General features: G+C 42.7%; 2 protein-coding genes across 5 annotated transcripts; one reads left to right on the plus strand and one right to left on the minus strand.

Annotated features, from left to right (window-relative positions):
* Positions 1 to 19,925: 19,925 nt before the first annotated feature.
* Positions 19,926 to 22,001, plus strand: LOC147889611 (pentatricopeptide repeat-containing protein At3g53360, mitochondrial-like). The gene has a single exon (XM_087391280.1). It carries the CDS (start codon positions 19,926 to 19,928, stop codon positions 21,999 to 22,001), a length of 2,076 nt encoding a protein of 691 aa, XP_087247406.1.
* A 16,929-nt stretch (positions 22,002 to 38,930) lies between these two features.
* Positions 38,931 to 115,284, minus strand: LOC147889612 (serine/threonine protein phosphatase 2A 55 kDa regulatory subunit B beta isoform-like). Of its 4 annotated transcripts, none has more exons than XM_087392035.1 (14): positions 114,459 to 115,284; positions 102,775 to 102,878; positions 102,512 to 102,607; positions 102,072 to 102,191; positions 99,595 to 99,810; positions 99,252 to 99,343; positions 91,888 to 92,006; positions 79,688 to 79,811; positions 79,443 to 79,566; positions 74,969 to 75,037; positions 58,910 to 59,001; positions 40,122 to 40,199; positions 39,858 to 39,925; positions 38,931 to 39,715 (listed from the first exon to the last, which is right to left on the minus strand). In XM_087392035.1, exons 1-14 carry the CDS (start codon positions 114,580 to 114,582, stop codon positions 39,579 to 39,581), a joined length of 1,563 nt encoding a protein of 520 aa, XP_087248161.1. In that variant the 5' UTR covers positions 114,583 to 115,284; the 3' UTR covers positions 38,931 to 39,578. The 4 variants fall into 4 exon arrangements, with proteins under 4 accessions (XP_087248161.1, XP_087248163.1, XP_087248162.1 ...); XM_087392037.1 differs by having other exon boundaries at positions 39,870 to 39,925; positions 99,592 to 99,810; XM_087392036.1 differs by having other exon boundaries at positions 39,867 to 39,925; positions 99,592 to 99,810.
* Between the last annotated feature and the right edge of the window lie 28,895 nt (positions 115,285 to 144,179).

Raw genomic sequence — 144,179 nt, forward strand, 5'->3', positions numbered from 1 at the left:
TTCAAGAAACCCACAGTCACGCATCAGATAATATAACACTACAACACAAGGCTTAGGCCTTAGCACAAAGGCAATATCAAAATCATACACATATTGCCAATGCCTACTCACCACACTAGAAATAAGACCCTACAAACAAATAGCAGTAATAAACATGTACAAATCTTTGCAAATAAAGACACCCACCCTACTTCAATATATTGGAAGAGCTATATAGAAAAATATCAACTAATATAGAAACGTACACTTAGTCTATAGGAGACTTCAATATTAACTACTAATGTAATGACACAAACATATCAAATCTCTTACAGTTCATGAAGCACAATAAAATGAATCAACTCATCATAGTACCCACAACAATTCATGGATGCACTATAGACCACATATGGACTAGGTCAACAACACCCAATTGTATGCTTGGAGCATATTTCCTATATTGGTTTGACTGTTCACTCATAGACACATCATTTGGGTAATAGCAAAAAATGCAAACAAGCAAAAAATAAACCAATGCAATATCATCCTACCCAGAAAAACAATGTACCTGGCAACATCACCCCCCACAAAAAAAAAGGCAAGTGACTTGAACTCTTTGAAGATCGATCTCACTATGTCCTAAACATGAAATTCTAAACCCTAAACCCTAAATCCTACATCATAGGCTCTAAAAATTCCTATACCCTACATCATAAAACCTAGAAAACTTTCCCCTCAATCCCAATCCTCTTTCAATTATTGCCCCATCAAATATATTTGGCAAATTATTGCTTAACAATTTAGGGTTTATGGTTTACAATTTGTGATTACTAGGGTTTGGTTTAGAGCAAGAGGTTCTGTTGCACCCAACCTATTGCTTGAGCAATCACTTGGGTTTTCACCAACCTATTGCTTGAGCAATAGGTTGTGGTGTGATGAGGTCATAAAAAAGGCAAGAAAAGAAAACCAAACAAGGGTAAGAAACTGTTGTGTGAAAGATGCCATTGGGGTCTTATGCTAAACTATCAAAACCAAGTCATGATGGAAGAATTGTGTGTGCCTTGCATGTGTGCCACGATTAAGCCTATAACACAATGTTGACAATAGTGTGTCGGGCATAGCCAAGAGGTTGTACAAGGCTGATGGATATGTGTAGGAACCAATGCCAAAAAATAGTTAACAATGTGTGACTGTGGCATGTGTGTGCAAGATGTGTGCAACAATCTTGAATCCGAGACTGCTAAGTGTCACAAAGTGTGATGAACTACCAAATGCCAAGATTAATGAAGTAGTGTTAGATGTGTGAATGTATATACTGATGATAGAACCAAAGGGATTCAAGAGACGGCTTAATGACAACGGACATCGGTCCATCATCAATGACATCATGCTCAAGAAAATTAAATACCCTGGGAAACAATTCAACCTACTTCTCTCCGAAGAGGCGGGTATTGGAAAAACATTCACGCTTTTGCTTTTGGTTCAAGCACTACTACGGTTCTACTCGCACAAAGATACATCTAATGTTGACTTGCCTAGGGTAATGTTACTCGCCTACACTGGAAGAGCTGCTCATATAATTGGTGGAAGGACGATACATAGAGCACTCCACCTTCCACTGTTGTCATCGGCATACATGTCGCTCTCAGGAGAAAAATTGCAAGAGCTTTTAGAAGCATTCAAAGAGGTCCAACTACTGGTAATTGATGAGATATCCTTGGTAGGGCTCAACACATTTGCTGCCGCGGACTCCCGGATGAGAGAAATCAAACACAATCATGACCAGCCTTTTGGAGGCATCAATGTTCTACTGTGTGGAGACCTATACCAAGCGAGCCCAACCAAGGATTCATGGATATTCAATGACAAAGCAACAACTTCATCCATGCTCGGATCATTTTGAAAAAGCATGCTATTTTACTATGAACTACAATAGCCCATGCAACAAAGGGATGAGCAATTCCTATCACTACTCAATAGAATCTAAACAGGTTGCCAAACAGATGCCAACATTGAGCTCATTAACAACAAGCATCTTAAAAGTCAGCCAGAAAAGCATTTAATATTTCATCTTTTCTACACAAATGCTGCAAATGACCTTCATAACAACTACGTCTTTGAAGCCCTTCAAACAGAATACAAGTGCTTCTAGCTAAAGACATATGACACAGAACATGCATCAAAACAATCAAAGTGCCATCCGGCCCACGACAAACAACAAGGCTTCTTGTTGAGCTGCGTATGAAAAGGGGGATGATTATAGATATTTGCTCTGGTAACATGAATGTCACAGATGGAATTGTGAATGGTGCAGATAGAGTTTTCATGGATAGCAACACTGAAGTGAAACCAAATGGTTGTTTGGATGCTATCCAATGATCCACACTCTGGATCAAGGATGCGTTCTGAAAATCAACGCCTTTACAAGTGAGAAATTGGACACCCATGGTACAGGTAATACACGAATTTCAAATTGGGAAGAACCACTTTAACACAATCACAAGGAATCGGTTTCCCATATAGCCTGCAGCAGCAAGAACAGTGCACCGCTCCCAGGGTCTGACAATGCATTCAGTTGCTTTTGACCCAAAAGAAATACATGCACATGGGCTTGTATACATAGCACTGTCATAGGCACTGGCAACGAAATGCATTTTTATTGGTTTAGAATTAACTGCAACCCCCACAAAATATAATCTTTAGTAAATCCCAAACAACCACCGCACTTGTTTCAGTAAATCCCAATCAATAAATCCCAAACAAGGGAAAATATAAATCCCCAATAGTATACTAATCCCAAATAGCCACCGAGCTTGTTTTAGTGACAATGACCGTGCATGAGGGACCGACTAATTCATAGGTTCAGATTAGCATTCAATCAGAATCAAACTATAATAACAATGATTATGCATGAGGGACCATCTAATTCATAGGCTCAAAGTAGCATTGAGCCGGAATATAATAACAATGACTTTGCATGGGGGACCATCGAGTTCACAAGCTTAGATTAGCATTGAGTCGGTGTATGGAGCTGTAATAACAATAGTTTAGAATAAGAACTATTGTTATTATAGCCTGATGAACCGAATCAATGCTAATCTGATGTCCTATTTTGATCTTTCCTTTCTTCATTTGACTGTAATAACAATGGCTTTACATGAGGGGCCATCTAATTCACAGGCTGCCCAGATTAGCATTGACTCAAAATTAGACTGTAATAATAATGACTTTTCATGAGGGACCATCTAACTCGCATGATCAGATTAGCATTAAGATGGAGATAGACTGTAAGAACATATCAGACTGCTAGAATTTTTCAATGACCGAGAAATTATCCCATGGCAACCATCTAATCGCACATCATGGCTAGACGATGATGTATATGACCACCTACGCTAGGGTAGGCTACCAACAAAGTTGGGTGTATGTGCCACCGCTCCTCCCCCCTTATCCCATTGAATTATTATGATCTTGGGTCTGATGACTGAGAAATTCTCCCATGGCAACCATCTAATCGCACATCATGGCTAGATGATGATGTATATGACCACCTAAGCGAGGCTGGGCTACCAGCAAAGCTGGGTGTATGTGCCATCGCTCCTCCCCCCTCATCCCATTGAATTATTATGATCTTAGCTCTAATGACTGTGTCATGGGGCTATACAATGATGTATATGACCGCCTATGCTAGGATGGGCTACCAGCAAAGCTGGGTGTATGTGCCACCACTCCTCCTCCCTCATCCTATTGAATTATCATGATATTGGCTAATTCTAGCACGGCGACCATCTAATCGCAAGTCATAGCTAGACGGTGATGTAGATGACTGCCTACGCTAGGCTAGGCTACCAGCAAAATCCAGCTGATGGATTGTGTGCTCTTAGCAGTGATAGGCACCTAGAGCTACACAACTGACATAATAAACGAAGGGGGAAAGAGTGGGAGGGCGGAATGTCTAGCTATATAAAGGCCTGAAGGGCAGAGAAACAATTCACCGCACCCATGAAAATTTCTCTCCTACCCCCTTCCATGCTCTCTCCAAGCCCCCTTCTACCCCTATGATGAATCTTCTACTGCAACCTCAATGCCCCTTCATAATGATGCCCCAGTCATGGGATCCATTGTTTGCCTTGGCTCTCCATCCTGCAACACTAGCCATGACCAAGGGAGTTGTAGGATGGGGAGCAAAGGGAAACGGGTCATTGTTGTTCCATCAGGCATTGGCAGAGAACTCACCTTGGTGATTGGACTCTCATAATTGAGCACAACCTTCACCACTGGGGAAGGAGAACTCAACTTGGTGATAAGCTGTAATACACTAAGAGCATGTGTTAGTGTGCTAGAGCTCACCACCAGATTGAGTTCCCTGACCACTGTCGAATGTTCTACTCGATTGAGCTTACTGCCAACTTGAGTACTCTCTGCCCATGCCTTGAAAGAAGAAATTCTTTGATAACCCCGCCAGTGCCTTGAAAGAGGTTGCTATGTGTTTGCTCTTTCCTACGGCTTCTGTAAGAAGAGTAGTGTATGTATTCTTAGTATGTAGGGTTCCGAGGCTTTTTGTCACCTACAGATATATCAGGGTTGTCATTTGTAGTATATGTGTAGCTTAGGACCTTGAGTCGTGTTTTGTTGAGAGACGTAGGCTTAAGTGTGGTAAGCAAACATAGTGCATGTATGTGTAAAAGGAACGTGTATCATCATGGTTGAGGTAATGAAGGCTTTCATCTTCATTGGGGGTTGCAATGTTAGAAGGAGGTTCCAGAGTTTAGAAGGAGGTTCCAGGGTTTAGAAGAGTTCCAGGGTTAGAAGGAAGTTCCAAGGTTTTTTAGGAGTTCCAAGGTTTAGAAGTAGGATCCAAGGTTTAGAAGGAGGTTACTAAGTTTAGAAGAGGTTCCAAGGTTAAGGGAAGAGTACATGGTGGAGAACTCGTCTCCCTTGTAGATCATGGAGGTTAAGGGTTGAGGAACTAAGGGTTTAGGGGGAGCATAGGTGTGGGAGAGGAAGAAGGTGTAATAGCATGGGGGAAAGAAGAGAGAGGAGGAAGGAGGAGGAGGAGGGAGGAGGAGATGGGAGGAGGAGAGAGGAGGAGGAGGCAGGAGGAGGAGATGGGAGGAGGAGAGAGGAGGAGGAGGAGGGAGGATGAGAGGGAGAGGATGGGTTGCAAGGTTAGGACATGATTTTGGACGTGGAGTGCAAGGAAGCATGGACACTTGAGACAATTGCTTGGAATACTAAAGTAGAACTCAACACAATGCCCCAAAGATTGTGGGCTTCATTCCATTATGGGGTATTTATACAAGTTGGAGAGCTTCTCTTTCTGCATGCAGGAATTGTAACACATGACCTGTACACAAAGAAAACTTTAACTATGAAGGTCCAAGAAAGGGGCCTCCAATGATAGAATGATGTCTACATGAGAGCCACATAACTAAATTGCAACTTTGTCACCTCTTGGGGGAACTATCTTCCTTGTCAAGTTAGGTTTTCATAAAATGGGTTGCATGGAGTCACAACAGAAAGGTCGACGATGATCTTGACTCACCGTGTGCCGATGCAAACTCCACATGCAAACTCCACAGGAGTACTCAATGAGCTATGAATCGTGAATTAAAGCAATCCACTCATTTGCAAAACAATGTGCACAACAACTTGAGTAACAACAACTTCATATTGAATTACAGCGGCATATGATTAGGAATAACCATATGACCACATCCAAGATGCCCCACTTGGTGACAAATACTTGAATGAGCACTAAATGTTTCTTAGGTCCATCTGGAATGTTCGCAAAGATTATAAAGTTGAACACGCACAAGGTGTACGAGAAATTTTTCAATGTGTACATCATGATGCCCTCTTCATTTTGGACTAGGCGTGCAAAGAGTTCCTTCCGCTCATTCACAAAAGTGAGCTACAAATTTCAAATGCTTAATGCACGCTATGAAAGCAAATAAAAGTTTTGGGTTTATAAATAACTTCTCTTGTTTAAATTGCTCACTATTGTGCATGGTCTTCATTTTTAGGGCCGTCCGCATTAATCAGTTGATCTACCACTCCTCCATCCATGTCAACTTTGATCACACCAAATGATATAGTTCCCATTGCTATATTAATGTGACATAAGGCACGTATGTTGCAAGTTTGTGGTCGTTCAGTAGAGTGATAGTGTTCATTAGAGTGATAGTGCCCTTGAATGGCTCAATTTTGAGTACACTCATTGGCGCATCAAGATGAAGATAATATTGATAAGTGCCTCCTTTGCTTGTGTTCCTTTGCAGCACTGTAGGCCCTTCTATCCTATAGAAGGAATCTACTTGAAACTTGACTTTGAATTGTTTGAAATAGGAATGAGGCACAACAAATGTGATACTATCCCAAATGTGTCGATCATTAAAATTAGCCTGAGATGACTAGTAGTCAGCATCTTTGGCCTTCTATATCCCACACTTGACTAAGAGTTTCCCCTTAAAGGCAAACATATGGTTGATGCAATCTATGATTTGCCACATATATAGTACTGAAAGCAAGTTGGGGTCTACTAGAGCATGACTATGCATGGAAACTATGGCTTAGAAGTTTTCATATTCATTCACCATGGGTAAACTTTTCCTACCTTCTTCACTTCGCAACAAGAAAGAGTGGACCTCATCTTATTCTTAATTAGCATTAAAGACACTTTGCTGGCTGCAAATAATTGTACACCTTTAGTAAGTTGTTTGAAATTTAGTTTTTTTTATATTTATTTGACTTATGTGCAGTGTTCATATAATGGAAAAACAAATGTTCCTCATGCTATGGACCTCCGAAAACATTAACGTTCTATTTTAATTGTTCGATAGTATTTAAGCTATATTATGACTTAGGAAGTTTACATTGTTTGGAGCAGTAATGTGTATGCACTCTTAAAATAGCCAATGCAAGTGGTAACATTCACATAATTAAATGGAAGGTAATGGCTTGCATTTCAATAGAACTAGCATCCATTATTCAAGACAAACAAACCATTCACTAGAAAGTGTCATGAAAACGAATTTGCATAGAAACAATGATGATCAAAATTCTGACACTCTCAATCACAAATACTCTTTGCCCCACACCAAACACCCTTCAATCATGAAAGACCCTCAGCCTAGAAACAAATAGTCTCGACAAGAGATATTAGTCATGGCATCTTTTCATGAATTCCAATTGGAAAAACCCAAAAAATAATGACGATCAAAATTTTGATGCTCTCAATCCCAAATACGCTTTGCCCCAAATCAAACACCCTTCGATCACCAAAGACCCTTAGCCAAAAATAGGAAATTGGCATGAAATGTTAGTCACGGCATCTTTTTGTGACTTCTAATTGTAAAAACGCTACGTTTTCACAGCCAAACTCAGAGGCTCCTCCAACCGTACCTTAGATCACAAGCATACAAGCATAATGAAAGGACTTCAACAAATTCCTCCATGATAATCAAAACATAGTTGGTCTTCTGTTGAACAATCGACTCAAGCTAATGAGAAAACAAAGAAAAGGCCTAGCAAAAAATGCAAAACTGACTGCATGGAAAAGAGGAAGTTGATTCCATATGAGACAAAACAAATTTGTCAGACAACATGCCAAATGAGGCACACCCTTCAATTGTTTGCTCTATGTTTTGCAACCAACAGGGACAACCTAGAATGTATCCACTAGGTTCGTTAAGAATTGGTATCATCCAGAGTCAATGAAATCACCCTATTGCAAAAACTAACATTGTATTCAAAAATTTTGGACTTGTCTAAAGTCTAATTCTAGAACTGGACTAAGTACAAGTCCAATTTTTTTGAATATCATACTCCCATGGTTTTTTCCCCATATTTTCAAAACAAATATTGCAATATCGCTTGTATAGAGTAATTTTGATCTTAGACACATGAGAAGATAAGATCTCTCTTTGAGAGATGGTGTACATATACACCTTCTTGCTATTGATATTCACCATTAAAATATTAAAACACAAACAGTTAGGCCAACACTTCACACACCCACTTGCATAGAGTAATTTTGATCCTTAGACACATGAGAATTAAAATACTAAACTAAAATAATTAAGCTAAAATGTTCCCCATTAAAATATTAAAACAAAATAATCAAAATTTTCTATTTTTTTAAAGACAATTCTTAAACTTAAATATTTAAGCTAAAATATTCACCATTGAAAAATTAATAAAATAAAATTACATTGCCCCCATTTGGTCATTACGAAAACAAAAAAACAAATTATTCAAAAGTATATTGAAAAGTACCAAAATAAGAATTTAAACATGGACATCATAGTGGTCTTGGTGTTCATTATTAAAGTGTTAAACAAATTATTTAAAAAATTCATACACATCATTAAAACAAATTGTTAAAAAATATTCATACACAGTTGAGAAAGCAAAAATACTTCTTTATTTCAAAATAGGATTTACATATAGGAAAGACACTCTAGTTCACATTCTTTCCTTCTTCACATTTCTCAAGCTCCTCTTTCCTTAGACGTTCAACTTCCTCCTTTGATTCTATAGCATTATAGCCTACATTCAACAAGGCCTCATATATTTTATCAAATTTCACTTCTTGAGATTGTGCAATAGTGACCTGGGTAGCCATCTCGGGAGGTTCACTACTAAGATCTTGACTAACATGCTGCTCTAGACCAATCTAGGTGCTTTCAATATAGGCTCCAGCTGCTCTGGACTAGTCTAGGTGCTTTCAAGTATAGCTCTAGCTACTCTAGACCATTCTGTGATCTTTCAAGTATAGGATCATCACTTCTTGGTAGAACATCATAGCATGGATGAAGCTACGAGGTGTCAACTGCAATCTCCTCACTACTTGGTAGTACATCTACTTTACTTGCTAGTACTACATCCTTAAGCAATCCATTTCCCTCTCCCTTCAAAATAACCTCTTTTTAGGTTTCATACTATGCATTTGGACCTCCATTCCTTTCCCTTTCCCTTCCACTGCAACAATTTGTCTTTATTCCTTCTTGCTGCCTTCTACTATGACCAGTGGAACCTCAATGGTCCTTTGCAATCTCTCATCCATTCTCTTCTTTGTGCATAGTTCTGGATGTGATCCCTTTGATGTAGAGCTATCAATTTTAGATTCCCTAGATGTCGAGCTACCATCCTCAGTACCAAAGTCTACGTTTTCTATGACTTTCTCACTTGAGTCATGCTGCACTTTTTTGCTTGATTCCACATCTAAGCTCCCTTCCACTTTATCATAGAATGTGGGCATGCAACTGAAGTAAGTATCAAAGTATTGAATCTGATGCAGGGCATCAATGACAACCACATCAATTCCTTTTCATAATATAGTCTCTGCAGATAAACCCATTCCATACAATGCCACATTCCAACCTTTTAGTCGATATGCTTCTACCATCTCTTCTATCAGAGAAGTATTTTGGATGTCGATAATCAAGAGAAAGGAAGATTATTTTTAATGTTTCTCTCTCTTGGAAAAAGAGCTTCAAATGATGGACCATCACCCCTATGCATAAATGCAACCATCATGGGTTGCAAGATTTGGATACTATTGTCACCATGATAACTATGCTCATGCTGCAATACCATACCATGCAACACCTTTCCAATGACCCCCTAAATGCAGATTTCAAACAGCAAACAATGCATCCCATTATGCATCAGTGATAAACATGACAAATGTTGCTCTTGGTTTTCTTGCCAGAGTACCTTGTATCACTATTCGGATAAGCTGAACCATCCCCGACACTGACAGATCCTATAGTTCATCAAAGAAAAATACATATGGGTTATCCCAAAGTTCACCGCCTGTTGCGGCAATAAATCTTAGCCCCTTTGTTGGTGTTGTATCTTTATCCCATGATTTTATCCATTGCAATGCCTAGTTCTTGTCAACCATTTTTCCTAGTGCAAGTGCTTTTTGCCACCTGATACTTTTGATCCACCAACTCTTCATCTGAATGAAGCAAAAACTTTAATGCTCCATATGCAACTTCAACCTTTACTTCCTAATTGACTATTTCTTCAAGGCTTCCCTGCTTGTTCTTCTAACCAAAAAAGCATTCTCCATTTAGTAACTTCTAGCAAACCACCTTTACTATTTGTAAGTACTATATCTTAATGGCCTCCACCAAATAAATTGACATAACTTTATATCCTTTTGCTTCTAGTTTACCTCATGTTCAAGTGACTCAAAGGATATCATACCAAATTCGAATGCAATGCATACATCCACAATACATTCAAAGATTGTTTTAGGATGAAATATGATGCACGTGTAATCCATGTATTTATTGATGTCTCTTGTAACTTCTAGAAGACTTGGCTGAACATCATTTACAACATCTGTCAAGCACCTATAAAATAGCGCCTGCTTTCCTAAGTACTCCGCAATGGGTCTCTTAACCTTTGAGGGTACTTGCTTCCCGCACCCAATCCATAACTCTTACTTTAAGAAGAACCTCTAAAAGAGTTGACTTCTTCTTCTTTTGAAAAGGTTTATTATTAATCCTGAGGGATTCCAATATATACTTCGAGTCATCTTCGAATAACAAAATATAAGTGATGAAGAGAAAGAGAGCATAGGGTTGGCCCTCCCTTCACAAGCTGCTATGTATAAAAATCCAATAGTTTGACTATGATCTTCAATTGTTGTATGCAAGTTTTGATGAATACAAGTCTCTCTTCTTTTCAAGAGTTGTGTCTTATGTTCTTCGTACCTCTTTCCTCCACTCATCCCCCTTCCCCTTCTCTTGTCTCTTAACTCCCATAACTTCTCCCTCTCCCTTTCCCTCTCCCTTATCCCATCCCTTCACCACCTTCTTCTCTCATGGATTCACTCTTGCAACAACTTTGAGATCCATTTGGGTGACACATTTGGACCATTTGGACTTACATATCTCCCACAAGGAGTGGCTTAGAGTAGGAGGCTCCATCAGCATACTTCTAAGATCCCCACAACATGTGAATCACCATTGAAGACTACACATAATGGATCATATCCACCTCCATTTTACACCATGAATTTAGAAAGAATACATCCACGTCGTCCAAACCCAAATAAAATGAACACATATATCCAAAATAAGAGACCTCTTTATGGAGCATAAAACATGAATTTATTGCATCTTACCATGACCCTTTTTGTTAGCGGCAATTAGAAATTTCACCCATTTCCTAATCCAATCCTTACGAGGCCATTTTTGACTCCATTTATCTACTAACAAGCTCTATGTTGTGCTACATGCAACCTGTTCCTCAAGAAACACTTTGGAGTGAAACAGAGTTTGCTAATTAAATCAATAAAATCTCTTAAATTGAGAAAGAGGTGTGTTGCGTTTGAGGATTACTAGAAGGCAAGTGAACAAAACCATGTGATTTTGAAAAAGTGAGCAAAGCAAATAGAGCAAGGATCTATTTGATGAAGATAATTTAATTTTAGACTAATATGATTTTTTAGCGGAAATTTATTAATTCCATTGGGTAGAGCATAAAAAAGATACATATTTTCTTTTTATAGCTGCTTGATTCAAGTTAATTCTAATAAATTGGATGAAAAAATGCACACAATGATATCCCTTTTTTTGTTTCGAAGTCCTAGATCATATGGCTTGGAAATGAACCCCTCTCCATGGCCAGTGATCTACAATTGGGTCGAGGAGCTATAAGAATAAAAAGTGTGTGTTTTTTAATTATTTATCCAATCAATAGTTTCAATAAGAATAGTTGCATTCATAAAACTGTGTTAATATTGCAATTCCCATGGCATTTATTTATTATACTAAGGTGTTTATTATCACTTATACAAACGATATACTACCAACTTATCAATCTTAATGCTTATGAGGTATATTATAAAAAATTGTATTCAAAATGTATTTTGGCTAGAATAGGGCTAGAATTAACCTCTCAAACAAACCATGTATATGCAGGTATATAACCTTACAAATCAATTGTAAATTTGGAATTCCAATGCAAGTGCTAAAGGTGCTACCAACTACTATAAGTGTTATATTACTAGCTTTAGAACTTATTTTTTAGGAGTGATAGAACTTATATATTATGAAAAATCTAGACATCATGATACAAAAAAATGCATGTTAGTACCCTTTCTCCCTTGCAAATGGAGATGTGGATACTTAGCTTCTTTATTGATATAATAATGCTCTTTAAAACATTATCATATAACAAATTTATTGATGAGACTATTTCCAAAAGTTCTATCGACACATCCTTGCTCGATTTTCTTCGCTCACTTTCTTACCCTTGCTTGGTTTTCTTTGCTCTCCTTTCTAACGACCTCATCACACCACAACCTATTGCTCAGGCAATAGTTTGGTGAAAGATCCAAGTGATTGCTCAAGTAATAGGTTGTGTGCAACACAAGCTCTTGCTCAAATCAAGATATTTGGCAGGACGATTAGGAAGAATTTGAGGGTGCTCCAGAAAAGAACATCTTTTGATTTTTTGTGCTCTACATGCTCGTCACATCACGTGCACATTTTGAAGCAAGTATTACTCACTTTTGAGCCTCACCGACAAATCCACTTTCTACACGCACATCAACCTCTACATCGACGCATCTGACCCAACACATAAAAAGAACCAAAGAGAAAAAATATTTGTTGGTCTTTCATCAATCAACAGTTGGTATAGATCTAGATCAAAGTAGACTAGATCGCCATAGAGGAGACACAATGAGTTTCTCCAAGTTGCCAATCTAAGCCATTGGATGGCAATACTCTAGACTAGATTCTTGTATCCCTCTCCTAGTCCATTCAGGATGACTTGAACCATTTCTACTGGATTCATAGTCTCTCCTGCTGCTGCGAGTTGATTGTTGTAGTCTGTGATCCTGAGTACGTAAGCATGACCGGTTTTGCTATTGTTGCAGAAACTCTGGTTGATTTGGTTTCTCAGTGTGAGAATCCTGGAAGTGTTCTTGGACTCATAGAGAGCTGCGAACATATCCCATGCTTCTTTTGATGTCTTGACGGTGTTGAGCTATCCTAGTATGACATCTTGCACATTCTACTTGATCAAATGATATGCATACTTATCTTTCTTATCCCATTCTGCATGTGCTCGGGAAATGGAAGGATATGCTATAGATGTGAAAACTATTTGTGTAGCTAGAGATCTCATTACTGGTGCCATGACAACAGGTGGAGTAGAGCTACTACTGGCTGGACCACCCAATGGTCTAGGTGTAGATCCATCGACATACTCCCATCTGTCCTGAAGTATAAGAATGGTCTCCATTTGGTATTTCCTCGTGCCATAATTGGAGTTGTCTAGCTTAGTAGATGCCTCCAGATTGAGGTTGCTAGACATAGACATGTTACAAGAAATGTACTCAAAGTGTCGTGAAAAATCACAATCTGAATCAAGTGCAAAACACTGATTATGGCAAGTAAAATCTGAACTGTCGATGAAGATAGAACTGCAATATATAATCCGAGCTGAATTACAAGGCTTGTGGCAAATGATGCCAAGAATAGCCAAGAGGATTTACAAGGTTGGAATAAAGTGCACAATGCCATGAAAATAGCCAAATAGGCTTTACGATGATGGCATGTGTGTGTGAAATCAAATCATGTGCTATCTGCCCACCAATCAATCGGCCAATGCCTCTGAAGACTCTGAAGTCTACTCATTGAACTGATGAACATCAGGTTTCAGTAATGTGATTATGTGAAACCATATGTGAGCATAGGGATTGACTCCAAGTAGGAACTCGTCGAGAATTTTGGGTATGGAATTCCAACAATGGAAGAACTTCAGTCAGTCTTACTTGGTGAAGAGCTCAGGATGCAAACCATTCATGCATGCAAAGGTCATTCTAATGATCAGGCATTCATAGATTTAGACAGATGCAGAGGCAGAGACAGAGGCATTCCAGCGAAGTGGTCATGATCAGCAACAAAATCATCAACAAAGTCAGAATCAGCATTAGCATCATCCTTAGCATCAGCATCATCAACAAAGAGGAAATCATTCCAATTGAGGAAGATTCCAAGGATGAGGGAATGTATCCACCAATGTGTCAAACATCCAGTGCAACCATTGTCATAAGTTTGGACACTATGAAAGAGATTGCCGCAAGAAGCAGTACGACCATGGTGGGCGAGGAAATTTTTGCGGAAGAGGAAATCATCGTGGTGGACATTCTAGTCATAGTCATTATGCAAATGAACATGGGAATATGTTTCTTACAAACAAGGAAATGCAGAAGACTGATACAGTGTACCTAGACAACTGATTGCAATCTAAAAGAGGATTTTAGCTATCAAGTTGACCAAGCAGATCTGGATCCTTGGTACATCGACAGTTGTGCATCATCTCACATGACAAATCATCAGGAATGGTTTACAAAGATGAAACCATTAGAAGGTTAGAAGAATGTCATCTACACAACAGATCATACACTGAATCCAATTCAAGGGACAGGCATTATCCCTATGAACAATTTTAGTGGTACAAAAGGATTAGTGAAAGATGTACTCTATGTTTTGAAGCTCAGCAAGAACCTCTTGTCAGTAGGTCAAATGACGGAACACAACTATAGAGTCATCTTCAACTGAGATGAATGCACTATTAAAGAAAAATCCAGAAGATTTCAGCTAGTAGGAAAAGGAGTCAAGGAAGGATGCTTGTACAGAATGCTAGCTACAGTACCAGATTTTCATGCCATATTAGCTCACCTGCAATAGATGCCACTATCTTCAAAATGGCACAAGAGATATGGACATGTCAATTTCAAGAGCTTGCTAGATCTCAAGAATCAGAATATGGTAATCGAGATTCCTAAGCTACAACTTCCTGGAAAAGTTTGCAAAGCATGCTGCTTCGGTAAGCAAAAGTGAACCAATTTTGGCAAAAGCACCTCTCGAGCAAGAGGTATTCTTGATTTGATACATACAGATGTATGGGGTTTGCCCAGACCTGTAGCATCAATGGTTCACTTTACTACTTGACTTTCATTGATGACTACAACAGATATTGTTAGGTCTAGTTTCTGAAAGAGAAATTTGAAGTGTTTTCCAGATTTCAAGGATTCAAAGCCATGGTAGAAAACCAGACAGGAAGAAAGATCAAAGTCATGATATTAGACAGAAAAGGTGAATACATGTCTTCATCATTCATGAACTTTTGCAGAAGTAACGGCATTCGAAGACAATTCACTTGTGCAGATACTCCTTAGCAGAATGCAAGAGCTAAAAGGAAGAATGGTACTTTAGCAGACAGTGCTAGAGCAATGCTTAGTGAGAAGCATCTTCCAAATCAGTATTGGGCAGAAGCAATAGCCACTACAAACTATTTGCTTAATCATCTTCCTACCAAACCGATTCAAGGTATGACACCTTATGAAGCATTCATGGACAAAAGCCACATATTGGGCACCTCCACATATTTGGTTGCATAGCATATGCCCACATACATGACGACCATCGCAGGAAATTGGATGCAAAGTCACATAAATGCATCATGGTTGGCTATAGTGAAGAAACCAAAGCATATAGGTTGTATGATCCCGTCAACCACAAGGTCATTATCTCCAGAGATGTAATCTTTGATGAGGAATCAGAATGGAAAACCTCAAACACATGGGAGATAGACTCACCGATTACTCAGTCATCTACAGAAAAGGTTGATGAAGAGGAGCAAGAATTTTCAGAAACACCCCGAGCAGAGCCACAACAACTTAGATGGTCTACTAGGGAAAGCAGACCTCCAGTCAGATTGACATATGCTCAGAAAGGCAAAGCAATTCAGGTTGAAACCACCAACTATGCTCTTATGACTATCATCATGGCCACAGAAGAGCCATTGTACTTTAAAGATGCAGTAGACAAGCCAGAATGGCAAACTGCTATGCATGAAGAAATGGATGCTTTGTATAATAATAATACTTGGGAATTATGCAACCTTCCACCGGGAAAGAAGGCCATAGCAAATAAATGGGTATACAAAGTGAAGTACAATCCAGATGGAAGTATTCAAAGATACAAAGCCAGACTAGTTGCAAAAGGATTTGCACAGCAATATGGTCAAGATTATGACGAGACTTATGCTTCAGTAGTAAAGATGGATTCCATATAGCTCTTGATATCACTAGCGACACTTAGCAGATGGAATGTGTACTAGCTTGATGTCAAGAATGCATTTCTCAATGGTTATCTAGACGAGGAAGTCTACATGCAACAACCAGCATGTTATGTTGAACCAGGAAAGGAGAATAAGGTTTTCTATCTTAAGAAAAGTCTCTATGGCTTAAAGCAAACACCCAGAAGTTGATAAAGAAGAATCAATAAGTATTTTGCTGATCTAGGATACATGAAATCCAATGCAGATCATACTCTCTACTACAAAGTTCAAGGGTAAGACGTCACTATTGCACTTTTGTATGTAGATGATCTTATTGTGAAAGGAAGTAAGGATAGTTTCATCAATAAAACAAGACCTATCTACAGAGTTCGACATGAAAGATCTTGGACTTATGCACTATTGTCTTGGTATTGAGTCCTGGAGAGATTCAAACAGCACCTTCATAAGTCAACTCAAATATGTTGACAGTCTACTGAAGAAGTTTCATATGGCAGATTACAAGATTGCAACCACTCCCATGGAACAGAGTTTGAAACTTACAAAAGATTGAGAAAAGCCTACAGTCAATGATAGGTACTACAGGCAGCTCATCGGATCTTATATATCTGACTATCACAAGGCCAGATATTTGTTATGCAATAAGTTCACTAGCACAGTTTATTGCAAATCCAAAACAATCTCACGGGAATGTAGCCAAAAGAGTCTTGAGATACATCGGAAGTACAAGACAGTTTGGGATAGAATACAGAGGAAGTCATCCATGGTTGAATGGATACTGTGACAGTGTCTATGCCAGAGATCATGAGACCAAGAGATCCACACAGGGATAAGCATTTTTCCTTGGTCAAGGTGCTATATCATGGTTGTCAAACAAACAGCCAACTGTTTCTTTGTCTTCGACTGAAGCAGAATATAGAGCACTCACTATAGGTGCATTTGAGGCTATATGGCTCAAAAGACGATTGTCAGAAACAGATTACTTTGATGACTCAAAGCCAACATCAATATACTATGACAATCAATCGGCTCAAGCATTGGCTAAGAATCCAGTATATCACTCCAGGACAAAGCACATTGATGGCAGAGAGCACTTCATCAGGGAAAGAGTGTTACTTGGTGACATCACACTGCAACATTGTGATAGCAAAGAGAATGTTGCAGACATCTTTACCAGACCACTCAGTAAAAAGCTTTTCGAGAAACACCGACAAGCTCTTGGTTTGACATAGAGGAAGGACATTCCCATTAAAGGGGTGTGATGGAATGTAATGTTCAATCCTTCTTTGATTCCCCAGAATCATCATCTTGAGGGAAGGCCTGCTTCATGATGTTGATCTTGAGGGAAGATGTTGAGAGACCATGCTCAACATCATGTGATTACATGTGAATTGCACTAACACTTATAGAGTGCTATAAAGGAAAGGGTTAGATGCCCTAACTCTAACCCTAAATGGTTTGCATATATTCTACATTTTCAACTAAATCTAGTGTACATTTAGTCATTTGTGGTGTGCTCTCTATTTGTGCCCTATCTCCACTCTTCTCCTCTCCCCTCTTCATATTTTGTTAAGGTGATGAAGTCATGAAAAAGTGATGTGACACCCAAGGCATAACTTTATAAACACCTAATGTAGTAGCTTCATTGATGGAAGGGGATTTTGTAATTTGGAGGACATACGAGCCATCTATGGATAGGAGGGTTTAAATTTTACTTATATAATATAAATATGGTATGTACCTATACAAAGGGGACTTTTAAATCCAAAATTACAAGATGTATATGTATGGAAGAGGGGTAAACCATTATGCAAAAAAAATGTGCAATTTTAAATATAGGGGTATTTTAAATGTGTGCTTGCTTATACCTATTACATGGATTTTTAGAGTGACCACCTAGGCCCGTTCTATTAATAAATAAATTTCAAAGCCCTTTAATTTGGGGAATCTTTTGGCTCTCACCTAATAACGAGTTTTGCTTCGAAGTTAAAACATTAGTGCCACAAGCCGCATTTATGAAAAATTGACCTCCATGCTCCTAACTTTGTGTAAGCACTTATTTTATAGTCAATCCATTCCAAAATCTCAAGTGTATGCAAGTGTATGATTATTTACCGCCCCTCCCCTCCTCTTTTTTCAATTTAATACATTTTTAAAATTGGGGAATCCCCTTTAGACTGATTTGCACTTTGTCTCTACCGTTGTAGATGCTAGATTGAATTGTGTAATTCTTGCCCTTAGATTGAATTTTATGAGATCTCCATCTTCATCTCGCTCTCCTTTGTGTTTTATTGGCCTCCCATGGGTAGGCCTTAGTCAAGGTTGTGGTTTTGACATGGGAAAAATAAAATCATTGTTTTTTTTAATGCTCTCTTACATGTTAATTTGTGGTTGGTGCACTTGTAGAGCATTGATGATTTGGGGTTCCCCTTGTATGACTTTTGGGCCATTTGCATTTACTCCTCCTCTTTGCACACTCTTAATCTCCTTCTTACTTTTCCTCCAGTTTTATGCTCTCTTATGGGCATTTCACTCACACACAGGCAGGCCTAATGAATGATGGATATATCATTCACCTTGTTTTTTGGGGAAACCCTCAAGTGTTTCACCCACGCGATTCAAAGTGGATGCTTGCTAAGAGCCTTTCCCATGTACCTCCCCATTTTTCTTCTCATCCTTTTTGGCCTAGCCCTGCCTAGTGAAGGCCCCTTATGTAAGAAGCAAAATGAGGAATTTTCATTTTGTGGAAGTCCATAATTTTATCACGCCCAGATGGCCATCTACATAGTCCATACTCTCACGCATGGGGAGTGTGGGTTGCTATTTCTTTCCCTTCAAATCCTCCACCTCTTTCTCTCTCTCAACTTCATTATCTCCACACACCATTTCCATTGTATTCTTTTCCCCTTTTTTAATCTCGGCAGGCCTTATGAATGATTAAATATCATTCACCTTGTTTTTAAATAATATGGCTCTAGTAATTTCATTCATGTACACGTCACGATGTTTCTTTCAAAGAAGTTATGAAAAGTTTCTCTCAAAGGCATAACAAGGAAAATCCTAGAACTTTTGGGTTGTCCTTTGTGGATCTACATTTGATTTCATTCACCTGATAGATTGTTAATGTTCACGTATAGAAAGTTGCGTTATCAGCTAGTGATCCATCACCTTTTGATTGATCAAAAATATGTGTATCCGGATCCTCCTCCTCTGATGGACAAAAGTTCTTTGCTTCACACAGAGTGGACTGGAGGCCGCCCGTCAGACTCACTAGTGGACAATGGAAATAGAGGGTAGACCCATGTGCTGGGTTCCTGGAAATACAGAGTGGCACGGCTGGTTACTCGTATTGGACCTCGCCGGCTGTTTGGGCTGGTCCATCTGATCTGATCGGCTAATCTACTTGTCCGCCGGTATCTTGATAAGCGCTTTGACTTTCATGCTTAACCCCAAAACAGGTTATTATAAAATAAAGCTGTGTACATTAAAGTTCTATGAAAGCTGGTTCTGTCCCCTATTTTGCAGAGCAGCTTATCCACATGAGAAGTTTGCCTGAGGTAAACCAAGTATTTTGCATGACCACCAAACCAAGTACCTATGCATGGAATGCAACTATCTCAGCACACGTCAAACTCGGAAAAAGTGAGAGAGCTCTTCAGCTGTATCGTCAAATGCAGCAGGATGGTATAAATCCAGACAGAGTGACATTTTTATGCACTATAAAAGCATGTAGCATTTTGAAAAATATACACCAAGGCAGACTGATACACCAGAAGATTTTAAAAACCAAACTGGAGTCAGATGTGATCATTGGGAACACTTTACTTGACATGTATGCCAAGTGTGGAAGCCTAGCGGAGGCACGCAGTCTATTTAACCAGCTGCCCAATCGAAACATTGTTACCTGGAGTGCGATGATTTCGGGATATGCAAAGCATGGTCAAGGTTATTTGGCACTCCAACTTTTTGAAAAAATGCAAAAGGAAGGCCTACAGCCAGATGATGTTATGTTTCCAAGTATCTTGAAAGCTTGTACTGCTAGTGGAGCCATAGAGCAGGGCAGGCTGATTAATGATCAGATAGTGCAGAATGGCCTTGAATCAGATGTGGTCATTGGAAGCACTCTTGTCAACATGTATGCCAAATGCGGGAGTCTTTGTGAGGCTCGTAAAGTGTTTGATGGATTGCCAAATCGAGATGTGGTATCATGGGTTACAATGATGTCAGGATATGCCCAGCTGGGGCATGGTTATTTGGCTCTTGAACTTTTTGAGAAGATGCAACAGGAAGGCATAAAGACAGGCAAAGTCATGCTTTTGAGTGCATTGAAGGCATGCGGCAGCATCAGAGCCTCAGGACAAGGCAGGCTGATACATACTCAGATGACCAAAAGTGGAGTAAAATTAGATGTGGCCATTGGGAGTGCCCTTGTTGACATGTATGCAAAATGTGGGAGCATAGGGGAAGCTCGCAGAGTGTTTGATGAATTACAGAATCGGAATGTGGTATCATGGGGTGCAATGATTGCAGGATATGCCCAGCATGGCCTTGGTCTTTCTGCTTTTGAGCTTTATGAGAGAATGCAACATGATGGCATAGAGCCAGATAATGTCATTTTTTCCAGCACCTTAAAAGCATGTGGCAGCGCAGGAGCCATAGGGTACGGCAGGCTAATACATGAGCAAATCATCAAAATTGGAATTCAATCAGATTTGGTTGTAAGCAATGCTCTTATTTACATGTATGCCAAATGTGGGAAACTGGAGGAGGCGCACAAACTATTTAGCAATTCTCTGGATCGGGATGTAGTGTCATGGGGCACAATTATTTCTAGCTTTGTTGAACATGGGCATGACATGTTGGCTCTTGAACATTTCCAAATGATGCTACACGAGGGTGGATATGCAAGTGAAACTTTATTTTTGTGCGTTTTGAAGGCCTGCGGCAATATAGGATCCGTGATGCAAGGCAGACAGATACATGACCAGATAGTCAGAAGGGAATTTGAAGTAGATTTGATTATGGGGAATGCCCTCGTGGACATGTATGCCAAATGCGGAAGTTTAGAGGAGGCAAGGACTGTGTTTGACGAACTGCCAAATCAAGATATAGTGTCATGGGGTGCATTGATAGGAGGATACACCCAATATGGTAACTGGAGGTTAGCTGGAAAATGTTTAGAGCACATCCAGCAACACTGTTTGAATCCAGACAGCGCAATATTCACTAATATTCTGACTGCTTGCAGTCATGCAGGCCTTTTGGAGGACGGGCATCGATACTTCCAGGCCATGATGGAAGACCATGGTATCATGCCATGTCTTGAGCAGTATAATTGCATGGTTGATCTTTTAAGCCGTGCAGGATGCTTAAATGAGGCTGAAGACTTGATTCAAAGCATGCCAGTTGCACCAGATGTTATTGGGTGGAGGTCTTTGCTCAGCGGATGTAAAATACATGGCAACATGGAGATAGCAAAACAATGCTTTGAACAAATTGGTATGTTAAACTCAGACGATGCTGCTGCATATGTGCTGATGTCACACATTTATGCTGATCGTCAAATGTTGGAGGACGTTGACAAGTTACAATGTCTGAGACAAGGTGCAGGTGCATTGAAGAAGGCTGGGAGGGCTTGGCTTGAGGTGGGCAATAAGGTTCATGAGTTCGTTGTAGGAGATGGAGGCCACCCACAAATTGATGCTCTCTCTTACAAGTTGAGCAGGTTAAGAAGGGTTGCAAAGGATGAAGGCCATATGCCGAGCTTGGAAATGGTGGCAGAGTTAATGTTTAGTGAGGATAAGTATGATGCCTCACGGGGAACTGCCCTTAGTTTTGGGTGTTTCAGCATCCGTAAGGGTATATTTACTCAAAGCTATGGATTTGGAGCTCCCTGCCCCTTATAGGAACTGGATATTGGCCAGCATAGCACTGCGTCACCACAGTGGTGCAGGAAGGTAAAACAGGCAGCAGCATATAGTAGGGCCAGACCAGCGGCAGGCCAGGAAAGGCCAATTAGCAACAAGGAGGGACAGTCAACCCTCAACATTAGCCCAGGGGCCTACTGGAAACAGGCCTAGTCAGCCACCCTAGCAGTTGGCCTAAAGGGCACCTCAAGTACGGCTTTCCTCATTCAGCATCACCTCTACAGCAGCAAGCAACCTTCAGGTAGCATCACCAGCCCACGACAATGTAGGCTCTTCATGGATAGCAGCCCCTTGGCTCATACCCCAAGGGCACATTACTCGTATCTATTGCAGCCCTATTGGCTAATTGGTCTTCTTCGTGTGCTTGGCCATTGTGAAGGCATAAGCAATAAAGCAGTAGAGTCTTTGGCTGGGAGCAGAGATCTATTTTAGATAATATGTTATCGTTTCTGACAGCTTGAAGGGGTTGTCGTGGAGGTGGTGCTTATCAGTACAGGTGCATGGTGTTGGAGGCTCCAATGTCAGATGCATGTTATATAGGTATCAGAGCAAGTTTCATTTTTGGGTAGAGAGGAGATGGTTCAGCAAGTTTTTTTTTCAAGATTCCCAAGGGTCAGTTTTGGGAGTAAGTCAGCCGGGTGGAGGAATGGCTTTTAAGAAAATAAATGAAGTCTTATCACCTTACCCATGTGAATGGACTTTATTGCAGCCCCTGATACAAGCACTAGTGGGCAGCTTTCCACATAATGTAATGGCTAACAGACTTTGTTCTCTTCAAGGAAAAAACAGTTTCCAACAAGATTTCAAGGGCATGTTAAGGCAGCCAAGGACCCTTTGCGAGACTTGTCGCATGAAGAGAGTGACATCAACAATGGAAACCTAATATTTTGCTACCAACAAAATAATTTGATACCCATGAAATTCACCTACGAGAAACTCAAGCAAGCCCTCGATCTGCCCAATTATTGTAATAATTCCAATGGCCATATAGGTCCAACTCAATGAAATACCATCTCATAGGCCAATCCAAATCCAACCTTTGGGCAACACTCATGTGGACAAGGCTTTGAGTCCACCATTGTCATCAAGGAAAATCACTTTATAGCGGATTCATCAATATGACGGACAACCACCTTGCAAAAGACAATTTTACCCCATCGTTGACTATATATATAACCTAGACAAGCCCAAAACTTGTGTTTGGGATTCATACCTCAAATGCAAGATCTCATCAAAATATTCCTTCACCCCCTAGTTTGTTGGACTCTCCTCTTTACCTTATGTTCTAACCCGCATCCGTGTAGGTTGACAATGAACAATATCTTAGACACTACCCCCATTCAATGTTCCAATTTTTATCAACTACTATAGATACATTACAGAGGCTACTCAACTCCAACTACATTGGCATTCAAAGCTACGTGGCCTATGTTGACAGGGAGTAGAGACTTCTCGAGGGAATCCAATGCAGAGGAAGAGAGAGGAGTGAAGGAGGGGAGGGGGAGCAGGGTGGCGTGGGGAGGAGGGAGGGAGCAAGGAAGGGGAAAGGGATGGAAGGGAGGGAGGGATAGTGCACCCCCGAGCCAAGATGGTACACAATATTTGGAGTCTATCATTGAACCATATCACCTACTACGAAAAGAGAAAATGACCAAGGTAGGGCATTGAGATGACTAGTAGCAAAAAACATTTTCCTCCCCCCACACAAAGTTCACGTCTAAGTTGTGGGATGTGGAAGTCCTTAACTACATATCTACCTTGAAGAACATAACCAAAAGCTTAGAGCTAGACAATACATACAAAAGACGGTTGTAAGGTGTTGCTTAATGAAACTCTTTGTAATAGGTAGCTTGACTTTTATTATTCTATGCTAATGCACATCAACAAATTGAAGAATTGCTAAAGGGATGCTTTAGACACTTTAGTTTCACATCATATTTTAACTTATCAGCTCTACATTATATAATGCAAACTTATTGGTAGGACCTGTTGGTTCTTGGGCTTGAGGGATATTAAATGCTCCTTCAAGGTAGCTTGACACAAAATAGTTTACATGCAACCTCATTTTTTGTTGGGGTGTCAAGCATTTGATTGCATTTGTTGTAAAATCTTTCGGAATCCTCCATTTTTTATCTTAGAAACTCAAAGAAAACAAAAGGTGTGGACATCCAAGAGTTGCACTACAAAGGATGTATCCAATTTGATAGCATGGCTTGGGTGGTTTCTTGGGCCACTCCTGGGAGTCACTCTGTAAAAAACCTATGAGCAAGCACACATTGAAAATACCTCTATATGTAAAATTTTACTTTTTTCACAATTATTTATCTATCTTTCATATGTATACATGTAAGTTGAATTTAAGAGTCCCCTTCGTACATGTATGTGCTATAATTATATTAGATACGGACTTAATAAACCCCCTCTTATCTATAAACAGTGTCGCAATCTCCTAAAGTTAAAAATCGCCTTCCATTAATGAACCTATATCTCTCTAAAGATGGGTCTCGTGGCCAAGTATTCAAGCTTTTCTTTTCACCTCAACACATCTCAACCACCTTTTTCCTTGCCTTCGTTAATGTTTTGGCCCGCTATACATGTTGGAGAAATATGGTTCTCTCCAGAACATATAGCTGCCCTTGAATGATGCACAATGGGAATTCTTTCTTTGCGGGACAACTCATAGGACAAAAGCCTCTCTTTGGTCCTACACTTAACGGATGTAAACTAAGAAAAAATGATAAATTTGTTAACCATATATCACACCACCTTGTTGCTTGATTACACACATCTATTAAGGTGATCCTTGTTGGAGCATGCAACAACACATTTGGATACATCTATGGGGATGGTGCATATCTTGCGTGCATCCTTAGAGGCATTCAGTGGGATCTTATGTGCTTGTTCAACTTTGCAGCTTTTTGATAGCTTAACTTGCCTATAAAATGGCTCCCAATATCTTACTTATAGCACACTGCTACACCATCCTCTTACTCGAGCCTCTAGTTGTGCAACTTCTAACATGTAGCTCCAACGTTGTGTACTAAAAGCCTAGCTTAGCACCTTCGGCTTTGGACTTTCACTTGCAACGACATAATGGTGCTAAGCTTCTTGCAATTACGTTATGCCAATCAACTTTGTCTTTGGTAAGCGACAAACTTGTAACTTCTTACACTTGCTAAGTCTCATCTCTCACCTCCAACTTGGTTCTATGGACTCAGCTAGCTACTACACTACAGAGCTTAATCTCTTCCCTTAGGAATAGCGTATTGAGCACCTTTGACATCTAGTCACTTTTCCTTAATTGAGTCAATCTCGCTTTGCGCCTGCAATTTTACCAATGATGATGGTGTCCAATTTGCGGATTGATGCCTTGAATCAGTATGCCAATGACGCAGGGATTACCTCCTGATTTCTAGCTACATAAAACCCTTAAATCAATGCCATGTTTCATGATTTGGGTTGTCATCAAAAGGGTTACTTATCATCTATGTCCAACTCAGGAAACTTGCCGTTTGGGACCTTTGAGTTTACCAATCAGTTGAATCCAATTTCGAGCGCAATCAATTCACCTATCAACAGTTCAACGCTATTGAACCCCTTGAATGAAGAGATGGGATTCCAACAAAGTCCCCAAATGAACAAATGGAACAACTCCAACAAGGAGAGGAACGAAGGATCGGGATGGGCAAAGCATAGAGGTGATCCCTTCGCACATGTGAACATAGTCTTCACTGACTCGAATCTAATAATAGCCATTGGTGCAGCATGCGAAGTCAAAAGCTAACAAAGGTTGGCAATGTCAAAGATTTTCTACCCGTGTCAAGAGTACAAAAGGATCTAGGAGTTGGATTGATAGCACCTACCTTTCTGTTGGGTAGGTGCAAATGAATGTAAATATAGGTGGGTTGTATATGAGGGTCATGCTTGTTAATCTGCATAATGTTGGGATCAAGGTCTTGCTCTCTTATGCATCATGTGTGCAATGTGAGTGTCCTTGAATGGTCATAGAGTGTGTGTTTCTAGAGGTGTTCTTGTCCATGTGTGCATTGTAGGTGGTAGGTGCGATATGAGATGTAGGCATGAATTACCATATAGGATGATTGAGAGAATCAACTATTGATTCAGGATGATTGAGAGGATCAAATATTGATTAAGGATAGAGGCACACAAAAAATGGGCGAAGCATGGCTCCACAAGTGCAAGGTGGATAGCATTATAGTGTATAAAATGTTGATCAGGTAAGTATTACAACATTTGCAAGCACTTAGTCCAAGAGTGCTAATTCAACAAGAACATGTGGACCGTAGAGGTACATTAAGTGGAAAGGGAGACCAAAGGCCTACCAAAATGGCTGTGCATTGATTACTGGAGTGGTGCTAGTAGACGTCGATGTACAATGGTCACAATATCACAAGAAAAGGCCAGACAACTCCAAAGAGCCAACTAAGCCAAGGATTTTTTTAAAGGAAGAGAAGAAGATGGCAAAGGAAATCGGCCAAGCCCTACAACAAACCCTCCACACCATAAGGGAACTTCAAGTCCCCAACCAATAAATGGACCATTACAAAACTTTTGGACTCAAAAAGGCGATCTTTAGAGAATTATTAAAATATTAGAGGCCTAGATAAGGGAATATGGAATCCATCAAGAAGATTATGCCATGTGGACTTCTATGCAAAACAGAGACTCCCAAATCTAGGAAAAAATCCACATTTTTTCCAAAACATCAATGGTCCTTCACAATAAAATATTACCTGTTTTCCTCCCATCCATATATTCCCTAAGTTCACCTTTTCCTTCTGGTTCAACCATTTGGCCCAGAACTTTGACTTTCAAACCAAGTCTCTCCTTCCTGTCTCTTCCAAAATGTTTTACCTCTTCCATGCACTCCAAAAATGCATTCACATTACTTTCTAGCACCTTGTTTCATACTATCTTCATTCCATTTTTTATCAGTCATTTTTTCTCTTCTCTATTCATATTTTTATTCCTCCTACAAAAATCTCTTAGTGAAAGCTTCTATCCAAGCTCTATTTGTCCCTCTTCTCTCTTACTCCATTATCTTTTCCATTCATTCTCCCCTTGCCCCTCTCTCTCTTAGAAATCCAAGATTCGACCAAACTTTGTTTGGAAAGAGGAAGAAAAACAAGCATTTTATCATTCACCCCTTTTTGCGTCTTACTAAAGCATAGAAGAGAGAACATATATTCTCAAGGTAATGAAGTGATTTTTGTTTGAAAATTTTCACTTTATTAAGTACATAAATTTTCATCTCACAATCTATCTATATGTTTGTTGTACAAGGCAAGGAGAAGGGAGAGATAGAACTAGATGATATTTGAAGCCATAAGACTATTTTTGAAGTTGTTTCTTCTCTAATATATATTTATATAGATAGATAGAGAGAGAGAGAGAGAGAGAGCGAGAGAGAGAGAGAGAGAGAGAGAGAGACATGGATTATTTTTTCATTTTAGTTTCGTTAAGGAGCAAAACCTTTATATTGGCATCGAAAGTTTATATGGCCTAATAAAAACAAATGTTTGAAACATTCGCTAGGATTTGAAACTTTTATGGAAAAAAATACAACTTTCGCTAGGATTTACCCCTTTTACTTCAAATTCCAACAAAAATATATATCAACATACCACTTTCTAACAGCATTGCAAAACTTAAAAATTTACCTCAATAAACTTTCATCGAGATTTTATATTAATATATAAGTATAGCTTTGATAAAAACATTCGTGGAGAGAGAGAGAGACAGAGACAAAGAGAGCTTGTATTTCAAACTTTTGTGTATTCTTTTGTTTGAGGGGGATAAAAGCAGAGAGAGAGAGAGAGAGAGAGAGAGAGAAGGGATAGACTTCATATTTTGAACTAAGTATTTCAAAATAATTCTTCCTTTTTGTGTGAGTGAGTAGCTTGAAGGGGGGAGAGAGAGAGAGAGAGAGAGAGAGAGCACTGAAGTATTTTGAAATTATTTTTTATTCATTTCTTTTAGGGGTTAGGTTAAAGAAGAGAGGGAACGGGGAGGAAAGAAAGAGAGGGATAGAGGAAGACAACTAGAGAGAGACAGAGGGAGAGAGAGAGAGAGATTGTGAATTCTAAGGGAGATATATTTATGGGTGCAAAGAGAGAGGAAGAGAGCTATAATTAATCATATGTATTGGAGAAGGGACTATGGAGATGGAAAATACCTCGATATTACCAAATGTCGAGGTACTTTATAGTTTGTTATACTGAAAAACATAAAGGATGAGCATGAGGAATGGATTCCTCAGCTCTACAAGAAATATTCCTGGATTACAATGCAACCTACTAATCATGGGTGTTATAAAGATGCTCAGAAGGATGCAGAGGATGTCTCCTAACAATGAAAAGGTAGAATCGTGGATTTTGAAATGTCTCTCGAAAATAAGACAACGCATTGCATGTGCATTCAACATGTCTTTACCCATGAGGATATATATGTGTAAGGACACGTAGTTTGTGCCACATGTCCCAAAAATCAACCTACTAATCATGGGTGTTATAAAGATGCTCAGAAGGATGCAGAGGATGTCTCCTAACAATGAAAAGGTAGAATCGTGGATTTTGAAATGTCTCTCGAAAATAAGACAACGCATTGCATGTGCATTCAACATGTCTTTACCCATGAGGATATATATGTGTAAGGACACGTAGTTTGTGCCACATGTCCCAAAAATCATGTCGGGTGTGGGGTTCCCAAGTCCCACGCCATAGCCTCGTGGAACATCCCAAAAAACCCCGAGTGGGGATAACTCTGGAGGGATAATAAGGTCATTATATTCAAGGTCTCCCAGGGGTACTTTGTGCTTATAGGAAAGGTCATTATATTCAAGGTCTCCCAAGGGTACTTTGTGCTTATAGGATAGAAATCCCCCTTTAGTACACGTGTCAACAATGCGGGGCATCCCCCCCATCCTTAATCTTGCACTTAGAGGGGTGAAGGCCTCCACCTCTAATACCCCCTATGGTCGAACCCCAAAACACCATCAATGTACTCACCAAATCAAAGGCCCGCACCAAACCAAGGCGACATGGTCAAACCGTATGGGGTCGGCAAAGTTGCCAAAAGTGCCTCAAAGTCCACACCAACCAAATAAGCAAACAACCATCGGTGCCAACAATCGCCGCCCGCACAAAGTCGTACTGAAAATCACGCTACAAGTCATGATACCTTGAGGTCACACTTCAAAGCCACCACACAGATCATGATGTCTCCATAGGTTCACAAGTTCTAATAGCACCACGCCATGCAGCAACACTGCCACGCCATGCCAAGCCGTTGTCGAAAAACAGACCCTGTTAGGACACACAATTCATGCCATGTGTCTCGAAAATCACACCAAGTGCGGGGTCCCCAAGTCCAAAACCATAGCCACGCGGGAGCTCCACAACCCCCTAAAATACCTCGGGAGGGGATAACTGTGATGGAGGGCTAAGGAGGTCATCATATTCAAGGTCTTCCAAGAGTACTTTGTGCTTATGGGATGGAAATCCCCCTTTAGTACATGTTTCAACAGCACCAAGAAACTCCCCCAATTCTTCCTTAACCATGCCCTTAGAGGAGTGAAGGCCACCAGCTCCAATAATACATGCATCGAGATGTAGACCTTTCATATTGTAGGCCCAATCATAACTATTTCACAATGTATTAGGGTCATGCTTTAAAGTATTTGCATTTAGCTAGCTAAATGGGAGCTCCTCTCTCGCTATTCAAAAGCCCAATTTGGATGCTCTCCAAAACTTCACCAGGTTGGTACAGTCTGTCAAGGTCAGAAGACTACCATCAATGAAAGCGAGATTGAAAATGCTCTAGGAATTTCTAGAGGCAGTTTGCAAGCACACTTTTTCGAGAAGCAATGGAAGAGACAGGATATTCTAGATGTATACCCCAACGCTCAGATTAGTAAAGATGGTGGATTCAAGCTTTCTAGCTTGCCACCAACAGACCTCCAAGATGTGTTGAAGAAGACCATCCTTCCTAATACGAGAGGAACCGTGAAGTTCTGGCAGGTTCAAGCAATAGTAGGTGATGCATCTTTCTCAAGGACAATCTCCAAGAGCGTGTTAACCAACCTGAAGATTGCGTGGATGGCAAATCCCAATTGTCATCTCAATCTGCTGGAGTTGCAATGCACCTGATAGCATCTACCCTCAAAGGCATTTTTGAGCAATATGATAAGCAGATGTCTCACAAGGTGAATTTTCTACAAGAGAAAGCCACCGATGCAGCAAAGGCAGTGCAACTTGATAAAATTCTCAAAGAAGGTGCAGAAGCCAAGGTAGAGGAGGCACAAGAGCAAGCTGAGGCCGCTATAAAAATGGTCGACATGGAAAGGCATAAAAGAGAAGAAGCAGAGAAGCGCATGAAGGAGCTCCGAGATAGGCTCGAAGAAGTGAGAAGTGACGAGGACATCGCGGACAAGGAGCTAGCAATGATGTGAAAGGAGCTTGAAGATCAGAGAGCTGAAAAGGAGGGTCCTTACAAACGGCTCTGCAACATGAAGAACACATTGAACATTGCAAAAGACCAGATGATGGAGGAGCTGAAAAGGGAGAATGCAGAAACCAGAAAGGTGATGCAGGAACTGCGAGAGAGCTTCAATTTTAACCCATCCTCAAGTTATGGCTTATTTTGATTTCAGAGTTGGGATGCCATGTGCGCAATCCAGTCGTTCCTGTTGTAATGCTTTTGCACCATACAATTTGTGGTCTATGGTCAAGAAGCTTATCTCATCTTAAGGAGGGGTACACGGCTATGAATTTCAGAGGGGATCTCATTACTGAGGTTGCGGACTTTGCCATCGAATCTTCTTGGGAAGAGGTTTGGCGGGGGTCTCATTGTTGAGGCTAGCATTTCTTGCTATCTTGCATACATGTTGGATGCGATTGCACCCCTATCATTGAGCTTGTAGATAATTTGTATGCAAGTATGATATTTTTGCATATTTCTTATCCTTGCATTTGTTTGATAGATACTAGTAGGCAACCCGCGCGTTGCTGTGTGGGGCAAAACATGATACATGTGTTGTTGCTATGTAAAAGACATTCACCATTGATTCTACACACTTCAACTTGCTAATTAATATATTTATTTGCATCATATCAATCTAGAAAAGGGAATTCACTACATGGGTTGTTGTGGATGTAAAAGACATTGGTGTATAAACAACCATTGCTTTTAAACTCTGCAACTTAAGAACTAACCAATTCTAGAAAGCAAAGGTTGCTCATAATTTCCATATTTCTAAAGACCTTTACTGCTGGAAGAGCTACACCGATGTTTTGACAACAAAAAAGAGACGCGCTTTGCCCAGCTTTCACCAAAATTCACCTGTGAAACTCTAAAGGTGAAAACTGAGTTTAACCACAGCAACGTTAGTAGCACATGTATGTATCTATGGGAGCTACTGGAGAGCTCGAAGCGGAGGTACTAAATCCACATAGGAGCTTAAGCACCAGCCGATGGACAAAAAATATGATGTGCTGGGACTGGAGGGCTTCTGGTACAATGGAAGACGATGCTAGACGCACACTCGTCAGGAAGACAGAAGCTCATCGATAGAAATGCGCAGAGAAGCATGAACATCATCCGCGTGCTCCGAGGAGAGGGGGTACGAAAGCTTTGGGGAGGAGGGGAGGGGAGGGAGAGGGTAATCCCCTTGGAGGATGCAATGGACGTGCGTCATGGAGGGACGAAGCAGCCGATCAGGAGGAGACCAAGGTTGAGCAAAAGCTCCATCTCGCGCACATCGAAGCTACCGCCTCCAAGATCCTGCCCTGCCTTTGCAGCTCCCACACCATGTCCACCAGTACCATCTCTCCCTCCAGCGCCCTCCTGCCTGAAGCCAGCTCAAGGACAACTGTACCATAGCTGAACACACCCGTCTTGGCCGTCACCCTCCCGTTTTCCACTACCTCGGGTGCCACATGCCCGAACATCCCCGCTAACACCATTGATTCTGCCCTCCTCGCCTGTAAACGAGCCTCCCCAGCCCGTATTCCCCGTGCCTCGTGTTGAAGTTGTTGTCTCGCATCACATTGGTTGACTTCCCGTCCCTGTGCAGAATCACACACCCATCGTTTCCATTTTGTGACTGCTCCTTCGAGCACACCCCCCCTTCGTGCAGATGAGCTGCAATCCCACTGGCTATCTCGTATCTTTGCGCCCAGGAGAGACCCTCGCACTGGTTGTCGAAGAGGAACCTGTCTAAGCTTTCATTTGGCATGAACTCTTACACAAGCATCAGCTCCCCCCTCTCCAGGCACCAGCCTTGGATAGGAACCAAATTACGATGGCGGAGATCGGTGAGGATTCTTACCTCGTGTAGGAACTCCTCGAATCCCTCCTGAGGATCCTGGGCAATTTTCTTCACAGCTACAGCAACTCCCGAATCAATGAGCACTCCTTTGAACACACTGCCCAAGCCGCTGCTTCCCAACCTTTGGTTGTCACTAAATCCCTGCGTAGCTGCGTACAGTTCTTTTGATATTCACAGGAGCCCCGGATTAAATCACACCATGCCATTTGTTCCGACAATCCAAGGTTGTTTGTTTCCTTTGGCCTTGCGTTAGGCATACTTATCAATGAACTCAAATGGTGATGTATTTCCCTCGCTGCTTGTGTCCAGGGTGCACTTTGCAACAGAACATCCCTCCCGGTTCAAGGATGGTTGATTGTCCTATGACTGCCATAGCTTGACTTCCCAATCTCAATGCCTCGTTTTCTAAAGACATGCATGCTTCCAATAGGCTCGTGTTTTTGCTACTCCTTTGGCCGTCCACGCAGTAGCAATTCATTTTGGCAAATTATTGCGCAGTTCTCTTCTTTGGAGCTTCTTTAAATCTTCCAAACTACATATGGTAGCACCCACTCTAAGAAGCATTAATCCTTCAGTGCGAAACCTGTGCAGGATGGTAAATTTGAGATGTGGAGGGGTGGGCTTTTCTGTGGAGCTGCCTACGCATGCAACTTATGAATAGATGAGCGCTTGCATAGGGTAGATGAAGGATCTTGGAAGTTGGAACCAAAGAGAAGCTCTAGCGTCACCCATCTAACTCTGTCAGCTTGGGATATCAACGCTCCAGCAACGATGAAGTTGTGGGCGACTAATTTTCGCAAGTGGAGCTAGAGACTCGTATGACGTTTGGATTTTTCGAATGTAAGATCGTTCAATCGTCAAATGCTGACACGCGGACAACTCCTCTCTCTCAATCCTCCTCTTTTTTTTCTTACCCCTTAGAATTGGATGGATACATTTTTAACCTATTAACCACGCACAGGGAGCCTCCAACATGCTTAACTTTGGCATTGTAATTAAATTTATTTTTTTAGTTTTTTTTTAAAGCACCGAAGGACCCCCACTTAAGGAGAGACAGTCTTCAATATGAATGTCACACACCATCAAGCTTGAATAAGAATAGGACCTTCTTTTATGACTCCATGTTCATCGTGCCAGATCAAGAAGGCTAGTATGCAAGATTAAAATCTCTTCCATTGACTTCTTTTGAAAGCTCAAAGTGGCCTCTTTCAAGCACAAAGATCAATGAATCATATAGAAGTAGAATGTTCAATGATGTGAGAAATGCTATGAAGCCAACTACTTGTGGAAGAAAGGCTAGGCTAAGTTGGTTGCTTTCATTCCCATGCTTTGTTGGTTTCTTTACTAATTGTGAGCAATTGATAAAAACAAAGATAACATATACCTGCAAGAGCTTAGAACTGGATTGGAGCATGTGAATTATTTGACAATGTATGGACAACAAGAACCGTGCCATAGTGAAGACTTGGTACAATGTCGATTGAACACTTTAGATGTGACATTTCACTAACAATCCTTGTTTGTATAAAAAAGGAACATTTTACAGGATACTATTATTGATGGATTTCAATTGTTGTAGGTGTTTCATTGGAAGGCAAAATCTTTGCATGTCTTTCACATCTAGAAGGTTTAGACCCAAAAACCTACAATGGGAAGCGTTGGATGATGATTTTTGTGATGGTAGTCATAGCTCGATTGTCAAGTTATTCCTTTCTCGATAAGGACATCCTAATCTAATGTTGGAAATGGAAGCTGAGTGGCCCATGCAGTTCATCAGAGAAGAAATGAAGTTGGCAACATCAAGCCTCCCCAAGACTATTATTTTAAACTTGATAATCACAAAGTTAGATATAGGGATGAGACAAACATCCAAGTTTGTAAGATTTTTTGTCCCCCACATACTCTAGAGATAATAGAGACACGATGGTAGGGGTCCATCTTGTTGTCCCAAAGATTAGAGATTAATAATATCCAATTTCTTTGATGTTCAGTGCTTAAACAATGCACTTAGCCATGACTCAAACATTGTTAGATGTATGAAAAGGAAATACAAATAATGCAAAGCGATCTCTCCTTGACTGTTAAGACTGTATTTAATCATTAGCACATCTAGACTCCCTATGGGTTGAATGACAAATTGATAAATCTTATAATTTTAAAACTGCATGGATATGTTCGTGAGTATATTATTTGTGTGTTTAGCTTAAAAAGTCCCATCAATAATTCAGCCATACAATTAATTCCATCAATTGGATAAAAAGTAAAAAAAGGAGAACATATAAGAAAAAAATATTTGAAACATCTAGCACATTATAAGGCATTTCCGCTTCCATGAAAAATGAATGATAAACTTGATAGCACTTTTTAAGAAGTCATAAAAAAACTTTGTAGTCATTGTCGTCTAGCTGGTACTTGTCCGTTCTTGCATTATATGCCAAGTTTGCTAATGCAATAATTGTCTCAATGTCCGCCATGTTTAAGTCTCTTAAATCATATGTAAACCCTATGTAAACATTTGTGATCCTTTTTCCCTTTGATACGACCCATAGGTTATCTCTTAATAATATATCCTTGAAAAAAGTATCTCTAGGTATAGCTTGTAAAATCTCTTTTTGTTCTCCTAGAATTTTCTTGACATTAATAACACGTGATATGGTTTTCCATACCTACAATACCCATACACAAGGGTCTAATTTTGGATTGTGTTTGAATGGATAAAAGTAACAAGCCCTTTTCTTGGATCTATCTTTTAGAGAATTATGGAATTATTCTATTCCATTGTACTTCATTAGAAGGTGTAGGTTGGAAACAAACACTCTACCACCTTGATCCCTTTACTAAGGGTTATGTCCTTACTTCTTACATTAGCATGTCCTCTTTTTCTTTCTTTCTTTCTTTTAGGAGTGTCTTCAAGAATTGGTAGACTTACACTACAATGACTCTCCTAACCCTCCCTCCAAAGCATGTCAGGTAGCTCTATTATGAATCTCCTTAAAGGAAATCCATGAACTTAACATGGCCTACAGGATCATGGATAGTTCCAATTGTTATTCCATCTTGAAAACTCTGTGTCAATGATGCAATCATGATCCTTTATAATAGTCATCTAGGCAATCTTGAAAACAATTGCTATAATTTCCCAAAACCTCATCGATCTTGAGAAGTTCTCCAAGAAATGGAGTTATCCCCTTCAATACTCTACGATTGGCTTACAACCAATACTAGATTTTTTCCTCCACCTCTCTCTTTCTTATTGTGGTTATTCCCATAGCCTCTTTGATTCTAATCTGTATTTGGGTCATGAAGTCAAGGCCTTTGAGGATTACCTTTAACAATAAATCACCTCCCAATTTTTGAAGTGTACTATCTCTTTAGTGCCACTTCCATTACCACCTCCCAATTTGGCCAATATCCTAAGGGTGTAGTCAAAGCCATCTTGTGATGACAGAGAGGGAAAAAAGATATGTCTACACGTCCATGAAAATCTTACTGAGTAATTGTTGTAGATGAGATGGATGTAGAAGAAGCAGAAGGGAGAATGGATTTTAATGTAGGGTCCAAATCAAGATGCTTTGTTTAGAAAAACGGTGGTGATTTTCTTGAAGAATTATTTTCCATTATTGTTTTTTTAATACAAAAAAATCCACAATGCAAACGCGCTCTTTGTAGAGGTGTCTATTGACGATATTATTGAATCATTGGGAGAAAAGGACACTTGGAGCTCTATATGAGTTGAATGATCAAGGAATTCTAAAATTATACATAGGTTGTGTTTTGAGAGGATTATTTCTTTGAGAGAGGAGGAATACCTCAAAATTTGTTACATGCTTAAATAATTTAACAAAATCACAAAAATTCAATGTTCTTGCTATGTTGCTAGCTCCTCTTGTAAATGGACATGTATGGGCCTTAAACGCACAATGTATTGCATGAATTTTAGAGATTTTATGTTGATTGCCAAGTCCTAATTATTATTTCTCTAAGTTAAAATTCATTACTTATTTTTTGGAATTCTCTTCTTTGGTTCTAAGTTTGATTCCTCTATATCAAAATTTATTAATTCTTTGTTTGGACTTCTCTTCCTTGCTTTGGGAGACCACATAAATTCAACCTTGATGAAATAAATGTTCTAGACTAAATTCATTTTCCATGTTTACTTATCCTTGCACAGTACCATGATGTCTAATGGTCTTGTAGCTTGGTCATAATGTTTCTAATTGTTTGTATGGCTTCCTTCTATTCTATGCCCTTGCATTCCATTCCTATACGTATTTCTCATTAGTTTTAGTGTTGTAGCTATCCTCCTAGCACCTATTACTAGAGGCCCTCCATAATAGCCAAAACCCCATCCTTTCAAATCTCCTAAACCTACTCCATACTTGGCAATGCAATACCAGTGTCTTGTATTTTTGTGTTGACATCTACCATCCTCAATGGATATCTAGAATGCAAGATTGACCTAGCAAGAGTCTATTGGCCAATCTCTAAGTCTTGGATCCAAATATTTTTTGTTATTTATGATTTCCATTTTTTTCCCTTCCACTGACTTTAGTCACTTTGATTCCACATGATGTAGATATGGGTGTTTCTTGATTTCTTGATTACCAACACTGTTGAATTGGGCCTGGGTAACCTCACTACTTTTAATGAGACTGTATGCCTAGAATCCTAGTGAAATTATGGGAGGTGGGGGACATTAAAACTACTCATATGATCTTTTTCATTTTTTCACATTGGCCTCTAGTTTATCTCAAAATTATTAAATGAGTAGTAGTAGTCTCCCTTGAAGCCTAGAAAAGCACAATAGGATTATTTGAAGATCCAAATGAGTGACCCTTATATGGGGTGAACATCCAAATGTCATCTCTCCATACTATTTGCAATACCATTCACCAAAGTCATGTAGATTGCTCCCACACTATCCCAAGTTATGGCTTTCACTCTAATTGTATCCCTAGAAACTTATGTTTTTCCCTCCCATTTTGGCCCAAGCAACTTATGTTTTTCAAGACTACTATTTTCTTCTTTCCTTTCTGCGTTGAAAAGCCTATACAAATATGTTAAAATGAAACTTTTAAGAGCACAATACAAGAAGAGGCTACTATTCCCACTTGTGATAGAACTTCTCCTTGAATTGCATTGTCATTAGCAAGCATTTTGTGCATAGTATTAATAGTTGAGGGTTTTGCATTACTAGACATATATGTAACTTACTTTCTAGTCAAAATTAAAATTCATTATGATCATTGTCCAATAATCCTTCTAGCTACGAGTGGTTGGATCTCGTTGCATTACTAGTACCTACTCATTTATATCGTGTCTCCTTGCTTATATACTCTCACATTGGCACACAAGTAAACACATGTAACAATCCAACCTCTCACAACCTTGGCAATAACTTATACCACACAATAGTGCCAAGTTGCATCAAGCCAAGCAAAGCTACAAAAGAAAAGAATATCATTTTCAAAACAAAACAAGTAACTAGCAACTCCCTCATCACATTAAGCCATTCATATAAAGATGACTGAATCCAACCTTATTTGTCATATATGGCTCTCTTCATATCTTTCTCATGGTATTAATAAAACTTTTTGCAACTAGTCTACCCTTGCATTATCTAATGATGACTCGTGAAAACCTTATGTTTCTTTATTATACAATGCCTTCATATCTTCATTCATTGATTATTTTAATTCTAAAATTTGGACTCATCGTTTCTTGAAACTGCACAATCGTTGCTCCCTTTTCTTTTCTTTTTAATATACCAACTTTTGTGGTTGCTTTCTATTTCTTATTGCCCTTCCAAGTTCTTGTGCCTTAGCTGACAACGGATGTAGTGCATTCCAGAAGCGTTCTCCACAACACCGGTATCCTATCCATCATGGATCAAACCAATTCCATCGTCGATCTTTTTGAAGTTGTATTGGGCAAATATTAAATTTCTACTTGATACGCAGCACCAATAGGATGGGCACTTGATTATCTCACTCACAATGGTAGCCAAAACATAAGCAAACGATCAGCAATGCTTTATCGAATAGATATCCTTCATCTGATGCCCGATTTCTCCAGAAGTCCCTACAATGAGACGAGTCACATCCTGTGAACAGCAGGATCGAGTAATCACCCCTGAATCAAAAGACTTTCAAGGTAAAAATCTTGATAACCATGTTGATGTGTCTATCGTGATCTGTAAATTCTTGCACTATTTTATACACGAAAAAATACTTTTAAAGATTTCCTGTAGTAGCCCTTTCTTGATCTCTTAAACCTGCATGATGCACAACCACATTGCCTTTCACCTTCATGTTTTCAAACATCTATCTGACCTCTTATATTTCAGTACTTTCAAAGAGATCACAAAGCACTGTTATTTCATTCTTAAAACGCTCACATGATGCCAATTTTTTTAAACTTTAATTGAACTTTGAAGCAACTCCCAGACTTGTCGCCTAGTATGCACATTTGCAGGAAAATAACTCCTTAAGCCTATTAGACAACACACAATTCCATCATGCACATGATTTGCTCTAATCAATAGTATTACATTATCAGAGGACAATTTGTAAACAGGGTCTTCAGCAGTAATAGCACTTCTACTCCTTGCAATTGATACAATTGAACAAAATGACTTTGTATTTTCTTTACTTACCAAGAACTTACAAAAGGCTTCTTAAAACTCAGGGAGCTCCCCACATATCTTCCGAGTTGAAGATACATATGGTCGTCATATGGCCACAAATGAAAACACTTGCGTGTCTTATATGATATACACCACAAAACAAATCAGGGGTGCAGAGCAGAGCCTATGCTGCCGCTTCTTGCACAGCCCTTAAATAGACAAGGGAAGACCAGGGACAATGGATAGCCAGTAACCCCTTGATTGTACATGCTTCCTCACTCCAATTCATCAAAGCTACAACAAATTTCCACTGAATCCATACCAAAAGAATCAACATAACCCACATGATCTGCCCTTTTCTCAGACTAACAAGACAGCAAACCCTTTGGTTTCCTTCATGAAAACCATGCATGGGCCCTGTCTTTACTAGTTTGAGGTAACAGTATTGCACACAAGCTCTGTGCTTGGTGACATTTGGAATTCTGCATCCTGTACTAGTGATTCGGTACGGATCAACCATCCACAAATAGTGGAGAAGAAGAATATCACCTCTGCTTGATTACTCTTTTCCTGCAGAAATGTCCTATGCATAGTACATGTACAAGCTATTTGATGCAGCGCAGGCAATCACATTCCCAGAAGGATGCCAAGCCAAGTGTAGAAGCTTTGACTTGAAATCATAAGCTCCGCCATTGAATTCACCGCCTGAGTTCTCACTACCTGTTTAAATCATGCCAATAGAAAAAAAGGGGCACAGTTACAACATACTTTTTGTAAACTCCAAAAGCAGTTGATCTTGTCATTAGAATCAATCAAGCAGTGCAACATGAAATCCAATAAAAAAGCATGGACAATCTTAGACCTCTTTTACCACGGCGTGCAAAATTGGTCAGACTCCTCGTAGGTTTTGTTGGTGTCTGTACGAGCCGCCTGCAAAGATAGAACCCCAAAAAACCACGGAGAAGAAGAGAAAACAAAGGTGTTGCACATAAGAGAGTTGTGGCACATTGAGATATAAAATTTCTATTTAATTTGTATGAAAGATCAAATCAGAATATACAGATTGCATTGTTAAATCAATCCTTCCCAATGTGTTAACATAAACAAGTTTCAGAATGCAATTTACTTGGTTGGCTGCTTGCTGGCTTCCAAGGTGCTTGCCTCATCACTACCAGCTACAACCCCAAAAACACGGAACAAATTACTGCAATAACACCAGAAAATGTTAAGCTTAGGCTTCTTGACAGTGGCTGCAATCGACGCTTATTATGCTTCTTGATCTCCACTGCCATTTTAAAAAATGGAAAATGGATATTTGTTGGGAGCCAGCAAAGAAATGGAGAGAGGACATGGAGGCGGGAAGTGTGGAAGATAAATAAAACAAACAGAACCACAAAGAAAAATCAGGATGCATGGCTACATCCAGAGGAAAAGTATTAATGCTACACCTGAAGCCCCCCCTTCTCTCTCTCTCTCTCGCTCTCTCTCTCTCTCTCTCTCTCTCCAAATGGAATGCATGCGTGGAAAGGAGGATTCTGGGAGGTCTGAAAGTTTTATATAGCTTCCAAAATAAAAAATGCACGAAGGCACATCTGTGGAATTGGGAAATGTGAGAGTTTCTGTACACCATGCTTGTGTAGACAGTAACCCTTTACGGATGCCCAGCTTGGGCACCCGGGCTCTCTAGGATGTATTGGTAAAGAATACAAGTTTACATAAAACGTTTCCTGATAGCGGAGTTAATTAAGGCACAGACACCATACCCCATCATACTGGCTGAAACAGTAATGGTACCTCTAGAAGGGGAAGCATTATGTCAATTCAAGGCTTACCTCCACAAAGTTGAGAAGGTGGACGCCATTAGGATACCACACAAGGGGATGGAAGCTATGCAAATCATGGGTTGGCACAAAGAAGAGATGAGGTGGATGGAATCATGGGGTATAACAGCTGCTGATATACCAGAAGATGCATGTAAAATCAGGGAGCTCGTGACACACAATATGCTACGAAAACTATGGCATAACCCCAGGACAATAATCAGCTCTACAAACAGAAAAATTGATTCAATGGGCAGCTATGTAATGCAGAAATACCTCAGGCAAGACATCAATATTTAAAAGGCATCGGATACGCAAATTCAGAACTAGTTCACATCATCTCGAGGGAAGGTGGACAAGACCCAGGATCAAAGGATCTGCAAAACATGTCCCACAGGGGAGGTGGAAAATGGGCAGCATGTAGCCCTACGATGCAGAGCTTATGCACACATCAGAGAAAGATATGAGGGCAGTTAAAAAATCTGCTGGAGCAGCCAGCCAAAAAGCTAGGCAGCTTCTTGAAAGAGGTTTAGGAACGTTGCAACAAAATACTAGGGCTAGCACACAAGCTAGCCCAACAAGTACTCACTACATAACAAGTCTAATATATTTTTTCTCACTAGATGTAAGGCATCGCTAATAGTTGGTAGTGATCGCCAGTCCCATAGATCCTGAAGGGTCTAAAGCAGACTTTAATACAACCATATCGTATCATCTCTCTCTCTCTCATTGTATCAGTTATCTTTAGTCTCATAGACCTTCAGAGTCTCCCGAAGACTTTAATAAACTTTCTTTCTTTCTTTCTCTCTCTCTCTCTCTCTCTCTCTCAGAGGATGGATGGAATGGATGAAATGGATGGAATTATGGGGTATAACCGCTGCTGATATCCCCAAAGATGCATGGGAAATCAGGGAGCTAGTGACACAGAGAAAGCTACAGAAGCTATGGCAAGAACCGGGGGCAAAAAAAAAAAAAAGCAGTTTTATAAGCAGGAAAGCAATCTGATGGACAGCTATGGAATGCAGCAATACCTCGGGGAAGACATATCAATATTTAAAAGACATTTAATCTGCAAAATCAGAACCAGCTCACATGATCTCGAGGTGGAGAGGGGAAGATGGGCAAGACCCAAGGTACCAAGAGAGGAAAGAATATGTAAAATCTGCCCCGCAGGAGAAGTAGAAAATGAGCAGCATGTACTCCTAACATGTCAAGCATATGCACAAATTAGAGAATGTTATAGGGGCAATAGAAGCAACCTGAAATCCCTACTGGAGTGGCCAGCCAAAGAGCTAGGCAACTACATAGAGGAAATTTTAGAATATCGCAACAAAGTACTTGGTCTAGCACACAGGCTAGCACAACAAGTACTCACTCCATAGCACATTTATGCTTTTATTTATGCTATTTTCTTTCAATGGATGTAAACAATCACTAATTGTTGATAGTGATCACTGTCCCATAGATTATATATCTATTTGTGGCCCTCATTAAGGAATTTAAATCTAAACCAAAAGAAACCAAAGGACCCTCGGTCTTAAACTGATGTATGCCATTTATTGTCTTATTTTCAGACTACTTTATAATAACTTTAAACTCAGAGCCACTTTATGCACTCCTTGGGAGCTGCTTCATGCCCTCCCTGTGGATGTATTAAGTGGGTGATGCTGTCCCGTATACCCATTGGTCTCCTATGGACATTAATGGACTCTCCCCCCCCCTCCCTCTCTCTCTCTCTCTCTCTCTCTCTCTCTCTCTCATTTCAGTTTTCTAGTCACTAGCTATTTAAAGATGCACCAGACAACGCTACATTCCCTAATAGGGGTGTTTTTTTCCATATGAGGTAATCTGATAGGCCTTATTGGCCTTCTGCACGCATTATTAAATATTTCTACGTGCACACGCCTGTGCTATGACCCTAAAACTGTAGCATTTGGAAGGGGAAGTCTAAAGCAAACATGATCACGCTAAGACTGTAGACCATATGGAACAGTTTATTAAAGAATTGCAATGCCAAACACCATCTAAAAAGAATGCTGCAGCTTGGAATGGCCACCTTATCTCATATGCCAAAGAGAAAAATGTACAACAGACGGAGCTGTTTATTAAAGAAATCCAATGCCAAACACCATCTAAAAGAATGCTGCGGACACATAAAGGCCAATGGGGCCATACCCAAGCATAGTCAGCTCAACAAAAGCTTCACTTGGAGCTCAAAAGGAAGAAGATAGAGACTGGAATAGTCCTTGGGCATGTCATTAAGAACAAAGAGACCACACCACAAATGCCCCACCAGAACACCACCCTTTCCCTAGCTAGAGAGATTAGCCCCTCTACTCGATGACGGGATATGAGGAGCTAGTGCATGGTACATGCAGTGGATCACATTCGTGCTTGGGATAGTGAGCGGCAAGCTCAATTGGATGTTTCCAGTCTAACATTATTCAATCAGCCTTTAAAGGGCCATGGACCAAAATATTGGTCAAGAATGAGACAGGTCTAGACATCGGACATGCACAAGACTTCTTGGGGTGAGGCTTCATGTGTGAGATAGAGATACAATGTTGAAGAGGTAAGTTAGATGTCCAATAGGAAACCCATGTGATTTTTGTAGGCTTTGAGCTTGGTTAGTACGTCCTCATGGGGAGTTCCAAAATAGTTGGAGGGTCGAAAAGAAGGTGACACGTGTTAAGTTTGCATGCAATCTTCTACGTAGTTCTATGAGGTGTTCTATTGTCACCCTGAGGAGTCTCTTCTTCCCGGTCGGTTCGTGGGCTCTTGGCTCTCTCATGAAAGTCAGTGGAAACGACCCTTGGCAGCAGCATATGGACACAGTGAAGGCGACCTCGTGCTTGTGGATCTCCACAATCGATTAGACCTGAGCTGCTGGCTATCACGTGAAGAGGCGAAATCCCTAGTAGGTGAAGGACGATGTCACGATCTGTGACGTATTCCTTTCTCTATATCTAGACTTATGGATGGTTTGATGAATGGACACTTGTGGAAGGGTATGCCCTTTCGACGGGACACTTCCTATGAGGCACAACCCTTCACAAGAGACATTCTATGGAAGAGACACTCCTATTGTAATGCACCCTCTCATCAAGGGTCACGCCCTTCACAAGGGGTACACACCTCTTCATGCACATACAATTTGGAGTACACACCTTTTCATGTGTGACTCTTCACTCTCTATATAAGAGAGGCCCAATTGTATGGATGACACACTACAGACACTACAAACACTCAAGCAATACAAATATTCCTTGTTCTCTGCTATTTCAGTCTCCTTTCTGTTCCTTAGCACATTTCTAAATATAGTAAATCTAGGATTTCTTACAGTGGTATCAGAGCAAATTTCGCTCCTGCCTGTAGGAAATGCCCTCCACCTTCTAGCGCCTATCTGATACATCTCTTTCCACTAGAAGGATATCTGTGCACATTGTGCATGGAAGAGATGGAGAGAATGAGCGTAAAAATTTTTAGCACCAACCCTGCCTAAAGTCATCAATGGCCTCTCCATCTCCCACACATCACGAGTTGATGTGAATGGACACGACAAAAATCGTATCTTTTCATGTGCTTGGGCTGTCCCAAAACCAAGGGACGCACCTTTTCCACCATCGGACACACCTTTTGATAAAGAGTTTTGACTCCTCACCCAAGGGACACACCCCATCGTGGAACAAAGGACACACCTCTTCATGTGGGGACACCCCTTTTGACAACAGGGTCACACCCCTTCATGAAAAGGTACACCTATTCCAAGGGTCAACCCTTAGAATAGGCACACCTTTTGGCACCAGACACCTTATAAAAGGGTACCTAGAGGGGCTAAAAAGGAAAACCCAGCCCCATACCTTAGGCCGAACCCTAGACTACCCAAAGGTTAATTAAACCCACACTTTAATTTTTGGCAACCACCCAACCTAGGCAGCCACACACAAAAATGACGATCCACGATTGACGTCCGTACGGATTTTCGTCACGCAAGATTCGCCTCCCTTCCACGCCATATGCAGCGCCCCCCATCAGCCGGTTTGCTGCCCTGGGTTCCTGCCAGTCTTTCAGCGCCAGATCACTGCCCTTGCTGCCGCGATTCAGCCTTGGAAGCACGCAGCCAATTTCGCCACAAGCAAGCAGGCTGCCCCTTTTTTCGCCACCATACCTGCCTTTGCCCAGCAGCTGTTCTGCCCTCTATCGCAATTCAGACCAGCCTGAATCCTGCTGGCTTATCTCGTCACCTTTGCCTGTGAAAAGCGCCCGTTTGCTGCCTTCCAATTCCGACCAGCCAGGCCCAGATCTGCTCCTCGCACCCCACAAGCACTTGCCTCTGAATTCAACGCAGGAAAAGCATGATTGGTTCCACGAAATCTGCCTTTTCTGCACTCAGCCTCTGCCAACATCCCTATCTGCCTCCAAAGTCTCGCCAGGCACCTTTTCCTTGCTCACACTTCAAAGTGAACCTGCAAACATAGAAAATGGACCTCCGGACAGATATTTTCAGGCCATTCTATGCAACTAATTGGCAGATCTAATCTATGCCAGGTGGATTCTTTCCTGCCTATTTCTAAGGATTCTCTTTCATATTGTTATTTGACGTTTATTATCAAATTACAGCAAATGAAAGCCTCCTCCTTAAAGCATGGAAACCCCTGGTAATTCACCCGTCCTTTCAAGGACACCTCAGGCATCATCTACCACACAATATCGTGCTCAGATTGCACAACCAGCCCATTTCGAAGCTTTTGCATCGTGGGTTTTCTGTGTCACGTGCCCTTCTAGTTATTTAGACCACATCCTATATCTTCTGCGTGAGGCACCTCAGTTACATTACTTCCTCAGCACAGTCCAGGTTGTGTTCCACGAGACACGTAGATACCCAGAACCCGATATTCCTCACGAGTTTGCGGTCCATCTTTGGAGAGACTTTTACCCCTCAGCTTCAGCATCTCCAAGGTACTCTCCACCTCCTTCAGCTCGCAGATATCCTCCTATACAGATTGTACCTTCCCCAAGACAGTATTTACACTCTGAAGGCACTCCTCCTCCTGGATATCCTCCACTTCCGAGAGCAGCTCCTTATCTTTTCTCAGATCCGTGGACTCTGCAACCTACCCTTCTACTTTCACGAGCAGTAACACCCATTTCAGCATCACCAGTGTTACCTCAGACAGGACCTCCTTTACCAGATTTCCACGGCTGGTTCCATCCTGCTTCTCCTGCCCCCTCCAAAATGAGCAACCTCAGGGAGCAGCCCGAATCTTCTTCCAGGAATGGTACAAACTAGAGCGCAGGTTTGTGCTCTTCTCACAGGGACCTCAGATATGTCGCAACACTCGTGTGCAACCTCTCCAGAGATAAACGACTCAAGTCCAAAAAAGACCCCTGAAGTCAACTTACAAGGCGAAGCACTACTTCAACTTCAAATTTCCCAGCTTCAGGACAGCATCTCCGACTTGGTCTAGAAAGTCCAACAACTCCAAGATTCTCGCAGTACCACACATACAGAGGATGACGTGACGCAACCAGACGACTATGTGGACTCATTCCCACCAGAGGTAGAAAACACTGAACTCTGTGCCCTCTACCGTTTACTCCAAGCTTCCAAAACTAAAAGACTTGACATTAAACTTCCGGAAGCCTACACTGGTCAACGAAATGGCCGAACAGTTGACCAATGGCTCGCAAAATTGTGCATGTAGTTTGATACTGTTGACCTCACTAAAGGCAAAAGGATTGCCTTGGCAGCCTCCCTCCTTAAGGATACAGCTTTCCTATGGTGGCAACGCTGCTTAAAGGACGGCAAAAGTGTGTTAACTTTAGGACGTTTTGAACACGTGCTCCGTAAGCAGTTCATACCTGCCAATGCGGACTTCCAAGCACGTTCAAAACTCCGACAGTTGGAGCAAACAGGCTCCCTATATTCCTACATCTCTCAGTTCACCACATTGGTGCTGGAGATTGATGGGTTAACTGATGATGATCGCCTTCATGCTTTCATCTCAGGCCTAAATCCCTCGTTACGCATTGATGTCCTTAAAGCAAACATCACCACCACAGCTGGCGCTATTGCTTACGCAGAGCGCATAACAGATTTCCAAAACACAGGGAAGCAGAGTGCTAATAGAACACCGAACTCTACTATGGCCAAAGGTGCTCGCTCTCAAGATAACCCCAGGTTTAGAAAAAACTCTGGTAATCAAGGTCAGCGACAATCTCAAGATCCCCACAAGTCTCAAAAATCATATGCTGGATTCCAACAGAAGCACCCCTCCAAGGATCGTGCCTCTTCTTCTTCACAAAGTCATTACCGACATCCCCAACATAAAGGTGCGGCCACTGACAAGAAGAACAACTCTAGCACAAAAGGACTTTGTACCATCTGTACAAGCAACCATAGATGGTTCGATTGTCCCAAGCGACCAAAGCAAAATTCCAATATGGAACCTTGCACTTCCCAAACAGAAGATGCTACCCCAACACAAGACAAAAAAGGCAAAGCTGTTCGAATGGCAAATACCATCCACATGAGCCTTGCCAGCAACCCCGAATCTTCCTTGGCCACTCAAGTACTTTGTGTTCAAGGATCGATTCGTGGAAGAACGGTCACTATCCTCATCGACAGTGGCTGCTCTCATAACTTCCTAGCTAGTTCTATGGTCGACAAACTTCGATTGACCACCAAACCTAGTCTCATGGACTATCAGATTGAACTCGCCAATGGAACTACCTTCTTGTGCAACACCAGGATCAAAAACTTGTCTTTTCACATCCAACATTATACGGACAAGTTCAACTTCGACATCATGCCTCTTTCTCGGTACGATGTCATACTTGGACAACAGTGGCTCTACGACTATGATCCATCAGTCAGCAGCCATACTATCCAGTTTGTCCACCAGGGAAAACTTATTGAGCTAACTGGTTCTAGGGACTCTCCTTCAATCCCAGTTGCCTCTGCCCTACAAGTAAAGAAGTGGGTTCGTAAACGTCAAGCAAAGACTTCACTTCTGTTAGTTACAACAGTAGAGGAGACACCAAGAAAGGATCCTCCTCAATACCTCAACCAACCTTTTTTCTAGCCCTACCTGGATATTTTTCCACAAGAATTGCCAAAGCAGTTACCACCTCGACGACCAGTGGATCACCCAATCGAACTTATTACCGGCAGTAATCCACCGTCGAAACGTCCTTATCGGGTTTCTTACACTCAAAATGAAGAAATCCAAAGACAGGTGACCGAACTACTCGACAAAGGTCACATTCGGCCCAGTCACAGCCCTTTCGGATCTCCTGTACTACTTGTGGAAGAAAAGAATAAGTCAATGCGCCTCTGCATCGACTACCGAGCCCTCAACAAGCTCACTATCAAAAACAAGTATCCATTGCCTCGTATCGATGACCTCTTCAATCAACTTCTACACACAACACAATTCTCAAAGATTGATCTTCGTTCAGGTTATCATCAAATTCGCATACGAGAAGGCGATGAGTACAAGACAGCTTTTTGAACAAAGTATGGACACTATGAATGTTTGGTCATGCCTTTTGGGTTAAACAATGCCCCGGCCACATTCATGACATTAATGAACGACATCTTCAGGCCTTTCCTCGATAAGTTCGTCATCGTTTACCTCGATGACATCCTCGTTTTCAGCAGATCCCTACATGAGCACAAAGAACATCTTTACCAAGTTTTTGAAGTTCTCCGCGCAAATTCTCTCTACATCAACATTGGAGTGAGTTCTTCAAGACCCAACTCGAATATTTGGGACATGTTATTTCAGCTCAAGGCATCTCTGTGGATCCCAAGAAGGTCGAGGTAATCCGAAACTGGCCTACTCCTAAGAATGTTCATGATGTCCGCTCTTTTCTCGAATTGGCAAACTTCTACCATACAAAGGTCTATCAGTTTTCCGAAATCGCAGCTCCTATGTCCGAATTATTAAAAAGCATAGCAGTTTTTCAGTGGCTTCCCGAAACAGAGTATAGTTTCCAACAACTCAAGCAAGCACTCACTACCACACCAGTTATGGCTATTGCTGACCCAAACCTTCCATTTGAGGTCATGACCGACGCTTCCGACATCGCTACAGGAGCAGTCTTGATGCAAGAAGGCAGAGTTATTGCTTTTGATAGCCATAAACATTCTGATATCCAAACCCTATACCCGGTTTATGATAAGGAGTTTCTTGCCATTGTACATGCTTATCGCCCTTGGCAACATTATCTCATGGGAGCTGACTCAGTGGTCAAGACAAACCATCACTCTTTAAAGTATATCTTTACTCAATCAGTCATGAACGCTCGACAACCACGCTGGGTTGAGTTTCTAGCCAACTTTCACATGACCATTGAGTACATTCTAGGACTATGCAATGTAGTTGCAGATGCTCTCGGCAGATTAGCTCTAGCATCAGCTATGGTAATCTCTACATTATCTGTGGATGTTCCGAATTCATTCAAAGGGAAGTATTTCAATGAAAAAGACTTCTGCACAGCAGTACAAGTTCTTTCAAAAGATCAATCTTCGACTTCCGAGCAGAAGATTTTCTCATCCTATTCTTATACGAACGACCTTCTGTATTATCAAGATCGCGTCTGTGTACCACATGACAAGGATGTTCGACGTCTTTTGTTAAAAGAGCATCATGTAGTTCCTTATGCTGCCCATCCACGCATCAACAAGATTTATAGGTTACTCAGTGCAACATACTACTGGCCTCAGATGAAAAGCGACGTCATCAAAATGGTTACATCTTGCTTATCTTGTCAACAAATGAAAGCAAGCCGACCACCCAGAATCAGATGGCCAGACTGAAAGAGTCAACCAAGTTCTGGAAGAAATGCTTCGACATTATATTCAGTCACGCCTAGCAGCTTAGGAAGAGTATCTACCACTCCTTGAGTTTGCTTATAATAACTCTTTCCATAGTGCCATCAGCATGACTCCATTTCAAGCAGCTTAGGGACACACACCGATCGTACCAACGAATTTTGTACTTCAACATCGAGTGGCCCTAGCTGATCAACTGGTTCAAGAAATGCAAGACATTCTACTCTAAGTCAGGGATCATATGCGAAAAGCGCAAGAGCGGTATCAACGGTCTGCCAACAAACATAGACGTCACTTGGAATTTGACACTGGTGACATGGTGCTATTATTTGTAGCCCCACATCGCTATAAGACAGTTAAGTCTGCATTTCCTAAGTTGCAACCAAGATACTATGGACCTTTCCAGATCGTCAAGAAAAATTCACCTTTAAGTTACAAATTGAAATTACCACCATCATGGGGTAAAATCCATCCGACATTTCATACTTCTTGGCTAAAGACGTACATTCCAGGCGATGAAGCACTTCCTCCTGCAGGTGATTATGTCCCAGAAATCGAAGACGATTATGTTCTCCTTATTCCTGAGCGTATTCTGGACCATCGACAGCGAGAGACTCGACATCGACTTATCACGGAATTCCTTGTTCTTTGGCAAGATCTGGACGACTCCGACGCTACTTGGCAATCTGATGAAGACTTACAGCAGTACCCTGACATTTTACAGCAGTATTTTCACAATTTACCGTGATATTTTCTACATCAATTCATTATCTCCACCAGGGTCTTATTTTGAGTGGGAGGAGATGTCACGATCTGTGACGTATTCCTTTCTCTATATCTAGACTTATAAATGGTTTGATGAATGGACACTTGTGGAAGGGTATGCCCTTTCGACGGGACACTTCCTATGAGGCACAACCCTTCACAAGAGACATTCTATGGAAGAGACACTCCTATTGTAATGTACCCTCTCATCAAGGGTCACGCCCTTCACAAGGGGTACACACCTCTTCATGCACATACACTTTGGAGTACACACCTTTTCATGTGTGACTCTTCACTCTCTATATAAGAGAGGCCCAATTGTATGGATGACACACTACAGACACTATAGACACTCAAGCAATACAAATATTCCTTGTTCTCTGCTATTTCAGTTTCCTTTCTGTTCCTTAGTACATTTCTAAATATAGTAAAGCTAGGATTTCTTACAGATGATGATTTCAGCGTGCACGTATGTTCTTGATCGTTGTATGAGCCTTTGTGGCTGTGCCTTTGTGGCTTTTCTGCTATAGTGTCTTGTAAAGAGAAACAAGTCCAGCTTGAAGGTACTCACTGCTCCGAAAAAGGTGAGGAAGCCAAGGTCGAAGAGAATCCCAAAGTTGTCACTTGATATATTGGCAAAGGTGTGCTTTAGAGCTTGATCGAATCCGTTGGGCTTTTGAGATGGATATGTCATATAAAGAGAAGTCTGGACGTGGAATGGCTTTGACTACCTTCCATGGTAAGAATTTTCCATCATGGTAGCTCGCCACCCACCTACTATTCATGCAAAAGGAGCTTTGGGAAGTCATCGCTGGGACGGAGAAGAAGCCTAAGGGAAATGCATCAGAAGCAGAGAAGAGTGCATGGGAGACAAAGAATGAGAAGGCGATTGGGTCATGGGACAAGCTCTAGGTCCAGAGTTTTTTCACCGCCTCGATGTAAAAGTGTCAGCAGCAGAGAACTAGCAAACGTTGGAGACTCTATTTGGGGTCCGCATGAAGCACTCAAAAGCTAATTTGAAACAAGATCTCTTCGATCTAAAGATGCTCGCTCCAGGTTCGTTTAGTTGCCTAAGCAAGGCTTGCATCCTATTCAGAAACACATCCAGACAACTCTAGGTGATCATCTAAGGTATGGTCCAGTAACTACCACTAGCCAAAAAAAACAACGAATCTTAGCAAAGGTTGAGGATGAAGATAAAAAGGTGTTCCTGTTGAAGAGTTTACCGCCATATCAATATGAAGAAACAATAAGAATTCTGGGACTAGATGACGATATGGATTTTTTGGATTGTGTGGGGATGCTGCTCAGCGAGGATAAACATACCAATACAAGCATCTATGACCCTAGAGTGTTTGCAATTACTGATAGAAAGAAGAAGACAGGTAGAGATACTCGAAAATGCAACTACTGTGGCAAAGAAGGACATATTGAAAGGTTTTGTTACACTAAACAGCACGATGAGATCTTGAAATCAAACAAAGGCAAGGGTAGAGCACTAGTAGCGGATGATAAGGAGGAGTCGGCCATGTTGGTGTTGGAGATAAGTGCACACTAAGTGTACTATTTCCCTAGTCTACATTTGTCTAGTCTAGTCTTTGTGTCTTGAGTGTGTGCCATGTGGCACCTCTACAATTATCCCATAAGCACTCTTGCTTTATGTCTTGTACTTTGGCCCATATATTCATGGGTCACATCATTGCAATCTATCTAGCTTGTGTCTTGTCTACACTCATCTACAAGGTAACTCTTTGTCTGTCTTTCAATCTTGTTCTTATTTTACTTCTAGTTTTCTAGTTTCTAGTTCTTACTTTTATATTCCTACATGGTATCAGAGCCAGGTTGATCCCTCTTCTCTCTCCTCAGTCTGCTGTAGCCATAGCCGCCTCTTCTCAGATCCCTGCCACTCTCTGCGCCACCGCTTCTCTCTGCCAGATTTGCACGCCATTGCGCTGCCAGATCTCCGCGCCCATCAGCTCTTGTCCCTGCTGTAGCTCCTGCTCCTGCTGTCGCTCCTGCACTTGCATCAACGTACGTACAACTCGAAGTACAGCCAAGACTGTCCGTACAGTCCGTACGACTGTACGGAATCTGTACCTGCACGTACCATCGCTTCGACATTGTACCCTCTGCTGGCAGTTCCCCCGTACCTCTTTCAACAGGCTGCACCTCTCCAATTGTTGTTCATGATCTGCGCCATTTTCGCGGAGATCTGCGCCATCTATTCGTGACTGCACGGAGCTCGCGCTGCCTGCACCTCCTGAACCGCGCCCCTTTTCTGCGCCTCTGCCTCTGCCTAGGTACTGTGCATTGCCTCTTTCAGTTTGCTGAGCAGTCCTTTTTTTGCTGGTTCCTCATGCTTCGATGGGCTGTCACATGCTATGGCCTTGACAAGTGGTGAGCGAGCCGGCTTCTTGGATCTCTTCTTTCATTTATTTCTGCAATCTTGTAAGGGAATAGACACTGCCCTTGCATCTTAGCAAGAGGTAAGACCTTCCCACATGGCCTCTTCTACTCATTCTCTCATGTCTATTGACAAATTTAATGGGTCCAACTTTCATACTTGGCAAATCAAAATCGAGTGCCATCTTATGAAAGAAGGTCTTTGGGACATTGTTCACCGTGCTGCTCCCGAAGATCCTGACATTGAGCAAGTTGTCACTGCCAAGAACGACAAAGCCTATGCTATCATCTCTTGGAGATGATTACATTCATCACATCTCCGACATACAGTCTGCTCCTCAAGCATGGATCACTTTGGATACCCTTTTTGGACCCCGATCTTAAAACTCTAAGATTGCACTTATGATCTCATTCTTTGATCTACATATGCAGGAAGGAGCTACTATAGCCTCTCATGTCAATTATCTTCGCAGTCTTATGGTTCAGCTTGCATCAGTAAAGTCTCCCATCTCCGAAGATATTGCTATTGCTGTGCTTCTCAAAAGCTTACCTGACACCTATGCTACTCTTGTCACTACCTTCAAGTATCACAATAATCCTTCTCTTGAAGGTATCATCAATGCTCTCCAAGAGGAAGAAAGAACTCAACAACGAAAGGTAACTGACACTGCATTTTTAGCAAAGAAAGTTAGTTCTAAGGTAAGAAAGCCTTGCACCCATTGTGGCAAAACTAATCATATGGAGAAGGACTATTTCAAGGCTCATCCATGCACCATTTGTGGCCGTGATAATCACCGGGAGAGGGACTGCTACTCCAAACCCTCTACATCAGCCCCTGCATCTACCTCAACCCATGTTGCTGCAACATCTCCATCAGCAAATCCTGCTGTTCCTTCCTCATATGATGAGAAGTGGGCTTTCTGATTACTTCATATTTCTTGTCTACCACTTTGACCACCAATGATGTAGGTCAAGGGGTTCTAGTGTCTTGGTCTTTCTCTTTGTCTACAATCAGTCTTCTGTCTATCTAGTCTCGTCTGTCTGTCTATTTGTCTATCAATCTGACTGTGTTTTGTTTTAGATCCATCTTGTCCCTACCCTTGTGGACCCATATGAGGATATCACTTGAGGAGGGGTGTCTCAGGATCTTTGTCTGTCATGTCTTCTGTCTTGTCTCTCAGTCTATCAGTCTTTATGTCTGTCTTCTAGTCTTGTCTTTCTGTCTTACTCCTAGTGTCCACTTAAGGAGGGTGTTGGAGATAAGTGCACACTAAGTGTACTACTAGTCTAGTCTTTGTGTCTTGAGTGTGTGCCATGTGGCACCTCTACAATTATCCCATAAGCACTCTTGCTTTATGTCTTGTACTTTGGCCCATATATTCATGGGTCACATCATTGCAATCTATCTAGCTTGTGTCTTGTCTACACTCATCTACAAGGTAACTCTTTGTCTGTCTTTCAATCTTGTTCTTATTTTACTTCTAGTTTTCTAGTTTCTAGTTCTTGCTTTTATATTCCTACAGTTGGTTGAGGTAGATCACCACAAAGATCAAGACTATCTTTCTAGGGCAGTAGTAACTGCCTAGTGTCATGCTCTCTGTGAGCAATTTTTGGTGGTTATTGAGTTCTTAGTGAGCTACTTGCTAGTGTAGCTCTTTGTGAGCGTTGATAGTTTATTCCTTTGTGGATGTTTTGTCCCTGGTCGGGCTGAGCTCTAGTTTTTGAGAATACGACCGTCTATTGTGCGTGAGAGTTATTGAGTCATTGTCTTCATTTCGGTTCTATTCAGTTCTACACAGTTTAGTCTTTGCATGCACTAAGTGTTTTAAGGTAGTTAGCCATCATTTTTTAGTGTGAGACCTCCAAGACAAGGTGGTCTGGGGTTTATCCATGTACTCCATAAGACTACTAAATTACCACATAATCTTCCTCCCATGGTAAAAAGTTTGGCACAAATTTGAGAATTTCTATAATATATGAGCCTTAGACAATTTTGTCAATTCTATGGTTTGACTCCCTAGAATTCACTAATTAATAAGATGTAAGAGTAGAATGGTCATGGCCGAAAGTTTAAAGAAAACATTAATTTTAACTCAGCCTTAACCATAGGTTTATTATTATTTGAGCATGTTTTGAAAAGAGGTATCTAGGATAAAAGAATACAAGCACAATGTGCAAGCTCAAATATGTTATGCCCAAACTCATCCTTTAAAAACACAAAACATAGTGGAGTTTCAATCTCATAATAGTCATAAGGTTGTAAACATAAACTCCATCACGCATAGCAGGGACTAGCTACTATGAAATCCCCAACGCCCAACACTAGGTATAGACCATAGTATATAAATATCCACACCCTCACACATACTTGAGCATCCATTTCTACAAATTTCTTTGAACTAAGTTTCTATCGGCACTTCGAAGGTGAAGGGCACGAGGTGAGGGGCAGTCTCAGCCATGACAAAGGCTAGCACTAAAGGAGAACGCTAATCAACAAGAAAGTCCACATTCTCTTCATTCAAGCTACGACTTCTTGTGGAGACTATACAATTTCATTTTAGCCTCTCAAGCATTTGACCTCTAGCTGATAGCTATTGTTTCTTTCCTCCGCTCATTCTTGCATGTCCTTGCTTGTGTGCCCTCTTGTTCACACAAGTATTTGTGCTGTCTTGAGCTCCCTTGACGGAACTTCAAATTTGTCCAAAACACCTCCAATCAAAGGCCGTTTCTTTTATAGTTTGCTCCAACGCATGCATTCTACAACCCAACATCACCGTACATAAATGTTACTACTTTGTTCATCCTCTATGACAAAACTTCCAGGGCATCCACTTGCACTCCAAGATTTCTTTAAAAACATTCCGTTTCTTGACATACCTTCCTCACCCAGACTCTATTTCTCAATGCACCTGAACCACTCTAATCGTCTCACATTTCACATTTGTGGGATCATCGGTTGAGATAGTTTCATCATACACTTATCTTGGGGTTATCTTCTCTAGACCCAGCTTCACTATGAGACCCGCAATGCAGGCACACTTGAGTAGAGGGTATGCTTCATTGGCCAGACTAGAGAGGTAGTGCTTCCACTCGCACTTTCAAGATCCACGCACCAAGGGGTTGCTTTTTGACTCCTTGGCTCGCCCAGCGGGGATGTACAGCAACCCTTGTTGGGGGCCAAACTTATTGGATACAGAGTGGGTCCGTGTGGAGCGGCTACAGGTTCTCATGTTATCACGGATGATTCGTGGTAAGTCATCCATTCCTCATCAGATCATTCAGACTGAGTTTGGGTCACCCCCTTTACAACTAGATGCTGCATTTCACATATCTGTACCAAGTTAGGGAATATGGGGATTATACCTCGAGGCGTAGTAGGCTACCATGGATAGCTCTATCCTCTTCTATGGCACTTGCAGCAGGAGGAGACCAGAGGTACTGGTATGCACGTACAGAGACATGGTTTGAGCGATTGGGGCTCCACATGGATGCTATCTATCCTCTTCTCACGGCGTTTTTTCAGCTAGATCACATGGACCCCCACGAGACGAGGCCTCGACATGACCGTGACCCGGAGCCTGTGACCCGACAGCTCAGACAGCGGATCGACACACATATCACACACAAGGACATCCCCTCCTTTAGAGTCGGAGCCTGGACCGACGGGGGTCATAGTAGCCCTGGTCAGACGCAGAGCTACGACCAAGAGACATGCCAGGACCGCACCTCTGAGTGGCCGACAGCACTCTATTGCGGACTTCATGCCTCCACTGCCCCATCCATCTTGATATCTTGCTGCTGCCGATGATGATGATGATATTGATGACGATGCTGAGACTGATATATAGTCGACCATCGACATGACTATGTTATACTTAGGACTTAGTATTGTTATTCTCCATTTTTGCATTTTGCATTGGTATGGATGCTCGTTTAGTAGCTCCACTACCACAGCTTGTTGTATCAGGATTTTCACAGTCTCATAGACCCATCGGTCTTCCGAAGACTTTATTAAACTTTCTTTCTTTCTTTCTAACCCTTCATATCCGAGTTGCCGGAGTTTCCCACCACCTTAGAAATTAGTGTGAAGACAAGTTGCTGCCTTATTCTCAAGAAGAATAATGCTTTGACCTTGTACTATGCATTCTCGAATTGCACCTTGGCCCCAAAGACACCATGTTGCTTATGATCTCATATATGCTTAATAGACACCCATAAAACTTTCTACTCAACCAACTCATATCCATATTCGTGAAGGACTCAAGATAATCATCTTCATTTTTCTTTGGTTGGCACAACAACCAAAGTACACTTTTAATTCCTATGTGCTTGTTCTACATCTCGTTTGATCTAAGCAATTTGTTCTTTTGGTACCACAGTGTAACATATATGTGTTATCCTGCAACAATTCACTTTTAATGACAAGTCAAGCACAAAGGCTTGTTAAAGATTCTGCTTTAGTTTAGTTTGGTTCCATCTTGAAGGTCACAGGATTAATTGGCAAATTTTGTGTTGGGATAGTTCTAAAAGTTGTTTAGACCATGAGTCCCTATTTTCTTTTTTAAAGCGATTTCCATCACCGTCCCCTCCATCACCTCAGCACGTCGCCTCAGCCGCCACCTACCCCGCCTATCTACTTAGCTAGGCACCTAACTAACTAGCTAGCAGGGCCACCAACAGCCTTCAACAGCCCTCAATAGCCATCAACCCCCAGCCCCCCCAGTCCCGTTGTCAACAACCACCCCCTCCCCCTAATTTTCTTCAAACAACAAACTAACCCTAACCTAACCCCGAGCTGGGCTAAACCCCCAACCCAACCCGAGGGTTAGGTTCAGCTAGGGGGTTCTGCAGACAGCCAATTATGGACTGGCCTACCCTCTCCTCCAAGTCCCCCTCAACTCCTTCAACCTCCATCAAGACTCGGTACTCTACAGTTGCAGCCATGACACCCTCCGTATGCACGCAATTATCAACAAGAAGGCTCAAAACGACCCATCCTTGCGCAACAAGATCATATTTTTTATCTATAGCAAGCAGTGAGAGAGCTACAATTGGAATTGGCAAAAGTAAAGGCTCGACTTCACATTCTGGAAGGGCTGGTAAGCAAGCAGCAATTGATGAGGCTGTAAAATCTAGTAAGGATTCCCCCCCTACCCTGCAGCTAGTCTCTACAGTCAAAGATCTTGTTCACATTGAAGTACAAACTGCTAAGAAGGAAGTGATTGTGGAAGTGGACACCAAAGTTCATGTCTATAAGTCAATATAAATGAGAAAATTGCCTATAAATGTAAGACAAGGTGGTTGACATAGTTCATAACCACATGGATGTGGAAGTACAAAAGATTTAAAGAACAGTAAGAGAGGAAGGAAATGGGACCAAATGTTGAATTTGACAAAAGCTGCACCAGAAACCAGATGGAATATTCACAGGTAGTAGCACATTGATAAAATGGGTAACCATGCTATTATTCCATGTTTTGACTCTTGGGAGGAAGGGTTAGCTTTTTTGCCAAGCGAGGAACATAAAAGATATTAAAGTTTGGATGTTGGATTACCATACCCAAGTTCCACTCATGAAGAAGCCAAGATTAAGAAACAGAAAGCAGGAAAATGAACTGTCTACCATGAATGGTGGACACTCGTTAAAGATTTTAAAGCTGTATCTAAATATACCGAGTCTAAAAGTGATGTTAAGTTCTTGATTCTTGCTCGTTTGCCTAGGCAATCAGCACATGTTATGGACATTTTCTACTTAAGTCTCATAGATCCATAAACCTTCTCCTTTCCATTCTCCTCCTCCTACTCCTACTTTTGCTTCTACTTCTGCTTCTGCTGCTGCTGCTCCTCCTCCTCCTCCTCCTCCTCCTCCTGCTGCTCCTCCTCCGCCTCCTCCTCCCTCTTCTTGGAAAGGGGGCAGGGGCACATCCAAAAGGTCAAGAGGGGGAAAACCAGAAGGATTAGATGGGATAACATAGGTACATATATTTTGTTTATGTCTGTGCGTATATTAGCATCATGGTCATGCCTTCACACATAAAATAAAATACAGATAAAACAAAATACAGCTAAAATTTAGGAATCATTTACCTGTATGAGCCTGTTGCTACCCGAAGACCATCTCCACTCAGACAACACTCGAATTTGTCGAAGATTGAGTCATTTTCATAAAGATCACATAACTGCAATGTGACACCAACCTACCAATTAAATACACATGTGCAAGACCAATTGAATTAAATACCAATAAACATATGTGAGACCAATTAAATTAATATATGCAAGACCAATCGAATTAAATGCCAAGAAACATTCAAATTGAAACACGTTGCGAGCATCAACTGTAACGGTGGCAAAGTCATTTAGACATCTTTCAAGAAGAAGATGTTTGTGGCATGGAGAAGAGAAAGACGTTTGGGAGGATTGAAAGCTCTATACAGCTTACAAAATAAATGCAAAAAGGCACACCTACGGAACTGGGAAATGAGTAAGTTACTATATGATTGCCCAGCCCGGGGGCCCAAGCTCACTAGAGCATATTGGAGAAGAATAAAAACATTACATAAACGCTTTCTCATAGGAGAACTAGGGGTCAAGGTAAAGACACCCTATCCCATCCTACTGCTGAAACTGGTATGATACCTCTTCAAGGGGAAGCATTATGCCAACACATGATGTACCTCAACAAGCTTGATGATCTACCTCAACAAGCTTGAGAAGATGGATGCAAGCACGACCCCATGCAAAGCAATAGAGGCTACAAAAACCACTGGATGGCACAAATAAAGGGATGGATGGATGGATGGATGGGGCATAAAGGCTGCTGATATCCCAGAAGATATAGGTGAAATCAAGAATATAGTAACACGAAAAATGCTATAGAAACCATGGCAACACCGGGGGACGAAAATGCAGTTCTACAAACTGGAAATTAATCCAATGGACAGATATGAACTGCAAAAATGCCTCGGGAGGATCTATCAATGTTCAGAAGGCATTTAATCTGCAAACTAAGGACCAAGAGGTAGGATATAGGATTGGCAAGTCTCGTCCCCTTCAAGGCATTGCTCTACATAGTAGAGCAAAGGATGACATTAGCAATCCCAAAAAAATCCACATGCACCATGATTCTTAGTGGGACCCAATCGTGCCCCCATCAAAATCAAATCACTCAAGGCTGATATATGCCAGAATTCCCTATACACACTTGTCTATTTTCAATTCAAGGTTCATATTCTGTTTGTATCAGATCTTTAGAGGTGCGCTCGATATCTCTAGTTTCTCTACTAGGGCGTTTGTTCTCATGACGTCAGTCAAACTTGGTCTCATAGTCTTGAGGAGGATCGGCAAAGTTGGTACACTCAAACATACAAAGGGTTCGCATGCTAGGGACTCCATCTGCACCAACTGCCATCGTCTCACTATAGCCTTGACGCCCCGTCCATTCCACTCACTTATCACAAGGTGCATAAGGTCATCAAAGACGATCTCCTACAGCTCCACATGTACACGACCTAGCTAGCACCCCACGATCTTTAAGTAAAACACAACTTCTATAGAGATCACTACCAATGGGGTCCTCACCTACTGGTTAAGGCGGGTAGGTAGGTGTGAGTGTGCGTGAGTTCAACCCCTAGCTAGGCCCTGGCGGGACCGCAATAAAACTTCTATAGACATCACTGCCTATAGATCTCCAAGGAGGGTTTTATCAATCCCCTTCACTGAGTGTCATCTCACCATCCACATATTGAGACACAATCAATAGAGGACATCCAAACTTCCAAATGAGAGACAAATGTGGACTTTATGCAACATGTAGGAGGTGGAGACAGAGAAGCACTTTGCATTAAAATGCCCTATGTACAATGAGATATGCAGACGACACCACTATCTATTGGATAGCGGATTTGGATCACTCTCACATTAAATGGGCCATCTCAATCAATGCTATGTAGCGACCTTCCTGCTTGAGGCATAGAGACCAACTCCTTTGACTGCATAGGAGTGATCTGAAAGACCCGTCACACTCCAACCACCAGCCAATGGACCATTATAAAACTTCTTCCACCTAAGAGATTTGAACCAAATGTTGCAGGGGACACAATGAAATTGGGATCTAGAGAGCATGCATGCCGTCATCTTGCCTCACACATGAGGACCATAGATATGTCTTGCTTGCTCTTTGCAAACGAGTGGAGTGACAGTGGCACTCTCCAAACAATGAGCTACCTCTCGCAGCCCAAAAGAGCAAGACAGAGGGGCCTAGACAGAGTGACCCAGTTAAGCAAACGAGGGCTTCCAATACCAGGGTTCTACGCATAGCAAAATTTCCTAAGGAATACATGATGGGAGCATGAAAGAAAGATTAATCACATCAAGGAAAATATCCACCAAATTGAGTGGCAATTGGAAGATAGAGATTGAGTCACCCAAAAGGGGGCACAAGCACGAGTAATTTCCAACAACAAGATGGCAAGGAGCAAGGTTCTCAAGCAAACTAACAAGTTGGGAAGTACCAAGATATGGATCTCTGTATGCCATCTTCTGATGGTTCTAGTGATGCCCTATAGGCCATGGTATGTGCCTTGTAGCCATAAGTGTAGGCACTTGTAGTGTTAGTGCCTTTTAGGCCACATAGGACACTTAGTCCTATGTGACACCTAGGACACTTAGTCCTAGGTCTAGGTACAACTACCTTGTACTTAGATCTTTCATTATCTAAGTTTGACGTGATGGCTGAACTATCGTACGACTCTTTGCTACCTGCACTCTCTCTCTCTTTTGCGATCGTCCCTTCAGTGGTATCAGAGCGGGTATTGCTTTTGTCTTCCAGCTCTCCTCAACCCCCCGAGTCCTCCATTGCTCATTGGGAGTCTGTTGCTCTGCTGGTCGTCACATCTCCAACCTGTTCGAGGATCTTCAACTGTTGTCGAAGGCTTCCAGAGCCATTTTTGTCGCCATAACTTACCTTATTGCTGCTTTCCAGCAGAGGTGACTACTTCTAGGCCCTGCTGCAGCTTTTTCAAGGTCTCCTACAGCACCCGTGGCCATCAGTCGCCATTTTTTGTGCTGCAGATCCAGGCGCCCAGCTTCCGCAACCTCATACAGATCTCAGATCTACCTGCACTCCATCCGTACAATCAGTACAACTGTACGGACTTCCGTACGAATCACGTACAGATCCCCAGTCCTGCCGCCATACCAGTTGCATACATGTGCTGCCGTACATCGTACACCCATGTACTTGCATCATACACCGTACAACCACCGTACTTGTGTACCGTACATTGGACAGCCACGTATTGCTCCGTACAACGTACACAGTACCTCTTCCGTACAATCGCACATCCGTACATCGTACATCGTACGGTGTACTTGATCTGTACTTGAGCTGTCTGTACAGCTAGTACTTCTCTCGAAGACTCCGTACAAACGTACTTGCACCGTACCTGCTCCGTACAGGTTCATCTACTACCAATGGTATCTACAGACATTTGCAATTTCGGGCTTTTGCAGGACATTGGCAAATTTGGGGCTTTTAGTTCTTTTCACCTCCTTTGGTTGCAATTTCTTGCAAGAATATTGGAGTTTTGGGATTTGGTTTGCAATTTCTTGTTTAGATTGCAAGACATTGAGTCAGATTTGCATACATTGGGTCACATTTGCAAAAATTTCAGCAAAATTTGGGGCTTTTCTGCATTTGGCCTCTTTTTGGCCTATTTGCCCTCAATATATTTGGGCCTTTTGCCAGATTTGCTATTTTTTGCTGTGAACATTGCCTGTCACAGTCACATTTGGGTTAGATCTGCATTTGCCCTTTGATTTGGGTCTGAAATTTGCAGATATTTGCTGTCATTTTTTTTGGACAGCCAGCTTTTTGCAGTGATAGCCTTGAGGCTGCAAAAGCAATATCTGGTCTAGTAGCAACCATGGCATACATCAGACTGCCACATGCAGAAGCATAAGGAACCTTGGCCATATGAGCCCTTCCATCATTTGACTGAGGGCTGTCCTTTTGGCTGAGTTTCAAATATGGTGGCAAGGGTGTGCTCAAAGCCTTCCCCTTATCCATATTGAACCTCTCCAGGACTTTGCCAATGTACTCTTTTTGAGAAAGATAGAGTAAACCCTTTGACCTGTTCCTCACAATCCGCATACCAAGAATGTGATTTGCATCACCAAGATCCTTCATGTCGAAGGTTCTGTGCAGTTTTGCCTTCAAAGCATTCATATCAATAGATGACTTCCCAGCAATAAGCATATCATCCACATAAAGAATGAGTATAAGAAGACTACCATCTCTTGCCTTCTTAGTGTAGAGACAATGATCATGATCAGACCGCCTGAATCCTTGTGCTTTCATGAAAGCATCAAACTTGTGATACCACTCTCTGGGTGCCTGCTTGAGCCCATAAAGACTCTTCTGCAATTTGCATACAGGCCCTTCTTTTCCCTTGACTTGATATCCTTCTGGTTGCTGCATATAAATATCCTCGTGAAGGTCTCCATGAAGGAAGGCCGTCTTCACGTCCAATTGGACAAGATCCATGTCCTGACAAGCAACCAAAGCTAAAACAGTCCTCAATGTAGTCATCTTGACTACAGGAGAAAAGATTTCATACTTGCATGGTAGGACTTTCTGGCTTGCAGGCAACTGCACTAGATTCCATGTCTAATTCTTCTCAAGAGATTGCATCTCTGAAACCATGGCTTTCTCCCAGTTTTTTGCGTCCTCCCTCTTCATGGCTTCTTTAAAGAACGAGGGCTCACCACAATCTGTCACCATGATGTAATCATCAAGTGCATTCACCCCTGGAACAAACCTGTCAGGCACGCCTAACCCAACCATCTTGATTAGGTGGCTGATTTGCTTGCTGTTCCTGCATATTTTGGGGCTGTACAGCCTGCTCTCGAAGCACATCTTGCTGAATCTCAGGCTGCATTTGTGGCTCTTCCTGTGGAGGATAATAGGGAGCATTAAAAGCCGGAGGTGGCTGCTGATTTTGACCATTTTGGACAGCATTTTGATTGGCATTTTGTGGTTGTGCTGGAGGTCCTTCCTCCTCAAAAATGACTCTTCTCACTCCAATGGTATTGATAGGCTGTTTTTGCATCCTATCTTCTCGAAAAATCACATCATTGCTCCTCACAATCTTGTGAGATTCAGGGTCCCACAACCTGTAACCCATCTCTCCATTGTCACCATACCCAAGAAAGATACACTTGCGTGACTTTGGGTCTAATTTGCTGCATATTTCCCTTCTGAGATGCATAAAGGCCTGGCAGCCAAACACCCTGAGATGTTTGTAAGAGGGTGGCTTTCCTGACCACACCTCCTCAGGTACCTTCAAATCCAAGGCCCTGTTGGGTGACCTATTGATGAGATGTACTGCTGTCTTAACAGCTTCTGCCCAAAAACCATGGGTCAATCCTGCTTGTGAGAGCATGCTAAGAGTCCTCTCTTGAATGGTCCTATTTGCCCTTTCAGCCACGCCATTTTGTGGAGGATTGTAGGGAGCGGGCAACTCCCTCTTTATCCCCTTCTCATCACAAAATGTAGTAAATTCCCTTGAGAGGTATTCCCCTCCATTATCAGACCTGAGGCATTTAAGCTTCTTTCCTGTCTGATTCTCAACAAGTGCCAACCAAGTCTTGAAGACTTTGAACACATCACTCTTATGCTTAATGGGATAGACCCATATCTTCCTGGATGCATCATCAATAAAAGTGACAAAATACTTGGCACCGCCCAAAGAAAGGTTGGGCATTTCACATACATCTGTATGTACCAAAGTTAGGACTTCTTGCTTAACATTTCCAGCCTTTTTATGGGCTGATTGCTTATGTTTGCCATAAATACAATGATCACATGCTGAAAAATCAGAAAAATTAAGTCTCGGCAAGTAACCCAAAGAAGACAATACTTTCATTCCTTTCTCGCTTATATGGCCCAACCGGCTATGCCACAATGAAGTGTGTGGCTGCTCGGTCACATGGATTACATTAGCATCAACACCCTCAACATACAATGGATACAAGGTGCCTGATTTGCAGCCCTTGGCCACAACCATATTTCCCTTAAGCACCTTCCACATAGAATGACCAAATTGGGTGAGATACCCTGCATCATCAAGCTGCCCAGTGGATATCAAGCTCTTCCTGAGCTGTGGCACATGTCTCACATTGTGCAATACAAATTCAGAACCATTTGGGAATTTTAGATGCACATCCCCAATGCCAACAACGTCACAGGCATTTCCCAAGTTTCACACATCCTTTCTTCCCTGCATCATACGAAGCAAACCACTGCTCATGAGGAGTAACATGATAGGATGCACCTGAGTCTAATAGCCAATCCAGTGCATACGAGCCATCATTGGCCACAAGAAAAGAACTATCACCAAAGGAGGCAACAAGTATGACATCGTCATTATCTTCATCACTGCATTGAGCTCCTCAAGTTTAGCCTTGCCCTTGGTGTCTTTGGCATCTCTTTTCGCATCTTTGTCCTCTTCTTTTCTTTCCTTATCCTTGCCTTTGTTTTTCAGCTGAAAACAGTCCCTTTTAATATGCCCCTTCTTATGGCAATAGTGGCATTCAAGGTCCTTCCTAGGACGGGACTGACTGCGAGATTTCCCTTTATTTTGGTTTTCCCCTCTATTTTGCTGCCTACCTCTGCCCACAGCCAATGCACTTGCATTCTTATTTTCACTGCTATTCTTATACCTCACCTCTTCCTGCAGAAGAGCGCTTTCCACATCTTGGCATGACAATCCTGTGAAGGCAGGGGCTGAATTGCTTATGGCTGTAGCAAAAGTATCCCAACTGTCAGGGAGGGTACTCAAGAGAAAAATGGCCTTCACCTCATCATCAAAATTCATTTTCTGATTTGTGAGTTGGTTGAATATAGAGTGAAACTCATTGAGGTGAAGTGAGAGGGCTGTCCCCTCTTTCATGCTTAGTTTCATGAGCCTCTTCAACCAAAACACTTTACTAGCTGCAATCTGACTCTCGAAAAGGGACTCAAGTTTTTTCCATATGCTGTAAGCGGTGGCTTCATTCTCTACATTGAAGTAGATCTTCTTAGAGATGGTCAAAAGAATGGTACTCTTGGCCTTCTCATTCATGGTTTCCCACTGAAGGTCACTAACTTCATCGGGCTTGATCCCTTTATACTTTGATAGGCATATTTTGATCTTTCTGGACCAACACATTATATATTTACTTCTTCCAATAAGAGAAATTTGCATTCCCCTCCAACTTCTCAATGTTCCAATAGTTGCCTTCGTTGCTTGAAGACATGATGATAAGCCCAAATAGAAGCAAATAAATACACCTAAGGCACAGAGAGCCTCAAAGTCACGTGCTGTGACTTAATGCAATGTTGTCCACTCTCCAAAACTGTAAAAAAAACAGTAAAAGAAAAAACTCTAAAAGTCCCAAAATCTCTTCCAAAATTGGCCTGCACTTGTACAAAACTGTCACAAAGGTCCCCGAGCCTTGACAAGTGACCAAATGTCACTGTAGAATGAATGATCAAGTGACACAAATATCCCAGATTGTGCAGCAGGTGTTTGGGCAAACTCTCCCACCTCAAATAGGCATATGAACACTGTCACAAGGCTAAACTCAGAACTGAACTGAGTTTTCACACTCTCCAAGAGTGTACAAGTGCGCTGTCCACAACAAGAAGCATTTACCCAAAACTGACCTGATTGCAAAATCTCCTCTTTTGTCAATGCATTTGACACATAGACATGTGAATCCCCTTCCAAAACTGTCTACAACAGCCAATGACACCAATTTGAGCAAAAGCCCCTTGTTTTGGCGTCTATTGAAGAGAAATTTCGTCAAATAGGCATCCACAAGTGCACACAAGCACTCTAGCGTCAAAAGCCCCAAATTTCTTGCATGCAATTTCTGCAAATTCCGAGAATGCACCACGATGTGCACCAAATCCTCAAATTTCTGCCCAATGTGACCAAATGTCACACAATCCAACTGCCCACTTGACAAATGTCAAGTGTACCTGCGAACCACATCTTAAATACCTCGAAGAAGGATATTCCCACGCACGAGATTAACGAGATCACGACCAACGAAGGGCGTAGAACAGCAGCGGAACGCGACCCAATTTGACGTTGTACGGGCCTTGACGCTGTACGGACGAAGCCACACGTTGTACGGAACGTACGGTTGGCGTTGTACGGGCCAATACGCTGTACGGACGAAGCCACCAGTCTGATACGGGAAGCGGGAACTTCTCGGCTGAGGGTGAGGATGCAGGACAGAGATGATGAGCCAAAGCTCTGATACCAGTTGAAGCGGAAGCAAGTGGAGGAGAGTGAGACCAAGACCACAAGAGTGGTGGGTGTGAATCGAGAAGCGAGGGCACACCACAACCCTCAAGAATATATTAGGATAGACACTTGAGTGGAACCAATTCGGAGTGAACCGTGTTCACACTGTAACCTGTAACAAAAAGGTGTACATGAGGTGGCACAGAGCCTTAACCCCAACATCATAGACCTTCCTTTGGTCTTTCGTAAACGTTTATAAACCCTCCCTCCCTCCCTCCCTCCCTCCCTCTCTCTCTCTCTCTCTCTCTCTCTCTCTCTCGTTTATAAACCCTCCCTCCCTCCCTCTGTGTGTGTGTGTGCGCACTCTGTGTGTGTGTGTGTGTGTGTGTGTGTGTGTTAATCTTCGGTTTCATATGTTGGCAAGAAAGAGCACTATGATTGCTGATTTTTTTCAGCAAAAACAGCCATGGGCTATTATGTTAACAGCTATGTGTGGAAACATGAAGTCTCACGCATATGGGCATTGGATTACAGATCACTGGGAAGCAGTAATGACTACATTTCAAGGGGAAATTCCTGGCTGTCCTGTTTCTACTGCTTTTATTCATGATTGGAAGAGAATTCTCTCTTATGCTAAATGGTCAGGTGCTTCCTCCCATCATGGTAATTCTCTTCGTTTGGAAAGTATCCATTGGAGCAAGGTGTTTGAATCGCCACTTGCTTTACAGGCACCTATTAAAGCATATAATCTTATGAAATTGGGCATAAGCTTTGTCGGAGATGTGGTGGATCAACATGGTTATGTGCTTTCATTTCCACAAGCTTGCAGGACATTCCCCTTGGGTCTGCATCATAGGCCCATTTGGAGGCTACTTACATCTATGTTGCAGCCTTTTGTTCCTGTTCCTCCGTTGTTTGTACAGGACAGATTACTGGACTGGAATCTGACTTCCTTGTCTCCTGCTACCAGTTCACTCTCAATGCATAATTTGACATCCTCGATGGTCTACAGATTTCTTCTTCCACCGCCATGGATTGATAAGCACGCCAACACTCTTTGGAATTTGGATAGACCTTTATCTTGGTGGCAATCAAAACTCAAGACAATTTGGAAAGCTAAATTGCCATTGAAACAGAGGCTTTTCTTTTGGAGATGTATAGTGGGAGCTTTTTCCATTGGGGTGAAATTGGAAGCACGTCATATTGCTTCCTCTTCCTGCCCCCGTTGCTCTCATCATCGTGAGACAATTCCCCATTTGTTATGGTCTTGTCCGCACTCTCGGATATTGATCACTCATGTCTCTCATTTGTTGCAGCTTCGATTTCCCTCTATCAGATTCGGGAAACTCTTCTGGATGTTTGGATGCATCTCATCTCAAATGTCTCCATTCCTCCTTTTCTTTCACAAGGCTCGTTTTTGGGTACTATGGACTATTTGGACACAGAGATGGCGTTTTAGGATGGGACAACAGTTCCCTCAGGCATATGCTTTCTTCAGAATGTCCCTCAAGCAATCTTTATATGATAGTTATGCTGTGAGGGATTTGTATGCTACTAGCCTTGAAGTGTTTTCTCACTGCTTTTGAGTCTAATGTCATGTACATTGATTTTATGTTAATTTTATAGTCACTGGTTTCACACAAAAAAGTGTGTGTGTGTGTGTGTGTGTGTGTGTGTGTGTGAGAGAGAGAGAGAGAGAGAGTGTGTGTGTGTGTGTTTGGTGTGTGTGTGTGTAAGAGAGAGAGAGGGAGTGTGTGTGAGAGAGAGAGAGGGCGAGATTGAGAGAGAGGCCTTAGCCCCTACATGCCTTACTGTACAGCCAGCACCCTTCTGCCCGCCTCTTGCTCGCCGTACAAACCGTACGGCTGTATGGACTGCTGTTGCTGACACTACTCGGACCTGCACGTTGTGGGAGGCCCTTCTTCTCATACGAATTCATCTCCTGCTTGCTCTTGCTCTCGAATTCTCTCTTCTTTCTCTTTGTATGCTGTTTTTTGTGTTTGTTCTCAAAACTTTTTCTCTTTCCATCGCCAGCACTTCTCTTTTTTCTCTGATTTCTAGTTCATCTTGGATCTTTTTCAAGTTTTTTCTCTTTTCCTTCTCCGGAACTTGTCTTTTCTCCTCTCTACATCCCTAAATATCTCTTTCCTCTTCTTCTCCTTGCAAATACACTATTTCCTTCTTCTTTGTGGGCTAATTTTCGAAACTGTTTTGTCTCTTTTATCACTTTGCACGTACCCCCTTTTTGGGCTCCATCTTCTTCAGAAGACATGGCTGAATACTCTTACAAAAAAACTTTTCAAAAGGATCGATCGGCTCAATGCAAAAAGCAAAAGCAGGCTGAGGGTCATCATGACCCCGTGCATGATTCTGTTGAAGCACAACTGGTCTATGATGTCATGCACGAAGGATTTGCAGACACAAGGAAAGAGTGGAAAGACTCTGTTCCATCACTTGGTCTCATGGTTGAAGTGGATGAAATTGTGGATCCCGTTAGAGAATATGCCAAAAATGCAGTCATTCTATTTTTCCCAAGTCGGATGCCACCTACTGCAGAGGTAGGCAACTAGTTGACCCAAACACTGGCTGGCTTGTTTGTTCATAAGGTACACTACGCAGCCAGAGGCTTTTTTGAGGTCATTATGGTAGATGAGGTTCATAGGCAAATGCTTTTGGAACACTCTCCACTCTTTTTTGAACAGCAAATGGTGCACGTTTTGCCATGGTCCCCCACAAGGGATTATCAGGCTCTGATTCGACATCGATGTCCGGTCTGGGTTGAAGTTGTAGACTTCCCACAATGCATGGCTTCACTCTTGCCTAAAATTGCAGCAACTTTAGGCAAAGTGGTTTGCCCACCGCGACCTAACGGCAACTCTAATCGATTTTGCATTCTCTGGGATACTGATAATCCCACACCGGAGTCATATTCAGTCACAGTGAACAATGTTGACATGGAAAGTGCATTTTATAAATTGAAATGGGGATTATTTGCAGGGTGGGGATTATTTGCAAGGGCTTGTTTTGTATGTAAAAAATTTGGGCACATGGCTTCGCAGTGTCCAATGAGTCAGCATAAAATGCCTCCTGCCACTTTGCTTGCTCAGATGCCCAATAAGGATGCTCCTACCTCTATTGGGAATCAAAGTAAAGGTAATAGACAGCTTTTTGTGAATCAGGATAAAGGCAAAGCCCCAGTCGTTTCAAATGGGAATGCTTCTTCCCCTTCACTTCCTGCTATTCAACTTTCAGCAAAAGGACCAAAAACTCCAATTGATGGATGGTAAAGTCCAAGAAAAGTTATTTCTGTTTGACGACCTCCACCCCTCGCACTTGGAATGGTGCATCTTCTAGTGGAAATTCTCCAGAGGTCAACTCGGGAATGGGCTGTAGTAGAACTCTCTTCCCTGAAGAAAAGGTTGCTGCATTACTGTCCAATCCTCAGGCGGATGTTTCTTCTCAGGGAAGAGGCTTTGACCCTGAGGTAGAAATGCAAGGTTGACATCCTAAAGGTTGCTGTTGTACGTAACTGTTTTTTCCTATAAATGTCTGTAAATATGCTTGCTCATATCAAATGCCTTACCTTAAATGTTCAGGGGATGTGCGACAGTAGGAAATGGAAATCTGTGTGGCTGTATATCAATCGATTTCAGCCTGATATAGTAGCATTACAAGAACACAATCAGCATGTCTATAAAGGAAAGACAGGTCATTACTACGGCTATGATATCTTTTATGCTAGGGAGCACTCTTTCTCAGGTGTAGTCATTCTGATTAAGCATGAGCTTCAGCAGAATGATTAAGCATGAGCTTCAGCCAGTTATTGCTGTAAATGACAATCAAGGCAGATAGATTATTCTTCAATGCATCATTCAAGGCGAGGTGTTTGAATTTGCTTCTATATATGCACCTCAATCTTCTCGGGATAGAAGTGCAATTTGGGATGCCATGCACCATATCCATGGAGATATCATGCCTTTATATGTGGGGATTTCAATAATGCTCCGCAACAGGGTGATAATACATCTGGAAATACTCATATGTTAACCTCTGAAAGGCATGCATGGTCTCAATTACTGATTCATCTTGATTTGGTTGATCTTTGGAAGGAATTGCAGCCTTTGTCACCTGGATATACTTTTCAACATAATGCCCTTTTTTCTTACCAGGCACGTCTGGATCGCTGGTATAGCGTAGCCCCGCAACAAAATGATGATTTTTCATGCAAAATGTGGGTTGACTATGCCTTTGTGCATTCAGATCATGCACCGTTATGGTTGAGGCTATCTTTTCATGATATGCCAGATGATAGACTGCCTGAAAGGCAACATCTGATTGTGAACAATAGCTATTTGTAGCATGTTACTTTCAAGGAAATGGTTACTAATGCCTATCAATCTCTGTCTTCTCAGAGCCACTTTGATATTAATAATTCATGGGATTCTTTTGTTTCCACAATGCAAGTTGTAATTAGAGGTTATGGCAAGTCTTACATGAAGACTATAAGGAAAACTGTTGCTCAAGCTAAATTGACTTGCCAAGACCTCACCGAACTCAGTCACTTTCATCCTTTGTTCTTGCATGAGCAAACAACACTATGCCAAGCTAAACGTTGTCTCCAAATCAATGATCACAGGAAACTTGCCAAATGGGAGACCAGAGCAAGACAAAGAGCTTTCATAGATAAAGGTTGTTCTTGTAGGATCGACTGAGAGAGAGAGAGTGCAGGTAGCAAAGCGTCGCACAAGTCTTAGCCGTCACGTCAAACTTGGATAATGAAAAAGAAGGCGTACAAGGTACAAGTACCTAGACCTAGGACTAAGTGTCCTAGGTGTCACATAGGACTAAGTGTCCTATGTGGCCTAAAAAGCACTAACACTACAGGTGCATATATTTATGCCTACAAGGCAATTACCATGGTTTATAGGGCATTACTAGAACCACCAAGAGATGGCCTACAAACCCCCCTCCATGGGATGGGCTAAAGTACTCTAGAAACGTCTCAGAATACCTCGTATTTTCTGGTCATGGTGCCACATGTTCATCCAAAAGGATATAGCCACCTATGAATGTACAAGGGATGTCAGATCATGTAACAAAGGGAACCAAATGTAAAGCCTATCGAAAGACTTCGAACTTGGGATGGAAAAGTGCCTTTGTAAACATATCTGCTATGTTGTCCTCTGTGGGAAGATAGGACAACTCTATGTCTCCTGCTAACAACCGCTCCCGAACATAATGATAACGAACTTCAATATGCTTGGTACGCGCATGAAACACTGGGTTACGCCCAATGGCCAAAGCACTCTGGCTCTCAGTGTAGACAATAGTAAAGGATGTTTGGCGAATACCAAGATCTATAAGTAACTGTCGAAGCCAAACACACTCTACTGTAGCGGTGAAAGCTACCCTGTACTCAACCTCACGGCTAGATGTGGCAACTGTTGGTTGCTTCTTGCTGAGCCAAGAGATACATGAATTGCCAAGCAAAAAACAATTACCAATATGTGACACTCTGGTGTCGGAACATCCTGCCCAATCACTATCCGTGTAAGCATGCATGGTAAGTGAACCCTAATCACCATAGAAGAGGGCTAAATCCTGAGTGCCTCTAAGATATCTGAAGACTCTCTTTACTGCCTGCCAATGCTGTGAATTGGGCATGTGCATGAATCTGCTGAGCTGAGATATTGCATACTGTAAGTCAGCTCTGGTGTGACATAAATAAATAAGGCATCCAACAGCCTGTTGATAAAGAGTGATATCACATGGTGGGCTCCCTGAGAATTTAAACCCAGGGTCCACTGGAGTAGAGATTGCTTGCAATCCTCAAACTGAAAACGATCAAAGAGCTGTCCAATATACTTGGACTGAGACATCATGATACCCCCCTCAACATGAGCAAACTGAATGCCCAAATAATAATGGAGCTGTCCAATGTCTGACATGTCAAAAATCTGCTGCAAATCAGCCTTGAAAGCTGCAATTTGCTGAGTGTCTGGGCTCGTGATGAGCATATCATCCACATATAAAATCAGCACTAAAAAATCAGATCCACTCCCACGGACATAAAGAGTGGGTTCTGTGGGACTATTCTGAAAACCAAGGGATAGTAAGTGTGCATGAATTTTGGCATACCATGCCCTGGGTGCCTGCTTCAAACCATAAAGGGCTTTTCTAAGCCGGCATATCTTATTAACCAGGAGGTTGTGTGACATATACTTCTTCCTGCACATCCCCATGAAGAAAAGCAGCAAAGGCAAGTTCCCAGATGGCTTCTTGATACATTGAGGGACAGCAAACAAGATCAGCCTTACAAGATCAGCCTTTTGCTGCCCAGACAAGATCAGGGAATAGACAGCATGGTCACTTTCTTGAGTTTGCACTCCTTGCTACAACTTGCAATGAAGAGCCTCTATGCCATAAAGATGCTTTTGACAGCAAAGAGTGGATGGATGCAATGAGAGCTGAGTTACATTCCATTGCTAAAAATGACACATGGGAATTAGTCAATCTCCCTCCCAGCAAGCATGCCATTGGAACCCAGTGGGTCTACAAATTAAAAAGGAAATATGATGGCAGCATAGATCAATACAAAGCCCGTCTTGTTGCAAAAGGGTATGCCCAACAACAAGGCATTGACTTTGAGGAGACATTTGCTCCCACATCCAGGATTACTACCATTAGATGTGTCATTGCCATTGCAGCCCATCATCATTGGCAAGTGCACCAACTATTGACAGCTCTTTCTTCAATGACTGCATCATGAATAGTGGGATCATTTTGTGCCGGAAGAGAAACCTGCAAATCAGCACGAGGTAGTGGCTGATTATTGCTTGGTGAAGGGCCTGCAAGAGGCTCATGTTGCTGGTCTAAGTCCTCTTCTGAGGATGGCAGAGGTAACCAAGATTCAAAGGCATCAAACATGTCAACATCTGGCTTAGCTTTGCAGTCCACAAGAGAAGAAGCTGAATGTTCAGCAAAGATTACATCTCTACTGACAATAATCTTCCCACTATTTGGTTGATATAACCGATACCCTATGCTCTCCTGGCTGTAACCAATAAATATGCATTTGATTGTCTTGTCATCAAGCTTGTGTCTCAGCTGAGATGGTACATGAACATATGCAAGAGACCCAAAAAATCTCATGTGTGAAAGTGAAGGCTTCCTGCTTTTCCATGCTTCATAAGGTGTAACAGTCTTCAATGCCCGTGTAGGTGATCTATTCAGCACATAGTTTGCACACATTACTGCATCAAGCCAAAATTTATTGGGCAAAGACTTGGCCTTAAGCATGCATCTAGCCATCTCCATTGTGGACCTGTTTTTCCTTTCAGAAACAGGATTCTGCTGAGGAGTGTAAGTAGTAGTACATGAGTGAAGAATGCCCCGTGAAGACAGAAATGCATCAAACTCCTTAGACATATACTCTCCCCCCCTCTCTGTGTTGAGGGTGACAAGCTTGCATCCTGATTCATTCTCAACCATATTCAGCCACCTCTGTCTTTGTACTTATTGGTGGGTTTTCACCTCTTTTTGAGGTTTCCCACGCAGAAATAAAAGATTTCACTAAAAAAAAAATATGTGTGTGTGTGTGTGTACTTATTGGTGGGTTTTCACCTCTTTTTGAGGTTTCCCACGCAGAAATAAAAGATTTCACTCAAAAAAAAAGTGTGTGTGTGTGTGTGTGTGTTGGTTGGTTACATCAGTACTACCTACACCTACGCCGTTTGGCGAAACATATCAAGGGAACACCCATGTTTAAAAAGAAAGAAACATTAAAGATGTGCCATAGTTAAGTAGAAAAATGATATGTTAGATCAATAAGGGACTATGCATGGCCCACCTTTGGACGAAGATATTCATGTACTTTAAATGTTGCCAAAGGTGAAGACTCCATGTTTATGTCCCAAAGCTGCAAAGATTCAAGTTGCAAGATGCATTGTTAGAAAAGAAAGCAAAGGATTAAATCTCAACTGAAAATAACAGATATATGCCAACAAGCTTAAGACAAACAAAACACTTGCTTCTATTGCTCACACCATTGTAAAAGTATATTGTCGATATAAATCAGTCAAAACATAGCATGAGAAGAGCATTCTTAAGAAGGTTCCTATGAAAATTTCAAATAGATGAACTTATCTCTACTCTATGAAACTCAGCCAACATGATATGAAAACTGAAACTTCCCAGCCATATACTCCCAGGTTATTGCACATAAGCTCCTATTATTATTGAGCAGTGAAAAGGCACTAGAAGTTCAAATCATCTCTCTTAACTCTTGCAAGATGGAACACCGGATCTTCGATCCCATCTGTTTGAGACCAAGCATGCATTGCAATGACTCACACTATTGGTATTTTGTTCACTTTGCTGGTCAAGCAATAACTTGATTACTTCAACGGGTTGCAAAACAACATCGTTCTTTTTGCACTTTAATGCTCCCGAGCAAATTCCTTTAGTTTTAGATTGGAAGCTTTACTAGTAACCCAAAAGGACACATGCCCATGGCATGCATCCAAACAAACATTTATACCACTGGATTGTACTTGAAACCACATAGAATGCGCATGGTCATAATAGGGCCAATGACCATTCTTACAACATGTCAATAACAAGCCATCTCAACATGGAATCACAAAATGATTTGTACAATCTAACAATATAAGATTAGTCACTATAGGGACTCTAGGCAAATCCTTAATAGCAGCTATTGTAATTTATCAAGTTTGTGTGTATCATACCTTATTTCTAAGCTCATATTTTACTGTTATAACCTTATTGAGCACTATGTACCCTTGAACCTCACAAAATAAGTGAGAAAGAAAGGAAGGAAAGATCTATTAACGTGACGGAGACCAAAAAGGTCTATGGGACCCAACACCAGCTATTACCCCCAATTTCCAAAGTCAAGGGATTGCACAAGGACAGCACTTGTGGAGTGCGTAAAGCAGCTCCCAACACCATTACAAAACATAACTATAATCTGGTCCCATCATAGGATGACCGTCATAACATCTGAGGTCTTTAGGCTTAGATTTGAATTCTCTAATAGGTGCTTTTCCCTTCCCAATAAACAGCCCATTTGGCTTCTTGCCTACTAGGTTAGGGGAGCTCCTCAAACATCTAGAACTTTGTAACTTTCAGCTTATAGGTTTGTCTAAGTTATCTAGAAGGAAGTTTAACCAACAAAGGACACCTTTAATGTCTACAACTTCTGCACACCTTTTCTTTTTCAGATCAAGGTCTTGATTTTTAGAATTCAGCCAAGAAAAATCTAAATGCAAGAATGATTTTTCTATATGGACAGGTTTTCAATACTCACACAAATCATCAAGCATTGAGATGGCTTCAGACTATGCCAACTGCCTAGTGGTCCGGCCACCAAACTTTTCAGTAGTTTGGCGGAATGAGTGAGTTACCGGCCCGGGTCAAAGAATGTTGTGGTGGCAGGTCTCTCAGTAGACGGGGAATGGCCACTTCCATCTCAGTAGTTGAGATGTACAACCAGTACCATACTGATCCAGATTTTCAAGAGCATTGGTACAAGGTCATGCTTGATAACCAACCCAACGAGTATGCTTCACATGACAGGTGGTGGTTTTTTAGAGGATGCCTTTGTGTGCTGCCTCAATTCCGTGCTACCATACTCCACGATATGCACGATGTCACAGTTGGCGGACACAAAGGGGTTGCAAGCACTCTCTAGAAGATCAAGAAAAAATTCCTATGGCCTCGTTTATGCAATGATGTCTATCAGTATGTGTCTCATTGCTAGATATGTCAGCAAGTGAAGGTATCCCATGGGAACTTGCCATGACTACTTCAGCCCCCTTGAGATTCCAGATCAGCGTTTTGAGCTGATTAGAATGGATTTTGTCACAAACCTTTCATCAATTGGTTCCAGGAACGACATGTGCCTAACCGTTGTGGATAGGTTTAGCGATTGGTCATTCTTATTCCATGCAAGATTACCATTGCTGTGTAGCATGCCGTGTATCATTGTATCAGACAGGGATTCCTAATTCAACAGTCAGTTTTAGAGAGCCCTAATTGACAACTTTGGTACAAATCTTAGCTTCTCTAGCAGTTTCCACCCCAGTCAGATGGCCAATCAAAAGTCTACAACCAGCTTTCTTTCAGCATTGTGAAGTGCTATGTTGCAAATGCTCAGTCCCGCTGGGAGCAGTACTTACCACTAGTTCAACAGATCCTAAACAACACCCATTCCTCCAATGCAGGCAGGACTCCCTATGAAGCTAGCTACTGCCTTCGGCAAGAAATTCAAATCCCTTTTCACCAGGACAAAGACTGCATTGCCAAAGCACAGGAGGCCACCAGACGCAAGCCAACAAGCACCAGCGTGATGTGGGTTACAAGGAAGAGTAGTGGTTTATCTATGGATCATAAAGAAGCGTCTTAAGCAAATTGGGAAGAAGTGTCCGAAGCTCCCACACAGAAGCTTTGATCCCTTTTCGATCATTAACTTACCAAAGAAGTTGCATTTACCTTCAACATGGACTATGCATCCAATTTTCCATGTGTCATGGCTCAAGCCATATGTGGGTCCATCACTAACAGCAACTCCAGACGTTGAGCAGCCTGAGATTGTTGATGAGGTAAAGGTGTCGAGCCCAAGCAGATCTTGCTTCATCGCTTCAAGAAAGGGACAGGCGATTGTCAACGCTTGTATGTAGTTAAGTTCAAGCACAGGGGCTCCCAAAGGCACCATGGGTTGAAGAGGATTTTTTCACAGCTTATCCCGACCTCCTTTCAACATACAAGGAGGCCTTTTCCATACCCTACTTTGAGCTTTAGCAGCAGGAGATGTCACGGGCATCCTCAGCCCGTGGTATGCTAGACTGCAACGTGGACTGCTAGGTCAGCAGGCCATACAGGCAACCACCTCAGCAGCCCTGCAGTACAGACACATTAGTAGCAGCACAAAGACACGTCAGCAGCAACGCACGTGACACATAAGCACTGCACTGTACAATGCCACGTCAATCGCCAGGTGGCACTCGGTGGATGGCTGGAGCCAACCTAATAGGTCGGGACATGGGTCAGCCTATGGTCGGTTAGTTTAGGGTGCAAGGGGACCTATATAAAGGCAGCCCCTCGGATATTCATTTTATCCAATCTTTAGGGCCTTACCACTCATCAAGCAGCAAGTTTGCAAGACAGGATTAGGGGCAGGAACATAATGGAGTGGCTGAAAGGAAAAATCGGTGACCCTTGAAGCTGGGGAGATGCATGCTGAAGGCAAAAGGGCCGCCACATAAATTTTGAATGGAAGCAATTATGTGCTCTAATCACATTTAGAAATTGCTCATAAATTAGCTTCTTGAAATGCTTCCGCTTCTTAGGAGCGGAACCATCTACACTACGGCAAGCACTAGCCGTGCCTATGAGATGCAAACTCACCAACCTTAACTTGGATGGTTCCTGAAATTTCTGTGTGCCAAAGGCTACATCAAATTGCCGTATCAATTGAAATGCTTTATCTGTATGGCAATAAGCTCCATCAGAAGTGATAAAACTACCTCCTTTAGTAAACTTCTTGACTTTGGTCTTGGAACACTTCTTGCTCCTCCTCCTTTTTCTTTGATGTGAAGAACCAAATGAAAAGGTTGAGGATGAAGATAAGTTGGTGCTTGATGAAATGAGCTAGAACTCGGTATGTTATCTTCTCCTACATATCTAGCTTCTACACCAGGGAAGAGATCTATGACACTTCCTGGTTGATTCTTTTGAAGAAGAAGATGATGGGGCTAAGAGAACGTCTACGGCCTTTCTTTCTTTGAGAAGTGGTGGACACATGCTTGGATACATCTTCCACATGGTCATATACAAAAAGATTCTGAAATCAGGGAATTTTCTTCAACTCTTCCAATTCTAAAATCTTGGCCTTGACCACTGCTTCATCAAGACCTTCATGTACCCGACATCTCATTTTGCTGGCTGAACTCGGATGTTGGATGCTCTGTATCCTTAGAATCAGCTATGGTTGCTAAATACTTTCTGTTCTGAAAATCAGGATCTAATTTTGAAGTGATTGTCCTTCAATACTTGTTCTTCTACAGCATCCGATCACAGCCAAAAGAAATGAATTTGCTGACTCGCCAGCCTCTTTATGGTTTAAAGCAGTAATCGACAGTATGGTATGCCAGAATAGATTTACATTGCCTTCAAAGGGGATACTCAATTGCATTTCAAAATCTTGAGCATCCCAAAGGTACAAATTCAACAATAAAAAAAGAGATTTGCTTGGGTGAACGTGGAAAGATGCTCAATAACAATTTTAAATTAAAATATATTACCTTAAGGGTCATGTAGTCTCGACTCAAGATATAACGGCCACTTTTAGAAAACTTGACATCGGAAATAGATGCAATAATTTCTGTGAAGAAGGAGCGCGATCCTGGAGCCTCCAACTCCTCAAAACTGAATAAAATAAGAGCAAACCCAGATGAAACCATCAACACACACAAGGTATGAGCTAACAGGAAAATCCATACTTATACTTAACCTTTTCCATGGAAAAACAAAGACTACAGAGACTTACAGCTTTGCATGCCTATCACATAAAGCTGCCTGCCGCATGTCTACAAGACGAATTGTGCCTTTGGAGCTGCTATATGCTAAAGTATTGCATTGAGTAGGATGAAACTCTGCTGACGTTATAACCTCTGCAACACGATGAAAATTCAAAGCAAGGAGGTTACTTCCTAGATATCGATCTAGTGCTTCAAATGCCCATCCTTTCAACAAACGACCTTATCAATTTCAGGCAGATTACAGTGGAAAACAGCAAACTGAAAGGGGTTGACTACATCAATCAAGAGAAAAGAACAGATGCTGACCACACTACCAGAAGCTGCACATTGTATAGTGACTTAACAATACAGAAATAACAAAGTTTGCCACCTGTTTTTACTTCAAACTCCTTGACGTTTATAAAAATAATTTAAACAAACAAAAGAAGTCCTTAATGTAAGGATCTCACATTAGAAGCAGCCGCTCACAAACTTGTTTGTTGGGGGAGCTTCATGGTTGACAGAGCCTATTCACAAGTGGAGGCCAAGTGGAGGCCCCCTTCCATCATTTGTGACAACCAGAGCTCTATTGCCATTGATAGGAATCGAATCTTTCATGCTCACTTAAAATATATCAAAATCTAAATATCATTATGCGAGCGAATGGAGGATGGTCATATCGACCTCCTTTACTGTCCTACTGCAGAGCTCTATTACCATTGGTAAGAATCGCATCTTTCATGCTCACTTATCGAAATCTCAATATCATTATGCGAGCGCATAGAGGATGGTAATATCGACCTCCTCTACTGTCCTACTGCAGATAATGTGGAAGAATTGTTACCACGGAAACTGCAAATCTCAAGGCGAGTAGTGAATTGATTCTCTTACCCTTTTGTACACTCATAGCAAGTGCTAGATCCTTATGAAAGATGAACATGTGCAACCGTAGCACTTAAGGTGCCACTAGGTATTTGGGACATGTCTTTCTTGCATGTAGAGTATTCCAGTCACTCCATCAAAAGAGAATTATGGATATTATTAAAACTATGGAATGACCTTGCAGGCTAGTGGCACACTAGCCACCCTATCCACTGATTTAGATAGACATCTATTTTAGGTCTTGGATGCCAAGTCCATTAGTATATAAACTCACTACCCAATTGTTCTCTCACTTGTTTAGTTGCTCTTATGGCCATGTGTATATAAACTCACTACCCAATTGCTCTTTCACTTGTTTAGTTGCTCTTATGGCCATGTGTGATACAGTCTACTTTCTAGCATCTTGTTCTACATGTATTTGTAACTTGCATCGTGTTCACACTTGAGTAGAGGGGAATGCAGCATGCATGCCATGTACTAAACAGCCTCGTGTTTCCTACGCTCTGCATGCTTAGAGATGCCCACTATGTGAACCTTAAGACGAATGGGGAGTAGGCCTGTTCGCCTGAACCAGACAGGCCAACCGATTGTAGGGGCAGCCCAGTCAACACTCCCTCTGAAAGGAACTTCGTAAAAGCCCTTCTGATCGTTGCTGATATGCATGTATCTTCGGCAGTGGAGGAGTGTGTGATCTTCATTTTCTCTCCCCTCGGGGATTATTAAATGCCATTTGAACAGTGATAAGTCCTCCCAGAGTTACTCTTGCATTTCGGATTCATCCATTGGATTGATTTCCTGTTTGTAGAAGTCCATTTTGTGTCCCGGGTCTTTCCATAATTTCTGTAGCATTTTCTGCATAACCAGATTTCTGATATCTCCCACATCTTCAGGGATATTGGCAGCCTTTATTCCCCACACCTCTATCCATTTGACCCCTTCTCTGTGCCATTCCGTGTTTTTTGTGGTTACCATTGCCTTTTGTGGAACCTCGTTTGCCTCCATTTTCTCAAGCTTGTTTAGGTAGACCATGTACTGGCACATTGCTTCCTCTTCGAGAGGTATCATCCCTAGGGGTTTGTACTTTGGTCCCCAACTTCCTAAGGAGAGATCGTTTTTGGATTCTTTCTATTCTTTTCCAATATACCTTGGAGAGCTAGGTGACTATGCGGGGCATCCAGAACACATCGTGCCTCCCCCTTCCCTCTCATTGGCCGAATAGAGTACTTGGTCATAAATTAAATGTACTAGTGAAGGGCTGGGGATGTGGCTCAAGCGATGCCTTTTCTGCTCCTGTGGTGCTGCCCATTGTGGCTACCATGCTGCTCCTGGTAGATGGACTGCTATTCCCATGATCCGTGTTTGTGCTGGCTGAAATGTCGCCAGGCCGTTTCTATGCGTAGGCGAGTTTTTTTTGCTTCGAAGACATAATGGAATAGCCAGCTAAGCATCTAGGCGCCTAGTACCTACCTAACAGAAGTTTTGAGCAACCCAGCAAAGTCCTCAACTAGCAGACCAGTTAGCTAGACACATACTCACAACATAGCAAGTTTTGTAAAAATATTTGTTATCAGAGTTTTTTTTATGTAAGAGCCTCTACCTATTTAATAGTGGTGTCCAGTCCCATAGATCCTACAGCAGACAGTGTTTCCAGGCACACTTCTAGGATCCACCGACGAAGTGCTGGCTTTTCGATACGCTAGTGCGACCAACTACCATGTATTCAGCACCTTCATCGGGATGTGATCTACCGATAGCAATGTGGAAGACATTTGAGCAGTTACAGGTGACCATGGGATCTAGGATGATTCAGAGCAAGCCCTCAGTCCCGCATGAGATAGTACAGGCAGAGTTCACCAAGACACCACTACAGAGACGCCATCTTTCAGACAGTGAGTTTCATCCATATACTCTGGGACTTACCCCATTGGAGACTACCGAGGTTGGCTCTGGAGTCATCCAAACGACAAGCGGAGGGTGGGGCAGACACATGGTATGCACGTATATCCACATGGTTTGCTAGACACCGGATTCACCCCAATGGTGCTCTCGACCCACTCCAATAGGCCGCCTGGGGCACGGACCCTGCCTCTGACTGACTCATATAAGCTCATCACACCCCAGATCAGTATCTGTGGGATCCGCATCTCCTATAGTCTCCTGATCATGCGGGATCGTGGAACAGGCTCGAAGGCCTTTCGAAAGTCTACGAAGCATGTGTAGACTTTCTAATGTCTGGACCTCGCCTCCTCAATGATAGCCCTCGGAGTAAAAATGTGGTCCAGAGTAGAGAGTTGCCTCCTGAATCCTGCCTGCCCTAGTGCTCGTTGCCCCCGTGCCTCTGTGTGACTGTTGATCTCTCTCTCTAGCACCGATCCATAGATCTTCGCCAGTGTGTGGCCAATCATGAGGGTACAATAGTTCCCGGTGTCCATGGGGTCTCCTGCTTTGTGTATCGGTACGATAGTAGTGGTGCTCCATGTTGGTGGGAAGCCGTGGCAAACTGCAAGGTTAAACATATGTGCAAGGATCGGTGCTAGGACCTCCTACCCATGTGCGAAGTGCTCTATCCGAAGGCCTTCGTGATCCTGTGCTTTCCGGTTGTGGAGTCGGCATAGTGCAGCCCGCACATTCTACGTAGTGAATAGATGACAAGTAGTGGGCCTCGGCATAGTAGACATGTTTGGCGGTGTCTACCTCGAGACATCATATAAGGAGCATGCATAGGTGTGCCACACATCCAGATCGGTGATGGGGATGGGTGGTTTTCCCTCCACAAGGAATCCCCACCCAGTGGTTGGGTCTCCTTCGCAAAATGAACTGATGATCTCATCCATCCTATGTATGAGGAAGGCTTGTATCTTGCAGCGTGTCAGCCGCTGAAATATCCTATGTGCCTCGTGTGGTGTCAACTGACCCAAGGCTCGCTCCCGTGTGAGGTGGGCTCGCATCTCTCTGCACTCATCATCAAACCAGGGGTTTTGAGGCATCTTCCCAACTCGTTGAAGATTGGGTCGTAGGAAAGGATCTGGTGGCAGCATCCTGTATTATTGTGACAAGGGTAGCTGAGGCGTGGGCGAGGTCTAGATCAGACTCCAATAAGGCCGGAAGCTCTCTAGCTAAGTGGCACACATACACTAGATCAAGAGCATGGTCAAAGTGGATCTTGGTACGGGTAGCGGTAGGAACTCTCCCTGTGCCTGGTGTAGTAACAAGAACATCGAAGGCCAAGTATGAGTGGTCAGCTCCAAGTGGGGGGGGGGGGGGGGTGGGGTGGTGAGGTCATGTATCCGTGAGACAAAAGCCAATGGGTCCAGTAGGTAGTCCACTGTGCTAGTCCCACCTCCATGTGGGAAGCATGTGAATCCCTCAGATGATGGCCATCTCTGAAGGCCATTGTAGATGATGAGGTCGTGGACAGCTCCCAACTCAAGCAGGTGTCGCCTGTATGCTGTCACATGTGAAGTATCTGCAGAGAGTCTCTGAGTCCCAAGTTCTACTGCATCTAACTCTGGCATCACGTGAGGATCTCTCTCATATGTGAAGTCAAGTAAGCCCACTTGCCTGTCCCTTGTCCTTGCATTGAAATCCCCCAGGAGGGTGTCTCCCTGTCTGGAGAACTCTATGATTGACATGACCCCGTAGGATCTGACCCTATCATAGTGGTCTCGAGGCTATCGACCTTTTCGATCAAGGCCAAGCAAATTTTGCTGAGGTGGGTCAATACCTCCGAGGTATTCTTTGGGGGTGTTCCTGCTATGTACACTTGCATTGCACTTTCTAGAGCCTTAACATAGCTCTATGTCGTCATGCTGGTCTTTTCTTTTTAAACCTGACCTCTGAGTTTCTTTTTCTGCAGTTTGCTGGTGGAGTGGAGGTAGCAGCTCACGGGGGACCCTGGGGCATCATCTTGACCTCCGGTTGCAGTTCGGGGGGGGCTTCTCTGTTCAGTCACAGTCCGGGGGGCCTGCGTACCCCTGGTGCAAGCTTGTTGTGTTGTTTAGGTAGGTAGGTAGGGCAGCTACTGCTAAACAGTAGGCGGGAGGTAGACTAGTGGCAGGGTAGGTAGTCGAGGACTAAAGGAGGTGGCGCAACAGTAGGAAGGCGGGGCTAGGGGCTGGGGTCAGGGTTGGGGGCTGAGGCGGAGAGGTGAGGGGCTGAGGCGAGGCTTGAGGCTGAGAGGCGGGGCTAAGGGAGGTTGCGCAGCAGGCTAGGCTAGGGAGGTGGGCCTAGGGGCTGGGGGCGGGGCTAGGGGCTAGGGACTAAGGCGGAGAGGATAGGAGCTGAGGCGGAGAGGCTAGAGGCTGAGAGGCGGAGAGGCTAGGGGAGGTAGCGCAGGCTGCTAGGCTAGGGAGGCTGCTAGGAGGCGGCGGAGCAGCATGGCGGGAGGGCTGAAGGAGGTGGCGGAGCAGCATGGCAGAGCAGCAGTGAGAAACTAGCTTTTCAACCACAATCAATCTTTTTGAAAACTATCAAAGCTTGTGATAAATCAAACCTTTTCATTGACTTGATAGGTTTACCAAAATTAGCAATGTGAAGAGTGGTCGGGTAGAGGGTATACCTAGAGAGGGTCTTGATAATTACCAAAATATCCATGTTTCACATCTTGAGGTCACACCAACTCTGTATTGAGAGTGGTCGGGTATACCCAAAGACGGTCGCATTTGTACCCTGCACTTCGCTTTCAGATGACCACTGTACTATGAGATCAGAGGTCCACTATGATTGCCTATTCTGGGATGGTTTCGGACTCTTGTCCTACCCAGATCAGATATGCTTAGCAGCCTTCATCCATGAGGTTGTCCGACACAAGGAGCGGTTGCTCCGTGCACATAGGCGAGTTCAGGGTATACAGCTAGACTCCTCTCAGAACATGATCACTTAGCTTTTCCAGGCTGACAGCACTGACCAGCAAGACTCACAGAGACGGCGGATGCAAGGACCGAGCAAGAGATACTCTCTCTGTATTGGTGCTGTTACTTCTTGGCCCGCCTAGCAAGGATGTATGGCAGTCCATGATGGGGGCTAGACTTGTCGGATGCAGAGTGGGCCAAGGTGGAGCGGCTACAAGTTCTCATGTTTTCACGTATGATCCATGGTAAGCCATCCGTTCCTCACTAAATCATTCGGACGAAGTTTGGGTCACCCCCATTACAACTAGATGCTGCATTTCAAGTCATTACGTATCTATACCGAGTCAGGGAGTATGGGGATTACACCTCCCAACGTGGCAAGATACCATGGCTAGCACTGTCCTCTTCTATGGCACTTGCAGCAGGGGGAGACCACAGGTGTTGGTACGCACGCACAGAGAGATGGTTTGCGGGACTAAGGCTCCACATGGATAGACTACCTCCATTCCCATGGATGCTCCGTTCTCTCCCCTCCTATCACACAAGGTCAACAAGGTTATGAGATCCGAGGGCGTTTCTACTGCCTCTTCAGAGATAGTTATGGGGTTTTGGCCCGTTTCCTCTCCTACCCAAACTAGCGGTGTTTGGCTGGTTTCATTCATGAGATGCTTAGACACCGCGAGAGGATACTCCGAACACGAAGACAGGAGCAGACTTCTTCCTCGACTGATACCTCTCAGAGCTCTATCACAAAGTTCTTTCAGCCAAATCACATATTGACCCCCACGAGACGAGACCTCGGCATGACCGTGACCCAAAGCCTGTGACCCAACAACTCAGACAGAGGGTTGACACACAGATCATACTTGGGGACATCCCCTCCTTGTTTAGGGTTGGTGCCCGACCGACGGGGGTCACAGTGGCCCTGGTTAGACACACAGCTACGACTAGGAGACGTACCAAGACTGCACCCTTGAGGGGCTGACAGCGCTCTATTGTTGACCTCATGCCTCCACTGCCTCATCCATCCTGATGTCTTGCTGCTACTGATGATGATTATTATTATTATAATGATGTCGATGCTGATGCTAAGATTGATACATATAGTCGACTATCGACATGACTTTGTTGTACTTAGGACTTAGTACTGCCATTTTGCATTTTTTTGCATTCTGCATTGGTGTGGATGCTCGTTTAGTAGCTCCACTACCACAACTCATTGTATCAGGTTTTTCACAGTCTCATAGACCCATCGGTCTTCCGAAGACTTTAATAAACTCTCTCCTCCGTCGACGGTCGCCTCCGCCTACGCCTACCTTGGCTAGCCCTATCCTCCTCTATGGCCTTATCCGTTGATGGGGACCAGCGATGCTGGTATAGTCGTCTTTCCAGTTGGTTCACCCGACTGAGCCTTAACTTAGACCGGTTGCCTCCTTTTCAGTACAGCCTCGACGCTCCACCATCTCCCCTCTCCCCCACTGACCAGGAGGTCAACCGGCTCATTCGAGCGGATCTGCTCCAGCTCCACACCTGGCGGACATGGTTTCTTCATTCCGAGCTTCCTGTGAAGCTTGACTTCTACCGCCGACACTGCCTCCAGATCTCACACGAGGGCTTCATCACACCTCCGGGTTACACACAGCTTCATCTACCACATGCACTCCGGATATCCCTCGGTCAGTTTAGGGTCTCGTCACACCGATTACGGATCGAGAGCGGACGCGTAGAGCAAGAGATCGAGTCAGAGGAGCACTTTGCTTTCAGATGTCCTATCTATTATGCCATTCGAGGCCGGTACCACTGTCTCTTCCGCGACGGATTCGGCTCCCTCCCACACATAATGCAGTTCCCGGATCAGCGATGCCTAGCCGCTTTCTTACGTGAGATGACTCGCCACCGAGATACCTCTCTCCAAGCACGGCGACACGAGCAGCGCACACAACGTGAGGACACCCAACGGCCTATCACTGACTTCTTCCAGTCACAGGACACCTCTTCTCAGTCTAGCCGACGACGCGGACGTGAGCGAGAGCCAGAGCCACGACAGCTGCGCCAGTAGACAGACTCACACATCCAGGTCCATGACATCTCTCTGCTCTCTGCCCACCCCACCGGGGTTACCGTTGCCCTCATCCACAGGGCCACCCGTCGCCCCCGACGACCGAGCTCGACTAGGCCGCGTGATGTCAGAGACCAATCATCTATCGCAAGGTTTTTTCTGACCTCCCATTTGACGGCCCCTCTATGATTGGTCTCTGACGATCACCACCTGCACATGTATACTGTATCTCCCCCCTCTGCCCCATTTTTGGTACCCCCCCTTCTTTTTTGTATCATCTGGAGGTAGACACATATTTTTTGTATCAGGACTAGACACACAGTCCTTCATAACCTCTTTTTTGTTGAAACGGTTGGCTGGCCCATTTTGAGACCACCACCGTTATGCTCATTGTATCAGTTATCTTTAGTCTCATAGATCTTCACGGTCTCCCGAAGACTTTAATAAACTTTCTTTCTTTCTTTCTTTCTCTCTCTCTCTCTAAAATACAAAAATCTACCCTATCTTTGGAGTTGTGCTCACTTACCATGAGGCTAACCAAGTTATCCAGAAGGATCTAATACAACTACAGACATTCAAGACATGTTTAGCCCCTAGTGAGCTTCCTGTGAAGCTCAACTCTTCTACAGAGACCATTGCTAATGGATATTGAAGGAGAGCTCCATCGATCCACCAAGTGACACACAAATCCAGCTCCCCAACTCTTTGAGGATACCGATCGGGCAGTTTCGTGTCTCCTCACATCACCTATGCATTGAGACTGGACGGGCAAAGGGCATACCTAGCAAGGGCTGCATTTGCACTCTATGTGATCTATAGGAGATTGAGTCAAAGGAGGTTTTCCTTTCAAATGCCCTATGTACTATGAGATCCAAGGTTGTCATCACTATCTCTTCAGGGATGGGTTCCAACCCCTCTTCGACCTCTTGTCTCACCCAAACAAGAACGTCTAGCAACTTCCATTCACGAGGGTGTGCAACATAGAGACCAACTACACAAGGCACATAAAGGAGATAAGGCTAGAATCCACTCAAAAGTGTCGTCACTAAGTTTTTTCAAAGGGATAGCACAGACCAACAGAGCCTAGGGAGATGACATAGCCGAGGCTCAAAGCGAGATACGACAGACCTATTAGCATGTCAATGCACAAATCAAGCTTGGAAACCTTCCTTGGGTGTTCACCAGACCAAAGGAAAAACCGATGGGTGTGATAATGGCACTTGTTTGGAGCAAGGCCACAACTAGGAGACCAAAGCGGACCACGCACATTGCTAGCGCTTTATCATGGATTTTATGTCGCCGCAGCCCCGTAAATCATTGGAGCCTCTCATGGATTTGACTCCTCAACCAGCATACAAAGATCCACCACAATGACACAACTCCGAGGCCGAGAGCTAGAGATACGACAGACCCGCTAGCATGTCCATTCATCCACATGGGAAATGCTTCCCTTCTGAGCTACAGACACATTCAGGGCATAGATAGCATTCCCGTTCTTGAGCTCTCTGGTCAACTTTATTGCTGACATGACCTGCATTTTCGGGTCTGTCATGCCTTGTAATACCACTTGCTTACCCCTATGTGCAAAGCGGAGTGTCCAGGCATTCACGTCCATATTGAATTCTCCCAGAGATTTCATCAACTCGCAGCCCAAGACAACATCACTCGGACCCACGTCCAATGCAAAAAGATCTCCTGCAAAATCATAGTCATCAGCGAGCCTGATCCTCCTCGCAAGCCGGCAACACAGTCTGGATCATATGCTGTCCATTGGCCACTTCCTCAAACCGTGGTCTATCTCTGTAGCAATCAGCCCCACCTCCTGCAAGGTCTTGGTGTTGATGAAGCTATGAGTGCTCCCGCTGTCCACAAGCATGTGAACACTCCGGCCCTTGATCTCACCCTTTAATCTGATAGTCTCAGCATTCCTGGCACCCATCAGGGGAGATACCATATAGTGCTGGCTAAGCATCCCAATAAATCTCCTCCTCAACCACAGGAGCACCCATCCACATCATCCCGTGCATGGAATGGCATGGCAACGTGCTCCACAAAAGAGGCTCTAGTCATACGGTGTCGTCTACCACGAGAGAGCTGAATGCGAAATGTGTCGCTAGCATGCATGTTAACTACCAGGATCAAAAGGAAATTCAGCAACTTTCGTGGCTCCAATGTCGAGAGCTTCTTCTGGCTCATGTGCTCCCTCCATCTCATCATGAGGGCCATCCAAGAGTTTGTAGCATCTACCAATTCCTCAATGTCAGATAGCTCAATGATCATGCTGAGTTTGGCTGCAGCCATCTCGATGCTCAACTTTCAAGGGTCCACTTCTCACCATACTTAAAGCATAAATTTGCCTCCTTCCTGCTGTCCATAATTGCCCTTGTATGCTGTTTGATCTATGATTTTTCATTCCCAGCATTTGTCTTGCCTCCTCCCTTGGCATCAGGAGATCTGTAGGGCTTGGCATACGGCATCTTGCTGCCCAATACAGTAGGAAATCTGGGGAATGGAGATTTTTTATCATACCAATCAGCCCATTTAGGCTTCTTTTCAGAATCATACGCAGTCCCATGAGTGCTGCCCATTGCATTCTTATTTTTTCTGGCATACTTAAGTTGGGCAGCTCGCTCAAAGGTCTGAGGGTTATGTGCCCTCACATCTGCAGCCAAAGGAGAGTGCAGTCCTTGAATAAAACTTGCCCTTTTCAGATATGTCCTACACAAAATAAGAGAGCCTCAAAAACGTTGCTGATAGTCCTAGACAGTCCGGTCTGTGATAAGGCATAGAACTCAGCCAAGTACCGCTCTAATATGAGCGAGGATACGAAGGTAGTGACCATGAGTTCTTTGAATCCCTTCCATGTGGTTCGCTTTTGAGGTGAATACCTCGTATACCACCATGTGAGCATAATCCTGCATATGCATGCCAGCAGAAAAGATGCGATCCACATCAGACTTGGGGTAAAAGCGGAAGCCACTCCTCCAGCTCATTAGGTGTGCAAGTGTCCCCTTTGAACTTATGCACTGTGAGCTTGTCTTTACATTCTTGGCTGCATACTTCTTGTTACTGTAACCACCAGATGAGCGGGCATCCTCACGCTTAAGATTCACATACTCAGGAAAGGCCATTTCCTCACGGATATCCTCAGGCAAGGCTCGGTATGACTGCAAGGCATCTGAGAGCATCTCATCAAGAGTGGTTTGCTGCCCACCACTAACACCCTACTGCATAGTAGCACCATCCGTCTGATGCACAGCCTGCGTGTGGTCTGATATGATGGTATGCCAAAAGGCTGAGAAGAGGATTGACCTCTCTTCCAAGGGAATGGGCTGCCCTGCAAACCAAAACTAGCTCCCAGCATACTCACTGGTGCAGGCAAAGGAGCAGTAAAAGAATGTAACCCAGTGGGTCAACCCAAAATAGATTGCTCCATCTATAGAGGCGCAGAGAGCTGTAGACTGTAGAATGGCCTCAAGTCCGCTAACAGGGTCGGTGCTGCAGAGAATGCGTCCTCAATGCCTCGATAATCCCCATATTGGGAAGCAAGCTGCTCAAACTGAGACTAAAGGGCAAAAATCCCGCTGAGCGTCGGGCATTTGCCATAAAACCCCACGTGGTGCAGAGAATGCATCCTGGCTGTCCAACTGATCCCCATGTTGTGGGCATAGGCAGCTTCCCCTTGTCAGATAATACGCCGAGCTGCTGGCCAATCCACTGAGAGATCTGCTCACCAATCTACTTACTACCCCAACTGAAGAAATGTATCATGGAGCTTGGAGAATAATTCTTCCAGGAATTTTGCCAGCGCGTCCTGAGATGCAGGGAGAGAGAGGCTGAGTAGTAGGAACATGTACACACCACCAGTGGATCTGCCCACTATGGAGGGCAAATGCTCATGCTGAGCAGCTTCATCACTGTCATGCAGTGATCCCTCAGCATGAGAGGCACGTTTGGGTGCCATGGTGAACTGTCATGTACACGATAGTATAAACATATGCTCTCAAACATATCCACACACTTCAGCATCCATCTATACAAGACCTTCGTACCGAGTTTCTATTAGCACTCCAAAGAGGAAGCATAGAGTCAGCCATGACAAAGCCTAGCACTAAAGGAGAAGGCTAATAAAAAGAAGTCCACATTCTATTCATTCAAGCTAAGAAGACTATAGTATTTCATTTTAGTCTTTCACAAATGTTGGGAAATGTTTGAAAAGGATCCAAATGTGCTTTTCTACACTGTGAAGAGCCTTATGTACTTGGCCATTCGAAAATGTATGTGCAAGGACCAGAAACAAAACTCCAAGAAAAAGGCATGTAGGAGCTATTCAAAAAACTATCCATAAAAACCACAAGATCCATAGAGAGCTGCCAGTCTAGAAGTCCAGCAAACATATTTCTTACATATATTTTACAGATATCCAAGCAAGAACTACCTGTAAGGTCTTCCATGTTTGCAGGTTTGATGTCCACAATGTTGAAACTTTGATCACTGACCTCCAAATTCCATAAATTTATCCTCAAATCATCAGCTGAAATATATGTCTCACCATCACTGTACCACAAAAATAACTCATCAAAAGAAATTACAAAGGATCATAAGAATCTCAAGCAGCTAATTGCTACATGGTTTGACAACATGCCCAAACTTCTCATACCAACAAAAAGTAGACCTTTTTGTGAATATAGATCCTTTGTTATTACAGGAAGCATACAAAAGAGGACTGTACTTGATTCCAAATCTCTCTAATATAGATCCCATCGGTCTTTTGAAGACTCTAATAAAATTTCTTTCTTTCTTTCTTTCTTTCTACCCAAATGGATTATAGCAAATATACCACATAGTTTGGCTGCACATATCGCAACCTCAAAGAACTCATAGCAATTCAAGGTAGACAATTAAAAGAAATACGGATGAAGAACTGCACACGAACAATACAAACACCAACTCCATTATGCATTAAGCGGCCCAAGTATAACATTGTCTTCATCAATGCAAACCTAGGTCTAGAGCAACATATACCTTTGTAAGACTAGAATAAGTCCAATCATTACAAATTTAGATTTTTTGTTGTTCTAAAGATCAAACCTAGGTCTAGAGCAACATATCTTCTCACACATGCTGTTGGAAATGAAGGATAGAATCACTCTAACCTCACAACGTATGCGGAATAGGAACAGTTCCACCTCACACACTCTGTTATGCTCTAGCCGAGATAGCATGACCTCGGAAAGATCGGTGGGCATTTTCTCTTAGATGACCAACTTTTGTAATAGTTAATGTGCGTAATTGAAATGGTCAAGAGAAGTAACTGCCAAGGTCCTAGGTGAGGGTGATATGGCATTGACTAGGTAGTTCTGAGTGCTAAGGCCTAGGTGCACCTAAATGTGCAATAATGCCAAGGGGCAAGTGGTTTTAAATGTGCCCCAAGAGAGGGGTAAAAAGGTGCACCAAGTGGAGAGGCTAAGATGATGACATTTGGCAAGGAGAACTATCTAGGGAAATGAGGGTCTCGTGGATAAGCATGAAAATAACAAAAGGAATGTATGAATCTGACGATCTGTGATCCACGAGAGTAGGCTGGGTGGAAACATTGAATGCCATCGCCCGTGATCTGTGTCAACGTAGACTTGTGAGATCCAAGAGGGGAAGAAATAGAGTCTTAGAAAGTGGACCAAGTGATGAAGTGTCTGACACACTCAATGATGCAGACCACGCAAGAGAACCTCACTCAAAGGATAGAGTGTAGACAGCATATACAAGAGAGAGAATATGAGAGAGAACTTAGATGTATCCTCCACCAGATAGTGGGGAAAACCACGCTCAGAATGAGCACAAGATATCCAGCAAGGGGCTGGCCAAGATCTGGAACTCTCCTAGTAGACTACTCCTGCTCCGTGCTGCCTCTCTGCAGGCTTCTATGGAGCTATGGTTGATGGAGAATGGAGGGGGGGAAGGGGGCATTATATAGGAGCAGCCAACCCTCTTGAGCAGGCCAACCAGCAGGTTGGTCCTGCTATATATGAGCCAACTAGAGGTTGGTTAGCCAACCAGCCCCAAGGGTTGGCCTATTAGGGCCGCCATTTGTTGTTGCTTGTTGTATGCCTTGCAGCCTATAGCCCCCGCCCCCCCCCCTTCAAGGTACAAATGCCCCCTTGTCCCCACAAATTGGGTGCTCACAAATGGGTGGCATTAACCTCCAACACCCCCTCTCAATAACGCCACTGTGGGCCAATCCCCATGCCTCAAATGAGGTGCTCCATTTGCTCCCGCGGGAGAGCCTTCGTGAAAACGTCGGAAAGGTCGTGGACGGTTAGACAATACATCGACTCCAGGATGTCATCGATGATGAGCTCCCATACGAAGTGGTAATGGACTTCGATGTGCTTCGTCGGTGCATGAAACACTAGGTTCTTCGCAATGGCTATGCAACTTTGGTTGTCGCACATGACCACCGTTGCCTCCTCCTGAGTCACGTCCATATCCTCGAGTATCCACCTGAGCCACAACGTATTGCATGCTATAGTGCATACAGCACGGTACTCCGCCTCTGTAGAATAAAGGTCAACTGAGGGTTGTTTCTTGCTCAGCCACGAAATGGCCCCTAATACAAGCACAAAACAGTACCCTGAAGTTGAACGCATGGTGTCACTATCACTTGCCCAATCTCAGTCACAGAATCCGCCTAACTCAATCCCTGTGCTGTATGTAATCCCATATGTGCAAGTACCCTTCAAATACCTCAGCACCCATAGACCTACCTTCTAGTAATTCTCCCTAAGTTTCGCAAAGAACTGACACAACAGCCCAACGGCAAAGGAGATGTCCGGCCATGGTGTTGGTTAGATAAAGCAGACTGCCCACCAACCATCGATACCTACATCTACCAGATCTGAAGAGTCAAGAATGCTCAACTTCTGCCCGACCACCATTGTAGTCACAACATCCTTGCAGTCCTCCACCTCAAACCGCTTCAATATCTCCCGGTAGTATTTCTTCTGCAAGATGAAGATGTTGTCCTTGTTCTGACTGACCTCGATCCCAAGGAAGTAGTGGAAAGCTCCCAAATCTGTCATCTTGAACTCCTTCGTGAGGAGCTTAAGAGATCTTCCTAGTATGGTCACCGGTAAGGATCAGATCGTCCACGTATAGGATCAGAGCAAGCCTTTGACCCCCTCTGAAAAGAGAGAGAGGTTCGCATCTGATGGGCTTCAATTCAACCCGATCTTTGGGAAGAATACATCGATGCGCTGGTACCACACTCTTGGGGCCTGTTTCAGCCCATACAACGCCTTCTTTAGTCTGCATACCTTTGAAGCAGACCTTGGAACCTAAAAACCAGGTGGTTGATCAACATATACCTCCTCCTCTAGGGTTCCATTCAAGAATGTTGACTTCACCTCCATCTAGAATATGAACCATCTGTGATGGGCAAAGGTCTCGTCGAAGAAAAGTCCCTCTGACCAGCATGGCCTTTTACCACCAATCTTGTTTTATATTTGTCCAAGCTCCTATCAAACTTGAGCTTTAGCTTGTACAACCACTTGGTACCTATTACCTTCTGCTTGTAGCGTTTGGCCACCAGTCTCAGGTGTCATTTTTTCCTTCACGACAGCCTACCACTCCGGTATATCTTTCGACTCCTCAAAGGTCCGCAGCTCGTGGAGCTGAGCCACCAAAGCGAAGTTGGTTGAGGATGTAGACACATTGCGTTGTGACTGTCGAACTCCAAAACTCGACTAATGAACGTATGTGACCCAAGAGTCTTACAAGGTCTATAGATACCACGTCGATAACTTCCTATCACCGGAAGTTGACCTTGGGGGTGGCTTTGGTGCATCTGGCTCTTCCTTTGGTTCCTCGGGATCTTTAGTCATAGGTACCTGTGTAATGGTCAACCCAACTGTCGGCACTTTGGGAACTTTAATGACCTCTTCTTCTACCTGGGACACTGTTTCTTCAAAGACCACATCCCTACTAATCAATATATGTTTCTTCACTGGGTCGAAGACGCAGTATGGCTTAGATTCTTCACAGTCCCTGACAAAGACGCACTTCTTGCTCTTGGAATCTAGCTTTGACCTATCATCCTTATGCACATGTACGAATGCATCAGAACCAAAAATGCTCATATGAGAGATAGTGGGCTTCTTACCATAGTCTGCTTCATAGGGCGTCGTATCGGCAACGGCCTTGGTCTTGGTCCTAGTAAGGATGTGAATTATAGTATTGACTGCTTCAACCCATTAAGCTTTTGAGAAATCTCTTCCTCTGATCATGGTCAGTCCATCTCCATGACCGTTCGGTTCTTTCGCTCAGCAACCCCATTCTGCTAAGATGTGCGAGCACAAGTAAGCTAGTGCTTGATCCCATACCTCCTGCAAAAACTGTTGAGCTCTATGAAGATGAACTCCCCCCCTTGATCAGTGTGGAATGCTTTGACATCCTTCCCTGTTTTTCTTCTCTACCTGGCCTTCCATTCTTTGAATTTCTCACATGCATGGGAATTCTTGGCCAGGCACTATATCCAAGTCATCTGACTAAAGTCGTCCACAAATAGAAGAGTAACCTCGACCCTGCAAATGAGTTGGTTGGCATTGGTCCGCAAATGTCAACATGGACCAGCCCCAATGGTCTCTCAACCCTCGATGTAGCCTCCTGTGGGAATCGCTCCTGGTGTTGCTTGGCCTCCAAGCAAGCCTGGCAGAGTTTACCCGCCAAGCTTCTGATAGGTGGAAGTCCCTTGACCATCTTGGACTTTGGACTTCTACATTTCTGTAAGAGTATCGTAATTGACATGACAAAACCTTTCATGCCACATTTTGAAGTGCCCATGGTCCCCATGAATACCTAGCACATGTAACCGGTATAAGCCGTCCTCCTCGACACCTTGGGCCACCACCTTTCCATCTTCCTTGGAAATGACAATGACTTCCCCATTTTCAAAGAGTACTGACATCTTATTCTTCAACTTTCTAACTCACAGAGAGCAGATTCTTGCATAGGTTTGGAACAAACAGCACACCGGATATTACCTTCTCTTCTCCCATTGTGGTGATGAACAAAATACTGCCAAGCCCCTTCACAAGCCATGTCGAGCTATCCTGGATGGGTCCCCTCCATGGTCTTGAACAACTCCTTCCTATTGGACGTGTGTTTTGAGGCACCGTTGTACCAAGCCTCCTTGCTATACCTCCTTTTTCTCCTTTGAGTCATCAGCCTTGTGTTTGGAGTCCTTGCGCTTGTCCTTCACCAAAAGTGCTTTATCATCTTCCTTGTTGTACTTCTTCTCTCGGGCCCAAGCTCTTTGAGAGGCTTGGCCCTTTGTCCTGGTGTCACAGTGGTGATGAATCCCTTGAAGCTATGCAGTAACATCCCGAGTGTCAGCATTGCCAACTGCGGACACATGGCCACCATCTGACCAACCGATGCCAGCTGATCTCTTGCCACTTTATATACCTAGATGAATCCAGGAACATTCCCAAACTCATCCTCTAAAAACAAGGTGAAAACCATAAACTCCATCATGCATAGCAGGGACTAGCTACTATGACATCCCCACTGACGTCATCAGCGCCCAACAGTGGGTGTAGACCAAAGTATAAAAATATGCTCTCACACATAGAAATCCACACACCCACACATACTTGAGCATCCATTTATACAAAGTCTTCGTACTGAGTTTCTGTCGGCACTCCGGAGGTGAAGGGCAGACTCAACCATGACGAAGGCTAGCACTAAAGGAGACGGCTAATCAAAAGGTAGTCCAAAATCTCTTCATTCAAGCTACAACTGCTTGTGAAGTCTAAACGTTTTCATTTTAGTCTCTCCCCAACGAGCATCTAAATCTAAATCTAGCTGATAGGGCAACGCACCATTTAAGATAGAAAGAATTATCACAATACTAGCAGGCCGCAACTTGGACGAAAACTTCACAAGGTGAAATTTGCATGTCCGCTAATACGGCAGAAGCATATACCTAGATGAATCCAGAAACATTCCCAAACTCATCCTCTAAAAACACAACATAGTGCAGTTTCAATCTCATGATAGTCACTCACAAGGTTGAAAACCATAAACTCCATCATGCATAGCAGGGACTAGCTACTATGACATCCCCACTGACGTCATCAGCGCCCAACAGTGGGTGTAGAACAAAGTATAAAAATATGCTCTCACACATACAAATCCACACACCCACACATACTTGAGCATCCATTTATACAAAGTGTTCGTACTGAGTTTCTGTCGACACTCTGGAGGTGAAGGGCAGACTCAGCCATGACGAAGGCTAGCACTAAAGGAGAAGGCTAATCAAAAGGTAGTTCAAAATCTCTTCATTCAAGCTACAACTGCTTGTGAAGTCTAAACGTTTTCATTTTAGTCTCTCCCCAACGAGCATCTAAATCTAGCTGATAGGGCAACGCACCATTTAACTTTAACTTCATCAAGTGGTCATGTACCGACTCTCCCTCATTCATGTGCATATTGAAGAGCTGGTGCTGGAGAGTCAATATACGAGAAGTTTTATCTGTCTCGTACAAGCCCTCCAGAATGGCCCACGCTTCTACTGACGTGTCACCCATCTGAATATGAGGAATCACAGAGTTCACCGTCGTCCCTATGATTGAAGCTAGGGTCTGGGCATCTCTATCCTCCCATGCTTCGAGTTCATCTTTATCCACCAGCATCAAAATCCTGCCCTTGTGAACCGACCACTTCAGGTGCCCTGAACAACTTTTTGGCAGGAACATAAACATGTGTTTGCATGTTCGATAATCGATGTGCTCACTAGAGCTCCATCTTAGCTTACATTTGTTTTCACAGGTGCTCAGCCACAACATCTGAGCATACAGCAATTGGAAGACACCTTGACACTGCTTTGCCTTGGAAGCCCTGTTGGAATAGATTTGCACCTATTAGCCCCCATATGAGGACATGGAGGAGGATGACATATAGCATAGGATGGGATGAAAGGCAATGGATTAGGGCTGCCATATGGGAAGCAATCTGGCTGCCACAGGGGCAGCACATGGATATCCTTGTTGGTTTAGTTTTAGGGCAGCTACATGGGACACCCAGGCCAGCATCTGCGCCGCGTTGTGCGCTCTTGATTATGGCTGTCTACAGCCCAGCCAAGGTGCAGAGAGTCAGTGGGCTGGGGCAGTACATCAAATATGGAGCCAGGGCTGGGGCCATTTATAGGCCCAGTCACTGGTCGGCAGCAACTGCCACATGGCAGGCCGGTAGGCTGACAGACTGGTTGGGTCAGATCTGGGGCCTGGTCTGTGGCATTTACAAACTGGCCTGGTTGGCCAGTCCTGGGGCAGTTCAGCCCCTATAAAAGGGCCCCCTTGGGGGGCATTTACAGACTGGCCAGATTGACCAGTCCTGGGGCAATTCAGCCCCTATAAAAGGGCACCCTTGGGGCGCCTTAGGCAGTTCATTCTCATCATCTGTAACTTCAAAGACACACACACACACCTACAGGCTCCCATGTAATCCACTTTTGTTTTTTTTTCCTTTTAAAGGGCAATCATAATCAATCTCTCAACATCCGTGAAAAAGCATATGGAATGCTAGCACTGCTTTCTCTCAGAAATTTGCAGCCTTTATCGCTGCTGAGATCAGAAAGACACAACATTTTATGCAAGACAGGATAACAGACTCCATGTTACAAAGAAATAAACAAATAGCACATTCAGGAGGAACAAATAGCACATGCTATTTCACCAGATAAAGCAGCAAGAGTCCAAAAGCGACCACAACTACCCTTTCAAACAAAGAAACAGTTTTCACCTGTTGTTGGAGATGGAATTTATATGATAGTCGTGAGCATGAGCATAAATTCTCCTGCATCTTGCCAAATATGCTATTTCATTGCTGCAAACCTGCATGCATACTCAAGTAATGATTACTACTGCCTTGAACATCTGCTGCATAACTTTCATCATCAATCTTGTGACATAATATGCACACACAAAGATATTTTAGCCCAAAAGGTGCAGCACAAAGAAAACTGTCTGGAATTTGCTAGGATAGATTCGCATCACAAAGAAGACTACAGAATGTGATGCTTGAAATGTGGATCCAAGAAGCCACAAAATTATCTAGTTCACAGCCTTAGAGAAGGTACGACTACCGTGGGCAAGCGGAGAGATGGCGCTCTAGCTGAGGGGACACCATCATCATCACTTGCAGCAGGATCACCCCACCGAGCTGGACCCCCATTGATTGCCCAGGATGTGTGACCATTAGGACTCAAAACAAGGTTTCCTCCTGTCAGACTACCATTGCCCGTTTGAAGGCCTGGATCAAGGTTTGTCTCTGAGACTTTCTTTACCTTCTTCTCTAATACCTGTGTTAGCTCACAGAAACATTTTGTTTTCAATAAGCAATCCGAAATAGCAATATGCCAAAACAAAGATAAGAAATGCTGTGATTTTCCTTCACTTGCAGGCATAGAAAGTAGAATATTTCCACACAAAATACATCGACTAAGAGGCATTTGCAGCCAAGAATCAAAAGAAGGGGTAGATAAGTGCATTTTTCTATGTCTCGACTCTCCCCAAGGTAGAATAACAAAAAAAGTGGCCACAGGTGTAAATGGAGAAAAGAAAAAAATTAGCAAAAGACATGTAGAAGCAAAACAGCACCTTCACTAGGTTAATCAACGCTGTTAGCTTGACCGTACTGATAAAGTAAAGGACACACAGATCTCTAGGATGGCAACAACTCTAAGCAACGCTGTTAGCTTGACCGTACTGATAAAGTAAAGGACACACAGATCTCTAGGATGGCAACAACTCTAAGCAACGGACAACCAAAAGAACTGAGATGTATGAATGCCAGGATTGGCTTGTCTCCAAGACTTCGATTTATGACTACCAAGGCGTTTATCATCTTAGTTTCACCAATGTCCATTCACAAAGCTTCAAACTAATGAATGTATGCTCATATCAACAGCTATGTGCTACAATATCATACTGACATTATCCGTGCTCATGCACACATGAAGGTAGGATAGTTAACAATATATCTATATATATCTCTAGATGAATCCAGGAATATGCCCAAACACATCCTCTAAAAATACAACACAGTGTGCAGTTTCAATCTCATGATAGTCACTCATAAAATTGAAAACCATAAACTCCATCACGCATAGCAGGGACTAGCTACTATGACATCCCCACTGGCGTCATCAGCGCCCAACCGTGGGTGTAGACCATAGTATGAACATATGCTCTCACACATACAAATGCACACACCCACACATACTTGAGCATCCATTTATACAAAGGTCTTCGTACTGCGTTTCCGACAGCACTCTGAAGGTGAACGGCAGACTCAACCATGACAAAGGCTAGCACTAAAGGAGAAGGCTAATCAAAAAGTAGTCCACATTCTCTTCATTCAAGCTACAACTGCTTGTGAAGACTATATGATTTCATTTTAGCTCTCCCAAACGAGCATCCAAGCAAAAAGATGCTTCCATCTAGCTGACAGGGCGACGCACCACTTAAGATTAAAAAAATTTATCACAAATTGGACTAGCCTAGCACATTGAGTTTCTCATACTTTCTCTCAAAGGTAGACAGATATAGCTATGCATATATTGAGAGAAGGGTGATGAAAAAGCAGAACTGACCCACAAAGAGATGAAGATTCCATCACATGAAGTGGAGAAGAAAACGTTAAATCAGAAGGCGTAAATTTGATGAGTTTCTCATACTTTCTCTCAAAGGTAGACAGATATAGCTATGCATATATTGAGAGAAGGGTGATGAAAAAGCAGAACTGACCCACAAAGAGATGAAGATTCCATCACATGAAGTGGAGGAGAAAACGTTAAATCAGAAGGCGTAAATTTGATCCTTCAGCTCAATATTCTTGTTGTCATCATCATCACTATTGGTATTCTTAATCTTGCCTGCTGATGTTGTCATTGTTATTGTCGTAGTTGTTGCTATTGACAAATTGTTCTCACACAACTATGACTTCCACCCTCACTACCACTGCAGCTACCTGCTACTCCTACTCCTTACTCCCAATCCTCCCCTACCATGCTAGTTGTGGTGGTGGTTGCTGGTGCTGTTGCTGTGGTTGCATTGTTGTTGTTGTTGTTGTTGTTGTTGTTCTAATCGATGTTCTAGGTGGTAATGGTGGTGACGGAGGCAGTTGTGGTCGTGGCGTGCTGCTGCTGTTGTAGTTCCTTCTAACATTATTCTATGATGGACAAGAGTACAAAAGAAATACAGAAAATCCAAACCCATTATCTTATCGAGATTATTTGATAAGAATAGCTATAATAGACACTGACCTTCAAAAGAGATGACCATACTTTAAACAATATTCCGTATAATTCGCTGAGTTGACTACACAAGTAATGCTCCGCTCTAAAGGGCCATACATGGCTCTAAGCATGATCCAACAATTTGTCATATTCAAACCTCAAATCCATGGGGACTGCAGCCCATAGCTAACAGATGATAAGAAGAGAAGAAACACATCCCAAGAAACAAAGAGCACAGAACGCATCAATAACATGAGCAACCAATTTAAGCATACCAGCGACAGAATGCCAAAGAGATAGAACACTGTCTCTAGAAAATTCACCTTCCATAGTTTGATAGTCTTGTCATTTGTTGACAACAGAAACAATGCACCATTAGCTGTGTGGCTCCACCTGATTTTATTTATCTTCTCCTCAATCTCCAAACTTTTCAGGTAGTCAAACTGCAAGGAATAAAGAAAATTACAGTAAAGATAGAAAGGGTGAAACCCTGATGTACTTTCTTATTCATAAAGTTTTGGTTCAATTCTTCGTCTTAGTCTTTGAGATTTTTTTACATAGGTGGAAAGGGAGCCCAAGAAGGAGGGGGAAAGAAGGAGAAGGGTTTGGAGGGGAAGTTGGGGGGGCGGGGGGCGCTGCGGGTTGCACGGAAAAAAGAAAAGGAGGATAAAAAGTTCATGTACCAAATTTAAATGATGTTTTGGTGCAGTTATTAGCTGCAGTGAGAAAAGGGATAATTTACAGGCTACGGCTAAAATCTCACCTCAGGTTCATGGCTCTGAAATTCTGTTTTATAATGGTACTCCGGATGCTTTGTACTCATAAAGTCTGCTCTCTCAAGATCCTTTCGAGGACGAAACTGCAAATTTTTCACATGATATCATTGCAGATATTGCCTATTTTGGACAAAACATCAATCTCCAACATATTTGCACCAATGACCTTCCATCTCACTTTCAGACAAGAATTCTCACTGTCAGCATTCTATAAACTTCACGAGTTTTTTTGAAGCACTGCATAGCTTACATCTTTCCCATCTGTTTTCTGAAACAGCACGACACGCCCCCCTCGATCTCCTGTTGCCAAATGTTCCCCCGTCTTGTCAAACTCAACCGCAGATATGATATCCACTACAAAACAAGCCACAAGAAGCTATCAGAATCATTCTTTCTGATCCTGGATGAGAGATAAGAACCCCACCCGCTACTTGCAAAATGTCTCGTGACTTTCAAATTACCCAGAAACACATGTTTCCCTAATGCCACTAGAGCTAACTGCACAAGAGAAGGCAATAAGGTGTTGTGGATTTAATCACCTTTGCTAGCTTGGAAAACTTCCGTACAAACATTTAAGTTCGGTATTAATCTAATCCAAGGTTCCAAAATAATAAACCAAAAGGCAATCAACAACACCTCATTGTCACAGACAGCTATTGCACCATATGGCAATACCCTGACCTCCAGAGGTTCTAGATCATGCATATCAGTAAGGTCTAAATTTTGCATACTAACACATAAGTGATTCGTACTTAATAGTCTTATCACAGCTAGAGTTGCTTTTGATTGTTTGCAGGGAAAGAGCTTTTATCTAAAGAGATTGTCTCTAAGCCCATGTTAGCATTGCACTTTAAAATGTAGCCTGTGCTCAACCACCTTCCAAGCCTCTATCAAGGATTTGTTATGGCACTTACTACCAGTCAGAGGAGCCAGCCCAATCAGATTTGAAGAGCTCAAAACCATGATTCTCAAAGAAAGACTATGTATGAAGATGTACAAAAGCCAACTACATTAACCAGGCATTCGAGGCCCAAGAAAAGCTAAAGAAAAAGGAAATCCAAGTGCTACACAACATGAGCATGGTAAGACAGAATGGATCTTCAAAGCCTTGCAACACAAGAACAAGAACATCAGACCCTTCTGACAAGTGCTGTCTAACAGGAGGATGTCAGAAGGATGGATCTCCGGAGACGTCCAACACAAAAGATCTTTGGAGATTTCCAACACACAAGAAGAATTTCAGGTGCTTTGTTATGTCCTGAACCATTCTATTAGTTTATTAGCCAGGTAAATAACCTTATGTTATGACCCCAAGTCAATTTCCAGTTCTACGACTTTTCAATAGATGCAAATCAAATAGTCCCAATGACCAAGAATAATCTGTAATACAAAGCATTGGACCTATGTGTTGTATATACTTATCAAGTCATAGAACCCTTCATACTTACCAAGTCATAGAGTCCTCAAAGGACATGCTCACAGGTGCAGATCAGACGAATGGCACAAGCACTCAAAAAGAATTAGAGTCTTCCACACCCAATGGACAGTTACCAGCAATGAAGTAGCCATTAGCATCTGCAGCCCATGGCATGGCGGCACATGGCAGCCCTCCAGCCCCGGGGCCATTTCAGGGTTTCCCCTCATCTCTCCATCAGCCTGCAGTTCCAGTGCAGCCTCAGCTCCAGCCGTTCCACGGAGGACCAGCAGGCCCAGAGCAACAAATAGAGAGAGCGAGAGGTGCAGTCAGCCTCTCTCCATCTCCAGGCAAACACTTGTATTCAGCCTACAGGCAAACAATTGTATTTAACCTATTGGCAGACAGTGAATAAACAGTACATAGTCTCTTTGAAGGGGGGCAGTTGCAACCCAATCCCACATTCATTGTCACACACCTGTAGATGCAAGCACGTGTTTACGTGTCTTCTCTCAGTTCAGTACACTTCTGCAGTCATAGATAGATAACAGGCTAGAGAGAGAATAAGTAAACTTCTTGTCTGCTATATTGGTAGCATAGATTCAGTTTCTTGAGTGTGAGGTACAGATCAGGGAGGGTTTGTCACCGCATGGTTACCACACACTCCGCCAAGTCAACCATGAGCAACAAGACACCTTAAGTCTCAGGAAGACAAAGAAGACTAGGACAGCAAGTTTCGGATCGCGAAGAAAGAACAGGATCGCACACTACTCCTGTCTCTGATCAAATCGCAGGTATCAGAGAACATGGAAAGACAACAGAAGCCCGCCAAGTTGTCATCTCTTGGGAAGCTCAGCTTCCAAAGGTACAATAACAAGAATGAACCCTTGGTGTTGACCTCCTGGCTGAATCACTTTGACAGCTGCTTCACTGAGGACAACAAGAAGTGCATTCTAGCATCCATGCATCTATCAAGTGAAGGCGTCACATGGTGGCACAATCGGACAGCCGATCACTACAAGCTAGTGATGGAAGTAGCCAGTTATACGTGGACAGAGTTCCTGAAGGACATCGGAACGTGCTTCCTTCTACCACAGTACATGGACTGGTTAGAGACAATTCTCGAGCTGTCCCCAGTGTCCCGTCAACCACTACACCAACCGATTCACACAAGCAGCCATCCAACCACAAAAAGAAGAAGCCCATGAAGGCATAGTTACAAGGGAACGTGCACATAAACAGAACGCCAACCCCCTAGGGAACGGGAATGCCAAAATCCTAGGGGACGTGAACGGGAAGGGAACGCCACATCACCATACTCGTTTAAAAACGCACTATCTGCACAACTGCTTTTGGACGAAATTTGGAGTCAGGATGTCAGGACATAAACAAAATCCTGACGATAGATGAATTGGGACTCCAAATTTGGAGTGAGGAACTTAGGACATAAACAAAATCCTAATGATAGACAAGACTTAGGTTGGGGAACGGCATAGGGAACGTTCCCTAGACATTCCATAGGTGTTCTCCAGCGTTCCGTAGCCGTTCAAGAAGTCTGACGTTCCATAGGTGTTCCATAACCATTTCTGAAGGGAATGCCGTTCCAGCGTTCCACAGCTACAGAACGGGGTTCCCTGGCAACTATGCATGAAGGTCCTTCATCGCCTGCGTTCAGATATCCAGTGGTATGTTCACAGCTTCAATCCCAAAGAGAACAACAGTGCTACGAGCTGGCTCACAAGTTTGAGCTCATGAGAGGGGGTCAAGGACCCAAGGCAGCCGTCAACAAGAACTACCAAGACTCCACCTTTTCCGGAAACAGCAGCTCCAACAAATGGAGAAGTCTAGAAAGGGCAGCGGTCTACTAAGAAGAAGTAGACCATGAAGGATAGCAATGGCTACAGAGGCTACTGACGCTGAGAAACAGGCCATCATCCATGTACAGCAAAGAGAATCGTTGCTTTTATTGTCATGTGCAGGGCCACAAAAAAATAACATTGCCCACACTTTAAGAAGCTCCACGAGATGGACACACCAGTTGACCCACTTACATCTTCCACTCCAGCAAAGACGACGTCAATGGTCATCGAGGATCTTGAAGATCAGGAGGAGGAGGAGCCTCAGGAGTTCCCCAGACTCCACCATATTCCAATCCTATGCCAGATTGGTTGTTGGAAAGTCCTCATCCTGGCAGAGTCTAGGAGCTCCAAGGATATCATCTCCATCAAAGCAGCCAAGCACGCTTAACTACCTTCACTGGCACATACGGTGGCCTTGAGTGGAGCCAGGGCATTGAAAGTATCATGCAGGCCAAAGCTACTGCAGGTAAAGATCAAATTCTATGTAAGAAATCCTAGATTTACTATATTTAGAAATGTGCTAAGGAACAGAAAGGAGACTAAAATAGCAGAGAACAAGGAATAATTGTATTGCTTGAATGTCTGTAGGGTAGATGTAGTGTCATCCATACAATTGGGCCTCTCTTATATACACAGTGAAGAGTCACACATGAAAGGGTGTGTACTCCAAAGGGTATGTTGTGTACCCCTTGTGAAGGGTGTGACCCTTGATGAGAGGGTACATTACAATAGAAATGTCTCTTCAATAGAATGTCTCTTGTGAAGGGTTGTGCCTCATTAGGAAGTGTCCTGTCGAAAGGGCAAGGGTTGTGCCTCATAGGAAGTGTCCCGTCGAAAGGGCATACCCTTCCACAACTGTCCATTCATCAAACCATCCACAAGTCTAGAAATAGAGAAAGGAATACGTCACAGATCGTGACATCCCCTCCCACTCAAAAGAAGACCCTGGTGGAGATAATGAACTGATGTAGAAAATATCACTGTAAATTCTGAAAATACTGCTGTAAAATGTCAGGGTACTACTGTAAGTCTTCATCAGACTGCCAAGTAGCGTCGGAGTCGTCCAGATCTCGAGCGTTCATGACTGGCTGAGTAAAGATATACTTTAAAGAGTGATGGTCTGTCTTGACCACAGAGTCGGCTCCCATGAGATAATGTTTCCAAGAGCGATAAGCATGTACAACGGCAAGAAACTCCTTATCATAAACCGGGTATCAAGTTTGGATATCAGAATGTTTATGGCTGTCAAAAGCAATAACTCTGCCTTCTTGCATCAAGACTGCTCCTGTAGCGATGTCGGAAGCGTCGATCATGACCTCAAATGGAAGGTTTGGGTCAGCAATAGCCATAACTGGTGTAGTAGTGAGTGCTTGCTTGAGTTGTTGGAAACTATACTCTGTTTCGGGAAGCCACTGAAAAACTACTGTGCTTTTCAATAATTCGGACATAGGAGCTGCGATTTCAAAAAACTGATAGACCTTTGTATGGTAGAAGTTTGCCAATCCGAGAAAAGAGCGGACATCATGAACATTCTTAGGAGTAGGCCAGTTTCGGATTACCTCGACCTTCTTGGGATCCACAGAGATGCCTTGAGCTGAAATAACATGTCCCAAATATTCGAGTTGGGTTTTGAAGAACTCACTCTTCTCAATGTTGATGTAGAGAGAATTTGCGCGGAGAACTTCAAAAACTTGGTGAAGATGTTGTTTGTGCTCATGTAGGGATCTGCTGAAAAGGAGGATGTCATCGAGGTAAACAATGACAAACTTATCGAGGAAAGGCCTGAAGATGTCGTTCATTAATGTCATGAATGTGGCCGGGGCATTGTTTAACCCAAAAGGCATGACCAAACATTCATAGTGTCCATACTTTGTTCGAAAAGTTGTCTTGTACTCATCGCCTTCTCGTATGCGAATTTGATGATAACCTGAGCGAAGATCAATCTTTGAGAATTGTGTTGCGTGTAGAAGTTGATCGAAGAGATCATCGATGCGAGCCAATGGATACTTGTTTTTGATAGTGAGCTTGTTGAGGGCTCGGTAGTCGATGCAGAGACGCATTGACTTATTCTTTTTTTCCACAAGTAGTACAGGAGATCCGAAAGGGCTGCGACTGGGCCGAATGTGACCTTTGTCGAGTAGTTTGGTCACCTGTCTTTGGATTTCTTCATTTTGAGTGTAAGAAACCCGATAAGGAGGTTTCGACGGTGGATTACTGCCGGGAATAAGTTCGATTGGGTGATCCACTGGTCGTCGAGGTGGTAACTGCTTTAGCAATTCTTGTGGAAAAATATCCAAGTAGCGCTGGAAAAAAGGTTGGTTGAGGTATTGAGGAGGATCCTTTCTTGGTGTCTCCTCTACTGCTGTAACCAACAGAAGTGAAGTCTTTGCTTGACGTTTACGAACCCACTTCTTTACTTGTAGGGCAGAGGCAACTGGGATTGAAGGAGAGTCCCTAGAACCAGTTAGCTCAATAAGTTTTCCCTGGTGGACAAACTGGATAGTATGGCTGCGAAAACTGACTGATGGATCATAGTCGTAGAGCCACTGTTGTCCAAGTATGACATCGTACCGAGAAAGAGGCATGATGTCGAAGTTCAACTTGTCCGTATAATGTTGGATGCGAAAAGACAAGTTTTTGATCCTGGTGTTGCACAAGAAGGTAGTTCCATTGGCGAGTTCAATCTGATAGTCCATGAGACTAGGTTTGGTGGTCAATCGAAGTTTGTCGACCATAGAACTAGCTAGGAAGTTATGAGGGCAGCCACTGTCGATGAGGATAGTGACCGTTGTTCCACGAATCGATCCTTGAACACAAAGTACTTGAGTGGCCAGGGAAGATTCGGGGTTGCTGGCAAGGCTCATGTGGATGGTATTTGCCATACGAACAGCTTTGCCTTTCTTGTCTTGTGTTGGGGTAGCATCTTCTGTTTGGGAAGTGCTAGGTTCCATATTGAAATTTTGCTTTGGTCGCTTGGGACAATCGAACCATCTATGGTCGCCTGTACAGATGGTACAAAGTCCTTTTGTGCTAGAGTTGTTCTTCTTGTCAGTGGCCGCACCTTTATGTTGGGGATGTCGGTAATGACTTTGTGAAGAAGAAGAGGCGCGATCCTTGGAGGGGTGCTTCTGTTGAAATCCAGCATATGATTTTTGAGACTTGTGGGGATCTTGAGACTGTCGTTGACCTTGATTACCAGAGTTTTTTCTAAACCTGGGGTTATCTTGAGAGCGAGCACCTTTGGCCATAGTAGAGTTCGGTGTTCGATTAGCACTCTGCTTCCCTGTGTTTTGGAAATCTGTTATGCGCTCTGCGTAAGCAATAGCGCCAGCTGTGGTGGTGATGTTTGCTTTAAGGACATCAATGCGTAACGAGGGATTTAGGCCTGAGATGAAAGCATGAAGGCGATCATCATCAGTTAACCCATCAATCTCCAGCACCAATGTGGTGAACTGAGAGATGTAGGAAGACAGGGAGCCTGTTTGCTCCAACTATCGGAGTTTTGAACGTGCTTGGAAGTCCACATTGGCAGATATGAACTGCTTACGGAGCACGTGTTCAAAACGTTCCCAAGTTAACACACTTTTGCCGTCCTTTAAGCAGCGTTGCCACCATAGGAAAGCTGTATCCTTAAGGAGGGAGACTGCCAAGGCAATCTTTTTGCCTTTAGTGAGGTCAACAGTATCAAACTACATGCACAATTTTGCGAGCCATTGGTCAACTGTTCGGCCATAACCAACAGGTATTCAGGAGGATCCTTTGTTGGTGTCTCCTCTACTGCCGTAACCAACAGAAGTGAAGTCTTTACTTGACGTTTACGAACCCACTTCTTTACTTGTAGGGCAGAGGCAACTGGGGTTGAAGGAGAGTCCCTAGAACCAGTTAGCTCAATAAGTTTTCCCTGGTGGACAAACTGAATAGTATGGCTGCGAAAACTGATTAATGGATCATAGTCGTAGAGCCACTGTTGTCCGAGTATGACATCGTACCGAGAAAGAGGCATGATGTCGAAGTTCAACTTGTCCGTATAATGTTGGATGCGAAAAGACAAGTTTTTGATCCTGGTGTTGCACAAGAAAGTCGTTCCATTGGCGAGTTCAATCTGATAGTCCATGAGACTAGGACTGGTAGTCAACCGAAGTTTGTCGACCATAGAACTAGCTAGGAAGTTATGAGAGCAGCCACTGTCGATGAGGATAGTGACCGTTGTGCCACGAACGATCCTTGAACACAAAGTACTTGAGTGGCCAGGGAAGGTTCGGGGTTGTGGGCAAGGCTCAGGTGGATGGTATTCGCCATTCGAACAGCTTTGCCTTTCTTGTCTTGTGCTGGGGTAGCATCTTCTCTTTGGGAAGTGCTAGGTTCCATATTGGAATTTTGCTTTGGTCGCTTGGGACAATCGAACCATCTATGGTCGCCTGTACAAATGGTACAAAGTTCTTTTGTGCTGGAGCTGTTCTTCTTGTCAGTGGCCGCACCTTTATGTTAGGGATGTCAATAATGACTTGGGAAAGAAGAAGAGGCACGATCCTTAGAGGAGTGCTTCTGTTGGAATCCAGCATATGATTTCTGAGGCTTCTGGGGATCTTGAGACTGTCGCTGACCTTCATTACCGAAGTTTTTTCGAAACCTGGTGTTATCTTGAGGGCGAGCACCTTTGGCCATAGGAGAGTTCTGTGTGCGATTAGCACTCTGCTTCCCTGTGTTTTGGAAATCTGTTATGCGCTCTGCGTAAGCAATAGCGCCATCTATGGTAGTGATGTTTGCTTTAAGGACATCAATGCGTAACGAGGGATTTAGGCCTAAGATGAAAGCATGAAGACGATCATCCTCAGTTAAACCATCAATCTCCAATACCAATGTGGTGAACTGAGAGATGTAGAAAGACAGGGAACCCGTTTGCTCCAACTGTCGGAGTTTTGAACGTGCTTGGAAGTCCGCTTTGGCCAGTATAAACTGCTTACGGAGCACGTGTTCAAAACGTTCCCATGTTAACACACTTTTACCATCCTTTAAGCGTCTTTGCCACCATAGAAAAGCTGTATCCTTGAGGAGGGAGGCTGCCAAGGCGATCTTTTTGCCTTCAGTGAGGTCAACAGTGTCAAAATACATGCGCATTTTTGCGAGCCATTGGTCAACTGTTCGGCGATTGCGTTGACCAGTGTAGGCTTCCGGAAGTTTGATGTCAAGTCTTTTAGTTTTGGAAGCTTGAAGTAAACGGTAGAGGGCATGTAGTTCAGTGTTTTCTACCTCTGGTGGGAATGAATCCGCATAGTCGTCTCGTTGCATCACGTCATCCTCTGTATGTGTGGTACTTCGAGAATCCTAAAGTTGTTGAACTTTCTGGACCAAAAGTCGGAGATGTTGTCCTGAAGCTGGGAAATTTGAAGTTGCAATAGTGATTCGCCTTGTACGTTGACTTCAAGGGTCTTTTTTGGACTTGATTCTTTGATCTCTGGAGAGGCTTCAAGCGAGCGTTGCGACATATCAGAGATCCCTGTGAGAAAAGCGCGAACTTGCGCTCTAGTTTGTACCATTCCTGGAAGAAGATTCGGGCTGCTCCCTGAGGTTGCTCATATTGGAGGGGGCAGGCGAGGCAGGATGGAACCACCCGTGGAAGTCTGGTAAAGGAGGTCCTGTCTGAGGTAACACTGGTGATGCCGAAAGTGGTGTTACTGCTCGTGAGAGGACAGGAGTAGGTTGCAAAGTCCACGGATCTGAGAAGGGATAAGGAGCTGCTGTCGGAAGTGGAGGATATCCAGGAGAAGGAGTGCCTTCAGAGTGTAAATACTGTCTGGGAGAAGGTACAACCTGTAGAGGAGGATATCTGGGAGCTGAAGGAGGTGGAGAGTACCCTGGAGATGCCGAAGGTGAGGGGTAAACTTCTCTCCAAAAATGGACAGCAAACTCTTGAGGAATATCGGGTTCTGGGTATCTTCGTGTCTCGTGGAACACAACCTGTACTATGCTTAGGAAGTAATGTAACTGAGGTGCCTCACGCAGAAGGTAGAGGATGTGGTCCAAATCACTAGGAGGACGCGTGACACAGAAGACCCAAGATGCAAAAGCTCCGAAATGGGCTGGCTATGCAATTTGAACACGATATTGTGTGGTAGCTGATGCCTGAGGTGTCCTTGAAATGCCAGGTAAATTACCAGGGGTTTCCATGCTTTAAGGGAGATTCTTTCATTTGCTATAGTTTGTTAATGACAAGAGAATCCTTAAAAGTAGATTGGAAAGACTCCACCTGGCAATAATTTAATCTGCCAAATTGTTGCGTAGAAGAACGCTGCAAATCGCTGTCCAGAGATCCATGTTGCAATGGTTTGCGAGGAGCGGATCGAGGCTTGTCTGGTCTGGGCTGTTAACAGGCTGTCTTCGTCGCGCGAGGAGGCTGCAACTGGTGCTGATTTGGCAGGACAAAGATGGCGAAACAAGGGGGGGGCTGCAGGCTGTCAATGGCGAAACACATACCAGTTCCCAGGGCAAGGACTGCGCAGGAGGGGGGGAGGGGCTGCGTGCTGGAGAGGCCAGTGATTGCGCAGGGGGGGAGGGCACGTGCTGGCGAGGCCAATGAATGCGCAAGGCTGGTGTGTTGGCAAGGCGAGGCTGCGCAAGGGGCAGGCGTGCAGATCTGCGCAGGGCTGGCGTGCAGATCGGCGCAGGGCTGGCGTGCAGTACGGCGCAGGGCTGGCGTGCAGTACGGCGCAGGGTTGGCATGCAGTACGGCGCAGGGCTGGTGTGCAGTATGGCTAGGTACTGGGGCTGCGCAGGGCTGCAGGTAATTTCGTATGGTGCAGGCCGTACGGAATAGAAAAGGAGGGGCTGCGACTTTTCGTTGAGGCTGCCTAAGGTGGTTAGTTGCCCCAAAAATTAATTTGGGGGTTTAGTTAACCCTAGGTAGCTAGGGTAAACCTAAGGGTAGGGGATGGGTTTATTTTTTTTTCCCTTTTTACCCCTCTAGGTACCCTTTTATAGGTGCTTGGTGCCTAAAAAGGTGTGCCTATTCGAAGGGGTGTGACCCTTGGAATAGGTGCACCTTTTCATGAAGGGGTGTGTCCCTGTTTTTAGAAAAGGTGTCCCTACATGAATGGGTGTGTCCTTTTGTCCACAATGGGGTGTGTCCCTTGAGTGAGGAGTCGAGACTCTTCATCAAAAGGTATGTCCGATGGTGGAAAAGGTGCATCCCTTGGTTTTGGCACAGCCCAAGCACCTGAAAAGACACGATTTTTGTCGTGTCCATTCACATCAACTTGTGATGTGAGGGAGATGGAAATGCCATAGATGACTTTAGGCAGGGTTGGCGCTTAAAATTTTTACGCTCATCCTCTCCATCTCTTCCATGCACGATGTGCACGGAATATCCTTCTAGCGGAAGAGATGTATCAGATCGGCGCTAGAAGGTGGGGGGCATTTCCTACAGGCAGGAGCGAATTTTGCTCTGATACCACTGTAAGAAAACCTAGATTTACTATATTTAGAAATGTGCTAAGGAACAGAAAGGAGACTGAAATAGCAGAGAACAAGGAATAATTGTATTGCTTGAATGTCTATAGGGTAGATGTAGTGTCATCCATACAATTGGGCCTCTCTTATATAGAGAGTGAAGAGTCACACGTGAAAAGGTGTGTACACCAAAGGGTATGTGCATGAAGAGGTGTGTACCCCTTGTGAAGGGTGTGACCCTTGATGAGAGGGTACATTACAATAGAAATGTCTCTTCAATAGAATGTCTCTTGTGAAGGGTTGTGCCTCATTAGGAAGTGTCCCGTCGAAAGGGCAAGGGTTGTGCCTCATAGGAAGTGTCCCGTCGAAAGGGCATACCCTTCCACAAGTGTCCATTCATCAAACCATCCATAAGTCTAGAAATAGAGAAAGGAATACGTCACAGATCGTGACACTGTGGTTGGGCGACCCGGTGGCCTTTCATGTGCTAGTTAAACAGCTCGGTAGGTTGTTGACTAGCTACTGCAAGTAAAGATCAAATTCTGCGGTTGGGCAACCCGGTGGCCTTTGACGTGCTAGTTCCGTGTGCAGTGTCATTGCATGTTAAATTCATTTCATATTTTATGAGCAACTAGTCATAAGCACATTGTACAAAGCTCAAGAAGGCAGTTAACCTCACATCTACAGACAGAATAGCCATAAGCACATTGTACAAAGTTCAAGAAAGCAGTTAACCACCAGCAGTCTGTTCACGCCTACAGACCAGAATAGTCATTTTTTGGACACCAAGCAACATCCAAGAATATATTCCAATTTATTATTGTTAGCTACTTGGCTGGAAGGCAGCTGGCATTGCCTTTGAATAGCTCACTGTAATCAGAAAGGAGGCTTAACTAGGTTAAAGACTACATCATCCATTCAGGAACAAGAGAATCTATTGTGTGTAAAGTTAAGTAGGGTTTTAAGTTTGCACATTATAACCCTACTTCGCTTAAGAAAATGACTACGCCTCCTAAAAGGCAAGGCAATAATCGAAAGCTGAAAAATGGCCTGCAGGTTAAAATGAAAAGAACAGACCTGTAGGCTCGGTAACATATAAATGCAATAATATAACAAGCAGAGGTCAGTTGGTGAAACTGCCTGCCATACGATCTGCAAGTTGCAACATTGTTCATGAATTAAAGGGAGAAGGGCTTTGTCAACACCCATACGCACCTTCTTGGACCTCCTCTCCTGGTGCGCGTTCTCCAAACACTTGTGAAAATTTCCATTCTAGGGCGGGTGGTGCCTGCCCAGGCCCCGATGCAGCCACCCCTGCTGCGCCTCCCCCAGAGATCATTCCTGTCTTGGTCTACCGGCCTTTCCTGTTTACAAAGGTATTCTCCAACGGCGACACTCTCAGAGGTAATATAAATTACTGATTCTGTCTGAAAAGAGGAACTTGCTTTGAGTCCAGCATAGGCAACGCTCCATCGTCCGTTCTAGGCGTTGCGAGAGGCAGAATTCTGCAAATCGGAGATGAAATGGGGCATCCATTTCTCTGTTTTGGAAAGCACAAACAAACACTGGACAAGGTTCGCTGTAGCATAGTTCATTGAGGCGAAGCTAGATAGGGCAGCTACATTGAGTTTGCAAACAACGATGTGTTGGGAGAATCGAAGCGAAAGCCGAGGTCAATCGAAAACCCAACAGCCCAAAAAGTGAATCCAGCCAAATCGAAACAAATCAGCACTCGATATGCAAATTACAAGGACCTGCAAGCTGGGAAATGCAAATCTACGCTGGGGAGACTGGAGAGGTGAAATCAGGCGATGTGGCAATGAGGCCCAAAAGTGAGAAAGAAGGGAAGAGAAGCAGAAAACCGAAGCGGGAGAGAGAACGGCAGGGGGGGGGGGGGGGGGGGATCAGGGAAGGCAAGGCTAGGGAAGAAGGGGGAAGCGAGAGATGAGGATGGTGATGAAGTGGAGGAGCAGAGACTTGATGATGATGATGATGATGATGATGATGAGACACAGAGACAGACACACACAGAGAGAGAGAGAGAGAGAGAGAGAGAGAGAGTAAGGGAAAGGAGAATGTTGGTTGTGGAGAGAAAGCTACGGATGCAGTTGAGGGCGAGCTGTTGGGAGCTGAAGGATAGGGTCTGAGATGCTATAAAAGGTTGGGGAGGAGCTGAATTTGGGTGAGGGGGGAGCTTGAGAGGAGCTGCAGCAGCAGGAGGAGGAGGAGGAGGAGGAGGAGGAGCAGCAGGACGAGCAGGAGGAGGAGGAGTAAGTACTGAGAGGTGGATGATGTGGGTGCTGATGAGATTTTGGTGATGATGATGACAACGACGAGGACGACGAAGACGATGATAGATGGGGATGCACATATCGAAAAGTTTTCACAAGCTCACCATCGAATCTTTTGGGTCTCCCGTGTTAAAGTCAAAAAAAAAAAAAAAACCAGAAAACCCACCCCTCCTCCTCCTTCCTCCTCTTCTTCTTCTTCTTCTTCTTCTTCTTCTTTTCCTCCTTCTCTTCTTCTACTTCCACCCATCATCTCTCTCTCCTCCCTCCTCCCTTTCCCTTCCCCTTCCCCTTCCCTCTCTCTTTACTGCTACCCATCTCCCCCTCTCTCTCTCAATTACCTTCACTCCTTTGCTTCTTGCATACTTGCACCACACCCTTCACTCCTCTATATCTTTCATCACTGCCCAACACAGAAAACTTGCATCTGTGCACAATAGAGAAACCTTCCATATATGCACAACAGAGAAAAACTCACCTCTCTCTCTCTCTCTCTCTCTCTCTCTCTCTCTCTCAAAGTCTACCCATAATCCACTCTTGCTTCCTCACAAATCTCCCTCGCCCTTATGATGCTATTGCTACCCATCCCTCTCATGTCCCCCTCTCTCTGTCTCCTAGTGCCACCCATCTCTCTCTCTCTCTCTCTCTCTCTCTCAAAGTCTATTGTCACAAAACCCCCTCCTCCTTATACCCCTACAACACTCTCAATGCTATTGCTCTCTCTCTCTCTCTTTCTCTCTCTATCGTAAATCCGTATTGCTTTCTCACAAATCCCCCTCGTCCTTTTGGGTACCCTTTAACCCTCTCAGTGCTGTCGCCAAACACCCCTCTCTCTCCATGTCCCTTTGTCTCTGCTCCTCCTACAAATCCCCCCCCTCCTTATACGCTGCAACACTCTCACCTCTCTCTCTCTCTCTCTCTCTCTCTCTCTCTCTCTCTCTCTCTCTCTCTCTCTCTCTCTCTCTTTCTCTCTCTATTTATCTATCTATCTTGCTCTCACAAATCCTTATACGCTTCCACGTTCTCACTGCTTCTCTATCTCTCTCTCTTCCTAGCCTCTCTCTGTCTCCCTCAGATTGGTTCTCTCTTCTCTTCACTTTTCTCCGTTTCCTGACCCTATCAATCAATCCATCAGTCAATCAAGCCCCCAACCTTCTTCCCCCAATCTTTCTCGAGCTCATCTCCCTTCCCACCCGCTTCTCGCACAGGAAAACACATTCTGCCACTCTATCTCTCTCTTCACACACACACACATACCACATGCATCCGCACACGTGCACACAAAAAGACACTCACAGGGACACATCTCTCTCTCTCTCCATCCATTGCTTATGTCTTAACATGATTCTCTCTCTCTCTCTCGCTCTCTCTCTCTCCATTGCTTATGTCTTAAAATGATTCTATCCCATAGACCAATTTAGTCTTTCCATCTTAAAATGATTCTATCCATTTAGTCTTCCACTTACATGACTCTCTCTCTCTCTCTCTCTCTCTCTCTCTCTCTCTCTCTCTCTCTCTCTCTCTCTCTCTCTCTCTCTCTCTCTCTCTCTCTCGCTCTCATTCTAGAAAAAAAATGGGCTACCATGGCATTCAACAGCCAAGAGTGTCTTTTGATTGCCAAATCCACATGGGGTCATGTTATATATCAAATTAAATGGCAAGGCATGATTTAGATGACTAGTGTGTTTATATCTAACATTAAATGGCAAGGCATGATTTAGATGAATGTAGTGTTTGTTGCAACATTTAATAACTATATCCTTGTGAAAACAAGCATTTTATAACGTTACATCTAATGTACTCCATCATCTCCCATTTCACGCTATCATTTGTAAAGGGTTGGGATCCTGGATAGTCAACTTAAAGCCATCCTTTTTCAAGGGAGGTCTCCCAAAACAAACCTCTCTCTCTCTCTCTCTCTCTCTCTCTCTCTCTTTTCCCCCTTTCATTTTGAGCATAAGAATTGAAAATACTTCCTTCACAAAATCTTAGTGTAGCCTAATGTCTCTCACCCTTACAACAAGAAGGACTTCCTTATTAACCATACTCTCTTTACTCCCCCTCCTCTCCTCCCTTTTCCACCAATAATTCATTGTTTAATTCTTTTCTATTGGGGGGACCTATGAAATGTTATGAAAGAAATACAATAAAAGGGTTTTTAATTCTTACACTCATAAACTAAAAGGGTTTTAAATTCTTACCCGAGGGGAGGGGGACCCTCCCCTTAGAAATAATGGAATGTCCTCATTAATCACTCTCCCCCTCCCCCCCCTTTCCTTTCCCACCCCTCCCTGTAACTCCTCCCTTTTTAGCTAATGAATACATTTTTTGCATTCTTTCGAATTAGGAAGACCTATTGTGTGTAGTTGCATTGTGAACAATGATCTAAAAATTTGAGGATATCATCCTCACTCACATGCAAATTTATGGACTCCTTGTAAGACAATATTCACGGAAAACTAAGTGGCCCTAACAAGAGCCCACATATGCCATATACATGTTTATAATGTTATAGTTGTTAAGGCACTCCCTTGATAGTGCAATAGTTGCATTTTCATGGACAATTAGTGATGGCAAGTTATATCAAAAAGTATGTTATTCTTTAATGGTCCTAAAAGCATCCTGTGTCCATGCTACTACTGAGAGGATCCATTTTACCAAACATGGATGGTTTATATATGCTTTCTAGTAAAAGGTATTCTAATCAGAAGAAAAAGCTCCAAGCATCTTTTTCTTAGCATTCATGTACATTATTTTCCATTGCACATGTAGGCCAAACTGGAAAGCTAGCAAATGGCATTGACTTTGGAAATGAGCTAGTAGATATTTATGTAAGAATGAGTGTTTGAAAATGCAATTTCCATATCGAATTTGATGAGAAAATATTTATCATTCGCAATGCACTTAAAAGCTAAAAAGTGTTGGGATTTGTAATCAATTAATCCAAAGATGATGTAAAGCATTTACCTTTAACACATGTGATGTTGGACAAGCTCAAATCTTTCATTTTGAGACCTCTAGTATTCCTTCTTGGGCTTAAAGTTAGAACTATTAAATATTACAACTAAGTAACTATATCTAGCACTACAAAGTAAAGATTAATCATCACAACTAAATAAGGATATTTAGCAATACAAACTCCACATTCTCTATTTCATAATCAAGGTATGAGGTAAATGTTGGTTTTTAAAAGTACTCACCACTACTGTGTGAAGGCCCACTGACTCCAATGTCCACTGCAAACTTGGCTCAAACAAAGTTGCTTTTTGACCTCAAAGGAGCATATTGGGAGTTGTTTTTTTTGTTTGAATTTTGTTCTTAAAGGATGGAGTAATGACCACAAGGACTTATCAAAGACTTGATCTCAGATGTAATAGAGCAAAGTGATGGCTAGATGCTTCTCTTAATCCCCATGTGCGCAAACATCCTATGTTTATATGAGTATTGGACTTTGTCTTTGTCCCTTGTTTGGAAAGCTCTACAATTTCAAAGTAGATGAGTCATAAACCAAGTTTGGCATTTTCTTATGATTGGAACATGGTGATAGCATTTCATATGTGAGTATTGATAGTGCCTTTAGCCATTGAATACCAATATAACTCCTCTCTCATAGGAAACATTGAGTGACTCGATGCTCTATAGATTGGCATCAAAACTTTAAAAGTCATCTATTTGGGTGGAGATGAATAATAGAATTATCAATTTATGATGAGCATGGAGTGATGTACAAAGTGATACTTCTCTGGTAAGGAAAGTGACCGCAAAAGCAAATGTTGGCTATAGAAGAAGCAATTGGGCATGCTAAAAAAGGTATGCAACCAAGATGATTGCACACCGACGGTGAGTATACTACTAGCAAAATTGGATACACAAGTTGTCACAAGATCATAAGGGTTAGCCAAATGAGTCAAAAGAAGCCAAATGAAGTATGGATTCACTAAAAGGATGAGAAAAAAATGGTGATCCACACTCTCAAACAAAAATACCCCTCATTGAGAATGGGAAGCCATTAGATCAAGCACCGAATGGCTCAACAAATGATGGGAACAAATAAAAGAGCAAAGATGTAGTAAAAGTCCCAACAAGACAGAAACAAATCAACATGGCTTGGGAGAAATCTCTAGAATTAAAAATGACAATTTCCATCAACCAACTACTGGAACTCATTCCCCACTATGCTAAGTTCTTCCTTCTAGTGATTAACTAGTGACCTATAGCAAAGCCCCTAGCCACAAGGTTGGAGGTGCCCAAAATGGCAAGTTGGGATAACGACCCGCCCATGATCAATGTTGAAATGCAAAATCATATGATGAAGGGAGTGCTCATTAACAGAGGCTCTAAAATAAACATCCTCTCTGAGGAAGTTCAAAAGAGTCTCAAGCTTAGAAATTTAAGGTCATACAATGAACGAAGTGCTCATTGACGGAGTCTCAAAGGTAAACAACATCTTTGAGGAAGAACAAAAGACCCTTCAACTTAAAAACTTGAAGCCTTGTCCATACAAAGTTTGCATTGGCAAATCAAAGGTTAGTGATGCTGACAAGCATGTTCAAGGATGTATGCATTAGAGTCAGTTGAGCATACTTCACATCACATTCATCATGGTTAAGATGAGAGCAAACAAGGATACCCCGCAATGTTGGGATGACCATGGCATAATGGTGCCAAAGTCGTACACAATTGGGGAGGAGACACCTTACTAGCACACGTGATGGGCAAGATGTGCAAAAATTGATGACAAAAGCACGATCTACTAGCTTGGAAGTGGAAGAGGCATATGCATCCGACAATATGCCTCAACATTGAAGATAAGCTACTTGCCCTCAACATTGTGTCCATCTCAATGGTTGACACAATGTGAGTAGCCACTGAGATGGTGGAGGATGACAATCCAAGGATGGCCTTTCCAAAAGGCTTTTCAGCAAATGAAGAGCAACCAAAGCCAATCTCAGAAGAGTAAGTCCACAATATCAGCTAACTTAGTAATAGTGAAATCAATATGGTTTTGTAGGAAGCACTAAAATCAATCAAAGAAATCATTATGGTTTTGTAGGAAGTGATAAAGTTGATCCAAATCAACAAAGAACTACCCAACAAGTTCCTTGAGAGAACAAAAGAGCTTTTCCTAGAGTATAGGATGTATTTCCATGGGGATGCATAGACTTGAACAGGGTTCCACTGAATTTGATTGAACACCAAATTCCCCTCATTCTAGAAAAAGTTTTTTTTCTAGAACACCCCGAAAATATGGAAGACAATAATGGCGATGGAGGTGATCTTGATGGGAATGCCTATCTACATCATACCCTCTCTCATCTTGAGCTTGAACTACAAACAAAACTAGTATGGGAACTGAGACTCGAAGGACAACTTCCAAGCTAGAATAACCTACTCATCACGCTGACGACTCTAAGCTCCCTCCCATGATGCCAAAGAAAGACAAACATATCCTTTTCACCCCAGTGGGCTTCATTCCTCGCGTTCAGGTTTCTTCTTTGAAAATGAAAGAGAACTCTGCTCACTCTCCAGCCAGTAAAAGGGGGGAAATAGCTCCCATGCAAGAGGATGTGGAGGGGGTAATGGTGGTTGAGTTAAAAGAGATGGATGAGAAGAACATAACTCCACTGCCACGAGAGAGGATGGCAAGCCAATACAGGCGGGAGAGGCACCAAGACCTCGTACGCGGCAGTAGCTCAGACGACAAGGAGATGGTTCTTCTCCCTTCCCACCCAGTCGAGATTTGTTCCTCACCCTTCCTATAATGTTCTCCCCACCAAGAAAAGCTGATCAAGATGAGGGAGCTGCCCACTCGCATGGGGGAGAAAGAAACAAAGGAGAGTCCAGCAATAGCCACATAGACAGAGGAGATGGAGATGAAGTTGGCAACAAAAGAAGGCCAGGAAGCAGAGGAGAGCTTCAGAGAAAGGATGAATGAAAGACTACCAAGGCAGCTAAAGTCCCGACGAAAGCGTAGGACATCCAGGCCCCCTAGACTCTCCCCGTAGAATCTGGAATGGGAGCAAGCTATTTAGAAAGCACACGCCCACTTTTGAAAGAGAACACTCACTCTAGTTGAATAGCACTAGAATTTGCTTTAGGTACACATGTCATGGCTACACTCGATGAGACGAAATCCTTTTCGAGTCTATGGAGTGGTTGAGCACACGTGTTGGTCAGGTTTTACCAGGTATTAGGTCCCCTCTAACAGTGATAAAAAATGTGGATACGAATCAACTGGATGAGTAACGGGTTAGTGGTGACAAACATCCAATTCCTTAGAAAGGGATACTTTGTCTTCCAGTTTGAACAGGCTGACATGGCCGCAAGAGCAATACAACATGGTATTTGGACCATACGTAATCAACCGCTCTCTCTCTCTTGGTGGTCTCATGATTTCTCTCTAAACAAAACAAGATCCACCAAAATACCCATTTGGGTTGAACTGCATGATTTTCCCTTGTCCCTTTGTAAAATCAACTTGGGTAAGGTGCTAGGTGTAGAAGCTGAAAACTTTATAAACCCGAGGGGGGAACCCCAAATTTGCATTTAGATGGACATTGCTGAGGAAATGCCTAGCTCGTTAGTGATTCTCAATAGGAATGGGAGCTTATTCAGAGAATAGCAACTATTGTATAAAAACCTCCCTAATTCCTATTTTCTGCGTGGACTGGCAAGTCATTCAGTGAAGAATTGTCCTCATAAGAAAAATACACCCAAACCTTAGACCCCTCTAGGCCCCTATTATTTATAAGTATAGAGAAGATTCCTTCATGTATGGGATCTCCCTTCAGTCCCAAAGTTACACCGAAACAAGTTATGGTTAAGCTCCTTCAAGCTTCTCTCACTAAGAACTCTTTTGAAGCTTTAGTTGATGAGATGAGACTGAAGAGTGGATCAAAGAAAGCGAGAACAAGATGCAGGATGATGATTTTGATCGTGCATGGGCAAAATATTTTGAAGAGGATATTCCTAGAAGTGATGACATGGCTATAGACAACATGGAAGGCACTAACTTAGAAGAGGAGTTCCCCAAGTCTACCTAAGAGGTCTTGGACCCCCCTCCCCCCTGGGCGAACATTGCTTTTACGATTGTGTAGAACAAAAGAAGACAGTCCAAAATAGCAAGTCCTCAAAGGGATAGCCGAAATGCCAGGGCTAAAAAGGTATCCAAGAAGAATGGTAAGCAAAGTAGTCTCTCTCCTCACAATGTCAGGGGTGGGTCTAATTGACCCTAGTAGAAGTGAGGAGTTTGCTTTTTAGCTGAGAGCCACTTCCCTCTCACCTCTTTTCTTAGTCCTTCAGGAGGTCAAAGTACTTGGCCTCACTCTTCAAGATAGACTAAAAAAAATAGACAAAAGAAGAACTTGGTATGTCACTAACCATGAGGATGGCAAAGGTGGGAAAGCTTTAGGAGTTCTCTCGCACTTGGTGGGCTGTATCCTTAGTGAGAAGGTTGACACTCACGGCAGATGGGTCTCGTTCATAGTCCTTATTAAAGGGCAATTCTTTCTTGCCACATACATCTATGCCCCCAATAGTTATTGAGACAGAAAGAGCACTTAGAACTCTTTAGATGTGATTGGGGAAAAAGGTTTTCTCCTTGGACATTTTAATATGGTGGAATCCGCTAAGGATAGGTGGATGGAAAAAGGTTAAGTTGTAAAGGGATCAGAAAGAGAAGCTAAAAGAGCAACTCTAGTTGGTAGACACAGGTAAAGAGGGCACTTTCACTTGGTGCAATAGCCAAATAGGTCTCAATAGAAAAGAAGGAAGACTAGATAGAATTTATTTTTCTTAGCATCTATTGAGGGAGGTTTCCTCTCTTACTGAATGGTTTCACTCTAGCCTTTTCCTCTTAGACCATAAGCTCGTTTCCCTTCAATATGACTTTGGAATGGGGAGACCTTCCTCCTCTAAGTTTAAGGCTGGTCCTAAACTCTTATGTCTTAGAAGTGTTCAGGGGAGGTGTGCTTCACTGATCAAAGGCTAGCTGACTCTTGGCTTGATGCAATAAAAAGAACCCAAAAATTACTAATGCAGGCGAGGCAAGACATGGCCAAAATTAGAGCACGTAGAATGGACAAAATCAGAGAGACCCTTAGTGAATTGGAGAGGGTAGCCAAGTCAGGAGACTCCAGAGCTCAAGAGAAATTGCTTCTAGCTAGACGAGATCTAAGACTCCATGAGCAACTAAAGCTCAATGAGTCAAAAACTTATCTAAGAGAACTGTGGGCAAGTAAAATTGACAGACCAACCAAGGAAACTTTCAAACTAATCAGAAGAAAGAGAGCTCAAGAAGAAATCCCTTTGTTGAAAAAGGGTGACAACTCAATAGCTGTAGATTCAGCATAGAACATTCAGTTCATTTACCAACACTTTCAAAAACTATTGTTGGATGCTATTCCACCTAATGAGTTTATTATGCAAGCTCGGCAGTTATGCAAAGAGGCCAGGAGAAAGACTATGAGAAATTTTGAAAGTATATACCTTGAAAAACCCCACTCTAAATGAGCTCCAGTAGGCAGTAGATGTAATGGCAAAAGGGAAAATGCTAGGTGAAGATGGTTTGCCTGTGGAATTCTACAAGTCCTTCTGGGAAATTGTAGGCCCTCGGCTGCTGCATTTCTAGGATGAAAGCCTTTCTTCCTCTTCCCTACCTATCACATAACTGGGCGGGTTATCAAACTTATCCCCAAATATGGTCCCAGGGAAGAACTTAAAAACTGAAGAACTCTCACCATCCTGAACTATAATTACAATATATTTTCTAAGGAACTCTCCCTTCGAATCCAAAACAAAATGGACTCATGGATCCTCAAGGAGAAGAAGGGGTTTATTAAAGGAAGGCACCTTTTAGAAGCAATCATTAATATTTGGGAAGGTTGTGAGTATGCAAAGGATTCCAAGCAGGACATTTGTTTTCTCAAAGTTGATTTTGACAAGGCTTATGACCACTTGGATTGGGATTTTCTTATTCAGACCCTCCAGGACATGGGCTTTTTGTGTCTTTTGTGAGACTGCTCTTTACTAATGCTTCAACCAAAGTGCTCTTTACTATTTGATTGATTAAATTAGACTTTTCCCAATAGTAAATACTCTATGCTTGACATGGAAGATCATGGCAAGGTCATAGCACGAGCACTAGTTTTTAAAATAAATTGACATGGCTTCTCTCTTTGGGGACCAAAAAAAAAAACAATAATGGACTACTTTAGGATCAAAATATGAGAATTTCCAACCAATAGGGCACCTCTCTTTACTTCTAGGCTTAATATTGGAAGAATTATTGTACTAAAGATGGTAGACTTAATCAAGGAGTAATGCTTGTTAACACGCTGTTCAATGAGGAGACAATAAGAAGAAACTACATGCAAAATAGAAGATATTAAAAACATAAGTTGCAAGCCTAGAACAACATAGGTACAATTATATATGTTATGCAATGTATGAAATGATTTTCTAAATGAGGGAAGTTGGTATAGAAAATTGTTATAGAATGGGGTGGTTCAATCTAGTAGGCTAGGGGTCCTTGTATGAAAAGATGGTCTTGGCCATGAACGTCCTTGGAATGTTCCTTGTGCTCTTTTTGAGGCTGATATACTTTGATAGAGATTTAAAGAATGGCTACATTGAGTCATCTTCTAATCTAATAATGACGTACCCTTGGGGATAATTAACTTTTGTATTTGGAAATAAGTGTCACACCTTTGCGTAGTATGGACCAAGTGCTTCTTTATCATGTGAAGAGAGGTTAAAAACTTTCTCAACAATGTGTTGGCTAATCACCACCTTATTTTCATTAACTATTATCAACAAATCCTCATCATCATAGATGTTGATGATTGCCTTTTCTTTTGTTGCACTAAACTTATCATCCCATGGGAGTTGCATAAACTTGCATAATCTGTATTTCTTGAAAAAATGTTGGTTTGTTTACTTTCAATCAACTTGGGGGATTCTCACTCTCATGATCTCTTCTTGAGCAACATGGTGATTGGAACTGATGTAGAGGATGCAATTTTAGGGGATCTGCAGGGGGACAGATGATGGAGAGCTAGATAGCTAAGGATGTGCTTGAGAAAGGAGGGGTAAATAGACAAAAGTGTTCTTATACATGAGAAATACAACTTGCTTAGAGAAAATATCATCATTTTGTATTTTGCATGGATAGCTACACCTTTGGTTAATGATGTCACAAATGTGCATGATTACAGAATGTGCCTACTTTAATTTTCTTTCCTTGCACTTGCAACTTTTCTCCTTCGTGAGAGGAAAGAAAATTTTGAAATGCAATCACATGGTACAGATTTACCTTATTTCCATCGATTAGCTCAAGAATTAGTTTTCCCTATAAGTTAGGCAGTTGGACTACACCATTTTGAACAATTCAACTAACTTGAATGCCATTCCACCATAGTTTGACATTTAGTTTGAGGGGGCTCAATTAAATTTACATTGTATAGTACAAGAAACATATTTTTGTTGAGATCTTTGAGATACATTTGGTTATTTTGAGACTTGTGCAATATTTCAAGACTTGATTGAGTACTAAAAGACTACATCTTTGTCAAGATCATGTAACATAGTTCATCATGCTTTGCAAATGTAGTTCAAGGACTTTCTTATTATTACATATGGACTAATTCTAAGTAGTAAGTTTTCTTTCTTCTCCTTATTCCTATTGAATTTATAATTTTAAGTGTAGTTTTGTTAGCCATTCCTTGCTAGTGCTTTTGTTTATTATTGAAGCTACATTTCTAGGGCTAATTAGGGGCTGATTGTCGGTTTCCATAATTGCTTTATGTGCTCTTTCTTCTTCCTCCTCTTTCTTCTTCTACTTGAATCTCTTTCTTAATGATCATTTTCTTCTACTTTTGATCACAATTTAATGTTTAAATTAATAATATAAGAATAAATAATGCACTTTAGTTTGCATATTGCATTTTTATAAATCAAAATTTTAAAGTTGCATGAATAAGGTACATGGTTGGAAGTACATTCGATGGTCTATCAAATCAAATAATACATTATATATAAGCCTTGTATTATCAAAGTAACTCTTTTAAATTTACAAGTATAAAATTAAAAATTATGATTTTTGCCAATGATGGTAGCTCAAGTTACAATTTATAAGTTTTACATTTGGAATTTAACTCTGCTTGTGTAGTCTTTATGCATGATGGCTGGGAAAGAGGTTATAGGGAAACTACTACGAGAGTCCTTTTATTCATCAACTAAGATTTCATTGTTGGTGTCACTAATGCCAAGTTTGATTGTGCACTTGCAATTACTTTGGGAGGAATTTCAACCTATTTGGATGCTGTTGTGGTCTCCCAACTGCATACATATCAATATTGGCTCCCAACATTTTGGATCACAAGGGTTGCTTCTCTAGTGCTTTATGCAACAATCCTTGTATCTTTGTATATTCGAAAAATTACCCTTGACTATTGGAACCCAATATTGGACTAATACCTTCATATAGTTTGGTGAATATTTGTGTTGGTCAACATCATAAATTTTAGAACTAACCACAATGGATATATCTTCTCACGGGGATGCACTAGCACAATATTGGACTAATACCTTCATATAGTTTTGGTGAATATTTTTCTTGGTCAACATCAGAAAGAGAGATATAAAGTGTAGAGAGAGTCAAATTGTAGCTCAAGGAGGTGAGCTGCTGCACCTGAACCTCTAATAGAAGAGCTTATAGAAGATCCACACAAAGAGGATAAGTGACTAAATAAGCTTGAATCTTGAAGTAGACCTACAATGAAGTTGAAGCAGTGTGGAGTTGAAGGAAGCTTGGGGAGTGTTGAAATATAACATCAAGGTGATTGGGGGATGGTATTTTGGATAGGATTTATATAGGATGATGGAGACTTGGTTGCCTATAAATTAGGTGGAACCTATGTGTATGGAGTGGAACATAGGAAACTTTGATTTACAAGGCTGATGATCAATATAAGGTGATATGTTGATTCTAATCCTTTTGTGCTTCTATCCTTCTCTCCCACCTTGAGCATTTCTCATTGTGCACTCTCTTCCTAGTTTTCTCACATGGTGTCAAAAAAAGGTTGCTCTTCTCTTTCTATACATGCCACTTTGTAACTCTTTCTTTCCTTTTGTTTGTTTGACATTCCTACTATTAGAGGTGTTGCCATATTTAGGATGGTTTTGTAATAGTTGTTGCTATCAATTGATGATGGGTTTTTTCAAATCTGTTTTAATTTGTTAGTGTTTATTTGTCCCTTTGTCTTTAGGTAAGTGTTAATATTTACAAATTAGTGTAAATATTAGTGTTTAATTTGTTATTGTTTATGTTCCCATTGGTCTTAAGCTAAGTGTTAGTATGTACAAGTCATTGACAAAATTTAATAAGGACTACATCAAATCTCCATTTGATTATCATCTCTCATGGAGAAGCTAGGCTATTGACTAGTTGAATGTCTTTATGTTGTAATGGGCTCTATCAATGATACCGTAATAGGCATGTCATCATCTATAGCCATCCTTGGTTTCCACTCCATATAGTTTTCCTTGGCTTCTACTCCCAACTCTGACTATGAAAGAAAAACTATGATTTGATTAAAGGATTTTGAAAGTTTCTTCTATAATAGCCAATGTTTTTATTGCTAGCAGCATTCCTAAAGTATTTTTGCTATGGGTGTACTTGTAGAAGCCATGGGTTTGCCATGAGTTCCTTATCATTGCCATTTGTTTTCTCAGAAGATACTATGTAGTATTTTTTCAAAACATACTTTTATTCTTCACAAACTATCTATATGTCATTGTATAAAATTTTAAGGAGTCATCTAGTTATTTTTCATTGTATTTTTTGTCTATCTCTAGCATCACCTGTTATTCTAGAAAGTACTTAATTTTCAACATTCATCGCCGATTATTCTAGAAAGCACTCAAATTCTCAATGTTCATCACCATTTCCCAAAATTGGTTCCTCCAGAGTAAGCTTGCTTGCATTATAGTTTCTCCATGCTCAATGGCATTATCATGATTTGGAGCATGTACCTTCTTTATGCTCAATGTCATGATCAAGATCTGGAGCCTGCATTATAGCTTTTCCAGCATGATCTAGATTTGGGGCTTGCACTCTAGCTTCTTCATGCTAAGAGTACCAACTCTCAGAAAAAAAGAACATTTTCTTTACTAATGGACTATGGAGGAGGCATCATTTGTGATGCTTCATTTCAACATGGAATAGGTGTTGACTATAATTTGGTTTTAGGGAGCCTTTATATAATTTTCTAATGGCCTCTTTTGCTTCTCCAACACTATATCTTGCATTCAGCAAACCTAGAAGCACTAAATATGAATCATCATCAAATGTGTCTTCTAGAATTATGGTATTCACTATGTAGTAGGGACTAAAGTAGCTATTGGATGTTGTTCAGCATGTTTAAATGCCAAATCTTCCAAGACATATACATTACATGAGCACAAGATAAGGTGCTAGAATGAGGAAAAATCATTGCATATGTCAAGTCAAAACAATTTAAAACCTCTGCTTCTTTTTGAGTAGGAAAACATTGTTGCTTTGATTACTGTCAAAAGATTTATACAATGGAAAATTCCATCAAAGAAGCTGGCTTTCTCATCATGAGGAGGAAGCTGAGAAGTGCGACATCTTACATTGTTACATCTTCTCGTACTTACAGGCAAAATGACAAAATATAACAAGGGGATCACAACTGGTACTAAGAGGAAGAGAAAGGTCTTCACATCAAAAGGTCTATACTGGTCCCTCCTTACCAAGTGCACAGGCTGATGTAGGAGCATGGTCTCCATTAGTCCTAATATTTTGTTGGATGTTGTCTCTATGCCAACATGGACTTAGGTAGTACAGAATGTGTGTGTAGAGTAGCGGCAAAGCTCTGCTTGTACTTGCATAAGGCTAGGAATAGTCTCTCTTAGGAATCCTCAATGTGCAAGTTCTACTTGCCATTCCTACATGTGAGTTCTACATGCAAGTCCTACATGCAAGTCCCACATGCATGTTCTACTTGCAACTTCTACTTGCAACTCCTACATGCAAGTCCTACATGCGATTCCTACATGCATGTTCTACATGCGAGTTCTACATGCAACCACATGCAACATGCAACATGCGAGTTCTACATGCAACTTCTATATGCAAGTTCTACATGTAGAGAGAGAATGTCTTACAATTCCTACATGCAGAGAGAGAAGCTCTCCAACTTGTATAAATACCCCATAATGGAATGAAGCCCACACTCTTTGGGGCATTGTGTTGAGTTCTACTTTGGTATTCCAAGCAATTGTCTTAAGTGTCCATGCTTCATTGCACTCCACGTCCAAAAGCATGTCCTAACCTTGCAACTCCTCCTCCCCTCTCCTCCAACCTTGCAACCCATCCTCTCCCTCTCCTCCTCCATCCTCCTCCTCCTCCTCCTCCCTCCTCCTCCCTTCTCCTCCTCCCTCCTCCCTCCTCCTCCTCCCTTCTCTCTCTTCTTTTCCCCATGCTCTTACACCTTCTTCCTCTCCCACTCCTATGCTCCCCCTAAACCCTTAGTTCCTCAACCCTTAACCTCCATGATCTATAAGGGAGATGAGTTCTCCACCATGTACTCTACCCTGAACCTTGGATCCTCCTTCTAACCCTTGAACCTCTTTTAAACTTTAGAACCTCTTCTAAACTCTGGAACCTCCTTCTAAACCTTGGAACCTCCTTCTAAACCCTGAACCTCCCTCTAACCCTTAAACTCCTCCTAAACCTTGCAACCTCCAATGAAGGCAAAAGCCTTCATTACCTCAACCATGATGATGCATGTTCCTTTCACACATGCATGCACTATGTTTGCTTACCACACTTAAGCCTATGTCTCTCATCAAAATACGACTCGAGGTCCTAAGCTACACATATACTACAAACGACAACCTCGATATATCTGTAGGTGACAAAAAGCCTCGGAACCCTGCATACTGAGAATATCATTCTCTTCCTACAGAAGCTGTGGGAAAGAGCCAACATTTGGCGCCATTGTCGGGGAGACTAGCATCTCAAGTAACGAGTAAACATATGTAGGTATGTGTAAAAAACAAAGTACTTCGAACTTTCATGAACATAACACTCAAGGGCAAGGAGAGTAAAATTTTTTCCAAATCTAGTCAAATATATCAACGCCAAGCATCAACCTTGGGTTACTACGTTAAGAAATTTTCTTTATTTCTTAAAAAGAAGCCACTTAATAAACAATTAGGCTAGGTAGTGGACACGAATGCGTAGAGCTTGCAATTTTGATAATTTCAACATTTTACAAAAGAGCGATCCGAGCTAACCATGAAAAGCTACAGCTCGGGAAGAGTTTAGGGTTTAACCCTAAACCTACACCCATTTCCTATTAAAACCCACTCCACCCCCTCATTCTTCTTCTTTCACATCTTGCCTCCATCCTCTTCCCCACTTCGAGCCCTACGCAAGACACTCCTCCCTCTCCATCGACCACCACCCTACTTCCATCCTCACATGGTGAGTTACTTTGAGTTACTTCGAGCCCATCTCGCAGCGAATAACCTAGCCATCCACCCACTGTCCATTTGTCCTCGACAATCCCGTTACATCGAGAAAGACTTGGAGAGTGTTAAGGTGACCATCTTTTCCTCCCTTTGGATTTTCGTCAAAGTTTTTCGTCTATCAAGTTTTTTTCCCCCTCCCCCTCCACCCCCGCTCCACCACCACCACCCCCCCTCCCCCTCCACCATTCCCCCCTCCACCACCATCCCCTCAACCCTCCTCCACCCCTGTCCCATCCCCTCACCCCCTCACCCCCCTCCACCCCCCACTCTCCACGAACCCCCCCCCTCTCCACCACCCTTCCCCCCCCTCCATCTCCATCTCCATCCCCCCCCCCCTTCATCTCCCCCCCCCCCTCTCCACCCCCCCGCCCCCCTCCATCTCCACCCCCCCTCCTCCACCACCCCTCGTCTCTCTCTCTTTCTACCCCCCCTCCCTCTTCTCTCTCTCTCTCTCTCTCTCTCTCTCTACCCCCCCTCTCTCTTCTACCCCCCCCCTCTCTCTCTCTCTCTCTCTACCCCACCCTCTCTTCTAACCCCCCTTTCTCTTCTCTCTCTCTCTCTCTCTTCGCCCCCCTCTTCTCTCTCTCTCTCTCTCTACCCCCCACGCCATCCACTCCACTCCCTATCTCACGAGCCCAAAGCCCCTAATATATAACAAGGGCTTATATGCCCTTGCAAGGCAAGGCCATGCTCGACGACTGCACAGTGATGACGCATGCAGAGTCGCCTGTGGTGGTGCACCGACAGTGTAGCCCGCAGCCCTTTGCCCCATCCTTCCACTTCCTCCTCCGTGCCCGTGGCACCCACCTTGCCTCACCACAGCCTGCCCCACCTCCGCCTGTGATGCCTCCCTCCTTGCTTGCCTTCACCCGTGGCACCTCTTACCCGCCCCGCGATCCTCCCCGACGGTCGCCCCTCCATCATCCTCCCTCCATCCTCGTCCCTTTCCATCCTCCTCTGCATTCTTCCCCTCCACTCCACACTCCCCTCCCCCCGTTCGCGAAAACAAACCCCCCCTCTCTTAGACGCCGCCCCTCTCTCCCTTTAGTATTTTTTAAAAAAAAAATAAAAAATAAAAAATAAATTAATTTGTTATTAAAAAAAAACCCCCCCTAACCTAATCTAACCATCTAACTAACCCTAGTTAGGTTCATGTTAACCTAGGTTAGTTTTAACCTAGGTTAGGTCAGATTGAATTTAGGTTAGCTAGGTTACCTCCAGGTTAGTTACTTACAGTTAGGTTAGTTTAATTGCTAGTTAGTTAGACTAACTGGATAGTTAGGTTAGTCTGATTCAACTAATTATGGTTAGTTTACATCATTGTAGTCAGTTTGAACCATAGTTAGGTTAGGTTAGACTAAGTGTTACACATCTAACTGGATAGTTAGGTTAGTTAGACTAACTAGGTCAGTTAGGAGAACTGAGCTGGATAAGTTACTCTCCCTCAGTTACACTTAAAGTCCATTCACACTAACCTTAAGACCAAGGACCCCCCCCAACAAACAAAAAAGGCCAATTTTACCCCTACTTCAACACTTCGTATCGCGCCCATTTGGGACCCAAACTGGACCCCATTTGAACCAAAATTTCACACACAAAAACACCACGCTATGGGGCATTTTTCCAGCCCATTGCACACCATTTCAACATCCCTAGCACTCGCTCATTTGCACCCCCGTGTGGGTCTCGTTTCACACTAATTCGCTCATATCTTTACGCCGTGACTTCCGATTGACGATCTGTCTGCACCAGCACATTTTCCTACATGCGTGGGACAATCTTAGGCACATTATTAACACGATGGTCCCTACAACACTAACACAACTCTAACCCTCCAAACACAACTATATCAACACCCGCACTTGCGGCAAAGACAACCTTTGTAACTCTCGCCCAATCTGCATGCAGCTACGCTCTGTCCAACGGCTTCGACTCCAACGCTCGCCAAATTCTGCATACAACTCTGCTACAACCATCGCCTCCGACAATCCTCTACCTCGATTCCCCCCTCGAAATTCAAGAAATCCGTTTGACTCCTCCATGCCACAACATGGCTGGACATCGTCACGAGATGATGATGGGGATATTGATCGAAGAATACATTGTAGACTACTCTCTTAATAAGATGAGTCATGAAAATATGACTGTATTGTAGCAGATTGGAAGTTCATTCACCGTTATGTTGTTAATTTGACAACAACCTCATTTTTTTGAATTTGGTCAAGAAGACATTTTAATCTTCTTGAATCCTAAGAAACAGGTTAATGTCAAAGTCATTACAATGATCCTCAGGTTTGATGCAGCCTTTTCCTTGGCTTTATACTTTGCTTATTTTGATTAAACCCAAGAAGCTAATACTTTTTTAAAAAAATATAGTAATGTTATAGCAGATTTTCCTCAAAATATACAAAGAGATTCATATATGCTCGATCCTCTTATTTCGGAAGTGCTTAGCAACAAAAAAGAAACCATAAAGGATGTTTGCAAGTGGTTGAAGCACGTTCCTATGAATGAGGCACGAGTTATCTTTACAGCATATTATGAGAAGTAAGCATCAAACCCTACTTGTTTTTTCTATTGCATTGCTAGAATTGTCTCAAACACAGTAATTATTCTTTATTGATAATGTAGCTCACATTGGAGTTTGGTGGTCGTGGACATCTTTGCTAAGAAGTGATTCTTTGCCAACTCAATGACATCCGTCCATGGCACTGTGTTAGAGTAAGTATAGACTACACTTGTTGTCACTTCTTGACATGTAGATTGATATGCAATGCACATATTCACTGTTGTTATATGTTTTGATGTGCAGATCGGCTCAAAAGTTGGTAGGTGCTATCGACATAGTAATGTGGCAACGTGACTTGGCGCAACAAATAGAGTATATAACATGTCAGGTATCACATCAAGAGGATAGCTCAGGGGGGTCACTATGTATAAACCCTCTATATCATGTGCGTTCAAGGCCTATATTTAAAATCCCTTATCTGTAAATTTTTTCATTAATAAAATGTACCCCTTTTCTATACAAATCTGTAAATTTTTTCCAAAACTATTTTAAATAGTCCCTTATGTATATTTATTTTTGTAAATTTTAGAAATAAAAAATATCCTTCTATTAAACTCACGTGATAGGGTTACATATGATGAGTGACCCCCCCGAGGAGGATTACCACATCTATAATTGTGGATGGAGGGTGGGCTACAATTGCTTTTTGGTACTTGGTCAAATTTTTGAGATACAAAATGACACCACACTGTCAACATATACGGACTTGCATCTCTATGCATTTATAACATGTACCATTTGAGCAATCATTAAGGGCAACATTATGGACCCTCCCACAAGTCAAATAGATAATGGCTCAGAGGAGTACGAAATGAATGCCGTCAAAGAGTCAAAGGGGATAGAAGACCTCAACTCTATAAACATGGCTTCATTGGAAGAATTGGAAAGCTCTTTTAATGTTAGGGTTATGATTCAACATAGACCTTAGTATCTTGAATTTGGTGGAGGAGATTTCAATCCTCTCTAGAGCTTCAAATGAGGTCAATAACAATGTTATGATGGCCATTCTCAATTTTGATACAAACTTTTTCTCTGCTTGATAATTCGATATTTTGACTAAATCTAATAAGCTAATATTCATTTATTTGTTGGTGCAGTATAGTTATCTCACGATTTTGTAGAGCCGTACAAAACCGTGTGTATATGTTGGATTCTCTCCTTTCTCCTATACTTAGCGATAGCAGAAAGACGATAGCCGATGTTTGTAAATGGTTACAGCCTTTACATTTACATGGCATGCAAGTCATATTTATGGCATATCATGAGATGTAAGTATCATGGCAACCTTTATTTTCATCTTATACTGGCAACATTGTGTTAAATAATAATGGTTCTTAATTATTCGTGTAGGGAACATTGGAGTCTGGTGGTTTGGGACTTCGAAGACAACTATTGTTGGTTTGTCAACTCAATTGCAGGATTTCATGGCTCATTGCAAATGTAAGTATTCTATTAATCTGTTGTTACTTCTATATTATGTACCTTATGTAATAGACACACTAAGTTTTCATCTAAATTCAAAGGGCTTAACCAGGTACAAACATCTTCTATAATCTTTTGAGGAGAGCTAAGAAAAGAAGAAAGGAGAGCATCGAGCATGTAGACACGATTCTGCACTGCACTAGGAAGCTGAGAAATAACTACACTACACCAAGAAATAAACAAAAATTAGCTCATAGAATTGATTTGCATTCTGCACTAGGAAATTGAGATATAACTACACTATAAACAAATAAACAAATGTTAGCTCATTGAAATAACAACAAATAAACAAATGTTACCTGAGAATGGCCAGGATAACATTGTCATTAACCTCTTTTAAAGGATTGGAGAGGATTGAAGCCTCCTTTCTACAAAAGCTCAAATACTGAGGTTCTCGTTTCAAAACGATCCTAACTTCAAATGAGCTTTCCATTTTATCCAATGCAGCTAAATTTGCAGAATGGGTCTCTGTCATAGCTTGTATTGTATGTTTGCGATCATCCTGCTTTTCCATGGTGTCTTTAAAGCTCTTGTGCTCATGGGATTCTTCAATCAAATTTAGAGGTGGTTGCATTGCTGAAGTAGAAGGGAGTGCCTCCATATTGACTTCATCCATTTCTTCTCGCTCTATTGCCTGTAAACAAATATGAGAGATTAGATTCATTATCTTTAAATTTAAATCTTATTTAAAAAATTGTATTTAGTTGAGAAATAGAGAGTTCATACCGCTAAGTATTATCGTAATGGCCTTTTTACATAACCCTGCGAGCCATAATTATCAAAGAAGGCATCATCATCTTTCTCTTCATCCACCAATCTCTCTCTGAACGGGTCATGTAAGTCCATCTTTTCATCATCATCAAATAGGACATTATGATCTTCAAGGTCATCATCCATGTCATTAGTCTCCTTGTGCTCTACCTCTTTTTCATAGCCTGTGGTTAGATCTGCTTGAAGCTAAAAATAGGCCATGAAATGCTTGTTTTCAATAATATTTGTGGAGTTACCTTTTCTGAGGAGATCCTTAAATAAATATCCCATCCTGCACAAGGTGACCTCCCAACCTGCCGGTAGCAAATTCTCCACCATGGTAAGCAAGAGACTCCCACTTTTTGCAGGACTTCCATAGTTGTTTTTTTGATAATGTATGGACCTGGGAATATCTTGCTCTTCGAGCATCAATCTCAAATTATTTGAATTCCCTCTTATGTTCTTTTGTAAGGAGTGATCAGGGTTGGGACTCTACATACACAAGAAGAATGATTCAAGAGATTGAATTGCTATGCCACATTCTCTCTTGCCTCTCTTTGCTGCATAAACACCACTATAGATCTTCAAATTTGATGAATATGCTCGCTCTAGAGTAAGCTGCATGGCTTCTTTGTCTTTTTTATCAAAAAAAATGACAATGTTGCAAATTGCCGCTTTGCTAATGGTGGTATATACTATTCTATCAATGAAGTTATGGATATCATCGCTAGAAACTTCATTGATGAAGAATAGTTGTGGCTTGTCCCATGCTGACTCATTCTTGATGAAGTCATCTTTTGAAACTCCCCTGAAGTTCACAAGCTTTCCAGACTCTGACGTAACCTCTACATTGAATTGAAAGCTTTGGTGCATATCTGTCGGCATCCTTATCTCACTGATTAATCTTTCCACATATGCAACCACCTGTTGTGGGATTTCTTTTCTCATGTAAGAGGTTACTATTTTTGACCCATCTTCATCCTTTTTAATCCACCTGTTTGCCCATAGCTTTACCTTGGGTGTTGACAAAGAAGCTATATGCTTGACCACATTATAGTCAATGTTACAATGACTAAGTGGGATTTGTTTCTCTGACAGCAAATACTTAATGGCACTATGCACTGCATCATGCCTCACCTGTACATTGATGCATTCTTCCATGCAGTGGTCTTTGTCTTTCTTTCCAAAAAACCATTCTTTCTTTAAAAGTTTTTGTGCTGCCATGGATGCATACTTGTCAGGTAAGTACTTTATAGGCCTCCACATCCTTGCCGTCAACTCCTTCTTATCCATTACCTTTGACTTTCTGGAGATAAACAAAGGAGCTTCATAGGTCAACTCTGAGAGTGCTCTCAACGGAAGCAAGAACGGAAGAAGGAGAGAGAGCGAGAGAGAGAGACAGAGAGCCACACAAGTTTTGGTGGGTGCAAAACCACCCTAATCTTCTTTTTCATTCATTTATATATGTGTTTGAGTATTGTACATAACTGGGGTTAAGGCACAATGACCTTTAACCCCCACAACCTCCCACTTAAAGGACAATGTGCCTTTAAGGGAGAACAACCAGTGAGCATACTATCCAATGCCCATCAATACACGACAATACTCAAACCGCTGACTAGGTAGACTCTTCGTCAGCATATCTGCAGGGTTATCATCTGTATGAACCTTGACAAGCTCTATGCGCTTGTCCTCAAGTACCTCCCTGATGAAATGGTACCTGACCTCAATGTGTTTGGTCTTTGCATGAAAGACCGGATTCCGTGCTAGCTGAACAGCACTCATGGAATCACTATGCAATGTCGGTACACCTGTATGAATCCCCAAATCTCCCACTAGCCGATCAAGCCATATAGCCTCCTTGCAACCCTCTGTGGCTGCAACATACTCAGCCTCTGTGGTAGACAAAGCAACGCACTTCTGTGCGCGAGACATCCACGACACTGCACCACCTGCAAAGGTGAACACATAACCAGAAGTGGATCTCCTACTATCCACATGCCCTGCATAGTCTGAATCTGTGTACCCAAGTACACGCATGTCTCCTTTACCAAAGCAAATGCACATCTCCTTGGTACCCTTCATGTACCTCATGATGCACTTAATTGCCTCCCAATGCCTCTTTCCTGGATTAGCCATATACCGGCTAACAACTCCCACTGCAAATGCAATGTCTGGTCTAGTAGCTATCATAGCATACATAAGACTCCCAACTGCTGATGCATAAGGAACCTTGGCCATCATGGCCCTCTCCTCATCTGATTTGGGACTATCTGTATGACTCAGTTTCACATATGGAGGCAATGGAGTACTCACTGCCTTCCCCCCCTCCATATTGAAACGCTGCAATACTTTTGTAACATAATCTTTTTGTGAAAGCCAAAGGAGTTTCCTACTCCGATCACGCGTGATGCGCATACCAAGAATATGACCTGCAAATCCCAAATCCTTCATATCAAAGGCCTCATGCAACTTGGCCTTTAATGCATCTAGCTCATAAGTATTCTTGCTAGCCAATAGCATATCATCCACATATAGTGCCAGGATTATCAGGCTACTATCCTTAGCCCTTTTAGTGTAGAGGCAGTGATCAATTTCACTCCTTCTAAAACCCTGGGACCGAATGAAAGCATCAAACTTCTGATACCATTCTCTAGGTGCTTGCTTAAGACCATAGAGACTCTTTTTCAGCTTGCAAACTAAATGCTCTTTGCCCTTTTCTTCAAAGCCTTCCGGCTGCACCATGTAAATGTCCTCATGCAAATCCCCATGCAAGAAAGCTGTCTTGACATCCATTTGCATAAGCTCCATATCCTCTACTGCCACTAGTCCAAGCATGCATCTAAGTGTGGTCATCTTCACAACCGGAGAGAATATCTCATCAAAGTCCACACCCTTCTCTTGCTTGAACCCTTTAGCAACCAAACGGGCCTTGTATCTAGGCACATCATCACCTGTGACCTTCATTTTGTAGACCCATTTACATGGCAATGCTTTCTTTCCATGTGGCAAAGAAACCAAGTCCCAAGTCTTATTCTTCATAAGTGAACTCATCTCTGATTGCATAGCATACTCCCACTTGCGTTGATCCACATGCATCATAGCCTCTTTGTAGCAAGAAGGCTCCCCGCAATCAGTAAGCATCACATAGTCTACCCCTGGGACAAACCTATCAGGCAGTCTAGACACTCTAGATGATCTTCTCAAGGGCATTTCAGCTTGCTGTCCCACTTGCATATCAGCCACATTTGGCTCATCATTTCCACCAATAGATGATCCATCATCTACCCTTGATTGTATACCTGTGGGAGTACTTGGTTGTACCATTTCTTGCACATTTGGTGCATGGACAGCTTGCTGTCTATCAACATATGCAGGTGGATTCACATCCTGGAAAGTGATTCTCCTCATTTCCACATCCCTCATGGGTGCCTTATGCATCTTCTTCTCATTGAAGACCACATCATGGCTGCGTATGATCTTCTTTGCTTCTGGATCCCAGAGACGATAGCCCATCTCTCCACTTTCACCATAACCTAGAAAGATGCATTTCCTAGACTTAGGATCTAGCTTCTTTCGAAGCTCTTTTGGCACATGTGCATATGCCTCACACCCAAATATACGCAAATGAGAGTAAGAGGGCTTCTTGCCACTCCATGCCTGTTCAGGAATACCACCATCCAAACTCTTACTAGGTGATCTATTGATCACATGCACTGCAGTCTTCATTGCCTCAGCCCAAAAACCACCAGAAAGACTTGCATTGGAAAGCATGCATTGCAACCTTTCTTGAATGGTACGGTTCATCTTTTCTGCAACTGGATTTTGCTCTGGAGTACGAGGGGATGTGAGCTCCCTCTTAATCCCACGTGTATCACAGAAATGCTGAAAGTCATGAGAGAGATACTCTCCACCATTATCAGTCCGTAGGCATTTAAGCGTTCTACCTGACTGATTCTCAACCAAGGCCAGCCATTTCTGAAATACCTGGAACACATCACTCTTCCGAGCTATAGCATAAGCCCACACTTTCCTAGTTGCATCATCAATGAATGTCACATAGTATTCGGCCCCGCCTAATGACCGTGTAGGCATGGGACCACATACGTCTGAATGCACCAAATCAAGCATTTCAAACTCTTTCTTTCCCCTTCTTTTATGGGCTGATTTAGTCTGCTTCCCATAGAGACAATGCTCACAAAATTCAAAATCAGAGAAACTCAAATGCGGTACATAACCCAAACGGCATAAGAGTTTCATTCCATTCTGGCTCATGTGCCCCAACCTGCAATGCCACAAAGAAGTGCTTGGCTGCTCGGTTATTGCAACAACATGATCAAATACCCCTGATACATGTAAGGGATACAAAGTCCCACACTTGGCACCCCTGGCCAAAAGCATAGAGCCCTTTTGAATTTTCCAACTCTGAAAGCCAAAAGTGGTGTGAAAACCAGCATCATCTAGCTGACCCACTGAAATAAGACTCTTGGTCAGCTTAGGCACATGTCTCACATGTTTCAAAACAAATGCAGACCCATTTGCAAAAGAAAACTTTATGTCACCTGCTCCCACTATGTCACATGCATAGTCATTTCCAAGATGCACACAACCTGTCTTTCCACTATCATAAGTGGAGAACCATTCCCTATGGGGAGTAACATGGAATGAAGCACCAGAATCCAAAATCCAATCCTGGGAATATGCATCATCTGAAGTGGTAAGCAACTCTGCAGATAAACTAGACATGAAGAGAACATCATTGTCACTATCACGTGTGATTGCATTGATCTCCTCGATCTTCACTTTTCCTTTGTCCTCCCTTGGACTCTCTTCCTTTTGATTTGCACCCCACTTTGCATTCTTTTTCTTATTCTTTTGCTCTCTTTTCAACTTGTAGCAATCCTTTTTCATATGGCCCTTCTTGCCACAATGGTAACACTCAATGTTCCGTGCCCTGGATTTACTACGAGACTTCCCTCTTTCTTGGGACTTCCCCCTGAACTGTGATCTGCCCCTTTGCACATTTAAGGCTGCATCCTGCTTGTTGCCATCCATAGACTTCCGTCTAATCTCCTCGGCCAACAAGCTACCCACAACATCATCAAATTTCAGTACTCCACCAGGTGCAGAGTTACTGACAGCTGTACGGAAGGTATCCCATGAGGATGGCAATGAACATAAGAGAAATATTGCCTTAGTCTTTGCATCAAAATTCATTTTCTGAGCCTGAAGCTGGCTGAAAATAATATTGAATTCATTCAAATGAGAAGCAATGGAGACCCCTTCCTTCATCTGTAGCTCAAACAACCTCTTCATGAGGTAAACTTTATTAGAGGCAGTTTCCTTTTCATAAGTGGCACACAGTTTCTTCCACAAATCTTCCGTAGTCTGCTCATTTACTACTGTGAAATAAACTGACTCTGCAAGATGAAGCCTAATAGTAGACTTTGCTAATGCATCCAACTCATTCCAATCATCCTCAGACATATTTGCAGGCTTAGCTTCAATCCCTGCCAAGGGTTTAATCTGCTTCTTTTGAATAAGCACATCCCTTATCTGTTCTTTCCACAAAGAAAAGTTTGTCCCATCAAACTTTTTAATGCTGAAAAACTCCTTTTCAGACATGGAAGAGGATGCCATGATGCAAATAAAGCAAAATCCCAAATGCTAGTGCCTGCAAGAGAGAATCACACCAAATACCAGGTGCACCCAAATGTGTATGCCACAATAGAGTGAAATATCACCAAAATTCAAAGCTCAAAGCATCAAAAGATGCATCTGACTCATGTGCATATACTATGCATCCATATGAGCAAATCTGGCCCAAAAGAAAATGCCAATAAGTGCCAAATGACTCAAGCATAAACACTGTCCACTGGCATATGCATCAATAATGTCTCATCCAAGAGAGCATAGCACTATCAGTGCATCACCTGCAATGTGTCAAAGCTGTCCCTCAGCTTAAAATAGCATCCATGTGCAAAGCGTCCATAAAAAATAGCATCCCACAAGGCAATTTGGGCCTATCAGCGCATCCAACAAGGACCGCAATGCATCCAAATGGCCTATAAATCATCCACTGCAACCCAATGCATACCACAAATGAGCGCACACTGCTCAAACTGCAACCAGAGTGATCTGCATAAGGTATGCTCAAGAAATCATAGTCCCACGGTAATGAGCGCTACTGAAAATAGAACCTGAGATGCTTCAAAACATGGGCGCCATTGCATAATCGGACTCAGCAAGAAAATCTGCAAATATCTCTCTTCTGCCAGAACTCCAAAATCCCAACCGATGAGTGAGAAATGGGAGTCAACACTTATCCACTGCCATGTGGCATAAATCTAAGGTTTCAAAACCTTAGTATGAAAAATGCATAACAGAGAGACGAAATCGAATACACAGAGATTTATAACTCTGAAAATCCTCCACCGAATCACGCAAGAACTGATAGGTAGGGGTTTTTGGGCATCCGGAATGCAATGGGACAGACGGTTTTGGAAACCGTGGCCTCAATCACTGAGTCCAACACACGGACTGAAAAACGTTTTTGGAAACAGAGCTATCTGTAAACTCCACCGGAGTGCGAATGATGAGCAACATAGAAGTTTTAGGACCTCCTGAGTCCACCGGAACTGACAGATCTGCAAATGGTTGCTCCAAACTTGAGTTCCAACACCCGGGCAAAAAACGCAGGAATTGACACAGTGAGTCAGAAATCCACTGAAATGATCTCAGATTCAAGAATGAAGGTGTTTCCAAGCTCCTGAAGTAATGTGGACACCAAAAGCAAGCAATAGTTGCCTCCACAAGTCAATACAGAGTCTCTGTCATCGAACGAAACAGGGAAAAGCTCAAAAAACGACTTTTTCTTTGAAAGCTCTTAACAGGCTCTCAAAACCACTTCGTAAAGCCAAAGTGACTTTTCCAAAGGTTCCTCCAAGGTCTCTGCACACTCGGATGCAAGTAAAGTCACCCACAAAGCTTCCCACAGAGCTTCTGCTTCCTCCCACAGAGCTGCTGAGCTTCCAAGCATTCACGCACGCTCAGCTAGATCACCCGGGCTCTGATACCAGTTGAGAGTGCTCTCAACGGAAGCAAGAACGGAAGAAGGAGAGAGAGCGAGAGAGAGAGACAGAGAGCCACACAAGTTTTGGTGGGTGCAGAACCACCCTAATCTTCTTTTTCATTCATTTATATATGTGTTTGAGTATTGTACATAACTGGGGTTAAGGCACAGTGACCTTTAACCCCCACAAACTCTCCACGCTCACAAGCAATGCACACTTCAAGCATCTCATTGAACACTTCAACAGGATGAAATATGATAGAAGTGTAGTCGGCATATCTGTCTCTCATCACCTTGAGGCTTGTTATATTTTCTTCTCGCTCTTGACTTCCCCTAGGCACAACTACACTCAAAGAAGTATAGAAGTTTGTGAGTGTGTCAGCGTCTACTTTTGTGACCTTTTGCTTCAAATCAGGATTTGGAGAACCAAATGTTGTCCATACAACCCTTGCCTTCTGTAAGACCTCTGATGTTGAGGATATCTTACACTTTCCATGGACATAATGATTAAGTCTTTCGGACTCAATCAAATACTTGATCTCATGCTTGAATATACAGATTGTTGCAGGATAACAATGGAATGAAGTTATCTTTGCAAATTGTTCTGAAGTGAGTCTTTTGAGTCTTTTGACCTCCTTTGCTTCTTTGGCAATTTGATTACAAGCATAAGCCCAATGTTGACCATCAATGGGCTGGAATCTGCAATGAAGGAGTTGATTGGACAAAACATTATTGGACGCAGGACCACGTTGCTTGCCACAGGTTTCTTTCCATCTCTCAAAGCCTCGTATATTTGTAGTGCATAGGATATATCAAGGTTTCGGCTATTAGTAAAGACAGCTGCAGCTTCCACATCTTTGTCATTCACAAACCACGTCCTTTGACCCCATATATATCCCACATCATCATCTGTTACTACTTCATTAAGATGCAGATTGAGATTTTTGATTGATGTGAGTTCATCCTGATCATCTTCAGCCTTGAGTTCTGAGTCTTCTTCATCTTTCTCTTCTTTTAACCGTTTTTCATCCACATGATCTTTCTCTACAGTGGGACGATGCCTTTTTTTACTACTTGGAATCGTGGCTCTTGTAGTACTAGCCTTTTGCATTTCACGTCGTGGTTTGCTAGCAAGGGCTTCTAGCATAACTGCAGTGGATCGACCTTCATCTTCTTCAATTTTTTTTAATTCCCGTGCACTCAAGGCTTGTGTTTCA

Source organism: Dipteris shenzhenensis, chromosome 20, assembly GCF_047967505.1.
Source record: "Dipteris shenzhenensis isolate YYH24624 ecotype China chromosome 20, Dip_SZ_1.0, whole genome shotgun sequence".
Classification (NCBI taxonomy): domain Eukaryota; kingdom Viridiplantae; phylum Streptophyta; class Polypodiopsida; order Gleicheniales; family Dipteridaceae; genus Dipteris; species Dipteris shenzhenensis.

Coding starts and splice junctions, on each gene's coding strand:
- LOC147889612 (XM_087392034.1), bottom strand. CDS start 114,582: ATGATCTCTGGGGGAGGCGCAGCAGGGGTGGCTGCATCGGGGCCTGGG. Junction 99,344..99,591: donor CTCTCCGCTTGCCCACGGTA/GTCGTACCTTCT, acceptor GTATGCATGCAG/GTTTGCAGCAATGAAATAGC. Junction 39,716..39,857: donor TGCACGCCGTGGTAAAAGAG/GTCTAAGATTGT, acceptor TGATTTAAACAG/GTAGTGAGAACTCAGGCGGT.
- LOC147889611 (XM_087391280.1), top strand. CDS start 19,926: ATGTATGCCAAGTGTGGAAGCCTAGCGGAGGCACGCAGTCTATTTAAC.